General features: G+C 46.8%; 2 protein-coding genes across 2 annotated transcripts; one reads left to right on the top strand and one right to left on the bottom strand.

The window, feature by feature from the left end:
- Positions 1-9,870: 9,870 nt before the first annotated feature.
- LOC121837504 (zinc finger MYND domain-containing protein 11-like) lies at positions 9,871-112,434 on the bottom strand. The gene is made up of 13 exons (XM_042293106.1): positions 112,367-112,434; positions 49,684-49,784; positions 42,426-42,611; positions 37,923-38,069; positions 31,726-31,821; positions 28,363-28,546; positions 27,156-27,411; positions 23,201-23,392; positions 22,268-22,436; positions 19,838-19,933; positions 18,087-18,230; positions 17,363-17,536; positions 9,871-13,544 (listed from the first exon to the last, which is right to left on the bottom strand). The coding sequence occupies exons 2-13, from the start codon at positions 49,768-49,770 to the stop codon at positions 13,422-13,424; spliced, it is 1,854 nt and encodes a 617-aa protein (XP_042149040.1). The 5' UTR covers positions 49,771-49,784; positions 112,367-112,434; the 3' UTR covers positions 9,871-13,421.
- A 1,221-nt stretch (positions 112,435-113,655) lies between these two features.
- On the top strand, positions 113,656-115,303 carry LOC121837505 (ATP synthase subunit b, mitochondrial-like). Its single transcript, XM_042293107.1, has 2 exons — positions 113,656-114,389; positions 114,948-115,303. The coding sequence occupies exons 1-2, from the start codon at positions 113,907-113,909 to the stop codon at positions 115,257-115,259; spliced, it is 795 nt and encodes a 264-aa protein (XP_042149041.1). The 5' UTR covers positions 113,656-113,906; the 3' UTR covers positions 115,260-115,303.
- Positions 115,304-122,790: the final 7,487 nt, after the last annotated feature.

Here is a 122,790-nt window from a genome sequence, read left to right on the forward strand (position 1 = left end):
CACTCTTTAAAACAACCTATATGTAAGATCTGCTTTCTTTCAGAAGAGCGAGTGCTGTAAGGACATCAACCTTACTGAAATTTTTTTTGCCCATTTTAACACAGATATCGTGTATGAGGCGAGTCAGCCGAGTACGAGCGAGTGTTTCATAACTATGCGAGTGTAAAAACACGCGTTTAAAATTTTGGTGCTTTTTTGTTTGAAATAAAACGTTTTTCATACATGTCCATTGATGTTGTAGATTTTGCAAAGTGAGACGCAGTACCTAGGCCTTGAGCCAACACCACCCAGACAGAAGGCCTCCGCACGCGTCATCGCAGTCAGCTCGATCGAGGCGTGAGATTGGGCACGAGTGCTGTGTCAGTGTTCGGCTGGGGCTCGTGTCCAATCAGCGCGTCGAAGGTCGGGCTCGGGCCCAATAGCTGAGATAGCACGATCCGACTCTGACGAAGTTTCATAGAGGGAGAGGAGACCATGCGGAAGTCTTCTGTAGAGGGTGTTGCTTAAACATTTGAGCGCATGATTTTTGGGGCTCTGTAGGTATCTTAAATATGGCTATTTTTAAGCTATATAGTAAATATCTTGCATTTGGCTACTTTTGGGCTACTCTGTCTGGCATTTGGCAGTTTGAGCTAGAACCTGTCTGGCATTTGGCAGTTTGAGCTAGAACCTATCTGGCAACCCTAGTGGGGGGTACAGGGATGAAATAAAATAAGATCGTATAAAACCGAGCTTTCCAGCGACTACGTCCAGGTTTATTGATTTTAAGGTACCGACATTTATCGAAGCAACACGTGTGCAACGTTTGTCGTGAGACAAATTAGTATTGGCAATAGCACCAACACGAAATTCAGCTGAAGAAACATTGATACAAGCGCAATTTATTTTTATCTGGCATACGCTTACACCAGGAAAATTTATTTTTAATGGGAAACACTGCGAAATTAAACTCTGAACTTCGGAGAATTGGGAATCAAACAAATATAAGCTCTGATAAACTCTGAATTTTCGGCAAAAAAAAAATAAATTCCGAAAAACAGCCTTCGAATTTGACGAAAAATGAACTTCGAGAACACAGAATCCTTTAGGCTTACGAATGGCTTAGGCTTAGGAATGGCCAGAACCGAAAGACAATCTAAAAAATATGGCTAGGTCATTGCTCGTGCTTTGCGATTTAAAAGGGCCCTGCAATCATATTTAAGCGTCTACCTTTTTTGCGGTTTCCACGTCTCTTGGGGTCCGGGCAAGCCAGCGGGCACGGAGAGAGTAACTAAATATCAGTGCGTCATATTTTAACCGGAAGACGCGGAAACCACCTCCACCGACGAGGGCGACTCGCGGTACCGAAAGCGCGCAAAATGTGACGTGTTTGGTCCTAGGCTTACTACTGGTCAGAGCCGCTAAAAGCTTTTTCGTAGTCGAAATACAAAATATAACTGGCGCGACTCGTTTCAGTTATTTATAAAAGAAGTTTTTGTTCAGTATTTTAGATCAGAAAAGAAACAAATGCAGTTTATAAAGTACGGAAACAAGAAATGACCCGTCGACATACCCGCCACCAAGCGGCGGAAAAAACGGCGCATACTAGAAATAACTAGTGGGATGAGGCTACGACGAACGGCCAGCGTAGAAAAGCCCAGGATGTAAACGGCGGCGCTGCGGTCGTACACCGGCTCAACGATCCGACCGGTTCCGAGCGTTCCGAAGGCCTTCGGCGCGGGCCCTGCTGGCGATTTGGCCCTTTGGCGGCATATAGCAGCGCGAAGTGGCTCCCGTTCTGAACTGATCTTTACCCCGTCTTTGCTGTCGTTTGTGGCGAATGAAGTGTTATGCCGAAATAGTCTTTAATCGCGCAGCAAATGCAATGCCGAGCCGCCCCGGCCGCCCGCTTCATAGAGCCTATCCAACATATGCTTTAGTGGCGCCCTCTCGAGCCGTTGACCCGGAGTGCGGCAACCGTGAACGCTCGATGAGCTCACTACCCCTCCTCTAGTTCATGGCCACTCAAGCCAGGACTTACTACGTCATGAAGGAGGTTATTTTTTGCTTGTTTTTTGTAATTTTAATTCGCCTATAACTTTTAAAATAATGCGAAATTTGAGAAAAGAAAAGTTTTATTAAGTTACTAAGTTCAGTGCGCTCAGGTTCGGTGCAAAATAAAACCAGTCAAAAAGTCATTGCAGGGCCCCGAAAAGCGCGCGTATATTTGAATGTTGGTTTTTGCATCATTTTCATTTGCCGATTTCGCAATAACTATTATAAATTTCGCGATTCTAAATAGCATAACGGAGAGAGTAAAGGCCGGGGAGTCGGAAAATATAGTTAGTTGAGGTAGCTCAAAAAATCGGTGGAGTTGGCTGTTGGCTGCTTCGAGCTTGAAAAACACGGTGAGGACCAAAACTGTAAATTCAATAACTTCGCGAAAAAACAATATTTTGACCTAATATTTGGGATACTATTTTCGCGATGTTTGTTGGTTAGTTTAGCAAAATTTCAAGCAAATTTAATTTTTTTTACCCCTTTTAAAGGGCTACTCCACCGATTTTTTCATTGTCTCCGATTTGCTTGAAATTTTGCTAAACTAACCAACAAACATCGCGAAAATAGTATCCCAAATATTAGGTCAAAATATTGTTTTTTCGCGAAGTTATTGAATTTACAGTTTTGGTCCTCACCGTGTTTTTCAAGCTCGAAGCAGCCAACAGCCAACTCCACCGATTTTTTCATTGTCTCCGATTTGCTTGAAATTTTGCTAAACTAACCAACAAACATCGCGAAAATAGTATCCAAAATATTAGGTCAAAATATTGTTTTTTCGCGAAGTTATTGAATTTACAGTTTTGGTCCTCACCGTGTTTTTCAAGCTCGAAGTCTCTACTGGCAACAATGAAAAAGTGACGTCAGTGGAAGGCAGGGGTTCACTCTTTGGGCTGTAGATTTCGTTTTAAACTGATTCGAAGCAGTTTCATGGTGTCAAATGAATGCTTGGGAAGCTCGCTGCAGTACCCGCTCTCCAGCACGGAACAAATGATTGGCATATTCTATTTTTTGGCTGCTTGCTCGACTGGCAAGCCTGCCTGCCACTGACGTCACGGTCCTGAAAAGCGCACGTATATTTGAATGTTGGTTTTTGCATCATTTTCATTTGCCGATTTCGCAATAACTATTATGAATTTCGCGATTCTAAATAGCATACCGGAGAGAGTAAAGGCCGGGGAGTCGGAAAATATAGTTAGTTGAGGTAGCTCAAAAAATCGGTGGAGTACCCCTTTAAGTGAGGTAAGCCAAAGCGAAAGCCTCCTGCACCATTCGTTGCTGACTAACGCGCCCGATGTTGCAGCTACAACATTATAGTTCCAAAGCGAGCGGCGCTCACTCACTGGGGCACAGCCATGTTTACCCGCATCCCTATCGAGCCAGTCACGTGATTTCAAAATCCCTCTCCTAGGTACTGCGGCTAACAATAGCGCTTCGAGCAAACGGGCCCAGGATGGGCAACACCAGTGCTGTGAACAGCAATCTGGGCACATCGGGACTGGCTCTTCTTGTGGACTGAATGACGAAGCCAAGGAGACACCTTTCCCCGGACATGCGTTTTGGACATAGCGATGAAAATCGAAATGCTGGTCAATGATGACACCTAGGATGTGGGTATGCGTTGTTCTTGGGATCTCCAGTCGGTTCAGGAAAAATGTTGGAGGGATCGAAGGTTGGAGCAAGGCAGTGATGTGGATGGTAGCGCGTTTGGTTTAAGTTAAGGGGAAGTTTGTTATCTTTTTACCAGAGAAGATTGCGATCTAGATCCCCTTGTAGATCTTTACCGAACGTACAGTAGCAATAACGATAAGAAAAATCCTTTAAATACAGCCGATTATCCTCAAAACGTCGCCGGTAGTGGAGCGGACGCACAAAGATACACACGCGAAAGCGTCTGGTAGTGTGTTAAGTTCAGAAAACGCGGTGGCGGTTCAGTGAACTCGAGAAAGTACTAAAAAAACAAAAGCAAATGCGGCGCGCTCGCGCTGCCTCGGGGGAACGACGTGCGCGATCAAAAGCGTCGCTGTGGTCGGCCTTCCACGATTGGCTGAATGCTGACTATGACGTCAGCAAAGGTGTTCTCATCGGCAGAAATAAGAATAATATAACAACATCAATTTTGACGGTGTTGGCAGCGTTGGTTTCGGAGCGGAATGATCTCAAGCTTCCACCGTGCTAATTATAAACACCGTCGAACTTGTTGTTCGTAAGGTAATGATGTCACGAGATTAAACCATAGGAGGGCGCCACCCAAACATCTCGCCGCTAATAAAGCCGGCAAGCCTTGTTGAGAAGAACGAATTTGATAGTGCGAAATGTAAACTGCAGAAGGTACGGGCACAGAAGCATGGTACAGAGCAGTGGTGGCCAATGTGAAATGTAAACTGCAGAAGGTACGGGCACAGGAGCATGGTACGAGCAGTGGTGACCCACAGTGCTGACAGATGTGATGTCAGTGCAAGCCATGTATGGGGAGCGCAAGTTTGTCTGCTTTTTTTGCTAGAGTTGTGGGGACGTCAGAACGCTGAGCTCTGATTGGCTCTGACTGAGGGATAGTGGGTATGCTTCAAGGCAGCTTGCTTTGAGGACTACCCACTATCCTTCTCTCAGAGCCAATCGGAGCTCGGCGTCTTTATGACGTCACCACAACCCCTGCAAAAGCAGACGAACTTCCGCTCCGCATAGACCTTCGCAAAAATCGCCTTCTGCGCGCTGCCATCTTTGTCGGCTGGGCTGAGGAACGCCTTCCGAGCATGCACTGTTGCTCTGCTGTGCGGTATATCAGACGCTGCTCATGCGTTCACGGCTCACCGATTCAGCATTTTCGCCCGGGTGGTTAGCGATGGAAAGGTCTATAGAAGAAATCACTGGTTGAATGGGTTCCATTTTCACAATCTGCGATCAGTGGTGTGAAAATCGGGTACCTCACTATTCTCGAAACTCCGATGTCAATTTTAGAGCGCAGCTCTTAGGGGCCCGTTTCCGGCTTGAGCGGCGTCGGCGTAACCGCGCGGTGCATCATGGGAAATGTCCCATAATGCACCGCGCGAGCCCCCCACCGGGGTCACCTGACCTCGTGGGGGGGGGGGGGGGGGGCACGTGACCCCCCCGAGGTCACGTGACCCCGGTGCATCATGGGAAATGTCCCATAATGCATCGCGCGAGCCCCTCACCGGGGTCACGTGACCCCCCGAAGTCACGTGACTCTCCTGAGGTCACGTGACCCCCTACTCGAGGTCACGTGACCCCCGCCGATGTCGCGTGACCCCCGATGACGTCATCGTCACTGATGACGTCACCGGCATCCACATCGTCATCATCACTGATGACGTCATCATCACTGATGACGTCACCGGCATCCACATCGTCATCACTGATGACGTCACCGACATCTGCATCGTCATCATCACTGATGACGTCATCAGTGACGTCACTGATGTCGTCACCGGCATCCACATCGTCATCATCACTGATGACGTCACCGGCATCCGCATCGTCATCATCACTGATGACGTCACCGGCATCCGCATCGTCATCGTCACTGATGACGTTACCGACATCCGCATCGTCATCATCACTGATGACGTCATCAGCGACGTCACTGATGACGTCACCGACATTCGCATCGTCATCGTCATTATCACTAGTGAAGTCATCGTTTTCATTAAACGTTTTACACACACACATTATCACTAGTGAAGTCATCAGTGACGTCACTAATGACGTCATCGGTACCCGCATCGTCATCGTCACTGATGACGTCATCAGTGACGACATCATCGGCATCGGGGGTCACGTGACCCCCCCTGGTTAGTTTAACCCCCCCCCCCCCCCCAGTGCCCTTCCCTCCTCAAGAGCTGCGCTCTAATTCGGCGTTACAGGGAGTTGTAAGCGGCTTTCACTTTTTTCTAGTTTTTATTACTTTTAATTAACGAGGATTTACTTATACTCCTGCTGTAGAATAGACTATTTTCAAGAGCCCATGCCATCGCCTGTCCGCCATTGCTTGGTCACGCACTCCAAGCATGTACTGGACATGAAGGCTGCACCAGCGCCCTCATGTCTAATACATGAACTCTGCACGGCTTGTATAGGAAACGAGTACTGCGTCAGCGTTCGGTGAGGACTCGGACTAATCACACGCTTCTTGCCCAAACAATGGCGACCGCCAATGCTCCTCGATGGACTTTAGAAAAGGGTTTATTGGTTAACTAGGAATCTGCACAGCACACAGTTATGCAATTCGTGTAATTTTAGAAATACCTTCCGGCCGAGGGCTGCCTAGTTATCAGCGGAACTCAGCATCTGCTGTTTCGAAAACTTCCCGACCAAAGTTCTTCTAAAGTTATGGTCACCACTCCTCTTCGTGGCAAATGGAGTGTCATTCAACAAACTCCTTTTTTCAGCTTCAGTACTGCCTTTAGACGGGAGTGTCCTTTATCCCCTCAATCCAAATGTGCAAATAAACAATTCATTTCAAAGGAAAGATTCGAATAAGGAACTCTTGAAAAACGCATTGCTAGCAGTGGAACACAAACCCAAAGCCACTTCAGTGCTAGCCAAGGGATGCGAACTCCCTAATTTTCGCTACCAGTCAAGGGCACATGACCGGTAGTCTGGACTAGTGGTGCTCAATTACTTATGCTTTGGGACCCCTCTGAATCAGCGAAGGTGATGGCGGACCCCATTCATTGGAAATGAAGAGGGGTATTTCATGATGACAATGAGAAAAATGACAATGACAATGACAAAAAAAATGAAGATAACTAAATGCTTGCAAACCAAGTTTGATGCTCTGAAACGGAGAATAATTAGCTGCACTCACTCGACACACGACTTGGTCTATTTATTTTTTTTATTGATTAGCTTGACTGATGATCAAGGCCTTAGGGGACCCCAAGAAGGCTTTAGGGACCTTAAAGGGTCGGTCCCGCATTTGAGAACCATTGGTCTGGAAACTGTAGCTATGTGTTCTGCCACAGTTACAGTCAAACCCGTTTATAACAAACAGCAGGAAACGCTACGATCAGTTCGGTATAGCAAGTAGTTTGATATAGCAACAACCATCTACAACAAACTTTCACGAAGCGTTCGTTGTAAGGCGAGCGCTTCTTTTTCTTTCTCATCCCTTCGCTTCCGCCTTGTAACAACGCGCTGGAATTTTTTATTCCTTTTTGCATGTGTGCAGATTTTTTTTTTCTTATTTCTTTTTTTGAATTGCTTCTTTTCGTGGGGAACCGCTTTGGCATGAAAAGCTTTTTTCTTGTGAGCGTACGTGCGGTGTCTTTTTAGCTTTCTCCCCTTCGCTCAATTTTGTTTGCGGCTTGAGCTTTCAGAATTTTCCTTTTTTTTCTTTTTTTGGTGGGGGGGGGGGGGGGGAGGGGCAGTCAAGAAGACGGTTGTTTGCGCGTTTTTGGAAGCAATAAAAAGTACTTTTTACATGCATTATTTAATTTTCCACGAGTTCATTATTGACAATAATTCGCTGTACGCGGGTTCGTTCTAACCGGGTTTCACTTAGTTTTTACAGAGAAGCTGTTTATGGGGGGCTAGGGTTCCGTGGATTTTTCATGTACGTCAACAAAGTCAGGTTCCGAATTTCGCGTGACCCACAACCGGGTGGCACGCGACACCTGGTTGCGCGTCGTTTCCTCCGGCTCCTCGGAACAACAATAATTGTCCACGCGAATGTATATAAAGAACCAGCAAGTTGCCGTTCTCCATTTTCAATTTCACTTCTCTTGTCGTAATGGGGAGGCCGTGTATAGTCCGGACTCCCAAAGAGCCATCAGTCTTAGGTAGTAACACGTTCCCAGTAATGCGTTAGTGTGATTTTGTTACTTTTAGAGCGCAGCTCTTATGCACCAGTTTCCGGCTTGAGCAGCGTCGGCGTAACCGCGCAGTGCATTATGGGACCCGTGACATCACTGATGACGTCATTGCCATTGTCACTGATGACGTCATTGGCATCATCGTCACTGATGACATCATCAGTGACGTAATCGGCATCCGCATCGCCACTGATGACATCATCAGTGCGTTACTGATGACGTCATCTGCATCGTCACTGATGCCGTCATCTCCATCGTCACTGATGCCGTCATCAGTGACGTCACTGATGACGTCATCGGCATTCGCATCGTCACTGATGACGTCACTGGTGGCGTTATCGTCACGTTACCTCACAGGGGCCACGTGACCCCGGTGACGTCACATGACCCCGTGAGGTCACGCGACCCTCGTGAGGCGACGGCGCTCGGGGTAGCAGAGAGGATGACGTAATGAGGGAGGGGATTACCTTCCCCTCAGCATCCTTCCCTCCTCCTCCTCAAGAGCTGCGCTCTAATTCGGCGTGACAGGAAGTTGTAAACGGCTTTCATATTTTTTGTTAACTTATAACAAGTTACTTTTTTAAAAATTTAACTCTAGTTCTATTATTTTTTCTGAGGTAACAATGAAAGGAATGACGTTACTTTTGTTTACTTCCCGTTTTTATGAATAATATGTCATTGAACGAGTGCAATCTAGCTATTCCTTGCACTTTCCAAATTGTCTGTTCCGACATTTCGAGTGTCAAGCTGGCCTTGCAGAAACTTGTGAATACGTTCTTTCTCGCGAGTCACGAATCAAATATAGGCACGCGTAGATTTGATGAAAAAAAAATCTAGTTATCTGTATGCACGAGCTTGTACTTTGTGACTGAACACTTACATCTTAGTATATCTTGAAGCACTATCTAAATTGCGGCCTCCTTTTTCTTCGCTAACACTTTTTAATCAAGTGAATCAACCGAGAAACAATACACGCGGGGGGCACTGTGCATTTTTTATATTTTGATTAGCGCCACCACTCCGCATTGCGCAAGTTTCGTAATTTGATTTGCGCCACTACTCCGGCGTGGTGTCCTATGGCATAGACTAGCGGTTGCCGTAGTACGCCCCAAATTTAGGTTGTCATGGACAGATGACAACGACAAACGTGATTTCGTACTCCAGACGTTAGGTGACGAATGTCAAAGAGAGGATGCTGCTGCCAGCAAAGAAGAAACATTGACAAAAAAGCCAATCGACATGACGACGATTCTTTTTTTTTTTTAACTGCACCCCAACCTTGTCTACCAGTGAGGCGCAAGGGTGGAGAAATGAAACTTTGGAGGAAACGTCACTCTGTTGCCTCAACGCCTACCCGGCTATCAAAAACCTGTTCTTGCAACACAACACAGCAATTCCATCCAGCGTGCTAGTTGAGCGCCTGTCCAGCAAGGGCAGGGACGTGTTTGCCATCGAACGTTCAGACACTAATTTAAAGAAGCAACTGCTGCTAAGTTACAATATAAAGTAAAAAGCATATCTCATAACTTCTTAGAAGTGTAATGAGTTACTCTTTTGTTGCAGTAACTATAACGGTAACTTCGCAACTTTTTTTTAAAGTAACTGACTGTAAAGAATTATTTTTTAAAAGTAACTTACCCAAGACTGAAAGCAACGCGCCTACGAAGAACAACGGCGGTAACGGCAACAAGAATATCAGCGGCGGCGGCAGGCGGCAAATACCACCAATGAAGACCGTTCACAGTACGCCAAGCGCATGCGGGAAACCAGACAACGAATGTCGCGGGGCGCAGAACACATCACAAAGACGCATGCAGGTACCATACAAATGATGACCCACCGATCAAGACAACAATAAATGTGTGCGTACCTTTCGTCACGATGACCACCGATCAAGACAATAAATGTGTTTGTACCTTTGTTCAACATTCTGTCACGTCTGTGTCGTGTGATAAAACAGCTTCGCTGGTCATCTACCTTCACAAAGTGGAATGGCTCAGGATTTTTCATTCTAACGCATTTATTATTAAAACCTTCTTGACAAACTATGTTCAAGAGCACATCTGGATTGCAAGCCCATTGATCTCCAATGTTGCTTGCTTCGTGAGGGTTCATGGAACCACAGAAAATCGCCACATCTCATGTGATTCCGTGGATCTTCATTCGCTGGCAAAAAAAAGAGGGACGTCACCTCGTTCAGCTTATTTTATAAAACGTTTTCATTCAAAACTCCCGCAAATCAGTACAAACTGAAGAAGCTTCTACTCTCTCGTAAGACATATTCAGCTTGGTAGCAGCTCTTTTACAGCACTGCCTACGTAGGCGCACAAAACACACACTGAGCCAGGGCGAGAGGAAAGTCAACCTGTGCATGCAGCGAGGAAGAAAGAGCCCCCTCGTCGCAGAGGCAAAAACGTAACAATCAAAAAGACGGAATGAATGACTAGGGCAGTCCGTCCTTGAAAAAAACACGGGGCTGCCCGCCTCTCTGGGAAGATGCGCAACACAGCTACTACAATGAGGTCCTTACAGCAACACCCTAAGACAAAAGAAAAAATGGATTCCCGTATTCCAGAAAAATGAGGTGCGTTATGTTCAAAGATGCACAAACGAGCAAATGCTTCTTTCCAAGGTAGCATGAGGGAGAGGAGAGTGTCCTATTCACAAGTGTGCACCACCACAGGGGGACAGCGGGATGAATGACAAAGCACTTTGCTCGCCTGCAACTATGTACACAATGAGAGATGCGCGAGGAAGGCAGGCGTCCACTCATGGCCGGGTGTGTCGTGGTGACCCGCAACTGGGTACGCGGGGTTGCGTTCCTCGGGTAATCCCCACAAAATCCCGAATTCTCACGTAGGACCACAGCTCCATGATGCACTTGTTTCGCGTGAACCTCGAAAAAAACGCTCCATCATGTCGGACCGCTAAAAAAATTTGTGCGGCCCACCTAACAGGATGTCCGATGCTCGCATCTATGTTTCCACCAAAAAAAATGTCCGTACCAACAGCCCACGCTCGGAAGGACAAGGGTCTTGAAACTATAGCCACCGGCAGGGTGAGACTGACAGAGAAGAGTTTCAGTTGGTCCACCTCCACCATAAGCTTCCTACCTTCGATAACGCTAGGGCATTTTATGAGCGCCAGGCACACACCCAGCCGTTCTCAGCCTGCCAGCGACTATAGAGATCTTAACTATGGATGCTCCTCATTCATTGTTTGTACAGATGTGCCCCTATGCTACTTCATTCGCCAGCGATTGCTATGGTCCTCATTGTTCACTTTGTTGCAGCCAATAACATTTGACATTTCCCGATTAAATGATAAAGTATCTAAAAGCAATACCATGAATCTGTTGATAGAGAGCTGCCCTGCAGAGCATATGTACGGATATTAACATTCCTCTGGAGTCATTTTACATTATCAGGCGATGAGAGTCGGTGAGTAAAAATTAAAGTTATAAATTTTCAATTACTGCGAGTAAAAGTTTATGCACTGGAAGTAGATTACTACTATTACCTGTACCGTAAAATCAAGACTATGATGCATGAACAGAAAAAGAGAAGGAAAAGGTACAAGACAGGGGAGAGAGATGCAATAATGGCTCATGAAATTCTGATTTTGTTAGAAAGAGGCATTCTAGCCAAATTAGATGCTTAAAGCTGCACTTTCTTCGATGATAATGATCTACGAGCCTTATAGCATTCAAAATTACTGTCATGTGCGGCCAATTTCTTTGTAAAAATGTGATAAAACATCAATACATCCAGTATGGAGGAGGAGAAGATTACAAAGAATAATGACAAAATGCACCCGTCAGCCAACCAACCGCAAGCCACGACCTGCCTCGCGACGAACAAGCGGGGTAATTTTCATCCGTTGCCTGAGACCATGGCTCACGATTCGCGGACAGATGACCTTTGTCACCAAAGCGTGACAAAGGGCATCTGTCGGCGTCACAAAGGGCCCTTTAATATGCTCCTCCGAACTGCAACGTACAAATGATTGTGCTTTTAATACAAAAATAAGCTGCATAAGAGTAACTTAGAATTTTTAAGAGAGCTTGGAGCAAATAGATCATTATTGACATAAAATTAAAGAAACAAGTTCAGAAACCTCTTAGTGACCTCTTAAAGTGGAAACATAAAGCTCTTAGTTTGTATCACTTTACTCTATTGCATATGACACTACCAACCATGAAACACAAGAGTATACCAACAAACCACTAAATACGCTGCGTGACGGTTAGCACAAGCATGTCATTGGTGCTTTTTTATGCTTCACCCCAAAAGGGTAAGGGTGGGAATTCAATTTTACCACTTAGGTTAGTCAATGCCCCAAAACAAGCCCTTCCCACCACACTAGAAATTTCGATGACATGCTTTTGATTATAGTCAATGCCTCAAAACAAGCCCTTCCCACCACACTAGAAATTTGGATGACATGCTTTTGATTATAAGATGAAAAAATAGTCGTCCTTCGAGTGCAGATTCCGTTCCCAGCAACCACAATGAAAACAATAAGACATCAAACATATCTGCGGTATTTCAGCAAATTCTAAGTTGTGTTCCAAGTTTACTGACAAACAAAGGCAACCCAAAAGTTTGACGGCTCTACTCCTTCAAAGGTAGTAAAGAGGTCAACAACTTTTGTCGACGGCACGCTTTCGACTTCGAAGAGGAGCATCTACGGGCGATGAAATTTATCCTCCGACACCGTGGTTTGGACAATTTTTCGGCATTTCAAGACCCATGTCCCTCCTCGTCGGCTCAACGCGGATTGCTCGGTCGCGCAATTTTCGCCTCTTCCCGCAACACCGACGCCCGTTGCAGAATTTCTGCCGGCCTTGCTCCTTGGCACCCACTAAGTAACATTGTCAAAACAAAGTGCCTGCAGCCTCTGAGAGACGACGTTACAATGTCTAAAACGTGTCTTTGACTGGAGTGTTTACCGTCCAATCCTGGCCATGCGTCGAAAATGGTGCCGAAGTGACGACGAATTGCGTCTCGGCAGCCGGAGTGTCGTGCCGTCGGATGTCACGATACTGGCAGTCGGTTGTAAAGACGCGGGCAAAAAAGGCAAAGGTATGCGAGGGTCCCCGTCGTCGCAGCGTCCCATGTCGTATCCACTTTGGTCTTCGTCGACTGTCCGACTGCAGAGCGACTTACGGCGGAACAGGCGCCTGCCACGTACAGCTCCGCTGCCGCATTACCACCAGAATCGCGGCAGACAACAGAACGACACTTCCGCGACGTCGTTGGGCGAAAATCGAGGGACCTCTTTCGTGGACCCGGTAAACGAACCGGTCAAATACACGCTCCAAGCACTGTGGTCAAACAAGGCGTTCATAGACGTCGACAGACGACACTTCGATGCGACGCGGGACGGTCGAACGCCGCGAAGTCGAGTCGACCGGCGACGGCGAACGCTCTACCAGTCACGGAGCTTTGCTCTCTGCCTCGGTGGACGCCGTGGAATGCCCCCAAACGTCCCTGCCACCGTTCCGAGTCCGCACCGTAGCCCCAAGTTGGAGCCTGCCCGGGCCCGGGGGAATCACTGCTTGCGTCGGCAGGAGCGCTTGTGCTCCTTGTGCCAGTGCACCTGCTGGCACTCCACGCTGCAGTAGAGCGTGTTCCAGCAGCAGTGGTAGATGGCCTCCGCCTCGCAGTTGTAGCACTGCAACAATGCAGCACACTCTCACCTCTGTCCAACCTCGTGGAAAAGGTGGCTCAGGCATCATCCAGTTCTCACTACACTTAGCTCGGGAGGCACGTTGCTCGCCCAACTTCTACAGAATGTGCGAACTGCGTCTTATCACGTGAGAAGCCTGAGTAGAAGCCTGAGAACTGCTTCACAATGATAGCGCTCAATGAAACAGTCCGATCGGGGCAGGCCACTTGCTCAAGGCAGAAATGGCGGTTGAAGAGGGGTCAAAGCGGCAATTTTATCTTCCGGGCCATCTACCCTTTTTTGCGCATCCCACTTCTCCTCTGCACTACAATGTATAGGTGACTGCTAAAACTGTGTTATTGGATGACTCACTCAGTGGTAGCATGATGCATACTTGCTGAGTCATTCAATCGGTGATGGTATTGGCAGTCACCCATGCACATACCTGCAGTCTCGATTTGGACCTTGAGTGAGCGGTTTTCTCTGCTTCCGGTGTTCTATTGAGCGCTATGCCATGGAGCAGGTCTTCGGCTGCCACCAGGGTAGCGCTCCTACGAGATAAGATACCTTTCGTGTGTTCCAGGTAAGTTTGCAGAGCACTAGGCCTCTGCAAAAAGTAGATTTTGAGTTCGCAACAAATTCGAGTTTTTCTGCCTAATATTAGGCAGCTTCCACAGCCTTTCACTACAGCACCATGCTGGAACGAGAACCCAGCTGAACTCGTGAGGCTAAGTTTATTTTAATCTAACTCGATTTATCAGCTGTGACCTTCGAAAGTTCAATGTCTACATTGGGATGGCAACTAAACAACAAATTTGACATAAATTTAGATATAGAGATGCCCAGATATACCTAATCGAGGGGATTTATAAATTATCTTGCTATTTGCAAATATATTTTCTTTAATCATGAATTGATAACACAGGTTGTCAGGGCACCTCAGCCTAACATACAGGGTTTTCTTTTTTTTTTTTATTCTTTACATATTTGTTAAAAAAAAGCCATGAAAGCTACACTAATGCGGTTTGTGTGAGTGAGTTGTACGCCCAGGGGGACATTATGTGGATGGCTAATCTTTGCGATAAGTAGGCAAATTAATTAAAATTTGTTGATTAACTTTTTTTATTTAGTGAAAATAGACATATGGTTCCAATTAGAAACTTGCTGAGCGTTATCGAAAACCATTAAATCATTCATTTTCAGAGAGACTTTCAGGGCAATTTAGAAGAGTAGTAGTGCACTAAAGTTACCGCTCATGAAGCAGGTACAAGGCTAGCCGTTGCGGTAAGGCGCCCGTGCAATTTTCCCGCCTCTTACCAAGCCCCAGTCTTGTACAAACACCCCGTATACTCATGAATAATAGCCTGTTTGACTTTAACAATTTTACTGCAATGTAGATATCAACATTCACAAAGCTTCCGTTTATTTTTAAACACACCAAGAGCGCACATGTGCACTATCCCACTTCAAAAGTGTGCCTTACTCCTAAACACAGAGCTGAGATATTTCTACTTTTCAAAGCGTTGATCGTGACTGGTTAGCCCCATTCAATGTGCTTCTTACCGTGCACCGGTGCACTGCAGAGAAGCAACACCAGCAGAAGCAAGCGCTGCAGGTGCTCGGTAAGAAGTGCGCTCAACGGGGCTAACCCGTCGCGATCAGCCCTTCGAAAAGTATGAATATCACAGTTCATCTCGAAGCAAATATTGAGTAGTGTATTATTCCAAACTACTATTCAAAGATTCAAATATTCTTACAATCCTACTGAGCACTGTACACTGCGCGACACCGTTAGCGCAAACACCACTTTGGCGCTTTTTCGCATTTTGCTTCAGAGGGTACTGGCAGGCATCAAAATTTACCACTTCGGCTAACACATTAAAGGGGTTATGACACGCCAAAAATAAAATATGAGATAACAATACTGCTAAAACCCACTATATGTTCCTATAATCCTGATAAATTTGTATTGAAAATGGCGCGACAGTTTTGTGGATAAATCAATTTATGTGCGGATCCCTCGGAGGGGCCGGCCGGGTGGAGCTGAAGGCTGGTGACGTAGCCAGCCTCCAGCGCGGCGTTCCCTTGCACGCACTCACAGACTTGGCTCTCTTGGCGTCTCGAGCTTCAGCTTCCTCGTTTACCTTCCGCGTTTCGAGCATGCGGTCCATGACGATTACGTCTACGGCATCGCTCGCCTTGTCAAGGTGTTCGGCAATGATCGCAGCAGCGATGAGAGTGATTGTTATTAACAGATGTTGGAAGCCGTTCAGTTTGACTGCGACCCGCTGGCGACCAGCCACAGCGACGGCGAGTTGCGGACGGGCTCGCCGTAGTCACCGTCGTCCGGGAATATCTCGCAGTTGCATGCAGGGCGGAAGGTCAACGGGCTGGGGGCGAGATCAAGAATAGCTTCCAGGTTACCGAAAGAGGGGTTTGAGCGGTTTTGATCGTAACGCGGCTAGGAGAGCTCGGGCCATCATGGGGGCGCCTAGAATGAAAGAGCGTTCATGGTCACGTGGGTTATGGACACCATGGCGTGACTAGCTCGGGCAGTGTTGCCTGGTCGCCAGATGAAAGTGATAAAAATTCGTAAATTGATTATTGCAATTACTATAGCTCTAAAAATCGTGTAACTTGGTGTATACACTAAGTAGCCTGTGAGCATTCCATTTCAAGAATAAGCTATCCGTTTAATTTTCGTGTCATAACCCCTTTAAAGGGCAACTCCGCTCAATTCCGAAGATTTCGGGATAATGAGTGATTTGGAATTAAAAAGCCCTAGTAAAAGACACTACGTCGTTTGCTTCGCGAAAAATGGGATATATATTTTTAAATCTAATTTTAAACACGAGCGGAAATCGAAACCGAAACTTCGGCTCTGTCCGGCAACATTGGCCTCGGGCCGCCAAGTACATGGCCATCACGTGGTACGAGATGTCACGTGATCCTCGACCCAACGACGGGCGGGATGGGGGCGGGCGTGCGGCAGGCGCGAGTGTCGTCTGCACCGCACTGTTCGCCACGTTTTGGTGTTTACGGCATTCGACGACGTCTGCACAACTGCGGCATAAGTCTGCGGCTCTGCGCACGTGGTGTCCATAGTGTGGACAAAACTCCGAGAGGCAATAATCACAAACGGTGAGACGACGACGGTGGTTGTGACGCGGAAGACGGCGGTAACGGCGGGACCACAGCGGGCGGTTGGTCTGCTCCCAAGAAGTGCGCTGCGCAGGCGCGTACGCCAATCACGTGGACACCGCTGAGCGCCGAGAGGCAACGTTGCTGATGTCATGCGCTACGCTCGATCGGAGAAGTAAAAACAAGCAAAAGGGGGCCATGATGATGACGTTTGGCTCAATGTTGGCTCTGCCCATGCTGTAGCCTTGACTGCGCTGTTGATTGCGCCTGAATTCGCCCGCTCGAGTCAGCCGATTTCGGCAACTTGGCGAGTTGCAAAGTTTGCCGGACCGTTTAAGAAACATTTAGACAGAACTGCGTCGTAATATTTGACGTGTGGTCTTCCTAGGCGATACTGAAGAGGACTGCATTGTTTTTTCAAAACCAAAAATGAAGCAGAGTCGCCCTTTAAATGAGAATTTTCTAGCACTGTAATAGTTTCAATAACAACAGAAGAAAAGAAGACGGCGATGGCTTGTTGAGCTAACATTGTCGCGGAGCATACACGTCAAGTAGAATGTTCAGTTACGGAAAGCCACGGAAATGTTTCCATATCCTCCCAGAGATGTAGCGATTGATTTCCTGTCAAGCACAACGCTCAGCTTTTGCCACGACGTTCTGCCTCCCCCTCTCCCCCCACTTACCCACTGCTTCTTCTTGGTGTCGGAGATCTCCTGCCGGTGGCGCTCCTCCAGCGCAGCCAGCTCCTGCTCGTGGGCGTCCCTGTCCCGCAGCTTGTGCTGCTCCAGCTCCTCCCGCATGCGCTCCAGGACAGAGCCCACCTCCTTCAGCTTCTCCGCCTCGCACTGCTTGCGCACCTGTAAGCACGCCAGCACCAGGGCTCCCATTCAGTTGTTCCGGGAAGGAAAGCTCAGACTTTCAGGACAGATCTCTACGTAGAACAATTATCAAATTTATGGCATTTATAGGGTGACCTTTTAGCCCTTTCCTGTTCGTTGGATGTAGCCACGATGGTGATGTCGCGCTGGTGACATGATTTGTGTTTGAAAGGCTCACCGTGCTGATGTCACAGTGCTTACTGGAAGTTATTGGCATAATGGTTGTCACACGACACCATCATGCCACGTTACACTGATGTCCTGCGACACCATGATATCACTTGAAACAGACGTCACAGTATCACATGACTTGACATCACGTCATGTGAGATTAGGTGACACCGTGGCATCATGTGATGCTGCGACATCACAAGACCTGACATCACATCACATGGTATAAAGTCACGAACCAGATGCTTTTCTGGTAGTCACATGACAAAGTGATTTCACTGAAGACCTATAAGCGCCATGCATTTAGAGCGCCTTTGGAATATAACCAAGAGACAAGCAGATTTTCCACAGAACACACCTTTTCTTCGATCTCTTGGGCAAGGCGCTCTCTGTCACGTGCGTGCTTGGCCTCCAGCTCTTCTCGGAGGTCCTTGGAACTCAGCTGGTGCCTGGCCTCGCAGTCGCACCGGGCCTCTTCCCCTGCTGCCTTGCTCACCAGCATCTGGGCACACCGGTCCACACAAAAACTTCATTCTCGTCTCAAGGCCACTCCCAGAACGAGCAGCCCACGGACACACCTCGCAATGATCCTTTCAGCTGCAAACTAACGACTGGAATATTCATGCAAGCACACCAGGAAGCAGACGTCGGCGTCGTCTGCTTTTGAGCTTGTCTGCTTTCGAGTCTGCTGCAGACGATAGTGTCGCCTGCGTCACGAGCCCGACTCTCGGGTGACCAGGTCGTCTGCTTCGAAGCCCGCCGTTGAGAATGTTGAGGATGTTCTAATTTCTCTTGAGAATAGCGCTACGCCTTAAACTTTCACAAGGATAAACACACCACTAAAATACACCTTTGATAAAACTTTGAGCTCGTCGTGTTGGCTAGCCGCTCGGTTCCAGACACCCTACACATTTCCAAACATTTAAAATTCCAATACATAAAAAATTATGCAGATTGGTTCCAGCTGAAAAACAATTTGATTCAGAAGGTCTGAAACCGTGTATAGTATTACATTCAAATAACTCCAGCTAAAAAAAACAACAATTGAACTTAATTTCCATATACTTCGTCAATTGGGAGTGTGGACTCACAGATATTTAAACTGTACAATACTATGCACTTACACTATATTTAGATTATTCACACTCCATCGCCTGATCTTCTTGTGAGTACTGATTCTGGAGCTTAGTGCAGAGCAGGTGCAATTGGCAACGGTTATGATTTAAACAATGCAACTTTCTGAGCTTTAGGCATGACATCATGAAGCTCAGGCAACATTGTTTTGCTGGGTCACAGACTGTTATAACATTTCTGATGAAAGTAAAAGCATTTCTCGCGATTTCAGACGAAGCTTCGGATAACTGGCAACAATGATTGTGAGCATCAAGAGGGCCAAACTGTCGTTACTCGGAGGCGTACCTTACTTAGTGGCTCTAGTTTATCTCCATTGGTTCCAGATAAAAAAAAAGCCAATTAGACCTAATGGTTATTTTTAATGGCCACCTCAATTGCTCCCAAATAAAGCTATCTGTGACGAAAAACTAGCTGTCTCTTTACAATTTCCCACAGGTGATTTAAATGCATAGCATTGCCTTTGCTTGCATCCGTCTGAAACCGGCTAGTCGCGCACATTACACATTGCACCAAACAAATTTTGTGTGAGCTGGCACTCGAACTGCCGGTCGGCTGCCGTGTAATGGCGGCTGGCTTCCTGTTGCTGCTTGACACGGCGCTCTCATTTTGCAGTTGCATCCCTGCTCCTCCCTCTTCATCTTGCTGTGCCCACCATTCTGGGTACAACGAAGCCTAACAAAAAGTCCGCAAGCGAGAGCCTTCGTAATCCGCTTTGCTGCCGCCAAGCGCACTCAGGAAAGTCTCCGCCTCAAAAACAATCGCAACTTGCATACTTCACATGCAACAGGTGACTTTGTGCTTAGCGCTGCACACTCGAGGCTACACCCTACGCTCAACAACAAAAGCAAGAAGAGCTTACCCCGTAAATGCTACGCATTTATAACCCTCGTGATCTAGTCTTTGGGAGACTGTGAAAGAACTCGAGCTATGTGAAGCACAGTTTGCGAGTTTCCTGCAGAGAAAGAATGGCCAGACCTTCTTGTGCGTCTGCGTCGACGTGGACACTCTGCAGCTGGGAGATTCCTGGCAGGACGAGGACACGACGTTGTGGTCTTCCGACGAAGATTCGTCCTGCGCCAAAGCGGTACGTTTCACCCTCCAGGGAGTTTTCGTGTGGACATTACAACAAAGTAATGTGGAGCGGTCAACCACGCTTGCCATTTTGCTTTGGATTCCCATGGCGAGAGCATCCGACGCCCAAAAGGAACTATGGAGATGTGCGAATATTTGAAACCCCGAATATTTTGGGAAGGATTCGATTCGTAGCACACTTTTTGCTGCTCCAGGTTTTCATGATTTCGAATATTTAAAAGTTAGATATAATGTCTTCAGAATTCTCCAATGTCTTGCAACAAGCTTGACCGCCTCGCCCCAGCACACTAGTGTAAAGTTTTACTGCTTTGCACCGGAGCATGTGTATCAAGCTTCAACGCGTGCCACACTTCACTGTGTTGCATCGGCTGACATGGCACACATCTCAGCTTTCCCCGTTACGTTATGTTTTACCCAACTCGCCTTATCGGGGGCTTTTCCTTATTTTGCCCGCAATCAAGCTGTATTTTTTTTTGCGTGGTATACTTTCTGAAAGAAATATTCAAGCTTTGATTTATTTCAGTGACCACGCTCAATTCACATTAAATGTAACACATCTATGTTCTAAGATATTCTAATATTTTCACTCAATTCTTAATTTTCATATTCATTTTGCGGGGAAAAGCTTCATCTCCGCACGGTAACATTAACGCTCCCCTCCAGCCAAGATGCTAAGGCACAATTAATCTGTGCCATAACAAAAACTTAAGCCAGGCAATGTAGGTAATTCACCAAGTGCATTATTAAACGAGGTGGCAAATACCAGGCACACGAAAACTATCCTGCAAAAAAATAAAAAGAATTTTCTAGCAGAGGATTACGCCATTTCTAGGCATGAATGGCCTACTGTTTCCTTTTTTTAATTTGGCTTCAAAAAAGTTGCAGGTGTAGACTTTTTTTTTTTTGTTGTTGTTTCATTCAAAACCACAAACATTAGAAGGCCCTCCTTAAATTCTTAGGAGCAACTGTTATATGAGCATATATGGGATGGTGTTGGACAAAAACCTACATTATTTGCAACCTGTAAGCACAAGTATTCGGGTATTAACATTCTTTTTCTCGCAGTACCGCACCAGTGTAATAAACCACACACTTGACTTTGCAAAAAAAAATTTAAAAATAGACTATTTTTGTATTGGGGACAGTGGCAATACTGAACGATATACCCAGGTGTACAGAGCACCCCAGGTGTACATAGCACAACACTGTTATCGCAAATGAGCAATTGCCGTTTTATAATTGTTTTTCTTAAAATTAAAGGTTGTATTAAAAGTAATAGTGTGGTGAAAGTGCACATTTAAGACATTAATCTAAGCGGTAAAGCTAACTGTTACCAGCCAATACCCTTTTTCAAACTGAAATAGAAAGAAGTGGCAATGTTGTGTCTGCACTAACTTTGGCGATCAGCGTCAACTCCCAACTGCAAGGTCAAGCCGTCGCAGAGTACGACGAAGAAATGAAACCCCAATTTAGTTTGATGCACCACACGGGAAAGGGTACGGACACTGGGTCAAATCTGCGTGGGCGGAAGCCCATGGAGTTTAAAGCTTGCACCACAAGTCTCTCCTGTTCTGCACATCAACAGCGTGGACCACCCTTTGCCTTGCCTTCACCCCTCAGCCACTAATCACAAGCGTCACTCGTGCCGTCTGTTTAGGACCAGAAAGCATGCCCACGAGGTTGGCTTGTGTTTCGGTTTTGAAGCTCTTTTGTGCTCTCCAGCAGTAGGCCATGCTACCGTTATTGCTCCACCCCTTCAGGTTATTTCGTTGTTTGTTTCAAATTTTCACCGGGAGAGGCGTGCTACTCTCCTAGGAATGTCTGACATCTGCAAGAGCAAATGTGACATGGCCTCAGCACAGAGGTCTGCTTTAGCTGATAAAGAAGTACAAAAACTTGTTCTTAAGTGCTGAGCGCCCTACTACTTCCAACGATGACCTGTGCAGCCTCTCTGAGGAGTCTGAAACTTTATTTAAGATTGGTGATTCGCATCCAAATTGATGAAAGCATCCATTTGGCCTCCAGCAGTAATTCGCTGCTCTCTACTTTCCTGGATGTTTCCAGCAACACCACACAGTGAAGAACTGCCGAATGGTTGCATCAGATGGTCAGGAATAGGTAGCAAGTGCAACAAGCAACATCTTGGGGCCAAGCTTATGCTTCCTTTAATTTTTGTGCAAATTGCCACTTCGAAATGATGTTTTGTGGTATGTTTTATGAAGAAATACAAAACATATTACTTTAATGGTTACGGCCAGCTGGCAAGAGAACCCGGCCAACTGTGTCCAACGAACAAAAGAACCATAGGCACACCTTCAGGCGTGCCATCTTGGCAAGTGAGGATGACGAAGGTGTTTCTTCATCCTCGGACACTTCCTCCCCCTCCCCCTCCTCTTCCTCCTCCTCCTCATGGTCGTCCTCCGAAGACGACGAGGAAGAGCTCGGCTGCGGGACCACGACGCGCCGAGGCCGCCCTCGGCCCCTGCGACGAACGACGGAAGGCGCAAAGGCACAGCTCCGTAAAGGCGACATCCTCAGTACAGTTGAACCTCATAAAGACTGGTTCACAGATTTGCGTTTGACTGTGATCAACTGTGTTGGAACCGCCACGGCAAGAGAACACGCTGCCTCCATCTATCACATAGCCCCGGAACAGGGTCCGATCTGCACATATTTCCCGATTATTCCTCCCATTATTCTTTCCCCACGGACAAAAATTCTGACAGTGTTCAGCGTGCTGTACTCGCAGATTGTGCATGTATTAAATATTAATTCTAACAAACAATTCTGAAATATTTCTGACAACAATTTTTAGAATGTTGAGTGTCCTGTACTCACAAATATAGTGCATATACTATTGGTCTGACAAACAGTGCAAAACCTTACTTCAGTTATTCTCTAGTGGTCATCGGTCTAGTTATACGAAGGAGTGAAGAGTTTCCGGTGCTATCTGATAGGTGGCAACAGTGTGCTCTGGCGGTCACAAGCTTTCGTAACGCAGTCAGTTCCACTAAAACACCAATCTGTCCGCCAGCCTCCATGGCGAACACCGATCAAGCATACGACTTTTGCCGAGAGACATAATGGGAACACGCAAACCTGAATGTTCGCCAGTGCTAGCTCCAGCATGCTGCCTCTAAGCAAGAGCTCGATACGGCATCGAAGCAGGCTGTTGATATTGTATATCTTTTATCGCTACGACACGATAGTTTACGTGTCCCAACTGCAAAGATTTAGATCACCAACCGTTTGGCCTTGACCGGCGAGTGTCTCGCAGGGGAGCTGCAGTCTCCGGAGGTGCCCCTGGACCGGTGCTCGAGCAGTTGCTGGTGCCTCTTCAACTCCTCCAGAGCCTTGTTAAGTGCCGTGGTGCGCTTTGCCGCAATCTGCTTCAGGCTCGTGCCGATGGGCTTGATGTTGGACCGGTCTACTAGGGCTCTGCACGCACAATTCGAGCGGATGCAAAGCAAAATGAGTACAAAAACGGGTTAACGTTCTGAGGCTTGGAGCGCGTGAAGCAAAAGCTCGAGCTGCAGAACTTCGGGACCTTGGATTCGGTCCCACTGCCTATTATCAGGATGTACAAAGCACTGGCATACACCTGTGTATTCTTGCATAGTGCACTTAAGGACCCAAGGTCAGGCTGCGCGTCTACAGCGGCAACATCAGACGCCTTTGGGACAAACTAACTTCCGCTGTCTGAATATTCGTACAGCAAACCTGACTTTTGTTTTACGTGGGCACTACATTTTGGCACCGGCTTGTGCTCAGGTCTATGTCAGCAAGATCAATGACCCAGTGAATTTGTACACCGGGTCGAAGCAGTCAAAACGAAATTTCGAGAATCGGAGTAAAGCTGGCGTAACGCAGTGCCAAATTTTCCGAAATTCATAGAGTCAGTTTTTAAAGCCTCAAGCTGGGTTACTCTTGATTTGGTTAAAACATTCCAAAGAAATAGGCAGCTATAATCAAGTTCTGTTGCAACCTATTTTTGCAGAGTTCCTCGACTAACTACTTTCAGACCTAGTTTTCAGGGAACTGGCTCTAAAAGTCTTGTCCAGACCTTCTAAAGATATATTTTCCTGTTTATCTCTTGCAGTACTATTGCAAAGACAAGACAAAGAGCATGGAGATAATTTCTCTCTTCTGCATTAAGCAATGAATTTAAAAGCATGGTGAGCCAAAATTTGGATTTGAAAAGAACAATGCAGGAGATGTAGGCGGGGACGCTACAATCCCTACAACACAACTCGTAAGGCGATATCTCGAATGCACGGCCGTATTTTTGGAAAAAGAGGTTGAGATTGAACGAGACCGACGACGCGCGTGACGTCAAGATATCTCGTTTCCTCCTCTCTTCGCTTCGCCCCCTCAAAGCGGCGAGGCGGAGAAGACGTGAGGCCGTTCCCTCTCTTTCTCAGAAAAACAAGACGTAAACACATCTGTCAAATGCGCCTCCTTTTCTTGAAAAATCCGTTCTGGTCATCCGTTCGAGATATCGCTGTACAAGTGATGTTTTGGTGTTTGTAGCATCCCCTTGCACGCTTTTGCCGCCATGCTTTGTGGAATCCAGATGTCGGTTCAGCGTCCCTTTAAATACAAAAAGTGACAAGAGCAGCAATCACCAGCCCATGAAGAAAGCTGTGTCTCCTCACGGCACGAAGACAGCACTCGTGGTCATGCCTCCCACGGATGTGAAACGTGCACAACATGTGCAGTGGCACAAGAACAAAAGCACCAACTACTTTGTGAAACGAGTTGGCACCTTTTACAAGCCCCTCGATGCACCTATTATAAGCACTATTAATTGCCGCTGCTTCAAGAAGAGCTCTGCTACAGTGCCTGGAACGCGTCTTCAAGTGACATGTTTAGCGTGCTGTGCCGCTCATCCTTCTTAACTGGTTGCAAAGTGGCAGCAGGTTACATCATGGGAATCGGCGTGTCGTGCTGTCCAATGTCACGACTCTGGTGGTTGCTCGAAGAAGATTTGGCAAAAAATTAAAAATGAAAGACGTTTACAATTCACTGTAATGCCGAATTCGAGCACAGCTATTGGGGACGAGGAGGGGAGGGTACAGAGAGGAAGGTATGCTTGTCCTCCTCCTCTGCTCCCCCCACCTCCCTCTCCCCCTCCTCCTCCTTTCTTTTTCTACCTTTCCCTCCTCCCTGACGTCACTTGTGAAGGTCATGTAAAGGTCGTGACCACTGTGCCCTTCACGTGACCTTTACTGCGAAGGTCATGATCTTGTGACGTCACTCGTGACCCTCCTGATGTCACGTGTGATGTCATTATGGGAAGCGTCCCATAATGTAACACGTGCTTACGCCGACGGCGATGCCACTCAAGCTGAAAACGGGTGCCTAAGAGCTGCGCCCTAATACAAGCTCGATCATGCTGACAAAGTCCGGTAAGCACAGATTGTGTAATAGTCCTTCCACTTATTGACGTTTGTCTGCAGAGCTCCTGGTGAAGGCTCCTCCTGTTGTTGCCGCTGCCGTTTCTCCATGTTCCCTATAAACTCGCACACGTTCTGCGGCCGTCTGCTTCGTAGAAGCCGCAGCCACAATGGAAGAAGAGTAGGACATCTGAATGGGCACCGCCTACCGCCTCACCAGGTAGCACAAAGATTCGCTCCCATTTCTGACACATGCCGTGAGATACCGCAGCACGACACAGAAGGCCTCAAAGAAAGTGACCGCATGCTCACGCATTCACGCGCCACGTTAATGAGTTCGCTTTTGCGTGCGAGACAAATTACTGCATTGGTTAGATCAGTTGGTAAGCGCTTGACTCAAAATCTCAAGGTAGCGTGTTCAAATCCTGCCGGGGACTTAATTCTTTCGTATGATTTCGTATGGGAGTAGCCCTTTTCGGTGTCAGTTTTTCATCACAGCCACGCATTACACCCAAACATTATGGATTTCCACAAAGATTGGCTCATAAAACAAATTCTGTGATAAAAAGGACAAGCGAAGGCAAGTGTCCCTGTCTTTGCGACGCCCTAATGCACGGCTGCTGCAGTTTCTATGATCGCCACACTGGAGATCGACCTACAGCAAAACAAGTGTCTTCAGCCCCCACCTCTTGCTAGGATCATGGCAAGCAAAAGCCTGATGCAATGGCATCATTGCACAAAAATCGAGAAACCACACGGAAATGAGAATGTGGCAAACACACCTGTCGGAGGGACGTTCCGGATATCATAGTTGCACCCCACGCTCCCACGGGCATGGCAGGCACGGATGGGCTATAGACCCACTGAACAAGCTACGCTTACAGCCTCAGCAATATATCCTGTTGTCTTACGGGTGCCGCCATTTTGGTGCCTAGTGCAGAACGAGCTTGACTCGCAATCGAGTTGAAAATGCAACTTTCTGAGCTAGGGGTATGGTGTCAAAAAGCTCAAGCGGGATCATCTTGTCATCTTCCCCCGTTGGAGATTATTTTAATGTTTCTAGAGGAAAGAAAACGTGTTTCCTGCAATTTCAGATAAAACCTCGGATATCTGGCAACAATAATTTTAACCCTTTCCGAGTTTGCTTTTTTTTTTTTTTTTTTTTTTCATAAAGATGTACCTAGCGGCCTTGTTCAGTTTCTAAAGGGATAGCAATAGTTGATGAGCAGGTTTTTTGTTGTTTTTTTTCAACCGTCTAATGGGAACACATACAGTGCTTGCAAGTTGTACGGGTTTAGATGCATTGAATGCAAATACTGAGGGCAAACAGTCGTCGCCTTTCTTCCCTTTGGTTTCATTTTGCCGCGTCCACTTCTGCGATGTCCCGGCTATCTCGGACTCCAAACTGGAGGTACTTTACAGAGCACCTCCATCTTAGGATGAGCTCTTATCCTCTCAATTTGATTCTAAGAAGCGTTATAATTTTGAATCGGAAGAGCCGGCAAACCAATTGCCACTGCAAGAGCAGCCAGTCTCACACATATCATGTGCAGGAAACGTCTAATTTTGGAATTATAAAAAACCCCAGAAAGGTGAAACATGGCACAAATACAATGTTTATAGTTTGCCAAAGACATAACGAACAGCAGCACCCCAGTGGTGCGCGCAGTTTTACATTCCGGCGGGAACTTGCAAATGCATGACAATGACCGTCAAAGGGTTAAGCCAAGGGGGTTTGAGTATCACTACTCCTAAGCGCAGCTTATCCAGTGGCTCTAGGACGGGCAAGGGAGGCCGGGAGTCACCTCTGGTGGTAGCCGCCGAAGAAGCGGACGTCGTAGCAGTGGTCGTCGATGCGGATGACCTTGGCCGGCCAGTAGGGGAAGCCCTTCTGCTTGGCGAAGACCAGGTCGTGTGGCGGGTCGCATGGCTGACAGAACCAGAACTTGTCCCGCTTCTCATTGGACATGCGGTAGCAGGCGCTGCACTGGCGGATCTCGCCCAGGTCGTAGCTGCAGTCCCGCAGCATCTGCCGGGCCATGTCGGCCATGCAACTGTGAACTGCGAAGACGGGGGGGGGGGGGGGGGGGGGGGCGCTGGTCACTCCTCAGGACCGCATTCGAGAGGACGCCTGTCCTACTCAAAGTATCTCCCTCTTTCATTGTCATAATTTAGAGATTAACACACTCAACCATCCAGAATACAGTGCAATCCACTTATAACGATACAACATATAACGATGTACCGCTTATAACAATCAGTTTCTAGAGTTTCTAGACTGGAAATAATCAGTTTCTAGTCCAGATGCAACGATAATCGGTGATAATGATTGAAATTTTGGGTTTTCTCAGTATCATTAAAAGTGGGTTGCACTGTAATATTATGCAAGGGGATCGTTTTATTTCTAACAGGTTTGAATGCGAAAGCATTAACTGTCCCATGGAGAGAACCAGTGTTATCAGATTTTGAAGCCGTGCCAAACGGCACCCAAATTCCCGTCCCATGGAGCGAAGCCTGTATTCTGTAGCATCCACCCATTGGCTGGCACACGGCATAGTTCCAAGAAATGCCACCCCACAGAGAAGCCCTCTGGGGCAGCGGCCAGATTGCCGGCATGAGGGAGCGGCCGGCCGCAGAGACTGGCCGGGCAGATTATAGAGAGTATGTATGGCCAAGCTCAGCGTGGCGTGCAGCTTCTAGGAATAATATGCTACGTATACAAATGCTTTTTCATTCCGACACGTTAGCAGTCTTAAGTGTTTTTGCAGTTTTTTGTTGTTTTTCTTTAATGCAGACTGTGTTTCAGGGCCGGCTTCAAAGTCTGGGGCATCCAGAAAGATTGTAACACAAAAGATGACAACACAGCCAGCTGTCATTGCAGAAATAACTTGGTCCCTTAGCAAGAAATGAATCGACGCACAACACAGGACAAAGTGGAGAGACAAAGGGGCAGAGGACGAAGTGGACAGAGGAAAAAGCGGCAAGGGACAAAGTGGGGAAAGTGGCACTCACTGCCGTAAAAAATGACGACGTTGTGAACGATGGTCTGGGCGTCCGCCCGGAATTCCTCGAGCCCCGTGTAGTCGCCGTTGCGTGTCTTCTCCTCCATGGTGACCAGGTCCATTTTCTGGTAGATGAGCTGGTTCTGCTTCCAAGTGTCTGCTTCCGTCGAAAGCAGGCGGTGCAGCTCCTTCGTCTGCAATGCCAGGCGGGCCCCATTTTGTCTTTACTTACCATGTCCAGAATGTGTGTTGCACCATCATCTCCCAGACAACAAGGCTATGGTGCTAAATCCTCTACATATATTCCTTATCAGAGGCCAGCGTAGAATGAAAATTGGAAACGAGCGCTGTATCGGTGTTTGGCTGGGTCTCTTGTTCGATCGGTAACCAAAAGCTGGTCCGGCACTCGAGTCCAATGTGCCCGTTGGATATAACAAATCCAGCACTACGTTCTTGTCATCTATAGTCCGTTGCAACCTAAGAAGAAAGGGCGAGGGTAAGACTGGCCGGGGAGGAGGAAGCAGATAGAACGATGGAGAAGAGAGGGGGAAACGTCCTTCTCTCTTCAGCGTTCCGTCTGCTTCCTCCTCCCCGGCCCGTCTTACCCTCGCCCTTTGTTCTTAGGTTGTAACAGACTATAGAAAGCGTTCGTCTTGCCCTAACATTTGAGGCCCACTGTGGTATGAAAACAGAGGAGTGGGCCCCATCTCCATGCATATAAAGTTTGGGGAACTTAAAACTAACCGTAGCTGACATGACCTTAGGATAAGTTCCTCAAAGGATAAGGAGAAGTGCATTAATTACAGCATTTGGCACCAGCAACGTGACGATTTTTTGACATTCGACTCAAAAATGTTTAGCCAGAAACACTAGGTATTTTGCTGACCGGAAGTCTACACTAGGCAATGTGCCAAATAAGTCATGCTCCCTACGAACTTCCTGGTCAAGCACACTGATTACGAGCATTGGCAATTGGTATGTCAGATCATTAGCTTATGGCACGCAATTTTCTCTGCCCCCTTGTTGTTCTCCCTTGCACTATAATTGAGATGCAGCAGATATTATGTCACCAGTGATGTGATTGGCCTAAGCCATTTTGGAGCACCTTTTGGAGCAGCCAAAACGGTGTATTGGAGCAGCAAGATTGGCCTTTGGAGCAGCCAAAACAGTGTTTCGGAGCAGCAAAAAGTGGCTTTTGGAGCAAAGTTCTTTTATAAAAATAAAAATATTTGTTTTAAGTGCTGGACAAAGGAAGGGCACTTTGCTCGCAACAATAAACAAATTATGGTCAAGTTAGACGACCTGGGAGTCTTTCAAGTTGTTAACTGAAATGCCAATGACACAACATATTTTGCAATGCTTCAGTTAAATGACATATATGTACCCGCTATAGATAAATAAGAACCAAATTGGCCATATTAAATTTATTTGAATATGACCAGCTTAGCAGTAAATATGAAAGCATAAACTTCACTAGTTATATAATATAATAAATAGAAGCAGTATCCAACTGATGAAAGACGTAACTACAGCAATGCAATACGAAACTGTACATATAAAACGGGTGCAGTACGACTGCTGGGTGCTTTTCCTTTTGCTTGTCGAAACTTTCTGCAAGGCTTCTGCAAGCCTCGCTTAGCTTTCGGCAAGTAATGAATGTCCACTTTCAATGCCTCCAAAGAGACGTTGAGACATCCCACAAGTGTACAGTGCTGTAGGCGTTGCCGAGCAATTCCAAAACGTCTCCCATTGTTTTACTGCTCCCCAACATGCAGATTTTCGTCAGAAGCAAGCAAATGTAAAGCAATGGATTGCAAGCGTCCCGGCTGGTACCTCTGTCGTGCAATCATGTTCGCATGCACATGAGGGCAACTTCGGCAGCTTGCAGTTGCACGCGCTTCGTTATGCGAGCGGAGACGGCTGTTCGATCGAAACCAAAACTCTGCCACTCCGCTCCGTCGCCATCTGGTCCCCAAAATTGTATGCAAAATGTAACAATCCAGCATAAAAAAAGAAAAGAAAAACAGTCCAGCGGCGCATGCTTGCCAGGCCAGTATGCGAGGCACAAGCTAATTTGAAAGGTTAAAAAGCGCGAACAAAACAAGGACAATAAAGCCAATAAAAAAATGAAAAAAAGAACCTGAGCGCATTAATGCAAGACATCGCGAGTCAGGGTCAAAAAGTTCTTGAAGCGCTTTGTGCAACAACTGAACTCAAGATAAACAAGCGCGCAGTGCCGGTTCAGCGTGCAGACATTGCCTTTTTTTGCTTTAGCTAACTTGTCTTAAACTTTCTTTTGCAACAGACTTTTCATGTACCGGGGTCCCTCTCAAAAGAAATCCTACCCAGAAAACCTAGGTAAACAGTACTTCGACACAACAGCCTTTGAGCTAGGGGGATTTTTGTAGTAGCGTTTTATTGTAAACAAGGGCAGGATTGCTGATTACCCTGCAGCGGTCCTTACGTTTCATTTTAGAAGGCGCCATATCTGCAGCAATGTGTGGACGGGAACACCCGACGTCATAACCACGGTGACTGGTATAGGCAAGGACCAAAAAGAGTTTTGGCACGGCCGTTTCTTTCAGAAGCGAGTGCTTCAGATCACAAGCAACTCCCAATGCGCAAAAACGTGGTTTCGTTTTACAACATGACGGCATGGCTGGTACCCGGCAATCTATAGCGTCGGGGCGTCCATATACGCATGCATCTATAGTTAAAATATTTTCAAGAGGATGCGAGACGAGACCCACGAGAGCGCGAAATGAGGAACGGCGGGAAAAACCATCCGAGACCGGATGGACAATTGATGCAGTATACTTTCTGTCGGGCGGTCTCTTGCGCCGCCTAGCTCACGCATGCTCAATTAAGGTACTCAGTTTAGTTTCGGTTTTGAAAGGCGACCGAAATTAGTCCTTTGGCGCAGGCTTGGCGCAGATTACCCATATTTCGGCGAAATGTAGCAGGATGTAGCAGGGTTAGCCCCTTGGCGCAGTTTGGCGCAATTGGCGCAGCAATCACATCACTGTGTCACTGATGCAAACTTGCAAATACTAATTGCAAATAACTGTCTGCTATTTGCCAGGCTGATGGAAAGCTTTGCAACTGCCAATATTTTCAATTTTTACTTGGAATTTCAGATTATAAATAAGAAATGGAATATTTACACACATTATTTCATATCTACACAGTTTCCTTCGAGATAGTAATGTCCTACAGTACCATGTTTCTGCATCACATTGTGTTCGTCCAATGAGGCGCCATGTCTACCAGGAATAGCCTTTTCCAATTCCTCTTTTTGTTTGGCCTGGGCTCATGCTTACTGTATCCCTCGGGGGTTTAACCCTGTCAAAAAGAGAGAATGTGGCCAACATACCGTGCATGTCTTGTCCTTGAGTCGAACACAGGTGTAGCCAAGGAGCATGTTCAGGTCCTCTGCCTTCAGCTTCAACTCATCCTTTTCCTGCAGTAGCTGCAACACAGAAATGTTTGCTCGTATTGACAGTACAGTAAAACCTCGTTATAACAAAATGGGATATAACAAACTAATGGATATAACAAAGCAATCATAATTCCCCTTGCTTGCTAATAGTGGGAAGAAATGGACATTGGCTATAACAAACTAATGGTTATAACGAAATAATTACGGCCGCTCCTTCAAATTTGTTATAACGAGGTTTTACTGTATGTACCAAACAAATATTTTTTGAAGCTGCACCCATCAGATGAATCTGTTTGTCATCAAAGGTTGTGAGTCCATCCGGAGATCACGCCGGTAGACGCAACGAAATGCACAAGTTTAAATGGGCCAGCAGAATTGATAATGGCAAGCCAGTTCCAAAATTCTCAGCGAGATGACGTCATTCATTTAAAGCTTACACTTAAGGTGGATTCTTGTCTCTCACTGTTACCTTTAGGAAGTTTTATGTACTTCTAAGATATTAATTGTTTTATTTTATTTCACAGTGATTCCGTGAGGACCAAACCCCTCTGGCAGAAGGGAAAAAATATAAAACAAAGCACACAAACATGTATCGATCCACATGACAGCACCAGCCCAGAATCTTTATAAAAATGAATAATGGGCTATGTGCTTTGCTCACCAAAATGGATAATGGGCTATGTGCTTTGCTCACCATGATTAAGAAAGGAAGTAGGTTCCAGCTGTTTTCTCTGCTCCAAATAAACTATCTGCATTGTGCAAAAGAACTAATAGAAGCCCAGATGACTAATACCCTAGTTACACGGGCGCTTTGAACTGTCGTTGAGTTCAATCACAGTTATCGGCCCCAACTGTGATTGAACTGAACTGAACTGAGATGGTGCTACACGGCTCTCTAGAACGCAGTTGAAGCTAAAACGAAACTAGTTCTTGTGCCACGTGATCAGTCTAATTGTTAAAGTAATCTACTCGGAGAGACATATTTTATTTACTATAAGTATATCATACATTATGTTTAATACCTTGTTGCTTTTTAGCGGCGTTTACATCAGTACCAAAGCAGATTCAGGGCTAAGTTGCGCATATTTTAGGCTTGGTGGAGCTAGCTACAACCCACTACGATGGGTGCACCCATTACTATCTGCCTATTCACACAGCTGGTCCCGCCGCCATCTTCGCTCGTTTGGTGGCTTGCCGGCTAGCCGGGATCGTTTTAGCGGCAGTTCGGACGCCGAAAGCCATTCCTTCCCGGATATTTTGCTGCTACGATTCTTTTTAGACGCCTCCCCCTGCATTCCGAAACAGTAAGTGCCTCGGAAACGATGGTCGGCGGCAGCGGTCTCGCGGACAGGCGCCATTTTACCTCAGTTGGGGAAGTCCGTTCAGTTGAACTGAGGTAGGGGAGCTCAGTTGAACTCAATTGTCATTAGCGGCTCGATGACAGTTGGTGCCGCCGTGTAACTCCAACAGATCGCGACTGAGTCAACTGTCGTTGACTCAATGGCAGTTGAAAGCCCCCGTGTAACTAGGGTATTAGCTGTGACAGAAGGGGCTTGCAAAAAGAAGGACGTGACAAAGTACCACAACTGTGTCGCTGCCGTCATTTATGAGATCCCCCTGTCATGCAGGAGGGTCTATGTTGGCCACACGGGGAGATGCATCCACGATAGAATCAGAGAACGCTCTCTGTCCACTAGGCAATCCCCGTCTGGCCACTTGGCCATACATTGTGATCGCTGTGAGTGTAACCCAAATTTAATGAAACAAAAATAGTGGGAAGCGGCGCAACAAAAATTGTGCGCGAAATTCTGGAGGCCTTTAAGATAAAATCCCATGGCACCGATGCATGTATCAGTGCCTCCTCGCTATCCCTAACAAATAAGGAATATTCATATTTTAGAAAAAAATGTGTCACATAGCAAAACATGTTAGTTTTCACCACTTCTTTATCTGCAAGGTGAATGTAAAATATTTCCCATGCACATGTGTACGTCAGCCTATGTTCGCATTTGTGTTTTTTCAAATTATAGTTTAGTTGAAAGCAGGGATGGGCAGCTGTATTTCAAATACAAGTATCTGAAATATGTATTTTAAATACTTTGTGTATTTTGCATTTGTTTTTAATTACAAATTGGGTAATGTATTTGACGTGTGTATTTAAATACTAAAACGTGGGTATTTCAAATACAATTGTAACTAAATACAATTTTGTGGGCGAAAATACATCCCTAAAATTTATTGTCACTGTCCAGAGCAGGAAGAAAACTACGTTCTGCACCGAATGCAGTGTCTCTCAATCAAGCACAAGCGTTTAGTGACTTTGTGATTAGGGTACTAGTCCAGGGCAAGAATAGTTACAAAATCGAAGTTCACAGGCAGACTGGCTAAATAAGTGCCTGTGACAACTTGTGATGCTTTCCATCCATATTTTTGCCTGGAACATTCTAAATGCACGGGTCGTCAGATTTTCGCAACTGGTGCGAGTAGCAACAATAAAAAATTATCTAGCTAGTGCTGCACGTCTTGGTCGTCTCGGTTCTTTGTTGGTCTATACCAAAATGTAATCGTCAAAAAAAGCTGCTTGAAGCTCTGTACTTTTTCCACCTATTACGTCCAAGCTGATTACATTTTGTGTGATTATATTTCTATTACGCTTATAGAGCCTCGCACACTAACTCCCGAGTGTGCGATGCAAAATTAAAATGAGATACCCAGGAACCCATTGCAGGTGCCCTGAAGTCGCTGACACAAATTTTGAGGAATGTATCTGGGAAAGTATTTGGAGGAGACCAAATACAGTTGGTTGTATTTGCATCTTGTACTTAAATGCTTTTTTAGGAATGTAATTAGATTTGTAATTAAATACATTTTGGACAAAGTATTTTGTATTTGTATTTCGATACATATTTGCATATATTTTGCCCATCCCTGGTTGAAAGTATGTCTCGTCTTGTCTGCATCTCTTCTTGTGTCGAAGAACTTGTTGTTGGGCTAGTTGGTGTTGACTGTATTGAACCATGGTTATAAGCGCTAAAAAGATGTACACAAGATAGAAGACAAACACGGGCACTACTCACAACTGTATTGGGAAAGGAAGATGGAAGTACATATATATATATCTAATACACTTATCGTCACCCAGGCTACACATGCGCGAGATACAAGAGCATAAACCTGCTTACATATATTTATCGAAAAAACGAATCTCAGCATTATACAATGCTATTGACGTGTCGCTGACGCACTGGGGTCCCCTCTTCTTGATAATATATGGCTCTTGCAGTTTGCATGCTCTATGAATTCTGCTTCTACCGAGAACCTTGGTATCGCCGAAGCGTGGCTCGCATTTGCATGACCTACAGTCCGCGGGCAAATGTGCCCCTTCATTTGTCTCTAAATTCTGTGCGTGCCCTCTTAAATGGTCGTTCGTGAATTCCCGTTTGTCCAACGTTGAACAAACGGGAAGAAACGAGAGTTTGCATGAAAAAAAAAGTTGCTATGTAAGCTGCATCTTTGTATAAGCTGCCGTACAAGTCGCACCTCTTTTTACACATGCTGCACGGCAAAACTGCATTGATAAGACCACATATCTTTGTTGTGGTTGCAATATATGTGCAGGCGGGAGCCAGCTTCAATAATCTCGCCAACAAATCAAGCGAAAAATATAACCCTCGTGGCAAATTTGTTTTCGTGTGGCAGCCACCGCTATGGAGTGCTGCAGAGGACGGCGTACAGAGTAGCTGCAGCACCAAACATATTCCGCTAAGCTTCGGACCGTCTTTGGATTGCCGGAAGAGCAGGCCACCGGCGGGTGCTCTACTATTTCTCCTTTGCCGTTAATATCGGCTTCATCTTGCTAAGGTTCATACTTATAAATCAATGTGCATAAGTCGCACTGTTTCGTAAGACACACCGATGGAAATTAGGAAAAAAAGATGCAACTTGCACACTGGAAAATAGAGCAATCGTGGAACAGGGTTAAAAATTGCGGACGAAGAGACAAGGACAAATGAAGAAGAAACGCAGAACACAGACAGGAGCATTCCTTCCTTGTTTGTCCTTGTCTCTTTGTGCGTGATTTTAACCATGTTCAACGTTTACCAACTCGCCCAGCTTACTACTTTACTACAGCAATCGCGGCACTCAGGTAACTCTTTCCACAGAAAAGCTTTAATTCTCTGTTCATTACACCCAAATGTAAACACCGGAAGACGCCGCAAGACGCGCCGTCGACATTGCTGACGCAAGGTAGGCGGCGTGGCGTGGCTCTGCTAACGACGACGTTTGGGAGGGAAAGGCACAGGTATTTGTCTTGCTTGGGCAGCCTCAACAAAATTACTGAGGCGCCAACAATCAGGTATATTTGACCGAGCTGGTTCTGTCGTTCGACAAAGGTTCGACGCCTCATAAAGAGCCCGTGAAAAGAAAAAAATGTTTTTTAAACAGTCTGGTTGGGGCACGTGTGTCAAAAAAAATGAATTTGACGCGGAAAAAAATGTTTTGGAGCAATATTGGTGGCGAGATTTATTTTAAATTCTGTGTGCGAAGTCTACGACGTCACAGAACGGTCATTCACTCTTTCCACCTCAACGTGAAGGCGAAGCCGATTCACCTCTCCTCCACGCGCCCAAAATTCCGAGAGAAAAAACAAGTGGAAAGGAGGTGACTACCTGCTAAATCGCGTCTCGCGCCATCAATATTGCTTTTAAAATTTTTCTTCGTTCGCCTAAAATAAATTTTTTGACACGCGTGTCCTGCCAAACTGTTTAAAAGAAAACTTTTTTTTTTCTTTTCAGGGGCTTTTCAAAGTCATCTGGATATACGATAGACCCCTTGCTAAGTTATGCAAGCACCAATGAGCATGTTGTAAGTTTAGTTACACATGCTGCATACAGTGGCATCACTAGGGGGAACGAAGGGGGGGGGGAAGATAGCTTCGAGTACAGCTGGGCAGTGAAAATGGAGAAGGGGATGTCGCGACCCCACTCCCCACCGCTCATCGTTGCCCTTTCGTTTCAAGGATCGTTGGCTGAAACTAGGGGGTGTGGGAAGGGGGTCGTGGTGGGCCACCGTTTTGGGTGCCGCTGACCCTAGTGATGCCACTGGCTGCACACACCGGCTTCTACAACAAAAGCTCTCATCAAGCAAATACCTGAAATTAATAGAAGTTTGCGTATACGCTCGTAGTCTGTCACTTCCTATCTTTTTATAGACAAGGCGAGCATGTGCAACATCTATGCCTACGTTTCCAGCATCCTCCTTGATGCTCGCATATTTCGGCACAAAGGTCTAGTACAGGGGTGGCCAAGCTGCGGCTCGCGAGCCGCATGCGGCTCTTCGCGTGTTAAAGTATGGCTCGCGGCTCCCTCCCCTACACCCCGGCCTCCCTCCTGGCCACACGAGCACTTCCCCAAAAAAGAGAAATGGAACGCGTTTTAAATCGAAAGACATGTAGCGGTTTGGTAGTCTTGAGCTACTGCTTGCTACCTTGCGTACAGTCGGAATGGTTTTGACTCAAATAGATTAAAAGTAGTTCAAACTACTTTCAATCTATCTGCATCAATTAAGTGTCGTTTATTGCTCTACACAAAAAATTTGCCCTCGTGGTTCTGTTCGTGGTTCTGTCTGAGGCTCTTGGACCGGGTCAGCCTGGCCACCCCTGGTCTAGTAGGTCGGTGGAGAGCTCATAATAATGCTCGCTGTTTTCATAGGTACGGAAATCAACGTGGGACGAGAGATGGATGTTGTACCCGTTCCCCGACCTGGGTAATGACATCTTTGCGGGAGGGTGGAATCGAATAAACACCACGACGAGGCAACACCTCCAAGATGGCGAAGCCATTGTGCTGAATTTTCGATGGCACGTACGAGCCGCCAGCGCAGGGTGCAAAATCGGCATGATCAAGTGTTACGTACGCAGGTGGATGGACCACGTACACAAGTAACAGCTGAACTCTGACGCAGCACTCTTAAACAATCTGCGTCCAGTGCTGGGGTGCAGATTGTCACCCCAGCGCTGTAATGTGTGACAGTCTAGAACTACAGCCTTCCTACCTAGATGATGTTAAAGACAGAGACTTTGTGTCCCAGGACAGCCGTCGCTCCCTGAGGCGGTTCGATGGCCCGCTCACCTGGCAGACAGAACAGACAAACTTCTCCTCGTTGGAAAGGTCCTCCTTGACACAGACAACGTGGTACACTCGGTGGCAGGAAGTGCAGAGCAGCACGTCTCCGCCCCGGTGGCACTCGAAGCAGTACCAGTCATGTCCATCCCGTTCCTGCAAAGACCAATGCTACGCTTGCCTCCAAAGTTTCGTGCGTGCGCCTCCTATCAAACCTGAACGTGAATAAAGCTATCTAAGTCCCGTCACGTCCCAAATAATGTTAGGTAGACTTCCCCTTTAATTCGTCCCGCGAATCCGCTTAGCAAGATATTGAGCACTTACCATAAAACACCGAGCTACAATAAGCACCCATGTCTCAATAAGCATTCACCCGCCACTTTTGAAATGCGTGAACTTGAAGCATTCCAAAACTTAGCAAAAGGCATACTAAGCGTGCACTCCAGACTTCTAAGCCAACCCAGCTAAAAAGTGTGCGTCACAGAAACAGCCGCTCACCACTCGCATAATGCGCTATTATCGTGGCACCGTCGTAGTTTCTGCGCTGCCTCCGAAGCGCAATTCTAAAAATTTTTGTGCCGCTTTTGCCTTCGACTTTGCTCGCATGCCTCATTCATACTTCGTCTACGACGAGTCTCCTCGGTGCACCGCTACTAAAATTCGCGTCCTTCAGATCCGCTGCAGACTTTCCAGAATCCAGCCACACGGCGTTCCAGTTTGCCTGCCCAGACGGTCATGCGCGTGCACCAGCAGGACAGGGTGTCAACTACCGTCAGTGCCAACTAGAAGACAAAGGCCTGCGCATCACATCATCGTTCGTGGGCGCTTCACCCACCGCAAGCGGCAAACAAGTCGAAGCTTGACGAGAGCCGCAGCGGAGCGGCAGACATTTCCGTCTTGGTGTCGCCGCGTGCCAACGTTGAACTCGTTGTGATACGCCGTAAGACGCGCCATCGACATTGCTGACGCAAGGTAGGCGGCATGGCATGGCTCTGCTAACGACAATGTTTGGGAGGGAAAGGCACAGGTGTTTGTCTTCTAGGCGGTATTACGCACAAGCCTAGCAGACAAGGCAAGAACGGCAGGGTGTCGCTTTTGGACACCCTGCCTCCGGTGGACACTCGCTGCCTTTAGACGTGCTCTGGCGTCACGTGTATGCTTGCGGCTCTCCAGATGCCGAAGCGTCATCGAAGGTAAAAAGAAATGGAATGCGTACGTACTGCCTTTAATTTTCCGACGTTTGTCCCGTTCACAGCTTGGTTTGTGGGGGGGTTGATTGCGGAGGAAACGGTTGCTGGCATTTACAGCTCGCTGGTCCAGATTTGGCTCGACGGACGGAAACTTTTGTCTTTGTATAAGCTCGGCGGCGGCGGCTGGAAGCGATCGAGGGGTGACACCGTCGCCAAGAGTTTGTGTGAAGGGTGCCCGCGCATATTACCCAGGAACTTCCCGCTAACAGCTGTTGCCGTAAAACAAGGTGCTCCTCCTCTCAGTTGCTTCTCCGTGCCCCTTCTGTATTTATGCTCTCAAACCTAGGTAATGAGCGCCCATCTGTCAGTTTTGAAAGATTATCTCCAAATGCTGGGTGGGTGCTTGCTCAGCATTCTATGTCAGGTAATTAATGAGAGCGTTATTTACATATTGCAGTACGCACTATGGTAGGTAGCGGGTTAAGGACCAAGTAAATGCTCCACCTCCAGTGCAGCCCGCTGCCTTCTGCGGATTTTTGGCTGCGCATGCGACAATGTGTCATCAAAGGCAGAAAGCTCGCACCGAAGGCAGAACATCCATTTAGTTCTTAACCTGTTGTCGACTATAATTCCTACTGGGCTTGTCTAGAGGTGGTCCCCCAAAGACTTTTTAACCAACAGCAACAGCTACAAAAAGGCCTCCCTCATTTGACCTTGGTCGTGTGGACAGAGGGGGCAAAGGAGCCCGAGCTGCACTGTTACTGTGAGGCAGCCATGAGTTTGATTACGAAAATGATCCTGGCTGAATCCAGCTTGATCCAGCTGGATCAGGTCTCACTTCCAGCTGGATACAACGAAACCAGATCCGAAATTCAGCACCAGCCAGACCAATGTTCACCCAAGAAGCGACTGGGCCCAATGCTCGGACGAGGGCCGGCAGAAAATATGGTGCCTGGAATGCGTCTTGGACAGACATGTTTAGTGTCTTCCTCGCCCATACATCGAAAGTGGCCCCGAAGTTGCAACAAATGATGTCACTATGTTATGGGCAAGGCAAATCGTTCCCTGGGGTTTATTAGACACAAACTGTTTTTAGCACCTCCTGAAACTCGTCTGCTAGCTTTTAAATCATTTGTCAGGTCGCAACTGGAGTATGCTAGCATCATATGGGCTCGTCATCAGGATTATCTGAAAACTAAATTAGAGAGCATTCAAAACAAAGGAATGTGCTTCATTTTCCACGACTATTCACCTTACACGAGCGTTTTGGCACTGAAACGAAGAGCACTTGTACTACCTCTATTAGAAACCAGGCATAGGGTCTCACGTCTCACGTTCCTTCACAACATGTATTACTATAATGTTTCGCTCAAAGAATGTCTACTACATTCAGCCCATCGCATTTATGATAGGGGTGTGCGAATATTGAAATCTTCGAACGCAAATTGAATATGAATAGACAAAAAATGGGCTTCGAATATTAAATATGTGTCTAGTAATAAAAAATGACAAAACAAGAGGTAACAGAAGGTTTTATTGCCTTTTTAAAATAAATCAATGCAACTGCATTTTACTGGGCTGCAGCAGGCTAAAGATACTTCTAGAAATGCACTCATTACAAATTATCACGTAGGAAAATTAACTGCTCAACGTGTTCAGAAAGTAAGTACTCCCTACGCGCTGTGACAACATTTTCGCCAGTAGAAAGACCCTTTCACTCGGGAAACCTCCGAAATTTCACTAAAGTTTGAAGAAGTTTGACTTATGGACAGTGTTGCCCAACTGCTACACGAATATTTCAAATTTTGGCAAACAAATAATTTAGAAAGTACTTTATTTTATATTTCATGAAATGGTTACCATTATGTTTACACCATATAAAAGCGAAAATATGTGCTTTTAATGCTTTCATTAGTTATTAATGTGAACCAGTGATGCCAATAAACCCAACAAGTATTACACTTTTCCTCCTCCAGGTGGAGTCAACTAGCGTTTTTAATTTTCCTGCATGCACACAAAAGTCTAACTTCAGACAAACCTTTGTCGAACATCACGTTGAAGGTTCAAAAAAGTCGAACTTGGTCGAACTCGAACCTGAGCAGGTTCGCGACATCCCTAGTTTTGAGTGCACGGGAATGGCAGGAGTTTTTGTCAATGGCGATGTAATGTTCTACTCGCACCTAGCTTTTTCTTTCGAGAATTATTTTATGTTTATATTTTACTCTCGAGGTTCATTTTATTGTATCAATTTATAGAATGTGCAATTACATCACATATTGCCATAAAAGTGCCACACAACAAAGGGCTTGGTGCAAAAGAAACCGAAACTGATCCTGTCTTGCTGCCATCGGACAGATAGAAACGGAGCAGACCGATAACGCACTCATCAACACCTTTCTCAGTGAATAAACATAATCATAGGGGAATGCGTGGCAGGCAGATTATTTGTTACTTGCTGGAATATTTGCAGTTTGTGCGAATATTCGTTGTTTTTTCCGAATATGCCATTTTCTAATCGAATATGTTTCGAATAAGGAAAATATTCGATTTGTGTTCGAAATTTTGAATATTCTCACACCCTTAATTTTTGATAGACATCATCATGCTCACAAACTTCGCTCACCTCATTGTAGTATCTTACCAATTTTGCAACTTCCCGTTGCAGCTTGCCATTTCAGCATGGAACTCTTTACCTCATTGTAAAGTTGTTGCAGATAGAGCAAATTTCAGATCTTCACGTGAAATATTATTTCACATCATCCCGGAATGAATCTTGTGTGCAAAGTCATTTTTGTTTGCTGTTTTTTGTCCAAAAACTTTTTTTTTGTCCAACATGCGTATATTATTGTAATAATTAATAGTGGTGTGCTTTTGTTGTTTTCCTACGACATATGTATCGTATGTGTTATTTTGTATTGCACTGTCTCCACCTTTGTAACTCCCTCCCTCCTCATACCATGCCCGAAAAGGCGCTGTGAGGTACATATTAAATAAATAAACAAACAAAAAAATAAATAAAAAAAGCTGGCATGTCATGTTGTCGGATGTCGCCATCCTGGCAGGTGGTGCCAGAAGTCTTAACAAAAAGTGTGAGCGAACATGAGTGCCACCGTCGTCACGGCGTCCCAACTTCTGGAGCTGGAGAGTGACCTGCAGTACAAAAGGCGCCTGCCACATCCAACCCCGCCGCTGGGACGCCACCAAGGTCGCGGCCAGTGACAGCACGACGCTCGTACGATGTTGTCAGGTGGAAATCGGGGGACCACATTCGAGATCACACCCGTCAGGGACACGTTCCAGGCAGCGTGAAATGGGTTCTCACCGGGGGCTCCTCGGGCAGCTGGAAGGCCTCCTGGGGCACGCCCACCTTGGAGCCCTTGAAGCCCATCTTCTTGCGGGACAGCATCAGGGCGTCCCGCACGGCGTGGCCCAGCTGCCGCTCCGTGTCTGCCGCCGACAGGTGGTGCTTGCGGCGCATGTAGTTGGCCACCCGCTCCAGGTTGCTCACCTGGGCAGCACGGGTAACAACCTCGTTTAAATTAATCCACTCCAGAACGGGGCGGGATGTTGAGTGGACCGGGACTAGACTACCGTAACGTTCCGAGAGATAGCCCGCCAAAAATCAAGAGCAAATCGGGTGAAAACGAAAAGTGGGCTAACTTTCCGTGTGGAATCGAAAAAAGTTGTGCCCCTGCCGAACTTGTTAGCAAGACAAAGGGCAATGAATTAAAGATGACTGTACTTCCCAGACAGCAATGTTTGTTTATATTCCGCCATGGCTAACTTGCTGCCTTTACGCCGAGGTCATCATAGATGCGAGCACAGCAATTACTAGGAGTGGGTTATGCTTCGGTGTTTAAAAATAAATAGCAAATCGACTCAAAAAGAGGGGGGGCGGGTTATTTTTGAGGGTGAGCCATCTCTCGGGATACTGCAGTAGGCACATGTAGGGGATGACCAAAATGCAGCTGCAGCCCACCAAAAGCTCCCAGAGCGGAGTGTGGAACCGGAACCAAACTGTTATTTTTAGTTAAACCGGAACCAAACCAAACCAAAATTGTTGCCGCCGTCATGGAACCGAACCGGTACTGAAACGGAAAAAATTTAACAACGACCAATTTAAAACGATTGTCTTTTTTTTTTATGAACTGAATTTTAGGTCATTGAAAAATTGGCAGTGGTATCTGCTATATCTATCGGTAAACCATCATATACCGAATTACTAGCCATGAATGAGAAATGGTGGGATTTCATACCAGCTTTGTATTAGCATTCCAATTAATTATGTGATGTCACGTGTCACGCAATAGTATTATGCGATGCAGTCACGTGACGTCACGGCATCAAGTCGTCGCATAGCGTTAGTATTATGCGATGCAGTCACGTGACGTCACGGCATCAAGTCGTTGCATAGCGTTACACCATGACACTACACCACTATTTTACCCCTAATGTTAATAGATCCAATCAAGTTGTTGACAGTGTGACGCCTCATACCCCCCAAAATCGCAGTGTGTGTCAAGAAGAGATACCACTACATACTCAATTGTTGTGCGCCCGAGCACTCGACTGAGTCTCAGGACGATCATAACATTGGCAAACATCCAAGTAGCGAGTCGTGTTCAATCGAAGATGGGAATAGACAAACTCCAATAAAACTTTGTGAAGCTCAGACCGTGGCCTATGCTTTTGCCATTCCCAGATGGACATTGGCAGTATACAATTAGCATCAAATCATGTGATCGCTTGTTCTCCTTGCGAGTTGAGGGGGAACGCTGCTTATGTGTTTTTCTGCGACTGCAATTTCGTAGAGAGAAAAGCTAATGCATTTTCCAGAAGTTATCAATGTCGAGGATACGTTAGAAGTGGAATACATATACTGACACTGCAAAAGCCGCTGCACGGTCCGTTTTAACATATACTATCGCGAACCGTATGAGCGGCAATGCCGGAGCGCGTGGCCTTCGATACATGCGCTGCACTACGTTGAGGATGATAAAACAGCGTGGTGGAGAGCGGGTACTGCAATCAGATGAACACATTGGAGTAAGCACTCTCTCTCCCAGCCCTGTCTCCACTATGGTGTTCTATCAGCCTCGAGGTAGCACAGGAGGAGTTGAAAACCACGCTAGAGTACTGCACGGGCCTAGTTCTTGAGGCCCGGCTTGGTGCGATGGGATGCCTACACCTGATCAGGCCCGGCCCATGCATCTCTTAAATTCCAAGCTGCCCTGGGAAGTTGTTGGTGCATTTTGTTCGTTTAGCCCAATTTGCATAAAAGATGCTGTCAAGATGTTGTGTCGGTATAAAAAATCTGAGTGTCAACATAGCGATGTTCATAGCACTTGTTCAAGAGATGAATAAATGTTTTGAAACATTACTAGAAAGCATATACAAGTCCCAGATTTTATGCAGTCCATTATGAGCTGAAGTCATAATGGGTTATAAATGTTCAGTATTTACGTGTTCGTCTGTTGGCATTTCGGCTTTTTCGCTTTTTCAAATCTAAACGATCATTGCGTTAGCATTTTCTTAATGTTTTCCAAAGTGTGCTACATCATTGCATGAGCCTGGCCTGGGACCGGAAAAAATTCATGCTTTTTAGCCTGGGCCCGGCCTGAGACCAGAAACAATTCGTGCTACCCGACCCGGGCCCGGCCCTCAAGCTGGGCCAAGCCCAGGCTTTCAAATCGTCCTGGTGCCATGCAGAGTTCTAGGCCACTCGATCTGGCGTTCCCGCTCGTACTGTTCACGATAGTAGGTAGCACGGAGGCACATAAGTATGCTTCCATTACTTCTGAACTGCAACAGAATGCTGTCACCGAGTGTAGAAATATTGAAACTACTAAATGAGACTTAATAACCAGACCATACATTACGTAGAACTACAAGTCTGTACAAGGGAATGGGGGATACATACAAAAAAATACCCTCACAGAGATCAGGAGGTTTGTTCTCAGGTTCTTGCTATCAGCGTCGACCACCTCTGCAATTTGCTTAAACTTCCCAGTCCTTGGGTGCAAAATGACTCAAAAATGATTGTCCAATAAACAGAGGAATGACAGAGAAAAAGGGGCAGGGTAGTTCTAGAAACATACCGTGTTAAAAAAGTTTTTTGGAGCCATATCTACAGCGTGTTCCCCCCAAGAGAATTGCAGGGTTTGTTTCACCTCGAAAACAAGTGACTCATCACCAAACACTCATCCTCCACCCAAAATCTAGCGATAGCAGTACAAACTAGATGCCAGAGTTGCAGAACTAATCATCATCTTATTTAAAAGTTACAGTAAAACCCGATTATATCAAACCCGGTTAATTCAAATTATTCCTCGTTTCAAACTATTTGTGAAAAGACTAGTAGCTGCAATAAAAATGCATAGAAAAAAATGCGGTTACAACGAACAAAAATTGCAGCGTCTCCCGATATATCAAACTGCCAAGAGCACCATTTTGCTCTGCAACCTGGCTTTCCCCCAACACACGCAAACTCATTGGGGGAAAGCCAGCTTGCAGAAAAGGCTGGCTTTTCTTTTTCTTTTAGGCGGTCGTGTCGACCGCCCGGAAGAAACAAAAGAAATCTCTTTAGCAAAAAGAGCGGGGAGAGGGCGAGCCGGTGAAACCTTGAGAAACGAAGAAGCAGCCACTGGGAGTAGCCGCGTGGAGCGTCCCTCATGACGTACAGATGCTCTTTCGAGAGTAGCTCAACTTTTCTAAATGTGGCATACTTGTTCGTTGACAAATTCATTAAAACTTTTATATAGAATTACCCGTTATATCAAACTGGTAGACAGTTTTTGGTGAGTTCGATATATAAACGGGTTTGACTGATATTGTGAGCGATGTTGTAAGCGACGGTGGAAAAATGGCAGCGACGAAGCCTTCAAATACATGAAGTTGAATGGCACCAGTTACCGAGAACGGCCCCCATTTTCCCATTGAAATTTTCAAAAAATCAATTATAACTTCTTTTTGTTTTAATTAGATAGCAGTTAGCTTCAAAACATTGGCATCTGTTTCGTGCCACTAGCATTTCATTTGGGCAGAGGATGAGCGTTTGGTGATGCATAGTTTAATTTTCCAATGAACAAAACACCATAAATTGTTTTGGAACATGCTGCACAGAGAGACCACAGAGCGTAGCCCTGGAACTACTTTGTTTGCACAAACACTTGTGCCAGAAAGCGCGTTTCTATGTTGCCACATGCTCGCATTGTTCCTCACAATGCTGCGCCAAGCAAAAATTGTGTTTCTCTCAAATACACAGCATGCACTTAGGGATCAGCTGCCATTTTAGCAGCCTAGCTGCTGATCGCGTACCTTCTGCAGCATACATATCCCACCGCCAAATTTCTTTTTGTCCGCAAGAAAAAGTGGTAACGACCGTCAGCATGGTGCAATGATGTCAAGTCACGACATTTATTAGAAAAAGTTCCATCTCCTGGTCAAACGCAGTGTTCACATGATATCAGCCAAGCAGACACAATCCAAGTTATGGAGCTTTCCCAGTATGCAGCAGTCTTGCGGGTAAGGAGACTAAAAATGTTGAAGTGCATGATTGATGAAGCTCATGAGCTGTAAAGTGAGGGCAGATGCACGTGCAAGTAAAACTGAATATGATACGAGCCTCCCGACAGCAATATTTTTTGCAATGTTTCTAGCTCCTGCTGGTGCCTAAGTGTGATCTATATTAGGAATATTATTTGTGGGGATTTCTATGGAGCCGCGGGTCAAAACGCTCGGCCTCCCTCGCCGTGAACTCCGGCCTGTTTGTGAAGCAGGGAGTCCCCTCTTTAAGGGCCCTCCCCTCACTCTTTCCCGGGGGGACTTCCTTCCATTCCCTTGCTTGGATACAGCTCATGACTGACAGGTGAGGAGGTTTTGCCCCGTATTGTTCTGCTGTCGGGAAATGGACTCCTCCAGTGACCGCGAAAGAGATGGAAGTGTTTTGGGGTCCTCTCCGATGCTTTTCTGATCTTGGCTCTCCAGCACCCCGCGTCTGACGGGTAAGGACCTTTGTCTTAATTTGCCAGCACAGGAGGCATTTTGGATGGGGACATAGTAGTTAATTTTAAGAGTTTTAATAAATGCTCTTGGACACTATCTTTACTCTGGCACGTGTGTGTTCTCTTCTGCTATATACGAAAGAAGGAGACAGGGCAACTGATTATTGGCACCGACAGAGGTATTTATTGAACCGACCCATGGTAATGTAGCCCTAAACATGGTCTACATCTTCGCGGAAATGTGGGAACCACACCACTAGGTTTGACGACTTTTTTGAGATCGTAGCCACTGTTGAGATAGCCCTCTGGTTCCTCTATTGGTACCACTGTCAGTAGTTGCATCTCCATGTCAATTTTTTTTTTTTTTTGTTTTACAGTAAAGCGATTTTTTATTGGATTTTTCAAAGAATTATACATTTTGCGTATTAGCCTTCAGATCTATCATGTGAGCACATGATTCATCTTTACATACCCTGTAAACCGGTGTTTCACAGTGTCAAACATGAAATAAAGAAACTTGTTTCTGCAGACCGGCCAAACAAATGCCATATTTTCATGCTGCGAGCTCCCGTGTCGCTTGCATGCAGTCAGTGGTGTAGCCAGGATTTTTTTTTTCAGGAAATAGGGGTGAGGGGGGGCTGAGGTGGCCTCCACCCCGGATAAACCACTGCCCACAGTGATGTCAACTTCATACAGTACACTTTTGGTAAAGGTAACGTGCCTGTCGGCACATTGTTGAAAATGCCGTGCTGCAAGCCTCAAAGATGGCGACCTCTTCATCTGAGTTTGGACCCAATTCTGGACGAGGACTTCAAAGTCGCGGTGACCGTTGGTTTAAAAAAAAAAAATTTCTCGCATGCTGACATCTTACATGGTCTGCTATTGATCACAGTATACAATCATTAAGCATTCATTGAATATCCTACTTCCAAACTGGCAAAAAGTATTTTTAAACAAAAAAAGAGCTAAAAAGATGCGTTCCACAAATTTTGGAGTTCATTATACAATTGTGCAGCTTCATGATTTCGCCGTACAAGGTGCTAGGGTTCGGCAAAGGTGCAGGGTTCAGGAGTGACACAAGCCTGGCGACCTCGGGAAACATTTTGCATGAAGAAAAAAGCTCGAAGGAAAAAATTATTTTAAGAGATTAGTGCAGATCGGCAAATTTGAGAATCCAAATGTGAGCGCTGCATCAGAGGTGCTCAGATTGCTGAGGAACGCTTTGAGTAACTTGATGCTTCACTGCAATCTAGAAGCATCCCATTCCGAGTGGCCCCCTATTGCCTCCCAAAGCAGGAATGGCACGCCACCATCTTTAAGGCAGTTTGAGTCATGCTCCTGATATTTTCGATAGATGGTGCCACAAGTATGAATAAGGTTTTTCATAACTTAAAAAAAAAAAGCCCATCTCATTTATTAAAAATATACATCGTAACTGAATGCACTCCCCACTATTAAACAAACTTCTAGAAATTTTTGCCCGGCATTGCTACCTTGGATAGACATGTGCACGTTCAAACCGGTTCAAACCGGTATTTTTGCTTTCCAGAGCTGATCCAGAAATGAACGGAAAGCGGTAAACCTGAACCCAAACTAATAACATTTTCGGTTCGACACTCTGACCCAGAGTACCCTAATGTCATGACCTCATCAACACTGAACTACGCCAAGGTCTGGCTTGCAGCACATTCAGCGCAACAATAATGGACACAGACTGGCACATTGGCGCATGTACTTTGTATAGATTCTGAGATTCAAATAAAACAGGGGGTCCACACTTGCAATAGCAGTTAGCATCAAATCCCTCGTGGGGATTGCAATATTCTCGCGCAAGGCCGAGCCCATAAAAGCCCAATGCCCGAGAAGACCAGTCGCTTCACGGCCTCAGTACTGGGAGAGCGGTTGCCGCACCAAGTTTGCTCTTCAACTCCGGAGACGGAGGACGTGTGCTGTTGTCCTCCCCCGAAGATATGTGGCTTCTATGGCTCTCCGGTCGATGGTGGCTCGGGGCTTTTTTGACACCTTCCCCACTCACTCAGCCGCAGTGTGTTTAGAAAACCATTGTCCTAATAAACGCTGCTGGGTCTGAATTGTCCTTTGGTATGGTGTCACTACTGGTATTTGTTGTAGGTTTAGAAAGAGTTATATATGTAAAAACAGGGGACGGGACAACACATCTTTCATGTGTTGTCCCGTCCCCTGTTTTTACATATATAACTCTTTCTAAACCTACATCATTACCAACGCGCTCACTAAGAAGTTTGGTATTTGTTGCAGCCAACAAAAGAAAACAGTGCGACAATCACTTTCTGGTAGCATGGCTGCACGGTGGTACTGTTCTCCTACGGCACCAAACCAGGTATGCAGCCAGGATTTTGATTCAGGGGGGGAGGGAGGGAGGGGGGGAGGGGGCACCCATGACAAAATGCTGTATGAGGAAGAGGGGGGAGGGGGGAGAGGAGGCCCCAGCAAGATGAAAGATTTCGGGGTGGGGGCGGGCCCCATAGGGTTACCCCCTGGCTACGTGCTTGCACCAAACCTTTATTGGCTCGGCCTATTGCAAGACGTTGGCCTCACCTGTTTCTGCTGTCGGATGGAGTCGACAGCGTCCCAGAGGTGCTGCACAGTCTGCGGGCACGACAGCCTGCGCTTGCACGTCGCCATGTTGGGGCCCACCTCTGCGAGAGACAGACATACATAGGCTGTTAACAGTGTGGCTTCTTTGCTGCACCAAGCAAAATAGCTTAGTGAATATTAGATTGTTCTCAACCCTCTATTGAATGTGTGTTATTTGCTCCAGTTCAGATACCGCTGAAACATGGAAGTACTGTACATCACTTTATTTTTGCGAGCTCAATATTTCACAATTCTTGTGAAGTGAAAAGTTCTGGGCGTATTTCGTGGGTGCAAACATCTGCTTAATGAGTAGTATGCTAAGTGTATGTCATCATAGTGTGACACCTTTGTGTGATCAATATTTCACAATATTTTACAGATAGTGTGTTGAAGCTAGGTTAACTTCAGTATTCACGCCCAAAGAAGTGCGCCGGCAAAGCAGACGTCAGCAACAACATGGTTGGTAGTGCAATTGTTGAGCCTGCTCAGCTGCTTACCAAATTGGGCTGTGAAAAACCTAACTGGGATATTTGCTGCAGCAATAGACCCTTTCCGAAATTCAGAGCCATCTGGGCCCATTTTCTTGAACGCGAACCGTGGGTTAAAGTTAACTATTGCCCCTAGAAGAGGGAATTCTAGGTCACGTGACTGGGAGAGCAGGGGCGCCGAGGGAGGAGCAGTACCTAGAAGCAAAATGACTGCGACATCGCTTAATGAGGGCTAATAGTTCTTCTTGGTTCTGCTGAACATTCATTTCGATCCGGCTGTTATATTAATGACGCACCATCAACCTATTAGCACGTCAAGCAAAGCGTAGTTCAGAGGGACTACTAAACTATCTGACGGCGCAGCATTCCGCGAACGCATCACTCTTCAGCAGTCCGGGATTCAAGACATATGACGGTACATAAGCCTTGCAAGTGTTTTTATAATGAGTTAAAAAATGTTTTGCGAACGAGTGTTGGTATATATTTATACTAACATCTTTAATTTGTTATACTATGCACGCCAACTCGTGAGCAGCGATTACTTTGCGAAGAAAGGGGGTTATCCTCGATAAAGTCTTCGTTCCGGGTGAACAATTGGGAGATTGTACTGCTTTTTTGTTCGCAGTGCGCCGACAGTATGCCGACAGCATTGAGGTCTTTACATGTCCCCAGTGGCAAGCAATTCAACGGTGAAGAGCAGCTTAGCTCCTCGTCACCGGTGGATCGGTTGAGCAAAAGAAAAAGGGGGCAAACAGTTGAGATCAGCAGGAATCGCAGAAACGTGCATCGCAAGGAACAAAAATGAGATTACAGCGCCGGCGTTGCCACACTGGAAGGCACACGGGAAAGTAATGCGTTGTTTATGGCAAAACATATTGAAGGAAATGTTTCTTACATTTTCGAATATTCGTCGGCAAACTCTAGCATAGTAGCTAAAATTTCTTCGTACCATCTGAAGCAAATAAATTGGTCTTCAAGTACAACATTACTGTATTTTGACTTAAAATACCATACTAGACTGATAACAACCAGCGGAAAAAGAGGTAAACAAAATGACTGGCTTGTTTCACCAATAGATGGTGCATCTTACTGCCCAATCAAAAATAATTATTGTTGTTGTATATCCAGCCGTTTATTACAGTACCTAGGTACTTTTTCCTTCATGGGCACCGTGGTTTACCAAAATGGGTTTACCATCGCTCCGAGAAAACCGGCCCTGGTGGCTCAAATAGCAGTTTGACTTTTGCCGTACTAGTGGCGGCAATGAACCTCTAGTTTGCAGTATTGTATCGGGCACTGTCACTTTCGCGAGTGAACAGCAGACGAGAATGTGCGCTTAACTGTAAGCCCTTTCTCAATCTTTTTCAGTGTCGATGGCAAAAAAGATGCAACCAGTCAGAACGAAGTGCCAACCCATATAGACGCCTCAATAAAGTTATATACATCAATTGGCTTTGATACCAATAGTGTGCTAATAATAGATTGTCTGGACCAGAGTTTGAAATGAAAACTGACGCAGCTCTTGCATTTAATTCCTGCTTCGGATCGTGCTAACGTCTCAAATGTTTATAGGCCTCAAACCATCAGCCTAGGGGCATCTTCAACTTTTTCCTTCATCAGTAAACAGAAGGCCGCCATTAGTATGGCACATACAAAATTTTTCAGATGATGATAGTGATCAAAGTGGACAGACGAAATTTTGGAAAGGGTCTATACTGGTGTCTAGAGGTTAGCAATGAGGCTACTTTTCCACTTTGAGTTGATAAAACTGTAAGGTGACTCGTCTGCAAACTTTGGGGCCTAAAAGATGATCCGTCTAGTTTCGGCCTACTAAAGCGTTTTGTGAGAATACCCGACATTTTGTGGGGTCTCTCTAACGCTATTTTAGGTAAGACATTTGCTTGCAGAATGAGAATGCATGCAGACTAGGATGTACATAGCTATAGACTATAGATATGAAGAGGCAATACATCAAGTGTGTGGAGAGGAGGATGAGACAGCTGTGACATTCAATTGTAAAGGGCTTGACCTGGCAGTTTCCGAAGGAGTCACTGATTTGGTAAATGCACTGGTGTTTAAGGAGAAAGAGAGGGGAAAAAATCATTGGGAGGAGCAAATATTCAAACTTTCAAACCTAAATGACATAAAAAACTATGTCACTCTTCCAAGCATCATTGTGGGCAGGGCGTGATGCACTCTTTTTGCATGCAATTTTTAAACCAGGAGAAAAGACGAGACACTTGATTAATATCTAGAAAATTGTTACCTTTTAGCAAATTCTTTAAATTTATCTGGCCTCTAATAGTTAAGTAAAAGATTTCAGGTAATCGGTCAATTTACCGTGACGACTATCTCCTCAGATAATGTCTGCCGAGCCTGATAAACACAATCCAGGGGCCCTAAGCTGGACGCTTGGCGAAAACGACAGCGAGAAATTCGGCGGCCACGATTGGCCAACGCCACACTTGACCTCGGCGCCGGCCGATCATAGCCACCGAATTTCTCGCCGAGTTTTCTGCCAAGTGTCCAGATTAGGGCCCCAGGATAGAGTCAAACTCTACCCCACTCCCAGAACCCCCCCCCCCTTTTTTTTTCTTTTTAATCTGTACAAATTAAAATTACACACCTTTTATATACCTATATCGAACGTGCAAGCTTCACTTATTTTGCAACTCCAAGCGAAAATCCCGCTAACAATACCAGCCAGCCTGTAGCACCTGTGACAAGAAAAACACCACAATTCCACGAAGCAAAAAAACAAGAAAAAGGGAAGCGAAGATAAACAAAGCGACTCCCACTTCGCCCAATGTAGATCAATCAAGTATAAACAAATAAGAAAAAAGCACCAATAAGCAAGAAAGAAGAAAAAAAAACGAAAGTATTAACAAGGCGTTTAAAGCCAAGCGTTACTGTGCAACCACTGAGGACATAGTTGACCAGCCAAGGACATCCTTTTTCTTCTTATTATTGGGGTCAGGGAAGAATGTATGCAGCTCTGCCTTTTGTGCCGTGCCCGCTTCAAAATACAGTTTGTTGTTTTACGTAGAAAGAAATGAAGCCTTTTTGGAAGATGAAGGTCAAACACCCGTGAACAAAGCTTAATCTTTTTCTTTTTCATTAATGAACTTTTTGTTGACTGAAGAAAGCTGAACAAGAGGAGCTGGTGAGGGTTGATTGTACTGAACATCGAGAATTGAGAGTTTTAGCAGATTGTTTTTTCGCCCCGATAACGATACCTCCTCTCCCCTCCAGCGGCCTTGGGCATGCATCATATCGTTTTCGGGTGTCGTTATCGGGGTGAAAAAACGATCTGCTAAAACTCTCTAATGACGAAGGACAGAATTGATCGTCCTCATGTCATACTTGCACAATGTGCGGCTAGTGACATTCGGCCTTTCGCTCATTAGAGAAGTCCGGTTCTTAAATATATTCTTAACTGTGATTATTTCCTGTGACTTTCGCTTAATTTGAGGTACGCAGAAACATTACAGGTTTCTGTTTGAATCAGGTTGAGAGGAAATTACCAGGTGATGATTTCCAGGTTTCTATGTCGATGTCCATTTAAAAAGAAAACAAAAAAACATTTACTTGGAAGGAAAGTTTAGTGGATGGTTTCGGTTTGCTGGTTCGTTTGAATGATACTACAGAGGGTCCAATAAAAAATGCCTAAAATAAAAACGCTGACGACTGCGCTCGTGTGCCATCCACGATCAAAGGAGATGAAGCAGCAACCAATGCACCGTCCACGCAGGTCGGATAAACCGGCAAACGTGCTGGACAAAGCCCTCCCTCCTGTAGTTCGATCTCCTCGCCAATATTCGGATTCATAACATTGGTGCTTCACGAAAAAGTGTGTGCCAATTCAGGCCATTGCACGTGACGTCACACAGCGATGTTCCGCTGCCATCGCGCCGCACCAACCGGCGGAGAGCCAGCCCGTCTCGCCACTTTTGTTTGGCCGTCGGTCTCTGCACGGTTTGATAGCTGCAGCACATTCTCAATTATCTTTTGAGCTTTAGTTAAGGTTTTAAATCACATAGTTTACAGACAAGTCTTCTAAATGGAGTCTTTTCGGGAGAAACAATACTATCGTCGGGTTTGCTCCTTGTGCTAAGCATTCGGCAATTTGATACTTTAGACCCATGTTACGGATAAAAAAAGCAGGAAGCTGGATGGCCAAGAAAACATGCTTTTCGTTTAAGGCTCGTCAAATTATGATGCGCTGGAGAAATGCAGCCTTCTGCGGCAGCGATATACCTGGTGCGTTCTAAGGCCTTTCCCGCATGCTTTTCAATGGGTGGAGGCGAACAAAAAGAGTTCAAAATAAGGACTGAACGCAGAAGGCTGCATTTCTCCAGTGCGTCATAATTTGACGAGCCTTAAACAAAAAGCATGTTTTTTGCTTTTCGTTGCGTTTTGAGAAATACTGTAAACGACTAAATTTTCACGAATTTCGCGGATTGCCCACAATTCACGAAAAACACATACCGCGAACTATTCGGACAATATGTGAACGCTATGGAAGCTACACTCGATTCGCGAAAATTAGAGCCCGCGAATAATTGCGAACTTTCAGCTTTGGTCCAATTCGCGAAAATTTGAGCCTGAGAAAATTAAGTCGCTTACAGTATTAACTATATAATTAATATAAACAAGAAACAGCAATGGTCCTAAAATTGAACCCTGCAGAACACCATATGCTATTTGTTTATGATCTGATTTAATGCCGTTAAAAATGGTGAATTGCGACCAACAGCTCAAGCAACTAGATACCAGTTCCCCCCCCCCTTGCACTTTCCCCCTTATTCCGTATACTCTGAGGTTATTGAAAAGTATTTGGTGCTGAATGGAGTCAAAAGCTTTTTTAAAGTCAAGAAATATTCCGATTGTGCATTGTTTATTTTCAATATTGGTAATAATGTTTTCTTTAATGTTAACGAGTGCTGTTTCTGTTGATTTATTCTTCTGAAAACCAAACTGCTTTTCTGTAATTATTTTATGTTTTGTAAAGAAGCTAATCAATCGACTGTTTAGTATATGTTCTAAAATTTTCAAAAACACACGTAATAGTGAGATGGGTCTATAATTGTTCAGGTCGCTTTGTACACCACCCTTATGTATAACACAGACTCGCACTACTTTCATTCAGTTGGGAGAACAACCTGTCCGCAAAAATGCATTACATATGTGTGTTAACGAAGCAGCAATAATTCTGGATATGGCTTTGATTGGTTCGGCTTTAAGGCAGTCTTCACCTGCAGCTTTGCTATCTTTAAGACTAGCAATCACTGCGAGTATTTCTTTCTCATCAGTCGGGGAGAGGAAAATAGAGTTAGATGGGCTCTGACTTATATATGACGTGACATTGTCTACACTGGTTTGGGGAGAGGAGGGTGCACCTGATGTTAAGAAATGAGTGTTAAATATATCAGAGCTGTTTACCTGTGTAGTTTATGCCGTCAATCGCGAGTTTACTTGGAGGTGGATTTTTATTTTTGGATTTTCATTTTTTATTATTTCGCATCACAACCGAAGGAAGAAACGGGGAAGTTGCTTTTGTAAAAATTTAAAGTGACGAGCTAATCATCTACAATCTTCTAGAGGGAGAATAGCGAATTCTGGGCAAGTCTGGGACACATAAAAGAGTGTCCCAGTGAGAAGGGGGTTCCTCCTTCCCCTCTTCTCTTGTGATTCCCGGAGAGCTAACGGGATGGCGTCCGGTCTCGCCAAACAAAAAGTGAGAGCTGCAAGTTCGCGGAGCGGGCCTACTGGACTTCGGCCGCAAAAGCGCGGTGCCATAGTCGCAAGAGTCCAATCGAAACTTCGACCCCAACTTTGTGCTTGAGGAGTCTGGAGCTTTGCCTCTCCTCCAGGCAGAGTGACCCAAACGGAAAGACCCACAAAGTGACGTGAGGATTGACCTGATTTTCTCGTGAGCAATCAAGCTGGGCCAACACCGCCATGGGTTGAATTTTCAAAGACACTTAAAGCAAGTGCTGATTGTTGGGCAAGTTGGTATGGTACATTAGAAAACATGATTGCGCTTTGAAGGCGGGGCGAAGGAAGAACAGACACCACAGAGCGCTGACGTTCAACTGATTTAATTCAAGAGCCTCAGCGTAGAAACACACTGCGTCACCGCACCACATCTCAACCAATCCGTGGCCTTGCCACGGACCGCAAGTACACTAAAGGCTGAGCTCCATGGAGCGAATTATGCGACAAAAAACTGGCGAATGTCGCTTGACGGCACGCTTGCTTTGTGCGTGACGTAGCAGCCACGGTGCTGATTCCACGCTCAGAGCAAAAGCCGCCGGACGAAATTCGTCGATATTTCGCAGCATATTTGTCTCATGGAGTTCAGCCTTAACTCCTTATCCGCCAAGTCAATTGACGCCACACTGACACAACAAGTGCTGAAACTATTTATAGCGTCAGCCTCCACAGTGGCGTCACAACGGGGGTGCGGCGGGTTGAAGGGTGGGGGGCGGACCGCCCCGGGTGCAGCGCTCCGGGGGTTGTCGCGACGGGCCGGTGGGAAGAGGGGGTGTCGCCGCGGGGCCCGGGTGCCGCTGACCCTAGTGACGCCACTGAGCCTCCATAATCTCTCACAGTCTTATCTTTGTGCCTATCGAGAACAGTATTTGCTTTTTTCTACTGTTCTCGCTAGGCACCAAGATAAGACTGTTACAGAGATTATGGAGGCTGATGCGATAAATAGTTCCCGCACGTGTTGAGCTTTCGTAGATCGTTTTCGCCGTCCCGCAAGGCCCTCCGCAACCCACTACGATAGCGGGAACTCCACAGTCAAGGCTATCGGTGCGCGGGCGCAGTAGCAACTTTTTCGTTGCGGAACGCTTAGCGGAGGGGGCAACGCGGTCTACGAAAACTCCCGTCAATTGACTTGGCGGATAAGGAGTTAGCATACTTGCGGTCCGTGGCGGGGCCACGGATTGGTTGAAATGTGGTGCGGTAATGCACTGTGTTTCTACGCTGACGCTCTTGAATTAAATCAATTGAAAGTTAGCGCTCTGTGGTGTCTGTTCTTCCTATGTCCCTGTCTTCAAAGCGCAATCATGTTTTCTAAGTCCAGTGCTTAAAGTCTCCCGTAAGTTGAAAGGGGTCCCTCCAAGAATGGGGGGGGGGGGGGGTGTTCTCACGAGATGTATTAGATGCATATAAAATAAACCACACTGCTGACTCTGCCCACACTGTACATGCAACCCTCAGACTGCTAATCCCCAAATGTCATATCCCTGAAAACAAGATATTTTATTGCAAGATATGATTATGATTTCACTAATAGTAAGGGTGTGGAGGAGGGTCCCAGGTCATTCGTTAAAATTAGTGGGGGGCCTAAGACCCCCTGAGACCCCCCAGACTTTAAGCATTGTTTCTAACACTTAAAGCACGAGTGTTGCGCCGGCGTTTTCCTCTAGGCCTAACACTCGTGTCCCTACCGACTGAAGGAGAACCCCAGCCGACCGCTGACGCCGCACTCGCGGCCAATCCGTGCTGTTTCAGAGTAAGTCAAAACGCGGTCGAAGGCTCGAACACACAAACTAAAAAAGCAAAGTCACAGGGCATTCACTGCGGTTTATCGGTTTAACTGGCGATAGAACACGCACAAAAAAAATGAACGATGTTGCACATTCGGCACCTGTGATCAGGGTTGCCTGGTTGGGCTATAAAAAGCCAAATTGGGCTAGTTTCATTTGCAGTTTTCAGGTAGTTGGCTATTTGGCTAGTATTGGGCTATTTCTGACCTGTGCTGGAACCAAAATGCCTGAAAGCACTTGGGTTTATAAGTTTAAATGTGTTTTTTAGAGTAAATAGATAGTCTTTATTCAACCCTGGAGGGTCGCAGCACCACAGAAAGGCCATCGGCCCGTACCTGAGGCCTGTGGTGCCGCAGTATAACAGGAACTTAATACAACAGTAACAAGGACATTAACGGCAATTAATGTTTAACACAAAGGTCATATGGGATGGTACGTGTCGGTCCGAAAATGAGGTGTCCGTCACTGCCGGAGGACGTCTAATGCCTCCTTGCACCAGGCTTTTATGTCCTCTTTCTCTTGGGGGGCACTTTAGTCCCTTAACCCTGATAAGTATGCGACAGCCAAGAAATTCGTCTTCTTTTTGAGCGCCTTGTGCAATTGTTTACCTCCGAATTTTGTCCGAATGCAAGCATGTGTTGTTATTCCTCTATCTCAACAAGTGACGGCGCGATTCCTTGTGGCCTTAACAGCGCCTGTTCTACGCATTCTTTAAGTTGTCTGTTGATTGGCTTGCACCTATACTTTGTGTTTAATTCTGCATAGTTCTCCCGTGACGTCATTCTGGTCGTCATGCCCCGATAGTAACCGTCCCAATACAGTGGAAGGTATGTTGTCATGCGCTTGTACGAGCGTTTCAGGAGGTTCGCCGAATGTGCAAGGGACGCCATTTCTGGGACATTTGGTAAATAAAAATGTATTATGTGTCTTTTGTGCTCAAAATAAACGTTTCAAATGATAAGTGTGTTTGTTTCTTTTTTTGGCTATTTTTGGGCTATATTTCGTAGACGTTTGGGGGGTTGGAGTCCAAACACCTGGCAACCCTGCCTCTGATTGGTGCCATATCCTCTCGTAGCACCTTAGAGCCACTGAATGAGCTGAGCTTAGAGTATCGGCACTCCGTCCCCAACATTGTTGTGGGCGCCGCCATTTTGGCTCGTATGCAGAGCAGATGCAACTGCCGATCGTTTTGATTCAAAAGTGTGGCTTCCTCAGCATTCGATTCGGTGTTAGGAAGCTCATGTAATATTGCTTTGCTCTGTCACGAACTGCTGAAACATTTGTGGAGAGCGGAAAAGTGTTTTCTGTGATTTCAGATAAAGCTTCAGATAACTGACAACCATGATTTTAAGACACAAAATGGCAAAGTGCCGTTACTCTGAAGTGTAGCTTATTTAGTGGCACTATAGCACCTGCTGCGCCGACTTCAGGTGAAATGAAGTACAGGGGCCCTAGACGAGTTTGACGAGTTTAGAGCTCCCGGTTCAGGGGCCCTAGACTCGTGAAACAGAAAATTGAGGCCAAAGTTTACGAGAACGGAGCGACCCGATTAGAATCTCGCGAAGATGACGCCGCGCTTTTGTCGCCGAAGTCTAAACGGAGCACTTCGCGAACTTTCAGCTCCAACTTTGAGTTTGACGAGCCAAGAGCCCCCCTGCACTACGGCCTCGTGATCTAGCATGTGCTGGCGCGGCGCGCCAAATCAGCACCGATTAACGTTTCAGCCATTGCTCTAACCAACGAGAGGAGATGAAGACTCACCGAACAGACTGAAAGAGTACATGCTGGACACGGCCATGACCTCCTGGCCAGCTCGCCGCCACAAGCAGTCCGCCAAGTTCAGAGGCCGCTCGTCAAGACTCCCGCACACACGACACACGCGTCCCCAAGAAGCGGTCAGCGAGAACACAGTGGTCTACCAAGAGCGCACGTGAAAAGCGCGCATCCCCATTCCAGGCCGAGGAGTGGCGCTTTCTTCTTCCCCTCGCCCGTTTGCCCCCGCAGCACCCAACACCAAACGCTTGTCCGGGCGGCCGCCCTTCATCTTCGACTTGACCGACGCCAATTACCGGTTTACGACACCTCGACCGAGGCCAGCGATGGAACCGCAGAGGAGCCCGACAAAAGCGCGGCGACTCTCTCCCCATTTAGGGACAGAAACCGGCTCACGACGACACAGGCGGCACAAAGGGAGGCGCCCTTCTCTTAATTGGTTGTGTCGAGACGCTTTCTTCCCCCCTCGTCATCGCACCGGGCTCCCGACGTCCCCGTTTTTGTTTAGTCCACAACGGCAACAAGTTCTTCTCCGTCCGTTTCCACTTCACGATGGAGCTAGGGAACATCCCAGCCAGTCCAGCGCCGTGAACGAAACTTCGCGCCCGAGCGCCGCTGCCAACGTTGGTCGCTGAAACCCTCCGGGAAGTCACGTGACACTCACGCGGCGTTGGATTGGCTGGGATAGCACGTAGCGTCCGGCCCGGTCCATCGTAAGTTTAGAGCGACAAAACGGCAGCGTGGGAACGACGGAAACCGTTCAAGGAGAGACACGGCCGCATTGGCACCCTGCGGCGAGGACGCGCGGAGACGGTACCTCCTCGGTGTCGTCTTTGGTGCCTCTCTGGTGTCCATCGCCAGTGCATGCGACGAAACGCAGCGAGGCTGTGCAAAATGGGCTCGGCGTGCGGTCGTGTATCGCTACTGCACGATGCATGTTAAAGAAACTCAATGCTGGCGGCGGTATACTGCACTGGCCAAGTTTCTCATCTCCAGCAGAGACACCAGACGCTCAGTGATACACACAACGCCACGAATAACCAAAGAGTATGTGATGGTAGGGAGTTTTCGTAGACCGCGTTTCGCCCTCCGCTAAGCCCTCCGCAACGAAGTCGCTACTGCGCCCACGCGCCGATGGCCTTGACTGTAGAATTCCGAGTATCGTAGCGGTTTGCGGAGGGCGTTGCGGAATGGCAAGAACGGTCTACGAAAACTTCCTGGTGTCTCTGAAGGCCATTGGTCGGTATTCAACCCGTAAGTGTTCTTTCCAGCGTAGATCCACCCTCCCCCTCCCCGCCCTTCACCCGGAGAAACGCTAGCCACTCGGGTGCGTGATTTCTTTTGATTAGCGAGTTTTCTTAGATCATTTTCGCCGTCCCGCAATGGCTCTCCGACGCAACCCGCTACGATACCCGGAACTCCACAGTCAAGGCTTCTTCGTTGCGGAGGGCTTAGCAGAGGGCGAAACGCGGTCTACGAAAGCTCCCTATTGTTTAGTCGCGCATCCCTTTCTCTAATAGGCAGAGGGGCTGCGACTGGCTCCGATAAATTTTTTTCGACAGTTTCGACCTTGGAGCCAGTGGGGGAGGCTGAAGTCACTGAATCCGGGGGAAGTAGTGCGAAGCTTTCCGTATGGTCGCCATTAGTCCATAGAATGACTAGGGTGCCTCCATGTGCGCACAGGGAGGCACCCTATAAATGACTATAGTCGGTTACAAGTCAAGAAGGTAGGAGAAGCTCCTCCCACAAGTGTGATGCGCCCGTTTCAAATCCCCTCCGCAGTCGAAAGAAGAGTTCACTGGAAACGCTCCTTGTTCCTCTTCAATGGATTCCCACTTGTCTCCGATCCCACTTTTTAAGAAAGCGACCTTTGTATTCATCGGAGAAGGAACCGAGCCCCTGAAAGCAGCCTTTGTATCCATCGGGGGGGAAGCTAATCCCCGAAGGTCGTACTGTTTCCGTCGGTGGGTGGAACTCTAATCTCCCTCTCGTGGCTTCCACAATGCTAAGTCAAAGTCGAAAGATAAAGCAAATATGTACAGAAAGGCAAGACCCTCCTCGCGCGTTGGCCGCGACGTCACGGAAACGGTGGGACGCTATTGGATGCGGAGGTGCGGAGGGATATCCGATTCCCTTTGAGGGGCATTTGCCGCTACCTTCTTAACCTGTAACCGACTATAGTTTCGCCTTGACCTCTCCATTCTTGGTTAGCCTATCAAAGTTTGCTGGTGACGGGTAGCTTTCGGGAGCCGTTTCTTGTATACAGAGATTTCGCTATCCACACGCAAAAGAAACAAGCGCAAACATCTTCGTACCGCCACCACATGGGGCGCAGGTACCTGGAGGCATTGGACAATACTTTCCCTCTCCTGAAGTATGTAGGAGTAATATTATTGTAAGAGATCTGTGGAAATAAGCATGATTGATAAGCTGACTGCAAACGCAGTGCCTAAGACGGATTGCCCGGCCTCATACGTTGGCGAAAGCAACAACTTCGCAGAGAGGCTTACGCGACACAAATATGATGTCCGGAAGAAGGATGTCCCTAGTGTAGGCGAGCGCCCTCGCGAAGCACGCAGAAGAGGCCGGCCACACTGTCGACTTCGATGGAAGCACCGTGCTGGCCTTGGAGAGGAATTGGCGAAAGCGGCTCTTCGTTGAGTCCTGGTTTATCCAGCACAAAAAGGGGAACCTGAATCGTTCTTCGGGCTCCCTGCCCAGCAGCTACGCCTCGGGACTGCGTGACGTGAGCAAAGCCCCCTACATCCGTATGTGCACTTAGGCGACACGTGTTCTCTTCTTTTCGTCACTCGCCCGTGAACAAGGGACCGAACTGGTCCCGAAACGTCGGGTACATGTTTATTAAAATTTTGGTTAGAGTCCCTATTTTTCGCTTCTAATCTGCAATGGACCTTTTGCAGAAACATCGGTTCGAGAGTAAATGGTTCCAGTACCCTCTCTCTCTTCCTTCTGGATGAGCAGAGAGGGAAGATGGTTTCGTTGTGTCGACTTCGTTGCGGGAGATTACGCACGGTGGGGACAAAAGCGAGTTCGGGTGAGCCGTACCTAGGTTACAGCGCCTCAATGGATGAACAGGATGTAGCCGACGTTTTGGGTGTGGAACGGGTGGGAGAGGCCTTGCGCGCACGTTGTTTTCTAGCCACTTACCGTCGAATTCAGAAACCTCACTCAAACTACACTCAAACTGAAGGGCCCCCCCACCTCCTCGAGGAAGGCGCGAGGGCCGGCGCTGGCCAATCGCGAGGACGGATCCGCTGTCGGGATTGGCCAGCGCCGGCCCTCGCGCATTCCTCGAGTAAGTGAAGGGGCCCTCCAGTTTGAGTGTAGTTTGAGTGAGGTTTCTGAATTCGGCGGTTAGCCTCGACCCCAGTCGCGTATCTAGGTGGCAGCACATATTCGCGAAGAGGTCCATTACGTGTTCTACTCTACTGATCCACAACCTCCTTCCGAATTTCCTCGATTTTGCGTGCCGACTTCCGCGCTTGGCATCGGGCGCTCGCGCATGCGCAGAACGCTTCTCGGAAAAGGTCATTTGCATTAAAACTCGAATTTCGGCTAGTTCGTCAATACTGAATAAAATGTTAAAAGCGCGAACAAAAACTGACTGGACAATAATGTGTGTATACATAGATGACGATGCTGCTACTAAAAAAAAAAAAAAAAACAGTTGAGAGTAAGGCGTTTGTCCTGTCGCGTGTGCATCTTCATTGTTCCCGTTTTTCGTTCGCGCCTTTAACCTTTCATTCAATGCAATTACACTTCTTCCGCAGGGTTGCCGGCAGTCGTGGAAGCAGCATTGTACACGTAACTCGAAAGAACTAATCGACTCTAGTTATATTTACTCTTGCTTAAAAATATACAGTTAGGTTACTTGATTACTCGAGGTGAAAAGTAATGCGGAGCGCAAGTTCGTCTGCTACTTGAACAGGGGTTGCGATGACGTCAGAACAACGCCGAGCTCTGATTGGCTGATTGAAAAAAAAAAATAGCGGGTAGATTTCAAGGCATCTAGCATTGAGGCCTACCCGCTATCCTTTCAATCAAAGCCAATCAGAGCTCGGCGTTGTTCTGACGTCACAGCCACTCCTGCGCAAGAAACAGACGACTTGCTCTCCGCATTGGCAGTTACTTGAAAAAGTAACCATTCATTTTCCGATTGCTTCAGGCTTTCCAAACTACAGATTTTTCCGTCAGTTTGAAAATGGTGGGTCTTTTGTACTGTTCGTAACTGCATTAGAATCACCGAATTAGAAACTAGTTATCCCCTTAATCTACTCATTTTTGTAAACCATCCTGCTTTCCGGAGACTTGGTTCGAGGATCCCTTGCTAGGAAACTTTCACAAACAAAATGACTCCATGAGAATGGGCGAGGACGAAAAAGTAACGGTTAAAAGGTAGTCTAGTACATGCAAAAGTAATCAAATTACTCTTATGATTACTGTAGGGATCGCTTGAGGATTTGATCGTTTCCTGGAAAGTGAGGAGTTTGACCTTCAACCGTTCGGACGGGGGCACCCCGACGGCTGGCCCCGAGCATAGGGGGATGAGCGGCTTGAGCCCTTTTTAATCTTTGGCCCGGGAAGGAGACAGACATTCTTGCCAGTAGTGGCACCCTCCCGGCTTTGTCGTCACGGCGCGTTCCCAGTGACGGCTTGTCCAGTCGGGAGACTGATACAATGAGGTTTTAGCGATGAGGGGCGCCGGTCTGGGTCATCTTGGACTCCATTACGCTTTACTCGCTAACTTCGAAGGACACAGCGCCAATTTGTTTTGACGCGGGCGAAGTGGGGGGTGTTTTCCCCGTAAAGTAGTAAAGTATCGCCTCGATTGGAGAGTTCCCCAAGGGGTTTAGCATTGTTTCTCTGGTGAATTCCACTCGTAGATCTGGAGCGCTTTCCAAAATCCGCGAGGGAGGCAAAATTCCGCTTCGTGGGACCCGCTCCGAATCGACGAGGGGAAGATAAACTTGCATTTTTGGAGCGACCTCCCCCACACCCCTCCCCACCGCTTCCCGGCTAGTCCCGGCTTCCCCCTCCGCCGTTCAAAATGGCCGCTGCTCGAACTTGACAAGCCCACCAACGACTCAACCGACTGATCTTTCCGACGACCAGTAACGATTGTCGCTGCTTAGCTGCAGAAATAACACGCGATACAGGCCGGGCGAAATTATACGTACCACGGCGCCCATGTCACAAATCGCGAATACGTCCGCGTTCGGCACCGTCACATACCTTTCGGCCGCCTCGAAGCGGCGGGGCACGGACAGCGATTGCCAGCGGCGCAGTTCAGATTTCTGGTACGACTTTATTAAACACAAAGGTAACAAACAATCACTTGCACGGTCGTTGCCTAATCTCCTCTTGCTTTATTTCACGGGAAAACGCCGGCAGAATGCAGTGTAAAGAGGTAAACAATCAGTGGCTGCAGAATGAACAGGCCTAACCTTGCGTCTGCCTCCGGATCTTTTGTCGTTCTTCCTCTCACGATCACAGATGTCAGCGCTTACGATTTACCACGCTCCACAGTCCCGGTCTTGTATCCCTGATCTACGCGAGGTACAAGCGTTCGAGCCGTCACAATCCCGCGTAAACAACCGACGCACCCACACAGATCCAACTCGACGGCCCGACCGGTCCGCCGAGTCCTCTCCAACCTCGCCGCGCATGCGCACTGCCGATTTAGACGGAAATCACGTGGGCCGCTCTGTCAACTTCCGGAGAGATCTGTGAAATCCCGCAGAGCAAGTTCGGCGGGGTTTGCTGCGCTCCGTGGAGCGCAGGGGGGTAAAGGTGGGTGAGGAGGAGTGGCAAATCCCGTGCGCCGACACCCAGGGTCCCGAGTGAACGATCGCAAAAGAGAGTGACAGAACACGAGAGAAAGAAAGCAACGTTGCCATGGTAAACGCGGTAAACGCGAAGAGTGTAAACTCTCAGCAATATAAACAGTGATAATTTAACGTTGTCAACTAAATTCTGAGCTATTCTAACGCTTATAAAAAGCAATAAAGTCATTACGCTGCATTAACTTCCCTTCTGTCGAAATCTCGGAAATCTGGTGGTTGCGCAGTTTCGTATTCCTCAACCGCGCCCAGCCGCGCCCCACCGGCGAAGCCGGGTATATGGTTTAGTTTAGCGTTAACGCAAGGTCGTACATCTGCGCGCTATGCAAAAAGATACTTCGAAAGGAACGCAAATATCTTTCCACAGGTAAGTTCGTGGATTGTTGAAGTTCACGAAACTGCTCTGATGATGTAACCGTGTTTGGGACCCCGAGGGTCTGCCTGCATGATCCGCCGCTTGCGGCAGCCAGAATGTATGGGAAAATGGCGGACCTTTTCCTCTATAGGCTCCTTGCATTGACGTCACATCGCACACATTCGCACACCAAGTAAAAGGAGGAGAGGGAGGCTGCTTTTGTAAGAATTTTGAGTGACGGGTTAATCTTCTATAATCTTCTGGGAGGAGAATAGCGACGCCTGTGCAAATCCGGAAGGCACAAAGGAGGGTCCTGATAAGAGGGGAGCTCCTTCTCCCCCTCTTCTCTGGAGGGTATCGGAAATGACGTCATGTGCAAGGAGCCTATAGGCTCCTTGCACAGGACGTCATTTCCGTTGCCCTCCAAAGAAGAGGGGAAGAAGGAGCTCCCCTCTTATCAGGACCCTCCTTAAGCGCGAGACACATGCGCGAAAAAGCCATGCGATCCGACGTGCGAACCGCCGGAACGACGTCCGAGGGCGAGGGTTTTCGTCGCACCGGAGCGTCGGACGGGAGCTCCGTCCGGCGCCCGCGTGCGTCCAACTTGCCAGATATCGCCGCACGCACGGTCCGATTTTCGGAAGGCCGCAGTGGCCGCAGCCAATGAGCACGGATGGCGAAGGTCATGTTGCCAAGTGACTTTCGGACCGATCGGGCGAGGAGGCGCTGCGTGGTTCGGGGAAGCGGATGTGGCGGTGCGCGGTGCGTCACGCGCGGCGGGTCGTGGTTGTGAAGGAAACGGACGCCATCGAGTTTTCCCGCGCGCACAAAACGAGCTGCTGATTTCGAGCGCCAAAGCAAGCCTGCCTTCTGGGACCGATCAAGCCCGTCGAAACCCGAATATACTCCGTCTCACCTTAGGATGGACAGCAGCGGACGCTACGAGCCATTCCAATGTCATGTGAGTTTCGGGAGAGACGCAGCAATGCGGGCGGTACGTAGTCACGTGATTTGTACGCAGTGCTCGTTTCGCTGGGATGGCTCTAAGGTCCGCTGCGGTCTTTCGCGATTAAGTGATGTTGAGCACAAAAATAGCCTCACAGAAAATCTTCACACACGCACACTTTGATAGAATGTAATAAAAATATTACGTTTGTTTCAAAGTCAGAAAAACGAAGAAGGGCGAGGGAAGTATTTTAGTTTTCTAGGCTAGGTGGCGCGAGTTACCGCCCGTTATAAATATAGCCATTAGCATCCATCCATCCATTTGGTAGAGGTACACCCGAAACTGGGCGGAGCGACGCAACGACGCGTCGGAAACCATGTGTCGCGAACCGTCCGGTGCGGCGATTCGGAGCAGCCATCTTCCCGACAGTTCGCACGCCGGATCGGACAGTTTTGACGCGCATGTGTCTCGCGCTTTAGTATCTCCCGGATTTATACAGGCGTCGCTATTCTCCCCCCAGAAGATTATAGAAGATTAACTTGTCACTCAAAATTCTTACAAAAGCAGCTTCCCTCTCCTCCTCTTACTTGGTGTTCAAAAGTGTGCGATGTGACGTCAGTGCAAGGAGCCTACGCACACTTTTGAACACCAAGTAAGAGGAGGAGAGAGAAGCTGCTTTTGTAAGAATTTTGAGTGACAGGTTAATCTTCTATAATCTTCTGGGGGGAGAATAGCGACGCCTGTACAAATCCGGGAGGTACAAAGGAGGGTCCTGATAAGAGGGGAGCTCCTTCTTCCCCTCTTCTTTGGAGGGCAACGGAAATGACGTCCTGTTCGGTTACAAGTCAAGAAGGTAGGAGAAGCTCCTCCCACAAGCGTGATGCGCCCGTTTCAAATCTCTCCGCAGTCGAAAGAAGAGTTCACTGGAAACACTCCTTGTTCCGCTTCAATGGATTCCAACTTGTCTCCGATCCCACTTTTTAAGAAAGCGACCTTTGTATTCATCGGAGAGGGAACCGAGCCCCTGAAGGCAGCCTTTGTATCCATCGGGGGGGAAGCTAATCCCCGAAAGCCGTATTTGTTTCCATCGGAGGGGGGAAACTCTAATCTCCCTCTCGTGGCTTCCACAATGCTAAGTCAAAGTCGAAAGATAAAGCAAATATGTACAGAAAGGCAAGACCCTCCTCGCGCGTTGTCCGCGACGTCACGGAAACGGTGGGACGCTATTGGATGCGGAGGTGGCGGAGGGATATCTGATTCCCTTTGAGGGGCATTTGCCGCTACCTTCTTAACCTGTAACTCACTATAGAGTTAGTAGGGAGTTTTAGTAGATCGTTTTCGTGCAGCCACCCTCCAGAGCGGAGCGCTTAATCGCCACTGCGCCTGCGCGCCGATGGCCTTGGCTGTAGAGTTCCGGGTAGCGGAGGGGCTTAGCGGAGCGGGAAACACGGTTTACTAAAACTCACTACTATATGATCTCTATGGTGGAGCGGGCGCTGCCAGAGATCTACGAGCGGAAGATGACCAACTCGAGCCAGATCTGCGAGCTGCGAGCGCCACTCGACACGACTCTTAGATCACGCCGCGCATCACGTCATCTGTTACCCGGTGTCAGCTTACACGGAGACGTTACGCCGACACGTCGAGTCACGTGTTGCACAGTGACGCCACGCGATTTTATGAGGTCAGGTGACACCGTGAGTCACGTGATGTGACGTCACGGGACACTGTGACGTCACGTAGAAACATGAACACGAGACTGCTGATACTAGAAACAATCATCACAAAACGTTTTCGCTAATTAGGCCAGAAAGATGCTCGGGCGATAAAACCAATAAAGCTCGGTCGGTGTTAAAGGGCCACTGAAAAGTGGTCCTTTAAAGGGGCCCTGCAATCATATTTAGGCGTGTACCTTTTTTGCGGTTTCCACGTCTCTTGGGGTCCGGGCAAGCCAGCGGGCACGGAGAGAGTAACTAAATATCAGTGCGTCATATTTTAACCGGGCGACGCGGAAACCTCCTCCACCGACGAGGACGACCCGCGTTGTCGAAAGTGCACGAAATGTGAGGTATTTGCTCCTGGGCTTACTACTAATCAAAGCCGCCAAAAGCTTTTTTTTTTTTTTTAGTCGAAATACAAAATATAAGTGTCGCGAACCGTTTCAATACTGTATGAATGTAGTTTTTGTTCGTTATTTTATTTCAGAAAAAAAACAAATGCAGTTTATAAAGTACGGAAACCAGAAAAGACCGGTCGACAAACCCGCCACCAAGCGGCGGAAAACACGGCGCATACTAGAAAAGGCTAGTGGGATGAGGCTTCGACGAACGGCGAGCGTAGAAAGGTCCCGGATGTACGCGGCGGCGCTGCGGTCGTATAACGGCTCGAGGATCCAACCGGTTCCGAGCGTTCCGAAGGCTTTCGGCGCAGGCTTGGCTGACGATTTTGCCATTTGGCAGTATGGCAGCGCGAAGTGGCTCCCGTTCTGAACTGATCTTTACCCTGTGTTTGCTGTCGTTTGTGGCCAATGAAGTGTTATGCCGAATTAGTCTTTAATCGCTCAGCAAATGCAATGCGAGCCGCCCTGGCCGCCCGCTGCATACAGCCTATCCAACACGTGCTTTAGTGGCGCCCTCTCGAGCCGTCGACACGGAGTGCGGCAGCCGTGAGCGCTCGATGAGCTCACTACTCCTCCTCTAGTTCACGGCCACTCAAGCCAGCACCTACGACGTCATGAAGGAGGTTATTTTTTGTTTGTTTTTGTAATTCTAATTTGCCTATAACTTTTAAAATAAAGCAAAATTTGAGAAAAGAAAAGTTTCTTTAAGTTACTATGTTCAGTGCACTCAGGTTCGGTGCAAATTAAAAACCCGTCAAAAAGTTGTTGCAAGGCCCCTTTAACAGCTGCGTCGGCTGCGACGCAACTGTTGCCTTAGCAACCCTCGTTCTCGGGCGGACTCAACGCAAGTGTGTGAATCGCCCTTTACCCTAGATTTAAGGCCCGTTCACACACTTGCGTTCAGAGCGACCACTACGCTTGCGAACGAATGCAACCGGTTGGACAACCAGTTGTCATGGCAACGAAGCGCAAAACGGCCGTTTTGTTCGTGTTCGTTCGCAATGCAAGGAGCTGAGCCGGGCTAAACTTTTTCGCTACGTTTGGGAACGAACACAGCGACCGCGCCGAAAGACCAATCACAGGTCAAGGAGAGCTCGGCTGCGCGTTGCATGCCGGTCACGGTTCCCTCTATCTGCTGAAAAACATGGCGTCGGTGGTGATCGGCGTGCTGGAAGCTCATCGTATCGCTTAAAACCGCTATCCTTAACTCCGAATGGACTTCTTCCAAAACCGACGCGCCCCATCGCGGCGAAATACCACGCAGTGCACTCTGGGAACTAGTTGGCCACTCAGTTTCGGTTTCAACTGAGCAGCTTCATCTCATGCTATCACGCCGCGACCGAACGCGCTGCTTGCGTTTTCGATTATCTGACTTTTCACGAACGTACAATACACTCATTCTCGAGCGATACAAAACGAAGACCGGGGCACTTTCCTTGGTTCCCGAAACACCGGAGATTGTGCGTGCGTATGCGAACGTAGTAAGTCGTGGCTTAGTCACCTCACCCCACGAGTGCATCTTTGAGCTCAATGTCAGTAATCCCGTCTAGTACCAGTGAACTACAACTGAAATTTGTTCGTCTGGAGCCTTACACGTATTTTGTTTGCCAAACGTCCGCTTCTTGTTACTTCATTGGGCGAAAAGCAAGCCGCATCCTCACAGGGTATCAAAGTTGAGCCCAGCGTTTACGCATGAACTTTTAAGGAAACGCAATAAATTCGACCTCACTACTGCACAAAAGTTACTATGATGACTTCCTCGTGTCATCATATATCTCCCACTCAAATTTTATGGTGATAGAAGATTAACTTTTCGCAAACGCTGAGATCGGCTAGCTACGACGGAGGCCCTAACAAGCGTCCCCTGCTCCTCGCTTAGCCTTTTTGGACGAGTTTTTACAGACGCTTAAGGTCTGTGCTTGAACGGTGTGTCTGAAATTAACTCGGCATACTCAGGCAGGAAGAAAGCAAACACATAACAAATATTATGGCCATTAGCAACCGTCAAACGCGCTTTGAATTCGTTCGAGCACTTGTGTGAAGAATATATCTCCCACTCAAATTTTATGGTGATAGAAGATTAACTTTTCGCAAACGCTGAGATCGGCTAGCTACGACGGAGGCCCTAACAAGCGTCCCCTGCTCCTCGCTTAGCCTTTTTGGACGAGTTTTTACAGACGCTTAAGGTCTGTGCTTGAACGGTGTGTCTGAAATTAACTCGGCATACTCAGGCAGGAAGAAAGCAAACACATAACAAATATTATGGCCATTAGCAACCGTCAAACGCGCTTTGAATTCGTTCGAGCACTTGTGTGAAGAATGTCGCATCGTGCGCCGGACGGGCATGAACCCCTATGCAGTGCGCATATAGGGTTCATGCCCCTCTGGCGCACCTCCGGCGAACGGTGCGACATTCTTCACACAAGTGCTCGACTTTTGCTTTCTTAAAACGGTCTGTATGCGCGAAGTTGCCTATATGATTGCAGGATAACTTTATGCGCATACGCGATGTTGAATATTAGTGGAATGCAAGCGCGTGGGGACATCACTTCGTGCAGTGCTGCGGGTCAGTACAGATAAGAGGCAAGAAGTGCGTTAAAATTGAGCTTTTCAATGGCGCCTCCGAGTTTTACCTCGCACACTCAGGCATATTAAGAAAAACAGTAATTGCAAAAAAAGTAATATTTCGTCTATATGGACGCATGAAACAAACTTTCTGATCAACAACACTAATGTAAAGGCGCGAGCACGATGTATGCATATTTATTGGTTGCTACAGCTTCTTGATTCGTACACAAGCAAAATCCCCGAGCACCCGAGCTTCGCAGCGTCGAGACTCCCAGCGCTGGCTCGTCCACATACCTCGATTGGAACGCTAACAGGAAGGCTCAAGTACAAAAATACAACAAGCATGTGTTAAGACAAGCTATACGCCTCAGGCTTGTGCTAAAGCTTCGAGGTCTGGCTATTTGGGTTAGTTTAGAGACCACAAATGACGCTCTCGGGACCAGAAAACAATAGACAGTTTTAGTATAGCGTTGCTGGCTCTTACGTACGCAATACGCAATAGTATAGCGTACGCTAAAAATGACCTGCTCGGACCGAATTTAGTTGTGCGTTACGTTTTCGAGGGAACACCGCGCATGATCTTGGTTAGATTTGCTAGAGGCTGCAGAATTCCGCGTGCTTATAGCGCAACCATGCTCCTGGAAAGAAATATTGAAAATGAAAACGTGTCCAATCATTTTATTTCAAATTAAACGAAGCCGCAGCTGCCTCGTCAAGCGCGCTTTTCTGCGGGGTACAGAGTAAAGGCCGGTTCAGACACTTGCGTTTGAGTGCGTTTGACTGCGTTGCGTCGAGAACCGAAAGCGAGTCACCGGCACATCTGTGCTTCGTATGAAGCGTGCGATCCAATTCAAAGAATCATCTGAGCACACGATATAAGTAGCAGGGATGTCCTGGTTTCTCGCTGCCGCAACGCAGTCAAACGCAACTGTCTGAACCATAGCCAAATTCGATCACGGAGCCTCCGTCAATCGTCCCGTTGAAACGGCACCTTTTATCAATGCTATCGCGGAATTAAATTCATGACCCTGATGTCCAGTGCATAGCGAGAACTTCGGCGATTTCTTTTAGAGTCGCTCGTCCGTGGGCGATGAACTGTGCGAATAGGCTTAGCGTTGAGCATATCGCAGCGTCGACGCACATTCCGAGCGGCGAACATTTTCACTGTGCACTCCTTCAGCTGCACGACGATCTGATTTGACCGCGGTAGGTCCCAGAAAGAATTGCCGAGCTGAACACCACGCAATTTCACGTAACACAGAACTTTTAAAAACACCACGTCGCCCTTGCTGCGCCAGTCGAGGTAACCGCCATCTTGAAACTGGGGCTCTCGTTGAGTTTGAGATCTCTCGAGAGCGCCCCGCAAAGCCCGCTAGCCCGCCTCGTAAAATCCCCAGCGTTGCGTGCGTACGCAATACGCTAGCCTTTCTATTGCGTTCTGCGCAAGCGCACTCACGACCCGCAATTCCCTTGCGCACGCAAAGCTATAGCGTACGGTCCACTAAAATTGTCTATTTCTCTTGTCGACGTGTCGATCGAAACCGAAACCATGCCACCCTCCTCCCTGGCCAACTAGTTCCCAGAGTGCAAAGCGCGCCGTGTTGCATGCAGGGCTTTATGGAAGTAGTCTATTCTCGTCGTGTGTCGTTATGATGACCCAGCACGTACTAGATGGGAAGATCCATCTACTCGTGCGGCGATGTCGTGGCAGCACCTTCAAGACAGCAGAAACGCTCGTGCTGTCGTGTTTGTTTACGTCGACTACAGTGCTGATTTATTGGCATTTGTGTCCTCGAACATCGCCCGGATTTCTTATTTTGCGCATCCCATGCGTGCGCTGAAGTTCAAGGTATTGTTGGTGCGTACCGTATTTAAAGGCGTGTATGAAGAATGCGAATTTTCACGCGTTTTCATCACCCGAGAAAAGTGATTAGTGTTAGCATTGCTGAACGCTCACGAAATCATATTTCTACGTTGCTATATCGCTACTAAGATTGCACAGACTTTTGCAATGTAGAAAAGGCGTGTGGCGAGATTTGTACTATTGGCAAAGTCGTGTGTTAAAGTCGTAATCGTCCAAGACGGCGTACTGCTTTTTTTTTTCTCTCTCTTGTTTTTCATCCACTCTATTCTGCGAGGCTATCCTGAAAATAATCATAATCATAATAATAATATTAATAATAATAGTTTTTGCACGAACACAGAACCAGGTACAGACACGGGTTCATCAAAGCCATTTAGGGCTGATGAACACCACCTTGATGAGCATGCTGCACGTGAAGACAAACAGAAAATCACAAATGCTAACAGAATTTGTTTCCGGAGTCACTTAAATTAAGAAAGGTAATTTAATATGATTGCTCACACTATGTGACACCACATTACCATCAAACTTAAAGCGGGGATACACAAAACATCATAATTTTGTCTCGATCGGTCTTCAGAATAATAACAATAATAATAATAATAATATAAAAATAATCGATCGGCGTTCATAATAATAATAATAATAATAATAATCAATCAACCAATCAATGTTTATTAAAGTGCCCAGGGACAACCAATCGGTCTTAGTGCTGGCACACTAAAAAAAATTAGCAAAAACACATACAAACACATACGTGACACATACACACGAGTCCAGAAGGACAACTTAGTTCACCAGTCTGAGAGTAAAAATATTAACAACTATGAGACACACTCAAATCAACAAGGGAAATCGAAAGCACAAAACAGAGGCATCACCAGGTGTGAGAACAAAAAGCAAATACTTGGATAACGTACTGACAAATAAAAATAATAATAATAATAATAATAATCTTGAGGCTATAAAGAACTGTCTATGTTCTGTTGCGCCAGTGAGTGGCAACGCGTTCCCTTCTTATTTGAGGCACCGCTGAAACAGCTGACAGCGGCGGAGAAGCGGTCGCCGTGCAGGCGACCCGCTGGTTGCACTGGTTGCTGCAGTGAGTACGCGCGGCGCAGAGCGGTCGTTCCGGTCGCGGACAGACGCAGTCGTAGATTACGCGCTCGATCGAGTAAATTTTGGAACCCGGACAAGGATGCGAGGGCCCGGAAGAACAGATGGAAAGCATTAACAGGTGGCGTGTGACGTCGCGTCTGACGAGCGCCGAGGCCACCGAGAAGTGGAGGAAGCGAGGAGGAAAGCCAAGATGTTTGCTTGGTGCTGTTCAAACGGACTGCCGGACTGCTGGACGCTTTAGCGTCCACGATTTTTTTTCGGAGTCATGTCGCCTCACGAATTTTGAAGTACCCTGTTTGAACAGGACTCTTCACACTTCCATGTCGTGTGTGTTCTTCGTAGTCCGTGTTTTCTGAGCTGTTTTCCCCATCACGTTTGAACAGGCCTCACTCGGTTTAATACGGAACGTCCATGCGGACTATATGGGGCGCGCTCGCACCTCTACCATTCATTCAGTCCATCTGCTCCGAAGTGACACCTCGGCGGCTCCGACGCCACACCTCAGCTGTCGCAGTGTTTCACCTTACGGGTGAAACAATGCGCTAGCGTCAAGCGCCGTTCACACACTTGCTGAGAGAAACAAGACAGGTTTGCAAGCGTCTTGCGACGGCCTAGGACCTGCTCCGCAGCAGCGCATCTGGTCCTGCGCCGTCGCAAGACTTATGGTGAATTCCACTCGTAGATTCCGAGCGCTTTTCAAAATCCGCGAGGGAGGCGAAATTCCGCTCCGTGGGACTCGCTCCGAATCGACGAGGGAAAGATAAACTCGCATTTTTGGAGCGACCTCCCCCACACCCCTCCCCACCGCTTCCCCCTCCGCCGTTCAAAATGGCCGCTGCTCGAACTTGACAAGCCCACCAACGCCTCAGCCGACTGATCCTTCCGACGCAGAAGTAACACGCGACACAGGCCGGGCGAAATTATACGTACCACGGCGCCCATGTCGCAAATAACGAAGACGTCCACGTTCGGCACCGTCACCTTTCGGCCGCCTCGAAGCGGCGGGGCACGGACAGCGATTGCCATCGGTGCAGTTCAGATTTCTGGTACGACTTTAATAAACACAGAGGTAACAAACCATTACTTGCACGGTCGTTGCCTAATCTCTTCTTGCTTTATTGCACGGGAAAACGCCGGCGGAATGCAGTGTAGAAAGGTAAACAATCATTGGCTGCAGAATGAACAGAATAACCTTGCGTCTGCCTCCGGCTTTTCTGTCGTTCTTTTCCTCGTTCTTCCTCTCACGATCACAGATGTCAGCGCTTACGATTTACCACGCTCAACAGTCCCGGCTTTGTATCCCTAATTACACGAGGTAGAAGCGTTCTAGCCGTCACAATCCCGCGTGAACAACCGACGCACCCGAAGAGATCCAACTCGACGACCCGACCGTGGTCCCACGGGCACTGCCGGCACCTAAAGCACTGGACGAAATATTATTCAGTGCTTTACCCGGCACCGGCCCGCCCACCCCGCCAACCTCGCCGCGCATGCGCACTGCTCTGGAAATGATGTAGAGCGCTCTGTACTTCCGGAAAGATCTGTGAAATCCCGCAGAGCAGGTTCGGCGGGGTTTGAGGCGCTCCGTGGAGCGGGCGTTGCCAGAGATCTACGAGCGGAAGATGACCAACTTGAGCCAGATCTGCGAGCGGAATATGCGCGCTCCAAATGGAGCGCTTTTGGAGCGCTCGAGATCTGCGAGCGGAATTCACCATTAAAAGTCGGTCTTGTAACTCCGGGTAGAGCGCTCGTTTTGACCAAAAACCCGGCGGTGTCTTTCGTTTGTCAGCGCCGGGGAGAGAGGGAGGGGGAGAGGGTGACGCGTGCGACGCTCCCATTGGTCCGAAGCGCTGACGTCAGGTTTTATAGGAGGTGTTGCGGGCGCTCGATTCCAATGCCATTACTTCCTGTGTTCTGAAGGACGCTAGCGGGCTCCTCTCCCGAAAAGGACGCTTCAGGGGAAAGAGCATTGGCGCTGCCGTGTGGCACGCACTCCTTTTTTTAAATTTTTTTTTAGGAGATTTGGTTTTTTACTAAAGGAGCTGAAGCGGTCCGTCTGACAAGGGTATTACCCTCAATTCATACTGCCCCTGTCATGTCGTCTATATCTGTGCCTGCCCAAGGAATCTTTGCAATGCTATTGAACCTAAAAAAAAAAAAAAAAAAAATCTCGCACTGATGAATTTTTTGCCACAGTTATGAAAGGTATGCCGAAAGCATTTCAATGCGCTTTATTGCGTGCGTGCCTGCGTGAGTCATATTTAGGGTTCCGTGTTCTCGGATAAACCCGAAAAACTCTTGCCGGTAAAATTTTCGACAATTCGGATTTATCAGATTAACTCTAAATTTTGATGTACGTACCAATCAAAAAGAGAAAAAAAGACGGTATGTTACAATTAAGTTTGGACAGCGCACAGGGAAAATGTCACTCTAGTTTTTCTTTGAAATCTCGGACCATTGACAAAAGGTATCTTACTGCTTATCTCGTGAAAGTTCTCCAAAGCACTAGGTCTTTCAGTTCACGACAAAAGTCACTCTTCCGATTTCCAGTTTGGGCCACAGTGCTTCTTAGAGGAACAAGGGGTTGTGTTTTTGTAACAGTGAAAGCTGTGAGCCATAGAGATTTCATAGAAGGGGGAAGAGGGGCGGGCAGTTGCAACCTCTATGGTACACCCTTTACCACTCTGCCCAGCGCAGCCGCAGGGTAGATTGGTGGGCATTCCGGAGAAAAGCCCACCGGAGAAAAACTCACCGGAGAAAAGCCCACCGGAGAAAAGCTCACCGCAAAACCGGCGGATGCGAACAAAAGCTCACCGGCCATTGACTGTATGCGGAGAAAAGCTGAAACTTCGTGTTGCGTTGTCTTTTTTTTTTTTTCAGTCTCGGGGTTTTGTCCAATATGTTAAGCTCACCTTTTTTTTTCTTCTTCTTCTCGTTGGATCATGCGTAACATATATCAATTTATTATCTTAAAATTCGCCAGCTTTGTAAAAAAGGAAATTTTATGTATTATTTCTTAAGCTTATTGGGTATATTGCTCCCACATTAATAATTGCGGGCGAGTGTTTTTTGTGGCTTACTCTCTAGGCAACGAAAGCCTAACTGAAAACTTTATGAACTTGAAGAACAGGAAAAAGTTCGAAAACTTAATAATGTATGCTTAAAACTTAAAAATCAAAACTGTAAATTGCGAAATCCGAAAGTGCATGCGCAACAACGCGGTGCCTGAAATTCTCTATGAAGCTTTTGTTAACTTTTGAAAAAAGGGTAAAACAGTAAAGGCACGACCACATTGGCGTCGCGGAGGCCTGCGGCGCGGCGGTCGGCGCTGCCGTTTGCCGACCCAAACCAGTTTTCGGCTTCAACGGCGCGACGTACGGCGCCGCAGAGTCAACCGCTCCGTGCGCGGTTCAAAGCCGGGCGCCGCACGCCGCAGAAGAGAGGAGCCAATGGGAAGTGGCGTAGATAGTGACGTCGCGATGCCATGGCAACGCTCAAGCCGGTCCTCGGCTCGTCTTCCACGTTCCGAAGGACGTGTTTCGCGTCGTCTGCTCTTCCTATTTTCCCCCGATGCCTTCCCCAACGGAGCGGTTCCTTGAAACTGTGCGACTGTTTCCCTTTTTATATGAAAGACGCAGCCAGACTACCTAGATAAGGACGCTAAGGACAACCGCTGGGAAATTATAGGAGAGGAATTCGGAATTACAAGTGAGTTTCTCCGTGGCACTTGTTGCATGTCGTCTGTGTTGTGATGGATGTCGTGTTGATTTGGTGACACTCTCGAAAGTAGCCTTCATCTCTGGCGCGCCGCCGGGGCAGCAAAGCCCCGGCGGCGCGCCAGACCTGTCCTGTCCCGCGGTGTTTCGGTAGAACCAACTCGGCCGGACCCAAAACCTGCGCCTCCTTCCCTTCAGAGCGCGGCGACGTCGCAAGATCAACGAACAGGCTAGGATAATCACATTCACGCTGATCACCAGATCATTATGGATTCCTACCATGTGTGGCAGCGAGTGCGGAAGGAAGAATGTAACGAAGAGCAGACGACGAAAGAGCGGGAAATCCGACGGGAGGCGCGATCGCGGGAACCAGTGCTGTCACGTGACGCCTGCAAAACGGAGGCCAATGTGGACTCCTCGCGTTGGGACGCCGGACGGCGGTGCCGCCCGGCGGCGCCGCCCGGTGGCGCCGTTCACGCTAGTGTGGTCGGGCCTTAAGATATCGAGGGCTTCCTTCTTCCACGGACATGCACGTTTTCTAGCCGTTCGTGCTGGTGTTTCCACACGTTGCCTTTGTGTGATAGTGCCCTTCTATGGTGAGCCACCCATGACCTTCAGAGCTGCACACTGTCACCGTTGTTACTCGTGACCAGGGATGGGCAGTATTCGAAATACAAGTAGGGTATTTGAAATACGTATTTCAAATACTTTGTGTGTTTTGCATTTGTATATAATTACAAATTGGGTAATGTATTTGACGTGTGTATTTAAATACTAAAACGTGGGTATTTCAAATACAATTGTAATTAAATACGATTTTGTGGGCGAAAATACATTACTCAAATTTATTGTCAGTGTCCAGAGCAGGAAGAAAACCACGTTCTGCACCGAATGCAGTGTCTCTCAATCAAGCACAAGCGTTTAGTGACTTTGTGATTACGGTGCTAGTACAGGGCAAGAATAGTGACGGAATCGACGTTCACAGGCAGACTAGCTAAATAAGTGCCTGTGACAACTTGTGATGCTTTTCAGCCTGATTTCCATCCATATTTTTGCCTGGAACATTCTAAATGTGCGGGTCGTCCAGATTTACGTAACTGCGCTGCGAGTTGCAACAATAAAGAAATATCTAGCTAGTGCTGCGTGTCTTGGTCGTCTCGGGTCTTTGCTGGTCTATACCAAAATGTAATCGACAAAAAAAAAAAAGCTGCTTGAAGCTCTGTATTTTTTCATCTATTACGTCCAAGCTGATTGCATTTTTTTTTTTTTATATTTCTATTACGTTACTAGAGCCTCGAGCACTAACTCCCGATTGTGCGATGCAAAATTAAAATGAGATACCCAGAAACCCGTTGCAGGTGCTCTGAAGTCGCTGATGCAAATTTTGAGGAATGTATTTGGAAAAGTATTTGGAGGAGACCAAATACATTTGGTTGTACTTGTCTCTTGTACTTAAATGCTTTTCTGGTAATGTAATTAGATTTGTAATTAAATACTTTTTTGACGAAGTATTTTGTATTTGTTTTCGATATATATTTGCATGTATTTTGCCCATCCCTGCTCGTGACCTATATAAGAACTCGTACTCTGTAAGGTAGCGAATTGGGTGAGTTGGTAAACGTTACACATTATGAAAACCGTTCAAACGACGACGACGGAGTGAACACAACAAACACGACAGGACGAAACAGTTCTCGCAACTAAAGTTTCGTTAGTGAAATGAACAAAAAGAAAACAGCGTAGCCGACACTGATTACATCAACAAACACATACTTATCTATTACGCACTACACAATATTTGGAGCTGAAACGATTCACAGACCGCTATTCATATTAGCTCGCACATAACAAACCTCTTTATTTGACAGATCTATCGACGGCGCACTGTCAGTTGTCAATAAATTGCCTTTTTTACCGGTGTACGATGTTCTGATTTTATACTTGCATCTTCATTAATATACATAATGAGTGATTACTAATTTCTGGGGAATTAGTAAATATGGCCAATGAACTTCAAGAATATTACAAAAAAGAGGACATATTTTAATGAAGTGACGAATGCGAATTGTGTTAAATTGCCACGTTTGACGGAGAATACGCTAAGCTAAAAAAATAATCGGTGAGCTTTTCTCCGCATCCGCTCAAAGGCCGGTGAGCTTTTCTCCGCATCTGCCGATTTCGCGGTGAGCTTTTCTCCGCATCTGCCGATTTTGCGGTGAGCTTTTCTCCGGTGAGCTTTTCTCCGGTGAGCTTTTCTCCGCCGCCCGATCGGTGGATAGGATGGGATGAATACGAACTTCCTAGCGACCACCTCCAGGAGTTTTATTGATCTTACAGTTTCGATGTTTATTGAAGAAACACTTATTTGCAACTTTGGTCATGGGACAAATTAGTATTGCCAGTGGCAACGGCGCCAATGCCAAATCCTGTTGAAGAAATATCAATTGATAAAAGATCGTTATTTTGAACCTAGCATACGTTTACACCCAGATATTAATTTAAAAAAAAAAAAACTGAAAAATTAAGCTTTTAATTTTGGCAATAGAGAATCGAAGAAAATTAAACAACAGTAATCGGCAAAACATAAACTTCGAAAAACACGCCCTTCGAATTTGGCGAAAAATACGCTCCGAAAACACGGATTCCTAGTCATGCCCTCCTTGCAAGTTAAGATTGCTCCAAGTGACTGGCTTCATGCGAGCGTGGCACCAGTTCACAGGGCCAGTAATAACCTCTGCATTTCGAGCTACCCGACCGATATCCTTACCATGCATATATTCCGAGCTCCTGCAGCACATAGTGAACAAGCACATTACCGATTACCTCGAAAGCAATCCATTTTTCAACGATTCCCAGCGTGGTTTCCGACGTGGTCGCTCTGCGATCACCTATCTCGTTTCGATTGTGCAGGATTTGGCCAGCGTTATTAAAGATAAAGGGCAAGCCGATGCTCTCTTTATCGATTTTTCAAAGACCTTTGATGCCGTACCTCCAGCTCTACTTGTGAAGTTAAGACCAGCCGGAGTTCACGACAATTTAACACACTTTGAACTTTATTTCAGCGACTTGAACTTTTACAGAGAAGCTGTATATGACTCGCATAATGGTCGGGCTTTTTCGTATCCGTCGATAGAAAACCCACGCGCGCGCCTCATGACCGTTCGCGCACTCCTTATCATCCATCATGTGGTTTTGACACTTGTTTCAATAAGAAAACCACAAAACAAGTGTCAAAAACCACGTGATAGAAGTCGCGCGCGAACGATGATAAGCATGTGGCGCTCCCGCATGCGTTTCTCGGTAAAGATTGCGGTTGCATAAGCTGCCACGGCAACGGCAGAGTACAAAGTGTGGAGTGACGTCACTAGCCCCGCGCTAACATTGCGAAGCACGTAGCACTTCCCGCTTGCGTTTCTTGGTCAAGATTGAGGTTGCATAAGCTTTTTTGGTACAGTGCATCTACTTTTCTTTCGTCAATCATTTGGTATAGACCCTTTTGCTGTTTACGAACATGCACTGCCGCTTGCGTCCTAAGCGACTTCAGGTTGCACCGTCTTTGCAAGCCTGTTGAGCCTGCTTATGTCACCAGTGCTGGAAAGCATAAATGCTACAGGGACAACGAAGTTGGAGATTTAACGAGGGCCTTCGGCTGTACGTTATTACATCTTGAAGAGGAAAGTTGGTTTGCAAGAATACTCGAAACATTTTAACACATCTCGCTCTCCTTCGTTCTTTTGGCGTTCGCCTGGAGAATGGACCATATGCGACATTGTTCTAATGTCTGGCAACACTCTGTACGCTGCTATCTTTGTTGCGGCGATATTACTCTGCTGTTTGTCAATTTCGTAGCGTTGTCGGTAATTATCGATGTCTACTGCCCACCGTCATCGATCCTCACCCACACCTGCGAGCTAAGGGTTAATATTGGTTTATGCTCTTCTAGCGCATGTACGCGGGGTCGTCGTCCAGCCGGTCGCTTGTTTCTCGCCGGAACAAACATGGCGGACGCACACATCAGCTGGAAATTTGGCTTTGAGTGCCGTCAGAGGCACGGGCGCCTAATTTTTGAAACCGCATCTCTGAGCGAGTGCTTCTGCGACTGAAAGGTTTTCCAGAACTACGCTCTCGCGCCCTGGCCTTTGCTATCGCCGGAGCCAACTGATGAGACGGATGACGTACTTCAGTGCCTCACTAGATGGCGCTGTGCATTTCGCATATGGTCTATTGGTGGTGAAACGTTTCATCTACATTTCAAGCAGCGGTGTTAAAGTGGCCTATGTTTATTCTTTTCATAAACCGGAAGTTCTCTGGAAGGATGGATGGATGGATGAATCCGGCTGAGCCCTTTGGATCGGGTGGAACGTCAAAGACTGGAGCACCACCTGGTGGCGTTTGTCATAAAAAAAGATATATACTGCAGAGGGCAATCGTTGCAGGTGATAGCACAGCTTCGCTGTCCAACCACCTTCGCGGCGTGAACTTTATTTCAGCAACATTATGCCGATGACACCGGACAAAAAGCTACGAAGAGCTAGCTTGACTGGGTCCGGTGCCCTTCCACGTACAGGGAATGCATGGTTTAAAAACAACCCTTTTTAAACATGTCTAGAGCGTGTTTCGCGTATATACTGTTTAAACCTCGCTTCACTGAAAGCTTTCTGTACTCACGACCCCAGTTATCTATAGTAGGCCTCGTCGTCACCTGCTCGCGCCGTCCGCTTCGGTATACTTATTCGGTTTTTCTCCTCTTGATTTTCCTTACAACCATAGTTATCTAGCTTTTATTTCTCTACTTATATTACTATCCAAACTGCATTTTTTTTTTTTTTTTACATATATATTTTTGTATCTTACCCTCGCGTCGTGCGATACGTCGAACGACGGAGGAGCGTCCACGAGTATGGGTCGTCGCGCTTCCTTCGGAGCGTTGAGGCGACCTGGGCGCTTCTACGACTTTGGGAGGATCGGCTGGAGGACCTCCGACGCGTGCCATGAAACACAAGCGCGAGCACGACACCGAATCGAACAGGGCAAAAGCGTAGCAAAAGCACGGAAAGGACCGGGAGCTCCGAGCAACGTTAGGACTACAACTGAGTGAGCGGGGACGCTCAGGGTTGCTGCTAATTGCCAAAAAAAAAAACACTTTGTTTGGGCTTGAAGTGGACTTTGTTGTAATCAATCGACTAAACTCGTCATTTCGTCTTTTTGACATACCGTTTGCTTCAGAAAAACTTTAAAAAATTATTTATACCTCCAGAAGCTTACTTTTTTGGCGTGAACATGATATATGCGTTTGAACCTAGCTACGAGAATTCAATCGCTGTAAAACATCGTCTAAATGACGTTTACTTGCGCTGTCTGGCACGGCAGAACGTAAAGGTCATTTGAAAATCCTAAAGGCCTTTGGCGTAAAGGTCCTTTTAGGTGCCCTTCTGACAGAGATATAAGTGATATTGTTAAAGGAACCCTGCAATCATATTTAAAGGGAAGATGGGGCACTTCTACATTTGAGAAAAAATGCTTGAATTGCGTTCATTTGGCCTTGAGAATAACAGATATCAAAATTATATTTCAATGCGACGCGCCGGAGAGCCACAAGAGCAATTTCAAAATAGGGCTGAAGCCCCGCCTCCCTAGCCTTGGGCAGCCAAAAGAGCCGTCGATGACGTCACGAACAGCGACTGTCTTTCGCGTTTTTCTCGCGTTTAACAATACTTACGCAGCAAATGGTTTCGGTATTCGGGTTCATGGGGTAAAACTACACTAGAATTCACTTCTAACTCATTTTTTTCAAGAAGCTCCGCAGCTTCCCTTTAAGCATCTACCTTTTTTTTGCGGTTTTCACGTCTCTCTGGGTTCGGGAAAGCCAGCGGGCACGGAGAGAGTAACTAAATATCGGTGCGCCATATTTTAACCGGAAGACGCGGAAACCTCCTCCACTTACGGGGCGACCCGCGGTGCCGAAAGCACGCGGTATGTGACGTCTTTGGTCCTGGGCTTACTACTGGTCCGAGGCGCTAAAAGCTTCGTTTCAGTCGAAGTACAAAATAAAAGTGGCGCGAACCGTTTCTATTATTGATGAAAGTAGTTTTTGTACACTATTTTAGATCAAAAAAGAAACAAATGCAGTTAATAAAGTACGGAAACAGTTATGACCCGTCGACATACTAGAAAGGTGTAGTGGGATCAGGCTCCAAGGAGCGGCGAGCGTAGAAAGGTCCCGGATGTACGCGGCGGCGCTGCGGTCGTATGGACTGGAGTATCGACCGGTTCCATGCGTTCCCAAGGCATTCGGCGAGCAGCAATTGGCTTGCGATTTATCCTTTTGGCAGTATGGCAGCGCGATGTGGCTCCCGTTCTGAACTGATCTTTACCCCGTGTTTGCTCTCATTTGTGGCCAATCAAGTGTCATGCCGAATTAGTGTTTAATCGCGCTGCAAATGCAATACGAGCTGCCCTGGCTGCCCGCTTCATACAGCCTATCCATGCTTTAGTGGCGCTCTCTCGAGCCGTCGACACGGAGTGCGGCAGCTGTGAGCGCTCGCTGATCTCACTACCCCTCCTTTAGTTCACGGCCACTCAAGCAACTAAGGACGTCGTGAAAGAGGTTATTTTCGCTTTTTTTTTTGTAATTTTAATTTACCTATAACTTTTAAAATAAAGCGAAATTCGAGAAAAGAAAAGCATTAAGCTACTACGTGTTATTTATTATGGTGTCGGAATACTACCCAATTAATATTTTGCTACAGAGTCACGTATTGTTTTTAATAAAGCTAAAAAACACAGCTGCTCGAAACCGAAACCGAAACCCCGCAACGCAAGTAGAAGTGTAGAGGAGAGAGTCAGTGGAGGAAGTCACGTGGCTACACCCGACTACTGTACTTCAAGATGAGTTGTTTTGTACATTTAAGTGTTGGCAATTAGTCGTGACTGCCCGTGATGAATCCCCGCGATCGGCTCCGAAAAGAATACTCCCAAGATGTTGCGTGAAGAGCTGCCTCACACGTCCTGCATCTGAAAGTGGCAATGTGCGGCAGAGGTGTCAGAAATGGAATCATATACCATTTAGTTGAGCGACGTATCGTCCACAACAATTGTTTTTTTCAGTGATAATTGTAAAAAAAAAAAAAAAGAAATGCAAACATTGCAAAATGTTTGGGAAAAAATGGTACGCCCACACTAGGGATCGAACCCGTGCCCGCCGCGTGTGTAAAGGAGTATTCACACGAGGGAGAAATCCCGGGGATTTCTCCACGGCACGCGCGTCCCACGACGAAAACGTCAGGCTTTGCGATGTGCAAAAGCCTGGCGTTTTCATCTCGTGATGCACGCGTGCCGGGGAGAAATCCCGGGGATTTCTCCCTCGTGTGAATACCCCTTAATGGACGTCTTTCCACTGAGCTACTGAAGGAACTATTTCTTTCGTAGTAATGCAGCCGGTCGACTGTATGTCGGAAAGTTTGCTGTCGATTTCCCTCCAGTACGTGCACTCCCGGTATGTATGTATGTATGTATGTATTTATGCGGCGCTTGCTCTTTGCAACGAGCGTCTGCAAAACAGACACGCCCCCCCCCCCCCCCCCCCCCCCCCCCCCCCAGAAAAAGAGAAGAAGAAATTGGAGTATGGTTGTTGCTGGAGTCACCGCACTGGCGCTCCTCGTAGTTAATGGTCCGAAACAGCTCGTCAGATCTGTTTCGGACAGATCTGACGTCGGGCAGCGCCACACATTGGCCACATTTGCACCTAGTAAAGAAACCGTTCGCGTGCGTATTCAACCAATACACTTCGTGCTTGACGTTTGAGCGAGCGACGTCTTCAGCTTCGAGAAGGGACGACGGCTCGACGACGTCTTCGTGCAATCGGCTTGCTGGTCGGGCGTGTCGTACGGGATGAATATCAATTCTTTTGATCGGTCCGAAATTTCTCTTTCGAAGGAGGACAGAATTCTCCGATACCATGAACGACAGTTCTGAGGTAGAGGTCCCACGATATAGCAAGCGTGCGCATGCACACCTTTGACAGGCGCGGCAGATGCGCGGGAGTGAAGATTCCGAAAATTCCTAATGTGACATCACGCCCCGGGAAGGAGAGCTTCAGCGGTACTTTGAACATTAGTTTCTGCAACATCCGTGCACCAAATTAAACAAACAAAAAAAAAAAAAAAAACGATCTCGCTATTTGTGATCTTGAAGGCCAAATGAACACGATTTAGGTGTTTTTCCTCAAATACAGAACCGCTTACCAACTTATGTTTAAAAACAAACTGGAGCGCCCCTAGCGGACGTCACCGGCGCCGCGCATGCGCGATGGAGTGTGGCTAAAAAGCTCGCCGTCGCCCATAAACAAACCCCTGAAATGCAATGTTGTCGGCGTCGGTGTGAGTCCCCGTGCTCTTTTTCGAGTTGGAATTGTTGATTCTAGGTCTTTCTGGCAATGTCAGACTACCTGAGCGGCCTCTGTGAAATTACCGAGGCTCATTACACTGTAAAACGTCGCGTGAAAAATGTGACATGCGGCGATTCATTCCGCGTGCACACCGCAGAGAATGCACGCTAAAGCCTGGTTCGTATTATGAGATTCCGCTCGCCATTTTCAGTCGCGACGTCGCTCAGGCTGCAAAAGCGTGAACCATAGCTGAGATGGTCGACGTCAATACTGAACATCGCAAGCAAAACTGGATCAAGAGGATCAGGCATAACAAGTCGGTGATGGCCACTGGTAACAATGATCAAAATCTCCTTTTGTCTACTTTTTACATCGAGCGTGTTTACCCCAACCAACCCTCAAACTTCAGTTTCTTAAGTCTTTTGAGGCCTGCACTTATTTCTTATCACAACTACCCGGCCAACGTTTGGCCTACGGGCGGTGTCGCCTGAAAGAGTTAAACGACAAGCAGAAACGTTTGAAAGAGCAGACGACAGTTCGAACGATCAGGCGGCCGTTTGAGCTTGAAGACGAACGTAGTCCGCAGGTGGTCCGTTCAACTTAACGGTTTTCACGCGTTTATGTGGAACAAAACAAATAAATCTGATGACCACAAGTATCCGTGAATTTAACCCAAAGTGCTTCCCGCCCAAGCAATCGTGGTCAGACGGCGTCTGGTTTTCCCTTTTCACGGCACATATCCACGTTCCCGGACGAACCGAGCACATGAAAACTGACCTTCAAACCTTTCACGACTCTTTTGGTACAGCCCCAGTCGCGGCGTTTGGACGAGAATGCAGATTTTTGTCTGGTTCCTTTCAAAACAACGCAGGAATACACGTCTGGCATGGCGACTTCTGCCCACAGCCCCAGACCGGAAGTGCGCTCGACGCGCCATTACCGCGCCGTGACGTAATAGAGTTGAGTTCGGTTATGCACGAACTCATCTACCAGATCCCCGCGCTCGAAATCTGGGACCGGGCACTCTATGGCTACGTCATCGAACTGCCAGGCTTTGTGAGTATAGAGAAGGCTATGCTCCAAGCTTCCGGCGCGTTCATCGTCATTTCTATAGGCACACCATGGAACATGTCATTCGCAAGCGATAACTCATTGGTCACGAACGCGAATCCAAATATCCGTCGGCGAGTTGATTGTTAACGAGCGCATACGTCCGAGTGACGTAATTCTCGCGTCCAATGCGCGAGCTCAGCTGGGTTCGCTGATGTGCTTGGCCACCGCGGATGCATCACAGTGAAAAGACGGACAGCTTTCGAAGAAAAAGAGGTAGGAAATAGTTCGCTAATTTTTCAAACTTTCTTACCGCAAAAAGCAGGCTTTTGGCTTTCTACCCTCTTTCTTCTGGCTCACTAACGATATATGCGACTAGTAAAATCCCCACCTAAAATCATTTATCCCAGCCCAAAATTCATTTGATGGTCCCTTTATGCGACGTTTGATCAGATTGCTATTAATTTACAAACAGATAGAAAGTACGTTCACCGGATCGTCTAAGGGCTTTCAGTTCAACGCGTGTTTCATAAGTTACGATAAAAAAATAAAAAATTAGAATAGCTAGTACAGTCAGTACCACAGTACTGAGAAGGAAGAAGTACCTACGGACTAAAATAAATGTGCAACGTTTTCCGTGAAACTTGCACATTACGCGATTTTTTAAATATATATATACATATGAATTTGCGAAAACTTTATTTGAAACTGTGGAGTTCGATTTCCGTCTGGGGAAATCGAGGACTCCCAAATTAAATTTGGTCTACCTCGAAGGAATTTGAAATCTTCGATTTTTAAAACTTAAATCTCAATTAAATTCGAAATTTTCTAACGTGATTAAGCTTTCTTTGCCAACAAACTCAAAACCTTCAAACTCTAACTTCCAAAAACCTTGACTTTTCTTATTATTATAATTATTTCTTTTTACCTTTAGCAAGTTGCGAAAGTTGCCAATTTTTTAAAATTCAAAACTTAACAAGGTTCGAATTTTCCGAAACCTTTCAAACTCGACCTTCGGGAGGTTCGCGGCGTCCTACAACTATCATTCTCCCTCTTGACAAGGCATGGAGATGCAATATTAAACAAAGTAATTGTGGAGGGGGAAAAAAACAAAATTACGCACGCTTTCCCAAAAAGCGTTAAACATTTTTGTTTTTTTCAAATGCGAGTTATTTAGCAGTTTTTGATATGATGCGACCCAAAGGCGTAATTGAAACTACATGTTTTCCCAACAATGAAAGGGCAATTCCTATTACCCTCAAAATAGTTCCGTTCGCGATGAGTAATACGCGCAAAGCGCCTATCGTCTTCCATACTTATGTTTCTACAAGGCGTTTTCTTTTTTAGACTATACAGTTAGGGGTACAAAATATAGGCGGCTGACTGTCACAACAAGCCGGATACCTACAATTGGTTAACTTCCTAATTAATGAAAATAAGTTTCAATTGGATGAGTGTCATCGAGAAGCTCTAGATGAGTAAATTGTAGAACGATTTGGGGGCATGTGGGAAGGGCGTTACCAGGCGCGCCACGGGGGGCGCAATGCTGATGACAAAGCGCGGATGATGACAGACGCGAAAAATCGGCAGCGACTTTTACCCTGAACCAGACATGTACAAATTACTCAAAAACGGTAGTTAAGTTAAGTTACTGAGTATCGACGCCAAAAGTAATTGGAGTAGAGTAGAAATTACGCATTCGTAATAGTAATTGAGTAAACTACTAACTACTGTAAAAAGTAGCGAATTACTTTGAAGTTAGTTTCGAAGTTACTTTTTTATAATTTTGTGGTAGCAAAATGAGCAGCAGTTCTGATCAATGAAAAACCCTGCGAGCCTAAAATAAATACAGTCTATTTATGGCTTGCGTTTTCGCCAAAATAGTTCATTCGCTCGCAAAAGGAATTGACTTTCAAAGTTCTTGATAGAAGAGTTTTCCTCTTTTCCGTCTAAAGACGTCCCCAGCCAAGCTAAATAGACGTTCCACCGACGGGCTGGATGGAACGGCAGCTTTGAATTTCAGAAACAGGCTGTGCAGGGTCGGGTAAGCGAGTGTCGGTATCTTAGGTGTCCATGACGAAACATGTGAGGTTTGCCTCGGGTAGAGGGTCTTTTATAACACACTTTCCTCCTTTTTTTCTTTTTTCTTCGTCAAGTTGAGATTGTTATAACTGGCCCCTCTTTATTCCGACGGCGTTCTGAGAGTACGCTGAGCGAGTGCACCAGACAGTCAAGGGTTCAAGTCTCGCGCAACGACGATGAGATCATCCGGACGACTGCGCGTTCCGTTGTAGTGCTAGTGCTACGCTACTGAAAAAAAAAAATTGTTTTGGTTTAGCAGAAGATGAACCGAAGTATACTTTGCCGCTGACGCCGGGCCTAACAAAAAGATCTCCCAAGGGTAACTCGCAATCCTCGCCGGCGACTACAATATTCTGACACGCCTGAATCGTTTTTAACAAAGAGGTCTCCCAGGCATGGATGCTCTAGAGTTCCTGTATAGCTACCTACGGTAGCAGAGTTGCGCATTCAGCCTCGGCGCGTGGCCGTAGCGCTGGCTTTCCCGCACGAGAAGGATGCTTTGCTCCTCACGTGACTAAATTTGGCGAATAGCGGCGCCGCGCGCGCCGCCGCGCATGGAAAACAGGAGAGGAGGAAAAGGAGGCGGAAAGCAGGGAAACATACGGCCGGTGCAAGAGAAGCGTCGGCGGAGCGACCGTAAAGGTGGCTTTCTTGCACGCCAACGGATGCTTTGCTCCTCACGTGATGGATCTCGGCGAATAGCGGCGTGGCGGCGCGGGGAAAACAAATGCGCAACTCTGGCTCCCGTAGGGAGCCTATACAGGAACTCTAGGATGCTCGAAAGGACGCGAAGAATTATGTGAACAAGCATCGTCGCTCGTATGAAGTTGCAGCTGGAAGCGGAAACGTGCTCCCATGAACGGATTATCCGTGTCTGCGTTTGTGCGCGGGGGAGTCCGGCTTTGCAAAGGCGTATGCGCTGACGACAAGGCGACAAGGCGACCATGGGAACAGGCGCCCAGCTGCGAGGTCATTCCAGTGGCGCCTCCCGTGGAACGTACCACTTGAGTCAGAACTCACTAAAGACAGACAACACGAAAACAACAACTCTCAGAGTGTACCCTTCTTTCACGGTTGCAGCTGGGAACGCGGCGCCTGCGTGCATTACCGGATTAGGTCAATACCCGACCGAGGCTTGTTAAGCATCTCTTCCCTCGTTCGTGCGTGCCGGTGTTATGTCTTGGCTGCTCGTCGTCACCTTGGTCCAAGGACGCCTTCCCGAACAAGGGGGCCCCTTGTTCGGGAATGCCACTTCATCTGCCGGCGTCTTATTCATTTCTGCGCTCAAACTTTCGTAATGGGCAAAATTAGCCCTATATAATTTGGAAAGTAGTTAGTAATTTGAGTAGAAGTTAAATGAAAAGAGTAGTTAAATTAAACTACTAATTACCCAAATCAAGTTGTAATTGAAAGTTACCAAGTTACTCGAAAAAGTAGTTAAACTACAGTAGTTTGAGTAGAGTAGTTGAACTACGTCCAAGTCTGCCCTGAACGTACCTTGAACGCAAGAAATGCAGGTCACGCCAAACTTGGCTGGAAAACTGAATTGGCGTATAGTTCACGCGACGTCATACTTCCCGCTAAATTTAGCGGAGGCACTGAATTAGTCTGTAAGTCCCGTAACGTCAGGTCACGTGACATCCATTTTTCCGCTAAATTTAGCGGGAAAACTGCAGTCGTGTAAAGGTCACGTGACAGCAATTTCAACGCTGAAGTTAGCGGGAAATACACGGACGGACGGACAAAACTTTCAGCGCTTCCGCTCTAGTGAAGAAGGAAGAGCAGCGGAGCTGTACTATGTGCCGCCATCTATAAGCGACGGCGGCAACCAGATCACCGGCTTGCCGCCGTCGCTGATAGATGGCGGTAGCTGCCCAGAGGGTTGTGTCGAGATTTACTTGTTTACGGACACGAAACTGGGGAAACTAGCCCTTAACAGCTCCGCCGTAAAAAGCATTTTATGCTTTAATTTCGTACCAGGTCCTTGCGCCTGTTCCGCGAGTTGCAGGTTTAGCGTGTCACCGACTCACCGCACCCTCCCACGCGCCCCACATATTTCTCAAATTTACTTAGTCGTTTTCGATGGCACTCAGCAAGTTTCTGATCGGAGCCATATCTTTATCTTGGATAATTAAAAAAAAAAAAAAAGATGATAAACATATATTCTTCATTTATCAGCAGACTTATCGTAAGAATTATTTCCTAAATGATGTCCCCCTGGCCGTATAAATCAGCCGCCTCGGTGGCTCCGAGGCGAGAGCGCTGGCCTACGAATGTGGCGGGTTCGAATCCCGGCCGAGGTGCCCGCAATCCGACGGAGGTTTATTGCGGAGAAGGCGCCGTGTAACCGAGCTTTCGGTTGCACGTCAAAGAAGAGAGAAAAGAATCCTGTCGTCCGCTGGGGCGTGCCAGATGCCCGCCGTTGGTTTGGCACGTAAAACCCCCAAATTTGACTGGCCGTATAAATCACCTACACAAACCGGATTAAAAAAGCTCTCACAACATTTTTAAAACAAATCTGTAAAAAAAAAAACAAAAAAAAACGATATTTAATGTTAAGAGGGGGCGCACCTCAGAGCCCCATAGAGAATACATGAGGTTTTTCACCAAATTAAAAAAATTCTCACATAATAACGGCTGCGCGGATCTTCTTGAAAATTTCGGCTTTAAAGACATTGAGTCATTATCGAGTCACTAAGCGCAACAAATGTTTCATCATGAATTTAATTATATTCTTTAAAAAATCATGAAAATTGTCAAAATCGGCCAATTCGGCACTCTTGCGTTCGGAGCGAATTTACAAAATTATCTAAATTCAAACATAAGAAATATTGCGCTTAATGTCTTCTAAATTTATTACGGAATCGAATAATATTCAAATTATTCATGTAAGTCGATTTGTTCCGTAACTACAGCAAATATAAAGAACCAAGGTGTCGGTGCTTGTTTTCGTCGTTTTTAAGGTACCTCTCTCTCCCGTGCGGTGGCGCTCGCTGTCCACGAAATGCGAAATCGTCCCTTCGGAGATCGGCCGGATCGGCACTGTGCGAGGTGTTCTTCCGCGGCCGTATTCCGCGCCCGTATCCTGTTTCATTCTGCACGCCGAGGCGTCAGTGTGCGTGTCTTGCTTTCCTGGTTCTCGCTGGGTAGGTCTCCGTGTTTTCGCAAGTGACAAATTCACCTTGGAGCTATGGGTCGAAGACAACCGTCCTGTGGCAAGCGGACCGCGAGGTGTTCCACAACCTCGCGGTCCGTCAACGCGTTGTGCTTGTTTCTACTTTTTTTTTTCTTTGAAAAACGGGCTTTTTTTTTTTTTTTTTGACGCAAAGTTTTATTTTATCGTTATCCTTCACACAAACGTCCTTCGGCCTTGGGGTCGTGGAAATCGGGGATGAAGCGTGCACAGGGTAGATCGTTGTTTGCCTCCTTTTTATTTTTCACGGACGTCCTGTGACCTCCGTATGGTTCGTGGTCACCGCAATCTAACGCGGGGAAAAACGGGTCGCCTGCTCTGTAGTCAGGGTATTCCTAGGGGAGGGTGATAACTCGCTGTTCTTCTGGAAATTCACATATCACCCAAAAAGGTGACATGGGTAATGATTACGGTATGTTTTTTCCGGTGTTTATTTTTGAGCGAAAACCGGTGCATGTTTTTCGGTGCTTATTTTTTAATCACCAGTGTATTATGGGTTGAACGTCTTGTGATGATGCTAAAAAGCGTTGATAACCAAAGAAAAATGCGATTGGACAAGAACATTTCAAATTTCCAATTCTATTCACATATCTCATACGCTGTTCTCGTGGGAGCATCTATCCTGACGAAAAATGCCTAAGTCATTGAGCTGTGAACGCATACTCAGTGTACAATCTTTCGGCCTAGAGAGGTATTGCGCACGCTCGAACGCGCTTCACAGCCCAGTAGACGAAGTTGGTGGCACCCAGAAAGCGAGTTTTTGAATGGTCTGTAGTAGCCTAAAGAAACAAATAACAATAAACGCATATCAGCTCTTCAAGCGAAGAGGCGCGTTGCTAAGGTCAATGGTTCCGGACGGCACTAATGTTGTTGGCGTTGTCGTAAGATGACGTCAGTTCATACGAACTGACGTCATCTTACGTGATCACGTGACACAAACACGTCATCTTACATGATCTCGTTACACGAAATGACGTCATCTTACGTGATCACGCTGCACGAAATGACGCCATCTTACGTGACCACGTAACACGTCATCTTGTAAGTCAACCTCTCCCTACAGCAGCGCTCCGCGCTTTCCGGGCCCGTGCAGTGCTGTAGTCGAAAGCAAGCTCCATATGGCAAGCGAAAGCTTCTGAAGTCTCACATTGAGAATACTCGCAAGCGACCGTCTGTGGAAGCTTCGCACGTTGAGGTTTTTGTTGAGATCGAGCCATCGTGTTCCATTAACTATAGTTGAAGTTATCGTTCAATAAAGCCCTAAAAAATGTGAATGTAGTTGGTGTAGACATCAAGATCTAATCAAAAATGCGGTTTGACGTCGTTTAATTAACGTGTACATACAAGTGTAGAAACAAATGAGTTATTTGTGCATAGATGTTTAAAAAAGTGTTTATTATTCGACATAGGACTTTGGGAGAAGGATGTGTTCAGATTTTTCTTCATGAGCGCAAATATACCTGACGCAATAAATAGTGACGATTTCATCGTCCCAGTGGTGAGCAGGTGATTTCTTGCTCGAAACAATGATGCCATTTCATAAACCAAGTTCTGTGACATATGCTTTTCCAATGTCTGGTCACTATTTTGTAAACCTTTCAGTCCAAACGAGTATACTTCTGTTTGTTTTTGTTAGCTTAGGAGGAGGTCACAGAGCCTATCTTTTTGTCTTCCTCTAGGACAGACGTACAGAGTTATACCGCAACACGCATCTGTGGAGCACACAGAGCTATCGCTCTCCTGTTGGCGGTACAGTAGCAGACGACACAACGCAGCTCCGTAGTCTATCGAGGGCACGGCTAGCCGCGGCCCGTAGCGCGACCGTTCAGACTAGGGAAATGGTTTTGAAGAACCGAGAAATGGTATCTTGTGTACAATAATCACATGTCGTTAGTATACTAGTATTCTACTTGCTAAGCCAAATAAATATTTGCAGCTTGTGAGAATATGTTTGCGTGACGATTTACCGTTCACACTCCTGACGGATGCTAGCGAATACTTCATGTTCGTGGCTCGCAGTTATCGGTACCCCCTCGGAGTGACTTCACCATATATATTTTTTTCTTGCTTGCAGGACATCATAAAAATCACAAACACGCGAGAAAAAAAAATCTTATGAGTACGCGTGATTTTGAGCTTCGCAGCTCTAAAGATGCCCGGTAAATGTCGTCCAGCTTGGGAAGAAACTAATCCTTTTTGTTGGAGTTTGACTATCGTATGCTGGCAGCTCGTTTCCGGTTTGTTTTGTCTATACTCCGTTTCACCGTAATTTGGCAACCCTCAGTCAGGGCTGCTGTGAGGGAATCACAGTCGCGGAGCAAAGCACGTGACAGCTACTTTTGGGAGCAGTATTATGGCACCTGCAGCGCGTCTCCGACTGGTGTGGTTAGCGTCTTATGCTGGCCATACATCAAAAGTGGTTCCGAAGTGCAACAAATGACGTCACAGAAGACGGAGTGTCACGCTGTTGCATCTCGCGATCCTGGCAATTCATCGTAGAAAGGCTGGCGAAAGCCACGAGGGAACACGAGTGTCGCTGTCGTCATGGCGTCCCAACGAAAAGCAATTATACAATTTCGACGTTTTTGTAATTCGGTAACTTAAATTACTGTATACAATTTTTAAGAAAGTAAAGACATCATAACCAAATAGGAACTTCCGTGCTAAAACATGCAGTGCGAAGTGAAGACAACTACTATCTTTTTTTTTTTCTTGATGTCCACAAAAAAAAAAGGCTATGCAGCATCGATCCTACCGTTTTTTTGTTGTTTTTTTTCGCACATTATGTGATGCACGAAAGTAACGACGTAAAAGCGCTGTAGAGACGATATAAAAACAAAAAAATAAATAATTAACGACTTTTTACGGTAAACACTTCACCTCTAAGTAGAACTTCAAAAAAGTGACGGTTACGCGCTTTCATGGCCATTTCAACAAAGTTGGGAGAACGATGTATTGCATCTTGTGAATAGACATGTGGAGCAGCATGTTTATGTTAGAGGTATTGTGTGTAATCGCTGCGCAGTACCTGCCAAAAGAAGATATTATTTGGGCACAGTCTCAACCGTTTCCGTCTGTGTGTGCTACGAATACAGCAACTCTTTTCGTAGAAGAAGTGATGAGGAAATGGCGTGCCCTTGATGATACGATTGTGATTATGAAATAAAATTTTTAATCAGCCAATAATTGCGACCTGTCCGGTCGCCTGGAACCCCGACAACAACTATCGTTCTTTGGAAAGTTCATTCTAATATTTACACGTTTTGTGGAGTTCATCGAGCGAATAAGAATGTTCCAACAATGAGCTAAACCTACACGAGTTCCCGAATCCAACACGGCGCTTTTGAATTTTAGCGCCGTAGATAGTTCTGCGAACAGTGTATACACTTCTGTGCAAATATTCGTCTAACAGTTTTGCAACGTTGGAAAGCATCGGAATGATTCAGAATCACTGCGGAGTTGATACTCGGGAAGACAAGACGGGCACTTGGGAGAAACGGACCGTGGCATTTGAGACAGGGGCACAACCGGGGGACAAACGTGCTACAATCGCATAACCTTCCAAGGTCATCGCTTGGGCGACCGCGCGCGCGCCCAAGAAACCTTTTTTTTCTTCTTTTTAGGGGTGGTGGGGGGGGAGGGGAGTGGTGTAGGCTCTGATTGTCTTCCTCCTTTGTGGCTTTTGACAGACGCACAACGAGACTGGCAGAACAAGCGCATGATTCATTTCTTTCGATGGAGGCGTTCTGTCCGTGTATGCGAACATGATTTTTTTCCCCTTTTAGTAGTTAGTTGTTCTTGCCTTGACTCGGGTCCCAGTGGGTGCGTTGTCGTTGTACGCCCACTATTTTTTTATTTTTTTAGTTATTGGTAGCTTTTGTGCTGATGGGGTATCAAGGTAGACAAAAAGAAAGAAAAAAATGAAATAGCGCCTCGACAAAAAAAAAAAAGTTGTTGCGATCAGGAACGTTTTCAAAGCGATTTTAGGAGCCTGCAGTGTTACCACAGATGCAGGATTGAGAGCGTAACCCACGCACTTGAAGAGAAGGGGAAGCTCTCGTCTTATTGGAACTCTCTTTTATGGGTTTCCACGTCGCGATTGTCCTTCAAAATCAACTGTCATTTATTTCTCGCTCGTGGCTTCCAAGTACTGGAAGCCACGACTCGAGCCACAATAGTTTTGCGAAATCAAGGTTTCGCTGAAATGGATAACTCTCACGTACAGTTCGACGCGCAATACCTTTGCTGTATTGACTCGCGAGAGATGCCCCCAACACGGCTGGGTATGGCGGTGCTCCAGACCTAACATCTAAATTTTGTTGCGCTTGTCCGTGTCTACTCGCTTGTAATTGTCCCCTGTGCCGCGCAAAAAACCTCTATACTGCATCATGAACCAACTAGGCCAACAACAAGTTTTAATTACCTGTTACTATTTCGCGCCCATTTTGAGCCATATCAAAATGAAAGCGCATGATGAAATAAAAATGACACTCGTTTTCCGCTCGATGGAAATTTCACGCCAGCTCGCTGTCTTTGCTGGTACCTTGAGCGTTTCCCAGCGATGCGGAGAGTTAAAAAAAAAAAAAAAAAAAAAAAACACACTCATTACTTCTATAGGGTGTTTTCACTGACGTAATTTCGTCCACCATTTTGTTGTTGCGATCTGTCTGGCGTGTGCCAAACTCGAGCATTTCAAGGATTTAGATGCCTTCTTAAATGCGTAGAACACCGCTGACATCATTGCAACCGGTTACGATGTAATCCTTCAATGTAGTAAATTTGTTTGAAGAAACAAACTAACAACAAAATGGCGGATTGACGTCATGTGCAAACAACCTATAACACTGAGCCACCTCGTATCCTTTTGTTTTTTTTTTTCATGGTACTAATTTCTTTCTGCGCATTACGGCTGTTACGACGCTAAGTCTGTCTGCCCTTTGAATTTGAACTTAGGCTCAGATCAGGGACGAACCAGTTTAAATCAGGAAAATATAATTAACACTGTAGCAAAGTAAATCTATCATATCGATCGGAAATACGATTTGGCACATTCCATCTGAACACATATTGTGCACAGCGAATGCAATAGCGAGTCAGCGTGCAAAACGCCGCCACACTGAGCTACCATAACATCTCAGCGATTTTTGCATAGCACCGAGCACGGAAAAGAGAAAACAGTTATTCAGTCACATAAACGAAGCAAATTTATTTAAAGCGCGGACACTCCGTACGTCCAATCTAGCTAAGGTTATCAATAGACTCGACCATGTCATTTGTCGAAACAGATAAAAGACGTTGGCAAAAATGATTAGAGTGAATAAGTGAATCTAACGCACGTATTTTACCAACCGACGGTCGCGCGCCTTTAATACCCTTTCCAATTGTCATTGCGCACCTTGTACACACTTTGGGGAGCAATGCATATTTACATCGCCGCCCGAGGTCTCCATTGAACGTGTAGTGCTGACCCAAATAAAATGCTAACCTGACTCTCAATCACTCACCGCAAAGGACGATTTCGAACAGGCGGTACTGTAGGTCACTTGAGATAAAAAAAAGAGAAGAAAAACAAGCTATAGAAACGAGCGTCGTAAAAAAGGGGACCGGCATTTTTATTCCTACCTCCGAACAGAAACGAGCGCCACCCACTGCATCACATAGCGCAGAGGCCGGACTCGGCCACCGCGCGTACATACCAAGCGCGCGCGAGGGAGGGAGAAACTTCCTCCGCCGGGAGAACACGGCACATTTCGGGATCTATTTCACGCAGCGGATAACGCGGGCCTTTTCACACCTCGATACTGGCGCCATCTAGAAGTTGCGCGTTCAACCACGTTTCGAGCCGCGCGCCATCTGGTGGCTGAAACGGACGAATAAATAGAGGTACCGCGCCCTCTTAACACGGAGCACAACGCGAAGACCACTTGATCGTGTCCAGTTTATGAAGGATCATACTATTCCCTAAAATGTAACAAAGCATGGTCGGATGCGTAGCCAACGCGGAAAATGTTTAAATACTCGCCCGGTTTTGTGAACTCTATGTAGTGTAGCATTTCGTAAAACAAGGACAGAAAGGGAGTTGATACGAGACTTGTTGGCAAATCAACAGATAAGTAAGAAACGTAAAAAAAAATTCACGTTTATCAGTGTCATGAAATAAGATTGAACGATGCTGTGATGTGCACAAATGTTAAAAATCATAATGTACTACGATTTAACCGATTTTTTTTTTTTTTTGCGGAGACTTAGCAACGATTTTGTTTTGTCAAGATACGAATCAGACACATGCATCTAAAATGCGGTAAGTTAAACCGGCTAACGGCAGCACGATTTATAATTTATTTATTGCTTCACTTTACAGTAAACCCATAGGAACAAAATCAACATACAAACACTGTGTTCGATAAAAAGTACATTTAAAAAGTACTGGAAATAAAGTACAAAGTAAAATGAAAAGTTATGTACTTCAAGTAAAGCAGTAAGTACACCAGGTGCAATGTACCTGAAGTACTATAAACGCCATGTATTTCCAAATTAAAACAAAAATCATTTTTAACACGATCTTTCAAGATGCGCTTTGATACCCATATACAATTTTTGTTTGTTCATCTGGTATGCATTGCACGGGGGGTAATCGGAGGGGAAGGGGGGGGGGGTGCATCACTTATTTTCTGAAATGTGGCCACAGGGTAGTTGGTTCACTCTCACTGACGAACTATTTAACAGAATCAACTTATAACGCACTTATTTGTATCAGTCTCACAGCCAACATTACAAACTCAGAAAAATGATCAGATGGGCGATGGTTCGTTTGCTCGTGTTTCTGGTGGAGAGTAGAATATCAAGACCAAATTTGAGGAATGCACTTTGAAGAGTTGTATTTTCCTCAGAAAGTACCGGGAAATACCCAGAGAATGTACTTCAAGTAAAGTAGGAGTTTTCTGCATTTATCTGAAACAGTACTTTACGTACATTTCAAAGTACTTCCCAACACTGGAAGTACTGAAGTGTGATATTTTTTGAAGACTGTCAATGGTCCACGCAAGTACTCGTAAATAGTGTAATTGGAAAGGTGGGCAGGTCACTGTGTTTTACAGCGTGACCTCAAGCATGTTGGTAGCGAGGTTAAAGAACCCGCATAGCACGCGTATACGTTAGGCCGATTCTAGAACATGTTGGCCCCGTGTGGGATCCGGTTTACTATGTCTACGTGAATGCACTTGAGAGCATTCCATCTGTCGTTGCTCGGTTTGTCTCTGACCCGAGCTTTTTTAGAGCGCAGCTCTTAGGGGCCCGTTCCCGGCTTGAGCGGCGTCGCCGTCGGCGTCGCCGTCGCCGTCGGCGTCGGCGTAACCAAGGTCATCCCAAGGTCACGTGACCCCCAAGGTCATCTCAAGGTCACGTGACCCCCTGAAGGTCACGTGACCTGGAGGGGTCACGTGACCCCTTCCAAGGTCATCTCAAGGTCACGTGACCCCAAGATGACCCCACGTGACCCTTTGAAGGTCACGTGACCCCCAAGTCACGTGACCCCTCTGAGGTCACGTGACCCCCGAGGTCACGTGGTCGCCTCCCCAAGGTCACGTGACCCCCGAGGTCACGTGACCCCTTCCAAGGTCATCTCAAGGTCACGTGACCCCACGTGACCCCCAGGTCACGTGACCCCTCTGAGGTCACGTGACCCCCGAGGTCACGTGACCCCTCCAGGTCACGTGGGGGTCACCTTTGGGGTCACGTGGCCTTGAGGTCACCCCCAGGTCACGCATCCCCGAGGTCACGTGACCCCCTCCCCGAAGTCACGTGACACCCCCCCCGGAGCATATTAAAGAATGAGGGGAGGAGGAGGAGAAGGGGGAGGGGTCTACCCTCCCCTCAGTACCCTTCACTCCTCCTCCTCAAGAGCTGCGCTCCAATTCGGCGTTACAGGGATTTGTAAACGGCTTTCACTTTTTTTATTCTAGCTATGTAACATAAACAGAGAAATTTTCGGTTCACCATAACTATAATCACCAAATTATATTTCACCGTTAAGAGATCACTCTTGTACATTTGGACAGTATGCCGGACCATTTTTTTTTCTTCTTCTCAACACTTAATTTTTGTGTTTTATATGGAGGTGGTGTCCAACACGAGCGGAAATGATATGCCGCGAGAACGCTTATATATTTGATAATACATTGTACCGAGCGAAACACTGCCTAAGAAACGCCGCGGGTTTTTCTCGCATAAATAACGAAGAATTCATTGTATATTGCCTTCCGCTGTATAACCCCGAGGTTAATTTTTTCTTCAAAATTTGCGTCGGGGCGTATTACACAACGATGCGACTTATATGACCTCAACTGCGGAAATTTGCCTAGGGGTAATATTTCTCGTTCGATTCGTTGACGAGGATACTGAAACTTGCTCTCGCTTGCGCATTTGTTGCCATCATGATATATGCGGGCTTTTCAATGCAGTTTCGCCGACCGTATACAAGTATATATATATATATGTATGTATGTATGTATTATGTGTGCGTGCGCGCGCGTGTGTGTGTATGTGTGTGTTTGCGTGTTTGTGCGCGCGCGCGCGCGATTTATAAACCGCAAAATACGGTAATTGCATCATTGGTTATGAATATAGGCTCCTCAGAATCAGTGGCGTCGGAACAGGGGGGGCAGGGGGGGCGACCGCCCCCCCAGAGATTTTTTAGTAATGGCGGCTCGCGAGCTCGATATTTTGCAAATTTCTCAGAGTGCGATTTTTAAGATATTTCGCGGGCATGAATTTCTCGCATTACGAGTGGCATGATGATATTCATCATCATGGGATTAGTTATTCGAGGGCTCAATTATTTGCGGTTATTTTAAAACCAGAAATAAGCAGGAGCTTCTCCATTTCTGAAGCCGAATAAAGCAGTCGATACGCGCCTACACTGCTCGAAGCGCATATGATTTCGCAGTTCGAGGCTGCAGTAATCCCCGGGGCGTCGTGCCGTGAGGGTACCGCCGAGGACTTGGACGTGTACGAACGTACAGAGGGGGCAGCAAAGAAGCATAAGCTAAAGGCCCCTTCAAGCAAGACCACGCGATGCGGTCCTCCAAGAAGGTTCGAACACAGCAGCGGGCCCTGTCAACCAGCGTTTATAGATGCGGAGACAGGCATTCGGAAGCAGTTCTACGAAGCGTTAGATTGTGTTCGCGCCGAGCTTGCAAGACGGTTCAAGCAACCAGGCATGCAAAGTCTCGCACAACTAGAGCAAATAATTTTGTGCGCAATTCAAGAGACCACACAAACTGCAGAAGAACTTGAAAGGAAGTTAGGATCCCACGCTACTGATTTTCACCTGGAAAGCCTTTCATGGCAGCTGAACATGGTTCACTCGCTCTCAAGCGGTCAGATCGGCTCCGTACCCGAGTTGTGCCGTGCTCTGGGCAGACAAGTCCCAGAGGTCAAGAGGATGATGACTGAGGTGATGCGCCTTGCGGCACTTATAATGACAGTGCCAGCGTCAGCGGCATGAGCTGAACGAAGTTTCAGCGCACTTCGGCGTGTCAAGAATTACCTCAGGGCTACCATGTCACAAAAGCGACTGACTCAGGTGATGCTGCTGCACGTAAATAGTGAGCGAGCAGCAAAACTTGATCTGAACTCTATCATCAGAGAGTTCGTGTCGAGGACGGCTGAACGACGAACCGTTTTCGTGCACAAGTGAGCTCTTTCTTATTTCACGCTGTTTGAAACGTCAACATGGGAGAAAAACAAGATCACCACATTCCAGAAGAGGAAGGACATATATTCGTTCTAAATAAACGTTTGTGGGCGTTTCGATTTTATATATCCATATTGTTCTAGATGCTTCACCCCCCCCCCCCCCCCCCCCAATTCTGTTGCCCCCCCACCTCAGAAATACTTCCGACGCCACTGCTCAGAATAACATTTAAATGAAAAATGTTCAATTAAAAAGACAAAAATAAAAACCAGTTGAAACTGTGTTTTGTGTAGGCGCGTGAGGAGTCTGTAGTAATCGTATCTGCCTTTTCGATCGAGAGAACAAATAATACGAACGTTTTCTTTATTCTTTCTTTAAACCAGCGTCAAAAAAGTTTCGTTTCTCGGGGTTGATCACGTGCTTGCGTGTTCATACATCGGCAATCGTTTCGCACAAATTAATTGGCACTTAAATCGTTTTAAATACGCGTGTAGGAGACGGATCAATTAATATTTCACGCATGCGATATAAGTGCATCATAAGGGTGACACGCCTACAAAGTTCGCAGAGAATCGACGAAAATGCCGCGTTTGGAAAATTATATAAATACATATAGCGCCATTAACAACCAATATTATTTGGAACATTTCTTACCGGCGTTCATATATTGTTTCTAAACATTTCTATATAGACCCTAATATTATCACTAAAATTATTGACTAGAAAACATGACCAATCCGAAAATGCACAAATCCACAACTTTCTTTTTTTCTTAAAAAGGGGAGGGGGGGGGGCGAAAATTTTCATGAGTTGTTGATTCCATACGTTTGGTAATGCCATAAAAATAGTAAATGAACTCAAAATGTTCATCAGCCGCCTTTTGTTAAACCTTATCTAAAATGACCCTTGAGTAAAACAAATTTAACATACGACAAGCGAAGCAGTTGACGACCTTATTGTTTTAATATACGATATATGAGTGTTTTAATATATGATATTTTTTTTTAGGTACTTTAATTAAAAACCAGGGGCCGAACTATAATTATAACCAAAGAAGGCTAAGTGGCTAACCTATATCAGTGAGCAAACTTTCCGAGACCATCGAGCAAACCGAGATGCTCCGACAGGTCGGCAGCTTCTCCTAGCACATCGGTGCAAAGCGGAGAAACTCGGCGCGCGCGCGCGCGCGCGCGCCAGTGGGTAGCAGAGAAGCCCGACGCGAAAAATCGCAGGATTCCGAAGACATTAATTATTTTCGCATGTTTCGAATTTCGAACGATTTTCGATTGCTTTTTCGCTGGTGTCAAAGCTGAGAATCTTACGTGCCGAACCAAAGAAGGACCAGGCCAATGGCACGCCCCAGCGGAGAACTGGGGGTTCGTTTCGACCACCTGGGGATCTTTCGACGAGCAACCGAAAACTCGTTTATACACGGCGATTCCTGGAGGCCGGGATTCGAACCCGCCAACTGGGGATGTGTAGGCCGGCGCTATGCCTCGGAGCCACACAGCGGTTTTTCGTTTATGTGTTCCAGTTAACTATCACCGTATCAAAAACAACAACAACAAAAAATGAATTTGACAACGGCATTGGCTCTCCTTCGAGTTGTTTGTTGGGGTTGTGTGGTGACAGACAAAGCTGAAGCTGCAATTACATAAAAGCAATCGGACCGGGTACGGGCTCAGGTTTATAAAACCTGTCAGACCTTGTCTGTACCGAGGAGGCTTGGGCCTAGATATTTCAACAAAGACAGTGCTGACACCGACAGGCATATACGGGTTTCGACAGATTTATTGACCCTTTTTATGCGGTATTGAGTCTTGAGAGCGGGCTGCGAACAGCGACGCGGATGTTCACGGTCTCCCTCGCCCTGGGGGATTCCCTCGTCGAGTTGTTCAAACGCGGCATCAAACGGAAGCAACTGAGTTCGGCGTCGCCGCCATTTTCTCCGGAGATCAAACTGCCGCAAAAATGGCCCCATTTTTCATTTGGAATGCGGGGCTCGTCACCCTGTACTATGAGGGAGTTTTCGTAGATGGTTCTGGCTGTCCCGCAACGCCCTCCGGAACCATACCCGGAACTCTACAGTCAAGGCCATCGGCGCGCAGGCGCAGCAGTGACTTCTTCGTTGCGGAGGGCGGTGGTGGTTGGGGAGGGAAGGGGGGGACGAGGTTTACGAAAACTCCCCATTTCTCATTACAATGGACAGCAACAGACGCTACGACTTTGCGCTCAGAGCTACGGATTGGCTGCGGCAGCTCATAGCGACCGTCGCTGTACATCGTTAGGCGAGAGTCAGGGAGTCGCCACTAAACGCACTCGACGGCATGCTTCGTCTTCTTCGGTGCATGAAAAAAAAAAAAAAAAGAGGAACCAGGTGCTACAACGAGTGTAGTGCACCGACCCAGGTCGGCTGCAAATCCCGCCGTAAAAGTCGTGTCGATCGTTCAAGTTGTAGCCCGCTGATGCGGTGATGAGCGACGACACTCGTGCTTCCAATGACGACGAGCGAAACAGTTGGCGACAAGGATGCTCGACCCAGAGCAGCTGGTGCGAGATTAGCAACGCATCGAGCGCACTTGCAGAGTTCTTCTCGAAAGCTCATTTCATAGAAGAGCGGCACAATAAAATATTTAACTTTTTTTTTTTTTTTCATTTGGGGCGCTTGATCTCAATTATGTCGTATTCCAAATAGCCTCGATATATTTAGGGGGAAATTCTTAATTAATTATACTTCAATAAAATGTTCCTCGTGAATTCAGTGGAGAAACTAAGCGCTACAATATTTGCTTTTTTTTTTTTTGTGCAGGTTTAGTTTTAAACACATTATGTGTGATACGGAAGAATTAGCAATATATATTTTGGACATTATCTGGTCACAGAGAGATCTAAACCAGTAGCGATATAGCTTTCTTTTTTTCCTTTTTGTTTTTTCAATACTCAGGCTTTATAGGTCATTCGAGGGAAAAGGCACGCGAGATGAGACAGAAAAGAAAAAAAAAAAAACTGACACAGTAAGAATACAAAGTAAGCAATTTTTTTTTTTTTTTAAATAATGCGTCCGGCATGTAAGCACAGGGGTTACAAGTTACAAGACGGTTTTACTCAGACGATGTTTCGATGTATGCTGACGTTTGACAATGACGTATGCCGACTTTAAAATTATGGTCAACTCATACACAAATGTATAAGGGGTGAATGAATTATTTAATTTTTAGTGAAGCGTTAGAATGATAAATTTGGTAGAAAACGCATAAACGAGATATTTTACGAGGGGTACTCCGGCGATTTCTTCATGGTCCCCGGTTTGCCTGAAAATTTGCTAAACACACCAACAAACATCGCCGAAATAGTACCCCAAATATTATGACTTTTTTTTTTTTTCTCGCTAAGTTATTGAATTTAAAAATTTTGGTCCTCACCGTGTTTTTCAAACTGAAAGTCTCTACTGGCCACAACGAAAAAGAGGACGCCAGCGGGAGTAGCTACCCTAGCGGGAGGCTCTTTGGAGTGTGGAATTTGTTTCCAACTGATTCCAAGCAGCTTCATCGTGTCAAACGAATGCTATGCAAGATCGCTCCAGCCCCCGCACAGCAGCACAAAACAAATGCTCGCTATAGTCACATTTTGTAGACGTCCTGCCCGACTGGCGAGCCTGCCGGCCACTGACGTCACGGCACTGAAAAGTTTTGAATGTGGGTCTTTTCATCATTTTTGTTTGTCGATTTCACAATAACTACTATGAATTTCGCGATATTGTACTAGATAGCACACCGGAAAAGGCAAAGGATTAAGAGAACATAGTTGGGGTAGCTAAAAAAAATCGCCGGAGTACTCATTCTAGGAAAGGAGGAAGGGATACAGTGGTTATCATAGACGAGACACTAGCGGTGCGATGGAAGTTACAACGTAGAAAACGTGCGCCACAATTTTGCAGAGCTTCGAGGTTAGCCAACAGCAGGGTGGAGGGAAAAAAATCAAGATGATTTTAAGCGTGGTATAAATCATGATTTAAATCAATGTCGTTTTACCATAGTACTGCCTCTTGCCCCAAGATCGACACTCAGCGCAAAGCTAATAGGCATCGGTACCTAGGACGCCAACTTAGTGTGGACATACTTGAAACGGAATTGTTTTGAACAGCCAACGGAACCCAACCATTCGCTCGATATGCCCCGAATATTTTTATTTCTCCCCAATGACTCATCACAAGGAACGCAGACTGGGAACTTAACCAGGAGGGACCCACCCTAGTTCGATATGAAAAGTTTGCATATGGCAAAACACACGAATGACGTAAAGAGCATTTTTGACATTTTTCACCCCGCAGAACACATCTGCTACCCCTCAAAATTTCCCAATATGCAGCTTTAGCAAGCTATACAGGTACTGGAATAAAGTTTGTTTGCATACATAGTGCTATCTAGTGAAAAACCCTAGCAGTTTTGACTACCTGCTGACCCATGACTCAGCAATCGTGTCCAATCGTTTGGTGGCAGGTACAATTCAAATCTCTTCTTCTTGGCCACAAGCCACAATGACTAGCAGCTCACCCCCTGTTCGTAGCTCAGATTCCGAAAGTAACAATCGTGTAGGAATTTATTCTGTTGGGTACCAATTCGCGACTCCAGCGACCTATAGGGGGCGCCCCCACCAAACAAACATGGCGGCTGAGTCCAGGTCGCGGCGGCTCGGCCGGGCCGCCTGAACAGGTGGCGCGTTCAATTTAACAGATTTTCTTTTGTTTAATGCCCAATTTTATAGGTATTTGAACTGAGACGGTTAAGTGTAGCCGGTGCAGATAAACTTGCAAGCATAGTTCTGTTTTGCCGGTGTTTTTTTGTCCTTTTCGTGTCAAACTTTCGTTTCGGAGATTTCGTTCAAAACCGAAACTATGGGCTCCGGAGAGACGGTAATATACTAATCAGTTTTGATCATCTAAGGAAAGCGGCGATGACTATAGAATTGTTCCACAGAGAGCAACTTTACAGCTAACTCGCATGCCTCGACCATGCGACTTATCTGTCCGCGAAATCGAGCTTTTGTGCGTATCCGCGTTTACAAAACAGCTCCAGTCTGCTCGGCCAACAACACAGGCTGCAGGAAAATTACGAAAATTAAGCAACCGCTTCTTGAGCCAAGGACCATGTTAACTTTCCGGCGCCCCACTAAGCAGCTGATACTCGTATTTCAATTCAGGTTTTAGTAGCAATCAAGAAGTCATTTTGACGAGCGGGTTATTACGTACTATGTCCCACTAAAGCGATATTAGTATATTCTTCGGGTTGAAATATGAGCTTAGTTGACTAGCTATAAGGTGAACTGCTGGATAAAAGTATAGTTGACAGACAGAGAGATACTACCTAAACTCAGCCATATAGTTCTAGCCGGCAGCACGAAGACAAACTGAAGAGAGTCTTCATCGGAAATTCACGCAGAACCTCTCTGCATTGAACTTTGCTTCGAATCCTGAACGGAGAAAATGAGTATTTTTTTGTGGCCGGTCAACCTGAGCATTGTAAACGGATATTGCTGTTGGCTTTGACGGGGGTATAATCTAAATATTGGGAGGCGCAATAGATCAAAATGCCGTGACAGCTTCTTACGTCGCGAAACTCGTCCCCCACTTTTTGAAAACGGATAATTTCCCTCATGAATCGTATGCAGCGAGCAGGTTTTCCCAAATCAAGTAATTGCGAAATCAGCCCAACTCCTTCAGTGTGGTCCAGAGGCTTTTTCGGCGAAAAGCAGCCAAGATGAATAGCCAACGCACAGACCGGCGTGGGTGGCTCAAACTTGAAGCCAACCGAACGCAACCAAACTCAAGAAAAACAGCTATCGAACCTTCCCATTCACTTGACTGCAGCATTGGTGTTTCCTCCAGTATCAGTTACCAAGCAGTCGTCACTTTGAATGTGATTCGAGACAGACAAGAAATCAAAAAGTTTTTCCGTGATTCCTCCCCATCCAAGAAATCGAAAGCACGCGACCGTGTGCTGTGGAGTAAACGGGCTTTCAAACGCGTAATAGAAGAAAAGAATCTACTGAGGCTTTACCACGCTAACGAACACTCAGGCAAACTCTAGAAATATTCGGACCTTCGTCAAATTACATCGTTCGCCACCGCGCCGACAACACGTCTCCGCGAAAGCCATCAGAGACGCGGAGGGGCGCGGAGCGACCTGGACCGGCTGGTTCCCGGTTTTCCCGCTTGGCGGCGTCCGTTTTGCTGGAGTCGCGAATAGACTTGATGATAGTTGTGGTGGCTGTAGTCTGGGTGGCACAAGATAATACACCCTGTGACATTCAGACCACAAAAAATGTGTGCACATTGTCTCCATAGGTCATCAAGCAGAAGAGAAGCATTCCAAAAAAATGATACCCACAATACATGGCTTCTTTTCACTGCTGGACATTTGAAGAGAGGTTAGCTAATACATAGACACTAACAAGACAGCAATGAGTGCCTACAGTCAGAGACAGATTATGAGTTCAGGGGAAACTCCTTCCACCCTTTTCCACTTGAGCAGAGCAAATGCTGGGGAGGAGGTCGCCTCCTCTACAGCATTCTGATCAAGTTTATGTGAAGCATCTATAATTTATCCTAACAGAAGAACAAAATGGGTGGCAGCAAGCTGGAACGATGCACAAAGGTCACAAAATTTGAAAACAGATCCGAGAAGAAAATTTCCCTTGAGCACATGCAGCGTGCACTGGATATGGCGGTAGATATTGAGTGCTGGCTTGGAGGAGACTTGCGGTGTGTCCTTTGACAATTACAACGTCCTCAGCATACAGCAGCCGTCCAACATGTGAGTGCCTAAGTCTGGACACACTCTGCATATGACATAAACTGGAATCGGTGAAGGCGAATGTTCCGAGCACACAGGCTTATTGGACCGGAAAAAAGAAATGGCATATCCGACTCCTTTACAGCGACAATTGTGTTCAGGTCCGAACTTAACCACACAAGTCAAAATATAGCTTATGGCCGAGTGCATCAGGAAAAATTTAACTAGGTTTTTGAAAAATGCATACAGTGAAATCCACTTATAACAATACCACATATAACGATATACCGCTTATAACGATCAGTTTATAGCGTTTCTAGAGTAGAAATGACCACTTTCTAGTTCAGATACAACGATAATCGGTTATAACGATTGCATTTCCGGGTTTTCTCATTATCGTTATAAGTGAATTGCGCTGTATAACCCAAAAAGACACACATTACCATACTTCATTTTACCCAGAATACATACGTTACCACAGACTACACGTCTAAAAGTTGAAATTTTGAATGGTGCGGGCTACCTAAAGTGCGGCACATACAAGGATTTGTTTCTCCAAGATCGTTCATCATGACAAGATGCGACACATTTTGTGAATGACAGCTTATGTTAATAATGACTTCTGTACGACAAGCATTTTTGCATGTTAATACAGCAAGCATTTTTCAACATGTGCCGTGTAGGATAATTTTTTCTATGCGGAGTATACTATAGCCTGCATAGAAAGGGGAAGCTCCTCCCACCCCTTTTTGAACAGAGTGAAGGCTGTAGAGGAGGTAACCTTCTCTCTAGCGTTCACTCTGCTCAAATGGAGAGAAGTGGAAGGAGTTTCCACTGAATTCTTAACCTGCAACTGACTATAGTCAGTGATTGCTGTCTCGTTAGTGTCCATGTATTAGCTAACCTCTCTTTCAGACTACAGCAAGATAAAGCCGGAAAAATATGGTAAGTTCTCAGAAATGCACTTAGCCCAGAACAATGTGTTAATTAACTCCTTGGGTTTGACAAAACATTGGCCTTACTAGAGATAAGCATTAGAAGAAAAAAAAAAGGGGGGCATCACAAAAGTACTGACCTGATGCTTCCCCGTGGCCTAATTTTTTGCTGCTACCACCGAGGGGGGATCTAATGGAGGTCACCATGCCACCGTTCAGTTCCAACAATCGACCAAGCAAGTCAATCTCATTGTTGCTGCAAGCGGCACTCTTACCAATGTGACACATCGCTCCTCGTCGGAGCTCCAGAGACAGAATACATGCCCATGACACAGATATATGGTGTCGAGGGCACTGCGGAAGCTATTGGGGAAATCATCAGCTATATTATGATGATAGGGAGAGATTTCCTGTTCAGTAGAATCGATCAAAAATGTATCTAAATTTATCATAGTTATTACTAACGGCAGATACGAATAGTTCTCGGCATTCATTTTATTCCCCGGAAGAGTCTACTTGCACGTGAAAAATTGTCGTCATGATTGTGGCATCAGTTTTGAGTTTTTCTCTACTGTGCATGTAGAAATCGGATGTCCATCAACGAAGCATTGCTACTCGTCATCGATTGCCCCTTTTTCTACCAGTGCTTGCTATAATCCCCTTCTGGGGAATAGTAGTTTTAAATAAATATATAAGTAATGTGCAGTTTTACCAAAGCTACAGGTAGAGGACGGTACCACCTGCAGTTAGACAGATGGGAAGGGAGGAAGCCTTCACAGAAATAGAGGCCTCGTCACTTTACGATGCCTCTGCCATCATGATTTTTAATATGTGGAGATGAAAACTAATTTCTCTCAATCGGCATCAAGCGGCTTAGCTTTACCAACAAGGTATAAAATATGTCGCATCACGACTCTCGATTGGGCTATTTGTCGTACGTGCGCCTTTTTCGTCCTCGTCTTGTTTGCGCTGTATTCATTGGTTTTAGGGTATACAACATAAGGCTAGACTGAAGGAACATATTTATGTCTAGTCTGGCCTGCAGTGATGCAAAATAAGCCAAGGCAAACAAGTATCTTCATGCTTGATATTTGGCATTAAGGTACCAAAACGTAATGCGCTTAAAGTTACAACTACTTGAGTTGAAATATAGTAAGGTTACACGAATAAAATCTGTGCACTGTGTCAGTAATAAACGCCCAGGATGATACCGAGTTTCATTGTTCGTGAACACAACACGCGCGCCGTCGTGTTTCAAATGGTGGAAAATATATGAGCCACGAGCACGATTTTATAGAACACTACTCGGGATAACATCTGTACGCAGTACATTTCGAAAGAAAAAAAAAGAAAAAAAAAATATTAATCTGTCGCAGACTAAACAAGCGGCAAGTGGTACGCGTTTAGCCGATGTAAATAAACGTCTTCGGAGGTTTATCTTACGGCAATTTCTGGACACTCTAGGAACGTAAAAAATATCGGGGCAAATAACTGCGATTCAACCCGAGGTACAACCCGAGAAAAAAAACAAAAAAACGACACCAAGTTGGATGTACAATGCGCAGAAAATACGCGGAATCCTTAATGTAACCCCTTCAACTAGAAGCCGTGTACACCGAATGCTTTGGAGGACCGTTCAGAGGACTTCGTGGTTCGGCGAAATGCGAGATCGGAGCCCCAACGATAGTCGCAAGCGGACCGATCGGGCAGTCCGAGGTGGGGTTAATACCTTCTTCTGGCCGCGGCTGTGCTAGCAAGAGTCGTTCTCGGCTGGAGGCCCCGCCTCCCAGCCTCACACTGAGGCCCCCCGCTGGAACAGCAGCGCGATCTTCCCTTGGGGGCTCGCCGTAGTGCCCCAAATGATTTCCGGGATCGCGGGCGAGTCGGATCTGTGCAGCGCTAGCACGCGACCGACTGTATCCAAGGGGTTTCTAGGGGCCCCCGATATCGGTGTGCGCGTTGCGCGTCAACGAACGGCGCAACAGCACTCGGCGACTCGACCAGGCGGGCAGTGCGTCGAGCGGCGCGATCCGACGGTCAGCGTGTTCGAGTACGGGCACGGTCAAGAGCGGTATCTCGATCCCGACGCAGTGCTCGCACTCGACCAGCTTCGACGTGCTTAGAAACGGGATGGTGACGACTTACGTATTTTTTGCCGAAGTCCAAATGGCGAAAGGTCCGCCAGCGAGCGAGCGAGCGCCGGAGTTCCGGACGTGCACAGGAACTGGTTACGTCACCAGATTGTGCAGCCCCGCCGCCACGTTGATTTTTCTTTTTTTCTTTTTTTTTTTTTTTTTTGCTTCTATTGGGGGAGTGCCAGCCAGCTCGGCGCTCGGCGGCAGCTTCGGGTGCATGCATCGTTGTGCGCATAATGTTCACGATGGGCAGGTATCAAGGGTCAAATCGGCCCTCTAGGGCTATCTTCGCTTGTTCGTTGGACACGGCAATACGTGACATTTTTGTCGCGTTTGCGAAGATATTGTGCTCTTCTGGGTGACTGGCTAGCAGGCGCGTGTACGGCAGCCTAGCACGTCACCCAGGGTGCAAGTAAAATATTATTTTAATATTACTATTGAATTTCTTGGTAATATCATCGGCAAGGAAAGGTTACAACATAATAAATTACATGACAACATCATTTGAGAAATAAATTGTTGTTCATGCTCATTTGAAAGCGGACGTCTCGCGCGGCAAAGAACAACAAAAAAAAATATATGTGCCTTTTATTAAGGAAGCAAGTCCTTCCTGAATTATTTCCATACTGCAAATAAACTACCAAGGCTACCAAGCTGCATATCTGATAAAATAAGAACAAGACCGAGCGCCGATCACCGCTTGGGCACGTAAAGGACCTTTTCTGAGTCTTTTGAGATATGGATAGCCAAACCTAAACAACGCCAAAATATAGATGTCTCGCAGCTTCTTCCAGAATGGTATGGGAGCTCCCAAACACATTCCAAGTCACACAGAGCAATGTCATACGGGACCTAGGAAGAGCTGTTTCCAGGGTCACTCCAGAATCTACCTAGCAGCAGAGGCGCGGTGTTTTCTGTTTTCGCACAACGCGCCACGATGTTCTTGAATCTCACTGTGAAAGTTCGGTGCCAATGATTGCATGTGGCTTTAATTATTCCGCAAATGACCTGCATTCTGCTGACCGCGAATGCAGTTTGATTGATGGAAGTTCAGCGTCGACTTGAAATAAGCGGTTGCACTGCGGCAGGGCCCTTCTAGAGGAGGCGGATTAGAAGGATCGGTCGAGTCCGGTGCCGCCGGTGCCTTCCAAGTCGCTAAACGGCTGAACTTTCATCGAGGTTGTAAACTTTAATATTCCACAGAGGTGTGCAGCGCAAGGGGCACAGATGGCGCAGCACAACATCTCAATACGCATTGGCTGAAGGCTCACGAAAACTTGATCTATCTATTCATCCCACACATTTATTTATTTATTAATAATAAAAATAAACAAGGAACAGGCTCAGAACAACAATAATACTAACATTATTATAATGACCATTGATAATTTGAAATAGACAAATAAATCCCTAGTCGGAGTTTGGCAAGTGAAGCAAGTGGCATTGTGGGCGCATCACCCCTTCAGAGGACGTTTGGGGCAAAGCGGTTCTGTAGTTTTTCGGGGGCCAATTTTCCTGCTCGCGTGTCCTTCAACGACGTCCAAAGAAGCATGCTGCGCGTTTTAGCTTTCAAGCAGCTCCCAAGGATCTCCCGCACGCTTCAGCTCGTCCCAACAGTGGGTACCGTGCGCTGCACGGGCACGCAGTCCCTGACGAAAGATGGCCGCGAGATCCTGCACCTCCCCAACGAGCCGCCCGAGCGCGACCTGGTCAACTTCCCGCGCCTCAAGAGGCCCCTGCTCCCGGGCAAGGTCCGCATGGGCGTCTTCCCCGAAGAGTGGTTCGAGTTCTTCTACAAGAAGACTGGCGTGACCGGGCCGTACCTCTTCGGCACTGGCCTGCTCACCTACCTCTACTCCAAGGAGATCCTCATCATGGAACACGAGTTCTACGCGGGGATCACGCTCGTCATCATGGTCGTGTACATCGTCAAGAAACTAGGGCCGGGCATCAGCGCGTACCTGGACAAGGAGGTGGACAAGGAGGAGGCTGACCTGGACTCGTTCCGACAGGGCAACATCGACGGCCTCCAGGTAAAGCCCCTCGATGCGTTTCTGGTTGTCTCGCAAGTAGCGTCAAATGTGCCACTGCACGACGCCCGTGTCTCATGCGGCCTTGGAAGCGAAGGACGGCAGAGATCTGGATGAGCATCTTACCGGTGTGCGGTCGTGTATTACTATTGCGTGATGCACGCTAGGGACCTCCGGCTACCCGTGGTACTGCTCTGGCCCCATTGCTCATCTACAGCCGAGACACCAGACGCACACTGGGGCTTATGAATAAAGTTTGGTTCACACGCTTGCGACTGCTTACAACCGGAGAGGCGAAAAACCGGTTTTAAGCCTTCTGCGACTGCTTACGGCCATATGTGTAGAAGTTTTAAACAGTTGCGAGACTTAAAACCAGTTCCTACGCTCCAGTCAGAAGCGTGTGATCCAGCTTTAACTTCCCGCCGTCTAAGCAAATGCATGCCACCATTTTTTTTAGTGGCAGCAGAGCACTCGCTTGTGGCACACGTCTCACCCTTGTGCACAACGGTAGACATTGGCGTAACACAAAGCGTGAATTTGATCGAGAGGCTTTACTTCCAGGAAGCCATCAAGAACGAGGAGCGGTCCCAGTGGCAGGCCCAGGGCCAGCACATGCTGTTCGAGGCCAAGCGGGAAAATGTCCAGCTTCAGCTCGAGGCCGAGTTCCGCAAAAGGCAGATGACTGTGTACAACGAGGTGAAGCGGCGGCTCGACTACCACCTTGAGGTGCAGAACATCACGCGGCGCATGCAGCAGAAGCACATGGTGGACTGGATCGTGAACAACGTCGTGAAGAGCATCACGCCGCAGCAGGAGAAGGACACTCTGCAGAAGTGCATCGCCGACCTCAAGGGCCTTGCAGCGACTGCCTGAGCGAGCCACGCCCCATTTAAATAAAGTCCGTAGTAGTCCCTGGCCACCAGTCTCTGCTACATTGCACCAAGCGCCCTATAGAGCCCTAGTCATACACCATACAAAACACAATGTTCGCTGCAGAAGCAATGACAGTATTACCTAGGGACATGCCTCAAGTGCCTTCGAAGCAAGTTTTCTTCATAAATATGTACACTTTGAACTAGAACAATTTTTGTAGAAGCAATGTTGCAGGACCTTCATTCAAGGAGGAAACATGCCTCGAATGGTATCTGCAGGAATGACCCCAGAGTCGACATCCTTTTCCCAAGCTTGACACAATTCGGTATCTCATGCCAACTGCAATTGTAGCAACAGTGGCACAGGACACACTGGTTTTGTGCTTGCTCGAGGTGCAGCTTGTTATGTGCGCCACTGTTGGCTTGCCGCAAGTAGTTTCGCAGTCCTGGCTTCATGGATCACCCCAACGAACGCATGGCCAACCATGGCAGTTCAGGCCTTTCTTTGGCCTTGGGTCTAGGGTGGTTATAGCGGCATTTCTAATTACCAGATTTTCTGGACTACAAGTTGTGCCCTTCTGTGAACGGCCACTTGCCCGAAAAAGCTGGCATATAAGTTGCGAGTTTTTGCACAGGGTGTGGCCCTAAGAACAGACTTGGCACACCCTGCAAACTTTGAATTTTATATCAAATTGAGCATGCAAACACTCGCAACAAGTTTTATGTAATTTTTGTTTTTAGACTCGACTAAGGGTTTTGCGTCCTGTAGCGACGCGTCATCTGCACACTGGTTTGAGGACTTGCACCTAGATGGCACAATGAACACAAAAATGCCATAGTAAAGGCTGGTGATAAGCGGGATAATTGCAATAGCTGTGCAACAATTTCAGTGCTTTGCTTAAATAATTTGGGAGTTGGGTGTCCCCACCTTTCTGAAGTAAGGAACAAAAAACCGCTTCTGCCTGCATGTCCTAGTTTTTATTTTAAAAATGGACAAGAATTAAGGTTTTCGGCACCTCTCAACTCCTTCACCAACTTCCGAGTCACGTGCGTTGTGACGTCAATCGGGGTCGCGCAAGGTTCCGGTGAAGCTCTCTCTCTAGAGCCATCGGTGAGCAGCGAGAACTCATCCGCTCACGACCGCGTGACCATGTGCTGGCCAGCGCAGTGCGAACAATATGGTGAAAGAAGGAAAGTCTCGTCCGGGTCCGGCCATCCCAGTCTGGGTCTGCCCACGTCCCCCTTCGGCTCCTGGCGGCTGTTCGAGGTAGCAGATAGAGCTTACGGTTTTGTGGGACTAAGATAGATGGCACCTCTAAAACAACGTATAATAAACGCTTTGTTGATGATGCCAGGTTTTTGACGCTAGAGCACTATATAGCTCCTATGGAGCAGAGTAGCGCAATCCTTTGATCCGCGTGTTTCGCCGGCAACATGGTCGACAGAGCAGCGCGGTGCGAGTCACGTGGTACTCAAGGTTCCAGGAGGCGGCCGGCTCGTTCTATGGGAGAATACATGGAGATCGACTCAACACGGCTGATTAAAGTATAAACGCCAAGTTCACACTTTTCGAAACTGCTCTGTCGTGAAGTTGGTAAAGCACTAAACACTTTATCAAAGTTTTCATAACATTAGATGTGTGTGAAAATTTTGAAAAGGCAATTTCCAAGGCAATGGCGTTTGAAGCAGACGATTTTTATATGCAGCGGAGAGAAGGACTTCCTGGGTTGGCCGGAGCGGGTCACGTGGACGGTGCGACGTCTCTGTGACGTCGCCGCGTCGTCTGCTGCGTGATGCCACTCGGGGCCTGTAAGTGGCACGGAACTTAGCGCAAATTATTCTAATGTTCCTTTATTATGTCAAAAACTATTGACGTTCCGTACATCCCCACAATATTGAAGAAACAGCGATTTTCTCAAGTTCCCCGTGCATTTCAAATCGAAGTTGAAACCCCTCGGTGTTCGCTGCTAGTCGCCGAAAAATGGCGTTCTAGATTGCACTACTCTGCTCCAAAGGAGCTATATAGTGCTCTATTTGACGCTTTTATATTTATGTTGGAACGACAAGATTTACAGAAAAGTTACCTTTAATTGAGCAGGTATTCGCACAACTTGCTATCTTTCTACAAGACCCCCATTGACGTCACGCAGCGTGGTTCTCATGGCTGCCGCTCGCTGCTGCAGGTCGGGGAATATTTTAATTTTTGCCTCGCGATTACGACATTTTAAAAGAAGATGTGTTTTCTGCCCTTTGTGACAAGATGAATAATGTCAAAAGTAGAAGATGCCAATTCTTTCAACGTTAAAATCGTTGCACAGCTCCTTTAAACTAAATGATTGACAACTATGTGGGAGCGAGCTTGCAAATCCGTGCGCAGACGACAAACAAGCCAGTATAGGACACGAGAAATGGACGGCCACTGTTTTTGCCCCATCTTAATGATTTCACCACCTCCAAGTTGAGCTTCAAAAAAAAAAAAAGAGTAATATGTTTTTCAAAACAACATTGTGTGTTCAGTTTTAGGTATTTATGTACATTTGAAATTCAAAATTTACAAGGTGTACCAAATGTGCTGGTTCTTGGCGACACATGCTATACGGTCAGCAGACCGTTCTCAGACTACTGGAAAAGCAGGACTTCACTGCTTGCTTTGTCGTACATATTGATACAGTGGCGAAAGTTCATAGTGGAATCGGCGTCTGGAAGGGGAGTTGCACTACCAGTGATGGAAGCGGCATCTGACCTTTTATGGCAGGTTCTGTAGCCGGCAAAATATTAGTTCGGAGCCAGTGGCGTAGCAAATTGTTTTTGAAAGGGGGGGCAAACAAGACCGGTCTGGGGGGCAATGCCCTTGGTGTTCCTTGGATGCTGCTGGCCAGTGTTTGCCCTGCCCAGTGATGGCTGTTTTGGGGGGGGGGGGGGGGGGGGGGGGGGCAAAACACATACCTTGCCCCCCCACTCTGACAGAAAATTGGGAGGGCAAGTGCTCCCCTTACACCCCCCCCCCCCCTTCTCCCTCCCCGGTTGCTACGCCCATATTTGGACCATATGCCAACATCTGTTAGCACCTCGCTTCAAAATAAAAACGTTATTGCATGACTAAATGAGTTCCTCTACATTTACAATAATGGTTGTGGGTTCTCTTCGATACTGAAGCACATTACCTATTAATTTTGTAATAAGAATCAATAGAGAGTGAGGAACACAGCACCTTTGTTTTAGAAACAATGCTCTGGTCAGAGTAGGTTTCATTTACAATGGGTACAAAAAAATGGTAGAAAAGTAAATCATAGCACAACACTTCAAATGGGACCTCTCTCCCCTCCCCCCTTAACACTCGGTAGTTTATTTAGCCTGCAACTATAATTTTAGTAAAACGCCTGCAAAATCCAGCACATCTGCTAACAGGTCTATAAAAAAATGACTCCCCCAACTTTTCCGAACTTACCGAACTAGAGACTCTACTATCATAAACTGCAAAAACCACCACCCACAAATATTCTGAAAGCCTAGACCCGTGCTCTAGATGTGAAATTGTTCTTTAGCAGCGTTGGAACCACAGTTAAGTCAAAGTTTGCTGTCGCTTTGAGCGACAGACGCACGGGAACTGCCTTGACCGTATTTATTCAAACATACTTTTTTTTTCTCTCTCTTTCTCGGAAGGTTTTTTTTTAATATTAAAGATCAACATACAGTCAAGAGCAAAGAAGGTCGACCCGCAATAATCCTGGGCACAATTTCCGTGCTCATTGCACTGACCCAGCTGCTCCCCCGTGCCAGCCGCTGCTCTCAGCGCTCAGGTGAGAAGCGAGGAAGCTCGACGCGTGCGTGCTGGTAAAGCGGTGAAGGTTGGCGTGAGCGGCGCAAGTGCCACGGTGCACTGTAGCCACAGCACAAAGGCATGTGGCGGACATGATGACCAAGTGATTTATTCAGGAGCGCAAGACCCTGGTTGTGTCTTTTCACAATAGCCACCATCCTACTATCTTGCTAAATTTTCTCACTTTTAGCTCATGACGGCGATCAACCGGCCAGCGCAGCTGACAAGCAATCTCTCTACTTTTGTTTCGCATTAAGTCAAAACGCACACTGCGAGCCAATGGTATCAATCAGTCGGATAGCTTCAATGTGCAACATGCATCATTTTCCTGTATGTGTTCATTGCCTAAACCAATAGAGTGCAGCGTAGCGCATGTCCCGTGACCTGCGCTTTTAGCATGTGCGTCTGGGGTTGTATGCGTTTGAGCCTTCGACTGTGCTTGGACACAAGACGAAATAAACTATACCGTGAGTAGGGCGGCGTGAAATATGTATTTGCACCATTTCCCTTTTTTCTTTCTCCAAATAAAATCAATCAACATTAATATGTTTCAATTTTTCTTTCTTCAAGTCCATCTTGGCACAGGTGCGGCACAACTCTTGGCAAAATAGGCATTTTGGTGCAAGATGTACCAGATTTTTAATCGTGACCAGATTTGGCACAAATGGTGCAGGTACCGCAGCGAAGGCTAGAAGCACGAGCTCATAGCTTGGGCAGCTGACCTTAATGCACGAGAGCTTGTGCTGCCGATATGTGCCCTAGAACAAGGAGCTTGCACTTGTAGCCTTTGCTGCGGTGCATCACAAGGTGAAACAAGTAGAGACAGTACACCTTTTCCACGCAGCAGTCGCCATCTTTAAGGCAGAGTGCAGTAGGGTCAAAAAATTTTCTGTTCTCACAATGACAGAAAAAGGTGTTTTCGTTTAATTAAGGAACAAAGTGCTACACATTCTTGTTGTGCGTCGCCTACATTTTTGCACCTTCACCAGGCTGAAATGCTTCATAATTATTTCTGTCGCTCACACCCTATATTGAAGTCCCTTGGCCTACAAACTGGTCTAAAGAACTATAAACCAGCATTTCAGTTGTATATTTTAGGACGTTTTGTAGATCAAAATTTATCGCGATAAAATTCCGAGCAAGCGCCCACTGGAAATTTCAAGATAGTCACAAGGAACTGGGATATAAAGGCCTGTTCGGTCCGCAGGTGGGGTACGGAGCAGGGTCAGTACTTGCGTGGTCTGCACATGCAAGATATGCACACTAATGTCATCAGGAGCACTCTGCGCAGCTTGCAATCTGCCAGCCCTCCCTTTCCTGTGCTCCAGCCACCTCGTTGGCAATTCCTTCTCTCGACTGCCATCACGCTCGCACCGTTCTTCACAAGCCGTTTGACCCCGATCCTGCTAAAGTTTCTCGTCTGTCTGCACCTCCCAAATAGCATCACAGTAAGTATGGACGCCCTCCTAAACATTAGTTACGGAAGGTGCTAAAGAAATTTTTGAACTTGCTTAAATTAACGGGCCATGCGCTCGACACTCTGCGTACGGCAGATTCAGAGACGGCAATGGCGTGCAAAGTGCCGACGCAGAGACTACTAAGTCGACACATATCTGCATGTTTGTCGACGCAATTTCTTTTAGAAGTAATGTCGTTAGTCATTTTTCAAATGTTTCAAAAGTAGACAGTTGGCACTTATCGGGGTACGGGCACATGCTCGGCATTTATTAATTTTACGATGGCGCCGGCCGCCCATTTGGTGGCCAAGGCACAAGTGAAGGCTTGAGATGTCGCAAAACCGTTTTTGAGCCCAGGGTTTATTGATTGAAGCAAAGAATTCGAAGGTCAGAAAATTTGAGCTTACGTCGAGCAGTCCCGGAACTTTTGAGCTTGTTACGTCGAGAATTTCAACAATTTTCGCACTTCTGAACCTGCGAAGTTAAGAAGTCTGATGCACTTCGAATCACATCTAGGATTTCAGGACAATCCATTGTGAATAGAATGGTTCTAGGCCTTTAAGACATGTCTAAGTCGGAATCTACTTTTACCTGCTTTGAAGACTTGGCAACTGCTACAGATTACCGCATTGTGCTGACAGAAGCATGCGACTGTGCAAGTTAAAAGCAACCCAAGTATATTCGAAGTACCATCGCTGTCCTTGCAGACAGACTCCAAGCTACAACAGGCAAGCCAATCACCAAGCTGGCCAGTCAGGTGGTGGCAGCAATTACTTTGACCGCAACTAGGGTATACATTACCCCAGCTGCACGAAGTGTGCAATTTCAAGTAAACTTTGCAAATCTCCGCTTACAATTATGAAAGATAAATCTGCGAAGAATTTACTAAACTCTGGAACTTGGACTCCGCATACTTAAAACTTTGTGAACTTGTCTCGAAATCTAAAAACCCCCATTGACGTCATGTTGAACACAAATTTTCGGAAACCTCGAGAGCCTCCAACTTTGCAAGTCCAAATCTCCGCCATGTCGGAAAGTGGCAAACTTTTGCAAACTAGAACTTCAGCACGGCAAGAAAAGTTTGCGCTCGAATCTTTGGATGCTCAAGACATCTTTCACTGGGTGGTCGCTGACAAAGAACAGAGTTGTGCTCTGGTTCTTTGCCGGCAGCTGCCCAGTGCACAGGTTTCTTGCATTTGCGTGAAACAACTGAAAGAGCACTCAAACAAAAGGTAGAGAACCAGAGGTCTTTATTGTGAGCCGAGAATCGCTGGGGCAAGTAGCCCGCTGCTACGCGGAGAAGCTGTGCGTATTACCAGAGGTGATGGAAGACCCGACAGTCTCTACCCCAATGGGAGACTCGCGCGGCGCTGCTTCTAGAATGCTTCGACAAGATTCTGCAGCATGGGGGCCCGACTCAAACCGAGTGCACTTAACAGTGGTGTGGGAACAATCGCACATCGCTCGTTTGCCCCCAGAGATCCACGTGAAGAATCCAAGAGGGACAGGCTCGAAACAAACAACACAGAGGGAATGTTGGCGTCTGCACGATCAGACGTGTCGCGACTCGAGAGGGATTCCCGCCGATCCCCGGAGCAACTTGCGCGACGCGCATTGGGCCACTCCGTTTTATGGGTCGAAATTCGTATCCAGTGCGGAGAGCAATGACTGCCTTATATATATATATATATATAATATATTTATATATATACATTTTACAAAGTGGGCCCAAAGGATCGACCCCGTTTTGGAACAAGTCGCCGGAATCGGTTTAGTGCACTGCAACGTCGCAATCTGCCCCGATAAACAGAACTTTTCCAGCAGACAAACAAATTTTCTTTTGGTGTTAATGCAGTAAATGCTGCGACTTTCGGGACGCTCGATTCAACGTAAAATGAGAAAGGAGGAAGGACGGTGTTTTAACAGCACTCCCGTTCCCCCGAGACAATCCGATTGGGTGCCTTTATGAACCACAGCAACGTCCGTTCCCTCATGAAAAAGAGTCACTCTGCATCAACCTGTAGCAACACCTTGGCTTTTATCCTAGCTTCGATGCAAATATATTTTCTTCTACAACTCGGCGGAACAAATGCGACGCTTAGCGCCGCACCGTCGTAAATCGAAGCCCTAGCACACGAAACCAATTCCGACGATCCGTTGGGTGCGGGTTCAATCCATCTGTTCCACACGGTAGAATAGAACGGGCCTCCGCTTTCTAATGTACACGGGCCCGTATCTGCAGCCGGTAAAAATAC

Source organism: Ixodes scapularis, unplaced genomic scaffold (genome assembly GCF_016920785.2).
Source record: "Ixodes scapularis isolate PalLabHiFi unplaced genomic scaffold, ASM1692078v2 PGA_scaffold44__24_contigs__length_19508400, whole genome shotgun sequence".
In the NCBI taxonomy this organism is placed as follows: Eukaryota; Metazoa; Arthropoda; class Arachnida; order Ixodida; family Ixodidae; genus Ixodes; species Ixodes scapularis.

Bases quoted from the DNA above. Each gene is read 5' to 3' on its own strand.
- LOC121837505 (XM_042293107.1), top strand. From the start codon at position 113,907: ATGCTGCGCGTTTTAGCTTTCAAGCAGCTCCCAAGGATCTCCCGCACG. The intron at 114,390-114,947 runs GTAAAGCCCCTC...CTTTACTTCCAG, and splicing joins GCAACATCGACGGCCTCCAG to GAAGCCATCAAGAACGAGGA.
- LOC121837504 (XM_042293106.1), bottom strand. From the start codon at position 49,770: ATGGCGACGTGCAAGCGCAGGCTGTCGTGCCCGCAGACTGTGCAGCAC. The intron at 23,393-27,155 runs GTGACTCCCGGC...TTGTGCGTGCAG, and splicing joins TTCGGCGGCTACCACCAGAG to AGCCCTAGTAGACCGGTCCA. The intron at 18,231-19,837 runs GTCTGGCCATTC...CGGTGTGCCCAG, and splicing joins CGACGCAGACGCACAAGAAG to ATGCTGGTGAGCAAGGCAGC.